This window comes from Zingiber officinale, chromosome 9B (assembly GCF_018446385.1).
Source record: "Zingiber officinale cultivar Zhangliang chromosome 9B, Zo_v1.1, whole genome shotgun sequence".
In the NCBI taxonomy this organism is placed as follows: Eukaryota; Viridiplantae; Streptophyta; class Magnoliopsida; order Zingiberales; family Zingiberaceae; genus Zingiber; species Zingiber officinale.
In genome coordinates, this window is record NC_056003.1 from 14,701,728 (window position 1) to 14,818,653 (window position 116,926).

The 116,926-nt window shown below is 40.6% G+C and overlaps 8 protein-coding genes and 1 pseudogene across 13 annotated transcripts; 5 read left to right on the forward strand and 4 right to left on the reverse strand.

Moving 5' to 3' along the window:
* Positions 1–25,510: 25,510 nt before the first annotated feature.
* Positions 25,511–38,434, reverse strand: LOC122022383. Of its 6 annotated transcripts, none has more exons than XM_042580354.1 (14): positions 37,776–38,429; positions 36,369–37,112; positions 35,745–35,939; positions 35,244–35,588; positions 34,299–34,423; positions 32,992–34,149; positions 31,740–31,881; positions 31,444–31,603; positions 31,177–31,352; positions 30,570–30,646; positions 29,636–29,735; positions 27,577–27,638; positions 26,567–26,726; positions 25,511–26,368 (listed from the first exon to the last, which is right to left on the reverse strand). In XM_042580354.1, the coding sequence occupies exons 1-14, from the start codon at positions 37,941–37,943 to the stop codon at positions 26,198–26,200; spliced, it is 3,783 nt and encodes a 1,260-aa protein (XP_042436288.1). In that variant the 5' UTR covers positions 37,944–38,429; the 3' UTR covers positions 25,511–26,197. The 6 variants fall into 6 exon arrangements, 5 of the variants coding, with proteins under 5 accessions (XP_042436288.1, XP_042436289.1, XP_042436290.1 ...); XM_042580355.1 differs by having other exon boundaries at positions 31,177–31,340; positions 37,776–38,428; XM_042580356.1 differs by having other exon boundaries at positions 36,369–37,072; positions 37,776–37,925.
* Positions 38,435–41,638: 3,204 nt separating this feature from the next.
* LOC122024370 (FT-interacting protein 3-like) lies at positions 41,639–44,923 on the forward strand. Its single transcript, XM_042582982.1, has one exon. The coding sequence runs from the start codon at positions 41,801–41,803 to the stop codon at positions 44,795–44,797; it is 2,997 nt and encodes a 998-aa protein (XP_042438916.1). The 5' UTR covers positions 41,639–41,800; the 3' UTR covers positions 44,798–44,923.
* A 1,683-nt stretch (positions 44,924–46,606) lies between these two features.
* LOC122025118 lies at positions 46,607–47,757 on the forward strand. The gene has a single exon (XM_042583879.1). The coding sequence runs from the start codon at positions 47,259–47,261 to the stop codon at positions 47,628–47,630; it is 372 nt and encodes a 123-aa protein (XP_042439813.1). The 5' UTR covers positions 46,607–47,258; the 3' UTR covers positions 47,631–47,757.
* A 146-nt stretch (positions 47,758–47,903) lies between these two features.
* LOC122025117 lies at positions 47,904–50,550 on the reverse strand. The gene is made up of 3 exons (XM_042583878.1): positions 50,327–50,550; positions 49,329–49,866; positions 47,904–48,841 (listed from the first exon to the last, which is right to left on the reverse strand). Exons 2-3 carry the CDS (start codon positions 49,734–49,736, stop codon positions 48,092–48,094), a joined length of 1,158 nt encoding a protein of 385 aa, XP_042439812.1. The 5' UTR covers positions 49,737–49,866; positions 50,327–50,550; the 3' UTR covers positions 47,904–48,091.
* Positions 50,551–51,697: 1,147 nt separating this feature from the next.
* LOC122025652 lies at positions 51,698–54,145 on the reverse strand. The gene is made up of 2 exons (XM_042584489.1): positions 53,981–54,145; positions 51,698–51,968 (listed from the first exon to the last, which is right to left on the reverse strand). Exons 1-2 carry the CDS (start codon positions 54,107–54,109, stop codon positions 51,873–51,875), a joined length of 225 nt encoding a protein of 74 aa, XP_042440423.1. The 5' UTR covers positions 54,110–54,145; the 3' UTR covers positions 51,698–51,872.
* Positions 54,146–55,094: 949 nt separating this feature from the next.
* Positions 55,095–59,445, forward strand: LOC122024831 (bZIP transcription factor RISBZ2-like). The gene is made up of 6 exons (XM_042583550.1): positions 55,095–55,663; positions 57,123–57,225; positions 57,502–57,622; positions 58,460–58,535; positions 58,620–58,745; positions 58,842–59,445. The coding sequence occupies exons 1-6, from the start codon at positions 55,313–55,315 to the stop codon at positions 59,220–59,222; spliced, it is 1,158 nt and encodes a 385-aa protein (XP_042439484.1). The 5' UTR covers positions 55,095–55,312; the 3' UTR covers positions 59,223–59,445.
* Positions 59,446–64,546: 5,101 nt separating this feature from the next.
* On the forward strand, positions 64,547–68,686 carry LOC122022834 (auxin-responsive protein IAA30-like). Its single transcript, XM_042580949.1, has 5 exons — positions 64,547–64,695; positions 67,096–67,334; positions 68,256–68,316; positions 68,415–68,476; positions 68,590–68,686. Exons 1-5 carry the CDS (start codon positions 64,547–64,549, stop codon positions 68,625–68,627), a joined length of 549 nt encoding a protein of 182 aa, XP_042436883.1. The 3' UTR covers positions 68,628–68,686.
* A 1,514-nt stretch (positions 68,687–70,200) lies between these two features.
* Positions 70,201–87,921, forward strand: LOC122022835 (annotated as a pseudogene).
* A 932-nt stretch (positions 87,922–88,853) lies between these two features.
* Positions 88,854–91,690, reverse strand: LOC122025566 (tubulin alpha-3 chain-like). The gene is made up of 5 exons (XM_042584396.1): positions 91,491–91,690; positions 90,614–90,828; positions 90,327–90,526; positions 89,382–89,890; positions 88,854–89,302 (listed from the first exon to the last, which is right to left on the reverse strand). Exons 1-5 carry the CDS (start codon positions 91,601–91,603, stop codon positions 88,993–88,995), a joined length of 1,347 nt encoding a protein of 448 aa, XP_042440330.1. The 5' UTR covers positions 91,604–91,690; the 3' UTR covers positions 88,854–88,992.
* Positions 91,691–116,926: the final 25,236 nt, after the last annotated feature.

The following is a 116,926-nucleotide window of genomic DNA, read 5'->3' on the forward strand; positions in this document are numbered from 1 at the left end:
CAAATAACCAAATAAATTTTATTATAAAGCCATATCAAATAGTTGATGATTTTCTTAATACATAAGATTTTTTTTTAAAAAACACACAAATAACAAATTCCTTAGGAATATAAAATCCTAAAAAAAATTACAATCAATTCCTGACAAATAAAAACATGAAGGGAGGTTGGTGTTAGACTTGTAATAAATCATATATATATATATATATATATATATATAAATTAAAAAATATATTTATTAATTTTATTTTTATAAATATCTAAAGCATAATAAAAAATATGACAATAGTCCATGAATCGTTGACTTAATCTATCGTTATGTTATGGTCTCTTACTTGTCGCCGAAATATCCCACGAGCGCAATGAATATCTTCCACAGGATTGAATCGACGAGCCCCATGTTTCTTCTCAAATGAGGGAGAAGAAGGTAGAAGAGGAGAGCAAGATTCAGCATGCCCTAATGAATATTATCTCTTCCATTTTATACTTGACTCAACCAATGGAGATTATCCATCATAAAAGCTCATGTCTCATTAATAGTCCATCAATATTAATGAATCGGGTTATTGGATCTACACATTAATCCACATCCAATTTAATCCAAACCCTCTTTATATGCTTGAAGCATTAGATCGCTTAATTGACTTTAGTTACTTTAATGACAATTAATTGTGTGTGTGTGTGTTAATCAAGAGTGACCCACTCTTATGGAGATTAAGTCCACCAATGTGGGCTCAATTGGGCTATACTTGATTCCTGATACACCACACAACCCCTAAGTTGAGCTCAACATGTCAAACTTTATGGGTTAAATACTTCTAAACAATCTTGATCCTGTCCGAACGCTGAATCAATGGACGCTGGGCACGTGGCGCTCTCCGAGTTGCTGACGTAGATCTTCGACAGGTCGTATGGAGCTCCGGCGAACCTGCAAAGAAGTCGGGCCGGGAAGGGGTTCTCGGCGGCGACCCTCCGACGCTCAAGTCAAGCAAGTGGACAACAAAAAAGTGGCTCCAAATATCGTAGAATGCATACCTCCGCCGCGAAGTGTGAGGCTCCTTATATAGAGCTGGGAAGGGGCTCACGCACACATACCGAGGCGAATACGTGTCCTCAGCCCATACCCCAGTATGGGTTTGTCAGAAAAGCTTACCTGACACCATACTGCTACAGTCCGAGCATGTCTCTGATGGGACAGTAGAACCCTCTGTCATAAGATCCTGCGTATGGCCTGCTCGTCGAACACACCCGCTGTCAGAAGATGTTTCTTTGTCCTTTTGCCTTTTCTTGCTCCACGCCGAGCGTCCTACCGGTCCGCAGTTCCCTCGCGTCTGGCCGGTTGTATGTGCTGGTCCGCTCGGGAGATTCCTGGTCGTGTGCTCTATGGACTGTTCGCAGTGTTGCTATTTTATGCCTTCGGCCGAGCGGGCTATCCGCTCGGCCATACGATCCTGTTCAACATGAGCGTCGGTACCCTGACTCCCTGCCGGGTGCCCTTGCCTCCGTTTAGACCCCGGTCGGCCGGTCGGTCCACCCTTGTCCGGTCGGCCATTTAACCTTTTGACTTCCACGTGGCGTTGACTCCCCGGAACCGGGGTCCCCTATTCTTACCGCCGGATCACTTGCCTCCCTTTCAAGTCTAGTCGAAGGAGGCGGAGTCCGACTGACTGGACTGCCGACCTGATTAAGGACCGCTATACCGGGTCGTTCGGCTAGGGAATGCTCACCCGCTCGGCTTACATTCTTTGTCATGCTCGTTCGGCTCTATCCATGGATGGACAGACAGTGTTGACGCTTGCGGTATCCTCTTGGCATTCGTGCCAAATCTTCTCCAGTAATGCCCCGCACGCGCGCTACGCGCGGTGACATGCGTTCATTAAATGCGCCCTATGTCCTGTTGACAGGTGGCGCTACCGCTGTTGTCAGCGTACGGCGCCGGCCTCACCTCCGATGGGGCAGCCGCCGTTTGAAATGAGCGGCTGGATGACAGCCTCGTTCTTTACGACCTGAATCGGACGGCTGAGGCTATCCGAGGCCAACGTTATAAAGCTCTCGATTTTTTCTCTCCGCCACATTCCTGCTTCATCGCGCTCCGAAGCCCTGCTACTCTCTCTGCTCCGACGACTTCCTTTCTCAGCTCTCCGACGATCTCGCATCCCCTTTCGGTCATCCTTTTACTTGTAAGCCCCTCTTTTCCTCACTTCCTCCCTCCTTTACTTTTTCTGTTAGCTGCCCTTGTCGTTCTACCACCTTTCTTCCCTGCCTGATTTTCCTTTCTTTTTACCCCGCATTTCTTCCTCGCTTTCGACCATGACTAGCACTTCCCAGACGACCGCCGGCGCTCCTGGTCTTTGGTATACGACCATGAAGAGCCGGTTTGACGAGGAGGACGCCCTGCGCCTCACTCGAACATATAACCTGCCTGCCGACAACCATATAGTATTAGCCACCTCCACCGACCGGCCTCATGACTCGCCGCCCGGCATCGTTCTCTTCTTCCGAGATCAATTTTTGGCCGGGCTGCGATTTCCTCCGCACCGGTTCCTCGTACAAGTGTGTAACTATTTTCGCATCCCGCTTGGCCAACTAGTTCCGAACTCCATTAGGCTACTGAGCGGGGTGGTAATCCTTTTTAAACTGAACGACATCCCCCTGGACTCCAAAGTTTTCCACTACTTCTACTATCCGAAACAATCCGAGTGGGGCACTTTCATTTTCCAATCTAGGATAGGTTTTGTTCTTTTCGATAATATGCCGAGCTCCAACAAACACTGGAAGGAGCATTTTTTCTACCTGTGTTTTCCCGAGCCACCGGCCTTCCGTATCAAATGGCAGACTGCGGTGCCAGCACAACCGGAGCTCGGCAAGTTTAGGAGCGATCCGGCCTATCTCCATGCAGCCGTGAGCCGACCGACTGGTCGGCCAGCGTTACAACATCGACAAGCTGCTCCTTCCGGGAGTGCTGTATATATTCGGCTTGTCCCCAACCCAAGCTGACCTGCCTTGCAGCATGAGTAAGTGCTCTTATCGTCCTCTTTCTTTTGTTCTAACTGATTTATTCTTTGCTTCTGTAGCCGAAGTCATGTGGTGCGCCAAGGCTACCGAGCGGCTGAAATTGAGAGCTGCTGAGATTGAGGCGGCAAAAAATAGGGAGGTCGCCGAATGGGGCTTGGTCTTAGCTGGCCCGGCCACCGGAGAGGGTGAGGGGACTCAGATTGTCCCCGAAGCCTTAGTCGCTTCTGCTTCTCTCAACGAGGCTGTGGGCAATATAGCGTCCTCTGCTCAAGCCGGGGTAGAGGGCCGCTCGGCAGATGAAGCTCCCCTAGCAACTCGGAAGCGCAGACGGCAAGAGCAAGTCTCTCAGCCGACCCCATCTGATGAACAACGTTCCGAGTGGGGTGATGAAGCTCCCGTGATCTCCGGGACGGTTTCTATAGAGAGTACTCCCACGCCGCTCGGCTCTCCTATGGCTACCTTCGAGGTGCTGCCTGCCAGTCCTCCTCGGACTATGCGTCGCCTTAGACGATTGGGCGACCGTCCTTCCTCAATCGGCGAGCCGTCCGGTAAAACAGCTGCGCCCCAAGGGGACCCGAGCGGCCCGCGGTTGATAAAAACTGTTCTGCGACTTCCTTCGGAGGAATACTTAGCAGCTGCTGATCGGCCCACGGTTCCCGAGCAGCAGATCACTCTCACGGGTCCCCTCGCCAAAGCCTGGGAGGACGCTCGGCTCCGTATCGCGCTTATGACTCCCAGTCAACTAGGCGACAGCAATTTGCAGCAGGCGACAGGGATATATCCTTTGCCTTGCTGGTTACTTTGATTTAGCTTCTAACTTGATCATATCCATTTGCAGAACTGGGTGGAGCAGATTGCTATCAGCAACCGCTTAGCCGAGTTGGAGGATGAGCTGAAAAAGCTCAAAGCTTCGGGGGAGAGCAGGGGACAATCCACGGCCGCTCTGGAGAAGGCCAAGAAGCTCTTGGAAGCCGAACGGAATAAGTCCTCTGACTTGTCGAGTGAGGTGGCTCGACTCGAGGCTTTGGTCAAGCAACGTGACAAGGAGATAAAGACCGCGACCACCCGGAAGCGCAAGGCTATCGACGATATGGACGTGATGAAGGTGGAAAACCGAGGGCGGAACAGCACGTGAAGGACTTGGACTCCCTATTGACCACCGAACGGGAGGGCCGCTCGGCCGACCAGGCTAAATCTGAAGGGGATTTGAAAGATCTCCAGGCTGCCCTTGACGCTTCCAAAGCCACACTACAAGAGTATCAAGATGGAGAGCCCGGTCGGTCAGCTGAAGTGCGCAAAGCTTTCGTCCGCTCGGACGAATTTGGTGAAAAGTTTAGCGACAAGCTGTCCCTAACTTTTGAAGAAACCATCAAGGTGACGGTTGATTATCTGAAGACTAAGGGCCACCTACCAGCCGATCTGTCTGTCCCCGAATATTTGGCTGTTATGATGGGCTCTATCCCTGACGCCCTTTTTAATTTTGATGAGTGAGGAGTCTTTGGAGTATCTCTCTGCTGTTTCTTGTACGCCCGTCGTTCGGGTTCGACACTGTTATTACTTTTGTCTGTCCGCTGTTCAGCGTAAATGAACTCCTTTTTGTTATTCGTTTGTTCGGCTAGCATTAAATTCTTAACTTTTGTTTCAGTCCAAATGTTCTTGTGCTAAGTACGCATTATAAAGGAGCCGCTCGGCCGTACGATGTCTTTATTCTTGCCTTAACGGCAGGCCCGATCATGGGTCGGCCTCTACAACCGAGTAGAACCACGCAGAAAGCTATCTGTCTGGAGGCTTTATAGACTCTGGTTGCTCGCTTTTTAACGTCGATTTTTACCGTCGGAGCTCGACGGTCTTCCGCCTGGGGGGTTTATAGACGCCGGCTCGTCTCTCGATTTTTAACGTCGGAGCTCGACGGTCTTCCGCTCGTAGGGTTTATAGACGCCGGCTCGTCTCTCGATTTTTAACGTCGGAGCTCGACGGTCTTCCGCTCGGAGGGTTTATAGACGCCGGCTCGTCTCTCGATTTTTAACGTCGGAGCTCGACGGCCTTTAAGGCTAATTTTAACACAGCCGTTCGGCGAAGCTATTTTCCATCCTTTATCATTTCTGCTTCCTACATTACAAGGACATAGGCGACCAAAACATATATAAAATTACATCAGCGCACCTCTCACCCAGCCCGGTACGGCTGGAGATGATTCGCGCTCCATGGTCGATCTAGCCGCCGTCCGTCTTCATCCTCCAAGTAGTAAGCACCCGAGCGGAGTTTTTCGATGACTTTGAAGGGGCCCGCCCAAGGAGCCTCCAGTTTGCCGACGTCGCCGACCAGCTTTACTTTCTTCCAGACAAGATCGCCAACTTGGAATGCTCTAGGGATTACGCGCCAGTTGTAATTCCGCTTCATTCTTTACCGGTACGCCATCAGCCGGACGGACGCCTTGACTCGCTCCTCGTCGACCAAATCAAGCTCCATGTTCCTCCACTCGGCGTTATCATCGTCATAATTCTGGACCCGGACGGACTCGATCCCAACTTCAACCGGGATCACTGCTTCGCCGCCATACATCAAGTGGAATGGTGTGACGCCCGTTCCCTCCTTCGAGGTCGTTCGGATGGCCCATAGGATGCCCGGCACTTCATCCACCTAGCTTCCTCCCAAATGGTCGAGCCAAGCGCGCAGAATTCGAAGAATTTCCCTATTGGCTACTTCGGCTTGACCATTGCTTTGGGGGTACGCCACGGACGTGAAGTGTTGTTCGATGCCATAGCTTTTGCACCAATCTTCGAGCAACTTGCTCGCGAACTGCCGCCCGTTATCGGAAACGAGTCGACGAGGGATGCCGAACCGGCAGATGATGTGCTGCCAAATAAACTTCTTGACCATCTGCTCGGTGATCTTGGCTAGCGGTTCGGCCTCCACCCATTTGGAAAAGTAATCGACCGCCACTAGTAGAAATTTCCGCTGCCCGGTCGCCATGAGAAACGGACCCACTATATCCATTCCCCATTGGTCGAACGGACAGGACACAGTAGCTGCTTTCATTTCCTCCGCCGGTCGGTGTGAGAAGTTATGATACTTTTGGCAAGAAAGGCATGTCGACACGGTCCGAGCAGCGTTTGCTTGCAGGGTTGGCCAGAAGTATCCGGCCAACAGAATCTTTTTAGCCAGTGATCGTCCGCCCGGATGCCCGCCGCATGATCCTTGATGTACTTCTTGGAGGATGTACGCTGCGTCTTCCGAGCTCACGCACCTCACCAGCGGGCGGGAGAAAGCCTTCTTATAAAGTTGGTCTCCAATGAGTGTGAACCGACCGGCTCTCCTCCTCAGCAGCTGGGCTTCATCCCGATTGGATGGCGTAGCTCTCGAGCGGAGATATTCCATGATGGGTGTTCTCCAATCACTCGGAAACGTGAGGCCCCCCATCTAGTCGACGTGCGCTACTAAAGATACTTGTTCAATTGGCTGCTGGATGACGACCGGCGTTATTGAACTTGCGAGCTTGGCTAACTCATCGGCCGCTTGGTTTTCCGCTCGGGGTATCTTCTGGATAATGACTTCTCTGAAATTGGCTTTGAGCTTTTCAAAGGCTTCAGCGTAGAGTTTGAGCCGAGCGTTGTTAATCTCAAAAATACCAGAGAGCTGCTGAGCGGCCAACTGAGAGTCTGAATGCAGCATCACTCGTCCGGCCCTCACGTGCCGGGCGGCCTGTAAACCGGCTATAAGGGCTTCATACTCTGCTTTATTATTCGTAGCTCTATAATCAAGACGGACGGATAGATGCATCTTTTCTTCTTCGGGAGAGAGCAATAATACACCAATCCCGCTCCCAAACCGAGTGGACGATCCGTCTACAAATATCTTCCACATGGCTTCGGGCTCTGGCCTTTGCACTTCGGTGATAAAATCTGCCAAGGACTGAGCCTTTATCGCCACTCGGGGCTGGTATTGAATGTCGAATTCGCTCAACTCCGTTGTCCATTTGATGAGCCGCCCAGACGCTTCTGGATTCAACAGCACTCTTCCCAATGGGCTATTCGTCCGGACGATGATAGTATGAGCCAAGAAGTAGGGACGGAGGCGCCGAGCGGCGAGGACCAAAGCGAAAGCCAGCTTCTCGAGCCCAGTGTAGCGAGATTCGGAATCTTTTAAAATATGGCTTAGAAAATATACAGGTTATTCTCCGCTCGCCCTTACTAGTGCCGAGCCGACTGCTTGCTCAGTTGAAGATAAATAGATACAAAGTGGCTCACCTATAGTTGGCTTGGCTAGCACAGGCAGAGAGTTCAAGTATGCCTTCAGATCTTCGAACGCCCGATCGCACTCTTCGTCCCAATGAAACTTAGTGGCTTTGCGCAAGATTTTGAAAAAAGGTAAGCTCCGGTCGGCAGTCTTGGAGATGAATCTGGACAAAGCTGTTATCCACCCGGTCAAGCGCTGCACTTCCCTCAGATTCCTTGGGGGCGGCATATCTTGTAACGCTTTCACTTTTCTGGGGTTTGCCTCGATGCCCCGCTCGGTCACTATGTATCCCAAGAAACGCCCGCCTTTTGCTCCGAAAAGGCACTTCTGAGGGTTTAGCTTAACTCTATATTTCCGTAGCGCTCGGAAAGTCACCTCCATGTCTCCAAAGAGATCGGGCGCTCGGACTGACTTGATGAGAATATCATCCACATATACTTCGAGGTTCCGCCCGATCTGCTCCTTGAACACTTTGTTCATCAAGCGCTGATAAGTGGCTCCTGCGTTCTTCAGTCCGAACAACATTACATTATAGCAGTAGGTGCCGTCAGCTGTAACGAAGCTGACTTTTTCTTGATCTTCTCGAGCGAGCGGCACTTGATGATAGCCTTGATAAGCGTCGAGCATAAATATCAACTCGCAGCCAGCTGTGGAGTCCACCAGTTGATCAATCCGAGGCAGAGGATAAAAATCCTTTGGGCAAGCTTTGTTGAGATCCCGAAAATCTATGCACACTCTCCACTTGTTGCCCGGCTTGAAGACTAATACTACGTTCGCCAGCCAGCTCGGGAACTGAACCTCGCGTATATGGCCGGCCTCCAGGAGCTTCTCAACCTCCGCTCGGATGATGACATTCTGTTCAACGCTGAAATCCCTCTTTCTCTGCTTCACCGGCCGAGCGTCCGGTCGGACATGTAGCTCGTGCTGCGCTATGCTCGGCGAAATTTCGGGCAGCTCGTGCGTCGACCAGACGAAGACATCACAGTTTCTCTGGAGGCATTTGATCACTTCCTCTTTCTGGCTTGCCTCCATATCGGCCACAACGAACGTGGTGGCCTCCGGTCGGGTCGGGTGAATCTGCACTTCCTCTTTTTCCTCATACACCAAAGAGGGAGGTTTTTCAGTTATGGCGTTTACCTCAATTCGGGGCACCTTCCGAGCAGAATTGGCTTCTGCTCGTACCATCTCGACGTAGCATCGCCGAGCTGCCAGTTGATCTCCTCGTACTTCTCCCACTTTGTCTTCGACTGGGAACTTGATCTTTTGGTGGAAGGTGGAAACGACCGCTCGGAATTCACTGAGGGCCGGTCGTCCCAGGATGACGTTGTATGCCGACGGAGAGTCCACCACGACGAAGTTTGCAGTCCTCATCCTTCTGAGCGGCTCTTCTCCCAGCGAAATAGCCAGTCGGATCTGTCCGACCGGCAGAACTTCATTGTCCGTAAACCCGTAAAGGGGGGTTGTCATGGGCAGCAGCTCGGCTCGATCAATTTGTAGTTGGTCGAATGCCTTTTTGAATATGATATTGACCGAGCTTCCTGTATCAATGAAAACGCGGTGAATAGTGTAGTTGACTATTACCGCTTTGATGAGGAGAGCGTCATCATGCGGCACTTCGACTCCCTCTAAGTCCTTGGGCCCGAAGCTGATTTCGGGTCCGCTCACCCGTTCCTGGCTGCAGCCGACCGCATGGATCTGGAGCTGCTGGACGCTCCCCTTCCTTGCTCGGTTAGAATCGCCTCCGGTCGGCCCGCCAGCTATAATGTTGATTTCGCCTCGGGAAGTGTTAATTCTATTTTCTTCTTCCCGAGCGGACGATCGGGGTCGCTCCCTAGACATCCGGGGATTCTCAAGCCTCGGAGTGTGATGTCGCTCGGGAGTCTGTTGTTGTCGCCTGTCGGCTTCCATCCGATCGGCTTCACGAGGCCTCTGTCGCCTGTCGGATGATGGCGATCGGCGATGGCCACCCCGGGGCACGGGATGAGCGATCAAGGGAAGACTCCGGCAATCTCTTGTGTTATGTGTGTCCGTCCGGTGGAATGAGCAGAACATTGGGGTCCACTTCTTCTTTGGCTTGGGCCGCTCGGCATCTACCTCTTGCACATGTGACCTAGTATGGGGGGAGCGGATTGCTTCGGCCCTCGGTCCTCTGGGTGGATGAGGAGTGGTGTGAGGCTTCCGCTCGGCAGGAGTAGCCCGCTCGGTAGGCATTTCCTTTCTTCGGGCCGCTTGGGCTTCCTCCACATTGATGTATTCGTTGGCCCGGTGTAGCATATGGTCGTAGCCTCAGGGCGGCTTCCGAATGAGTGATCGGAAAAAATCCCCGTTCACGAGGCCTTGTGTGAAGGCATTCATCATAGTCTCCGAGGTGGCCGTAGGGATATCCATGGCCACCTTGTTGAACCGCTGGATATAGGCTCGGAGCGATTCGCGGGCTTCTTGTTTGATGGCGAACAGACTGACACTAGTCTTCTGATAGCGCCGACTGCTGGCAAAGTGGTGAAGGAAGGCCGTGCGGAAGTCCTTAAAACTTGAGACAGATCCGTCCGGCAATCTCCGAAACCACCGTTGAGCCGACCCCGAGAGGGTGCTTAGAAAAACTCGACACTTCACCCCATCAGTGTATTGATGAAGGGTAGCCGTGCTGTCGAACTTACCCAAATGATCATCCGGGTCGGTAGTTCCATTGTATTCACCGATCGCTGGGGGCACATAGTATTTTGGCAGAGGGTCTTGTAGAATAGCCTCTGAGAATTGACGGTTGATCCGTTCGGGCGAGGCTTCCGCTCGGGGGCTTTGCCTTTTCTGCTGTCTCGTCTTGGTACTTCATCTGAAGAAGATCCTCCATCACGATTAACTGCTACGGCTTCAAGAGTGCGGAATAGAGCCCGATGGAATGGAACTATAGCTGGCTGTACTTCCGCTCGGCCACCTGATGCTGATGTCGCTTGCTGCTCATTCCGCTCGGCTTGCGACTTCTGCCTTTGTTCCACAAGCTTAGCTGCTCGTGTTTCGATCAGAACGTCTAGTTCTTCTGTCGAGAGCATGACCGAGTATTTTCGTCCAGCTTCGTTCATTGCTTCCGATCGGATGCAGGAGCGTTCCCACAGACAGCGCCAAATTGATCATGTCCGAACGCTGAATCAATGGACGCTGGGCACGTGGCGCTCTCCGAGTTGCTGACGTAGATCTTCGACCGGTCGTATGGAGCTCCGGCGAACTTGCAAAGAAGTCGGGCCGGGAAGGGGTTCCCGGCGGCGACCCTCCGACGCTCAAGTCAGGCAAGTGGACAACAAAGAAGTGGCTCCAAATATCGTAGAATACACACCTCCGGCGAAGTGTGAGGCTCCTTATATAGAGATGGGAAGGGGCTCATGCACACATACTGAGGCGAATACGTGTCCTCAGCCCATACCCCAGTATGGGTTTGTCAGAAAAGCTTACCTGACACCATACTGCTACAGTCTGAGCACGTCTCTGATGGGACAGCGGAACCCTCTGTCATAAGATCCTGCGTATGGCTTGCTCGTCGAACACACCCGCTGTCAGAAGATGTTTCTTTGTCCTTTTGTCTTTTCTTGCTCCATGCCGAGCGTCCTACCAGTCGGCAGTTCCCTCGCGTCCGGCCGGTTGTATGTGCTGGTCCGCTCGGGAGATTCCTGGTCGTGTGCTCTGTGGACTGTTCGCAGTGTTGCTACTTTATGCCTTCGGCCGAGCGGGCTATCCGCTCGGCCATACGATCCTGTTCAACATGAGCGTCGGTACCCTGACTCCTTGCCGGGTGCCCTTGCCTCCGTTTAGACCCCGGTCGGCCGGTCGGTCCACCCTTGTCCGATCGGCCATTTAACCTTTTCACTTCCACGTGGCGTTGACTCCCCGGAACGGGGGTCCCCTATTCTTACCGCCGGATCAAATCTCATCCATTAAATCAATTAGTACATGACTAATAAAGTCATAGCTAATATAACTATAACAAAACTCAACAGTAACCACAATACTAATATCATTAACGACATAGATCAAATTTGGATGTGTAACACAAGAATGACACTAAATATGATCTACAAGTGCTCATTCTCAATAAGTTCTCTTTATAACCCAAACAAATCCAAATTATATTTACCAAAACCTTATACTAAACTACAATGATAAATTATGATTCAACTTTATGACTCCAAATGGAGTCCATATCATATTTACAAAAATCAAATACAAAACCACAATAGTAAATATGACATCCATCATGTTAAAGAAAGACAAACTCATACACACATATAAAAAAAACTACAATATATACAATGAGTCTAAAATATGTGTTCATGAACATAGAGCATCATACAAAATATAAATTCATATATAATGGGTACTGCATCAAAAGCAAGAACCCCCATATTCAGCACATGCTGATGAAACACCTTGGGTGGCAAACTCTTGGTGAGTGGATCCACTAACATGGCTTTCCTTTATCACCAAAAAATTTATGTCAATGTGTTTAGACTTTGACGAACTGCAGTTATTCTTGAAATACAATTTTGCAACTTTGTTATCACAATTGATCCTCAATAGCTTATCAACGCCTCCAATGATCTATAGCCCTATGATAAAGATTTGTATCAATATCCCATGGTTAGAAGCTTAATAGCAAGCTATAAACTCTGCCTCCATAGTGGAACTGACTATTAGCGTATGTTTGACGCTTTTTCATGATATAACCCCTTCCACCAACATGAAGACATAACCTGAGGTGGACCTCCTGCTATCTAAGCATCCAGCAAAATTGGAGTCTGAGTATCAAACGATCTCCAGATGACCTGATCTCTGATATGTGAGCATGTAATCCTTCGTTCTTTGCAGATACTGTATAACCCTCTTTATTGTTTTCCAATGCGTTGGTCCAGGGTTACTCAAATATTTACCCAGCATCCCAACAATATACGCAAGATCTGAACGCGTACATACCTGAGCATACATTAAACTCCATACTACGGATGCATAGGGGAATTGCTGCATTTCCTTGATTTCAAGTTTGTTGTGTGGATATTGTTGCAAGCTAAGTCTATTACCCTCTGCCACCGGAGTGTCGCCAGGAGCACAACTTTGCATGCCATACCGAATGAGCACCTTTTCAATATAGATCTTTTATGATAGTCCAAGTGTATACCTTGAATGATCACGAATAATCTGTATGCCTAAGACAAAAGATGCTTCACCAAGGTCCTTCATTTCAAATTCACTGGATAGAAATGACTTGATTTCTAGCAGCAGACTCATATCATTACTTGCAAGCAATATATCATCCACCTAAAGAATAAGTATAATAAACTTACTCCCACTGAACTTGATGTACAAACATTAATCAACTGGATTCTCCTTGAAACTGTTGGTGCAACCTTAGGTCAAGGTTGACCTGGTTGACCCGACTCGAGTTGACCTGACTCGAGTTGTATTTTGATATTTGACGAAAACAGAAGAGTTGTATTTTGATGGAAGATTGTTAGTGCAACCTTAGGTCAAGGTTGACCTGGTTGACCCGAGGTGAGTTGACCTGACTCGGAAAAGTCCAAGCAGGGAGCTTGGCATGGGAAAAAGTCCAAGCAGGGAGCTTGGCATGGGAAAAGTCCAAGCAGGGAGTTTGGCATGGTGAAAAGTCCAAGCAGGGAGCTTGGCACGGGAAACGGGAAAAGTCCAAGTATGGAGACTTGGCACGGAGAAGTCCAAGTATGGAAACTTGGCATGGGAAGTCGGAGAGGGCTCGGTAGCTCGTTCTCCGGACTGAGGTCAGAGAGGGCTCGGGAGCTCGTTCTCTGGACCGGATGGAAGTCGGAGAGGGCTCGGTAGCTCGTTCTCCGAACTGTGGTCAGAGAGGGCTCGGTAGCTCATTCTCTGGACCGGATGTGGAAAGTCCTGGTTAGTGAAGCCAGGCAGACGGAAAAGTCCTGGTGAGTGAAGCCAGGCAGTGGAAAAGTCCTGGTGAGTGAAGCCAGGCAGTTGGAAAGTCCTGGTGAGTGAAGCCGGGCAGTTGGAAAGTCCTGGTGAGTGAAGCCAGGCAGACGGAAAGTCCTGGTGAGTGAAGCCGGGCAGTTGGAAAGTCCTAGTGAGTGAAGCCGGGCAGATTGGAAATCCTGGTGAGTGAAGTCAGGTGAAAACCCTAGTGAGTGAAGCTAGGTAAAAGTCTTGGTGAGTGAAGCCGGGCAAGGGAAAATCCAGTTGGATCAAGGGTGATCGGACATCTGGTGTTGAGAAGATCAAGTAGGTCAAGGGAGTGACCGGATACTTGTCACAAAGAGAAAAGTCCAAGTGGGTCAAAGAGATTGACCGGACACTTGGTGGGGAGTCTTAGCAGGTCAAGGGAGTGACTGGACGCTAAGCATGATGTACCAACAGGTCAAGGTTGACCGGATGTTGGTGTGGGAGACTTGGGACTTGGTATTGGGAAAAACCAAGCCCTGGATCGATCTGGGGACCGATCCAGTGATACGGCTGATCGGTCTGGTGACCGATCAGTAACCACACAGTGAGCTTCTGTGTGTTATCTGATCGGTCTGGAGACCGATCAGAAGGCCGATCAGAAGGAGGCAACAGGCTCGGGAAGGAACAGCTGATCGGTCCGGGGACCGATCAGCCTAGGGCCTGATCGGTCCCCATGACCGATCAGATAAGCTCTGGACCGATCAGGGTGGAGCCTGATCGGTCCAGGCCTAGCCGTTGTGACTCAACGGCTAGGCTATTTCGGGCTTCTGTGTTCTGGCCTTTTTGCTTGCAGGTTCGCAGGTTGACTCAAGATATCAGAGCCATATAAACGAGATCGAGGGCCTCTACAGATCTGCTTCTTCTTCCTCTGAACTGCTGTGCTCTTGAGCTTTGCTGAGCTCCGAAGCTTCGTGTGAGCTTCTTCGACTGTGTTGCTTGTTGGCATTCGTCCGTGAAGTTGGTGCTTCATCCGTGACTTCAGTCGACGAGAAGGCAAGCGAGTATTTGTACATTCATTGTATATTTTGTTCTTGCTCTTCTTTGTATCTCCTGTATTGCTTTTGCAAAATATTGTGGCGAAGTTTCTCCACCCACAAGGAGTATTTATTAGCCGGTTCTCCGGGGACTCATCCACCGACGGATTGATAGGGCTCGTCCACCTTACGGACACGCCGAGGAGTAGGAGTATCACCTCCGAACCTCGTTACATCCATCGAGTTTGAGGTTTGTCTTTTTCCTTTTCGTTTCTACGGTTTCATTTCCGCTGCGCTAACCCTAATCGTAGGAAGAAAACGAAGAATTTGGGGCGGCTATTCACACTCCCCCTCTCTAGCCGCGATCATCGATCCTAATAGAAACTATATAAAGAAACCACTTGACCAAACTTCCGGTACCATTGACGGGATGCCTGCTTTAAACCATAAATGAACTTTCTTAGTTTACATACTAGGTGCTTTGAGTCATCTGACTCTAAGTTCTCTGGTTACACCATGTATATAGTTTCTTCAATATTTCCATTGGGAAATGTAGTCTTAGCGTCCATTTGGTGTAGTTTTAGGTCATAATTGTTGGAACCTCGTGGTAGTTTTGATATGATCAACCAAGTCAGGCTAGGTTCTATAGGTGTTTAACCTTTATGTCTAAGTGTGCAGGAGCTTAAGAGCACAGGAAGTCGAGCGGAAGACGCAGCTAGTTAGAAGGATGGCATGGGGGGAGAGTCGACAGGCTCGATGCATCCAAGGGACGAGATGCTGCGGAAGAGTACACCAGCGGACGAGAAGAATGCGCCCGGTGATCCGAGGGACGAGAAGTCAGGGAGGAAGTCTGCTCGAGGAGAAGGCCAAAATCACCCAAACAAACGGAGCAATGGAAGAGCCAAAAAGGAGTCTCAGAGCTACTAGAGGCGCTTGCATTGGAGTTAAAGATGCCTCCGCACCTTTCAGTGGGAAGGCGCCTTCGACCAGGCAACATTAGTCATTTGTTTTTGTTGGTTTATGGATAAAACATTATCCACTTGAAGGCGCCTTGAATCCTTTTGAAGGCGTCTTCCACCCATGGATAAGATTTTCCAAGGGTTATAAAAAGACCCCTGGACCTAGGAAATAAATATCAACTCCGGTATTCATTTCCTAGCAACTGTCTAAACAATTAATGAGTGTAAGAGGCTTTTTCACCTTCACCAAAGGAGATCTTTTAGAGTTTTTTTCATTGTTCTTGTATTAACAACCACCTAGGTTGTAATCAAGTAAATCTTATGCCTCATCTTTTTAGTTGTTAATTTAATTTACTATTATTGTCGCTTTTAATTAGAGTTGAAAGAACGGGAAGAGTGTTATTTTTGTTGATAGACAATTCACCCCCCCTCTTGTCGGCCACCAGCGGACCAACAAGTAGTATCAGAGCCCAACTACCTCAGAAGGACTAACCGTCGACTGAAGAATCAAAATGATGGATGGACCGACAATCTGTAGGATCGAATGAGTGCGATAGAGGGGGGGAGGGTGAATATCACACTCTAAAAAACTTTTCTTTTATATATTTAAATCAAAGTCGTGCAGTGGAAAATAAAGAACAGGTTCAGTTACTTGGTTCGTAGCCTAGGTCGACTCCTACTCCAAGGTCCGCGATCCTTGATCACACCATTGGGCAATCCACTAAAACTCTTTTCTCCGAAAACCTCGGAGAGAGGCAGATCGTACAATGAAATGAGTAAGATAGTAACATCCTACTATCCTACTTTAGATTAAGTATAAAACAAGCTAAATAAATATACTGATTACTTAGATAGAAGATGCAACTCGATCGGTACTTCTTAGATGGTACAGCAGCTTGCTTGATGGATTCATAGAAGAGTAGTAGCATGAACAACAACTTGCACAGAGATGAACTTCGAACAGATCTAATTTCATTTTCGTTGCACAGCCTCGGACCTAGAGCTCACTTTTATAAGAGTCATCAACGTTTGGTCGACCGATCCCTAGGTTTGGTTGACCGATCCCTAGGTTTGGTTGACCGAACCCGCTCTCTTCCATCTTCGCTGAGATATGATGCTGATTCAATCTTTGGCATTTAATGACATTAAAGTGTTCGGTCGATCAATACCCTTGTTCGATTGATCGATCTCCTTGTTCGGTCGATCGAACAGAGATCCTTCCCTATTCGTCGAGATCTAGATTAATGCGCCATTAAGTGATGATTGTTCGACCAATCAGTCGCTCTTTCTTCTTTGCTTCTGCTCGATTTGAACTGTGCTAAGTCATCAGAATTCGGTCGATCGATCCTCTGATTTGATCGACTGATCAAGTTTTGAATGGACCCTACTTTATTTTAGTCTGAACTGATATCTGCTCAAAGTTGGCCTTGTTCAGTCGATCGATCATTGTGTTCGGTCTACCAATCAGGCTGAACCTGCAAAATAGTGTTAGACAATAATCCTACAAAATAGATATTAGTACAGTAATAATATATCTAATGCATAAGTAATAATAATAGATAGTTCAACTGTCTTGATCTCAACTTGGAAACCTTCCTGATTTCTTCAGTTAGATCGACGACCTTATGTTGTTCCTTTCAGGAACATGACCTCACTGTCATTCCTCCAGTTGCATACCTCAACTTACCTGCCAAACATTGGTCATCCAGACCTATTTGGACTTTGCTTGCTTAGTGTATGATCGTCTGATCCACTAAGACTTTTCCTGCAATACTACATTAACCAACAACAATAATAGTAATACAGAATACTATGGTAAACCTAAACTTAGATTTATCGAGATCTGCTGGTTCGGTCGACCGCGCGCGGTCGATCGGAAACCATCCTATCAACCTTGCTTGGAGTTCACTTACCAAGACTCAGTATTCAACTACCTAAGGATCAGGTCCCCAGACCTATCGAATCCACCTAGCTTCCATGATCTACCAAGATTTCTCTTGCCTCAGTATTCGGCTACCCAGGGATCAGGTCCTCCAGACTTATCGAATCCACCTGGCTTCCACGATCTACCGAAATTTCCCTTGCCTAACCTACAACTAGGACTTCCCTTGCCTAACCGTAGTTAGGGCTAGTCACTCGGTTGACTTCCCACCCTTACCTAGCCACGACTAGGACTTCCCATGATCAAGCTTAATTAAACATACTTAAACATATTTGTTGGACATTAAAACCTTGGAGGTCGATTGCACCAACACAATCTTCCCACCAAAGTTCGAGGGAGAATTTACGTCATGGAAGAAATACATGGAGATATTTTTTAAAACTGATTTTGAAATTTTATTAATAATTAAATATGATTTCGTAGCTCCTAAAGACTCCCAAGGAAATGAAAAAGAAGAGTGTCAATGAACCAAGAAGAAGCTAGCAGATTTCATAGCAAACAGATAAGCCGAGTTCCATCTACTTAGCGTACTTCTACCAAAGGAAGTAAATCGGATCGGAGATTATGAATCAGCAAAGGAACTTTGGAAGAAGTTCCTGGAACTGCACGAAGGAACTTCCGAAGCAAAACTCGTGAGACGAGACCTACTCCGGAACTAACTGATGAACCTCCGGATGGAAGAAAGTGAAACAGTTGCACATCTGCACTCGAGAATCAAAGAAGTTATCATCGGACTCACGAATCTCAGAGAAAAGGTAATGAACTAAGATTCATTAAGGTATGCTTTAAACGCATTTCCTAGGACACCCGAGTGGACATCTATAGTCGATTCATTTTACATATCTAAAGACCTCAAAGTTAGTTCATTAGAAAGTCTTTTTTCCACTTTTGAACTTCACAAATCAAGATGTGCAGACTTGCAAAATAAAGGAGAAAAGATAGCCCACAACATAGCACTAAAAGTCAACCAAAAGGGTGAACTAGATTCAGACTCTGAAACATCCATTGCCGCAAATGAAGTGGCACTATTTGTAAGGGAATATAATAAATTTATTCGATCTAATAAATTTAAGTCGCAAACGAAAAGAGACTAATGGAATAAAAGGAAGGTCTGATGCTACAACTGCACCGAAGAAAGACATATCAAGGATGACTGCCCCAAACTAAAGAAGAAGGAAAATGACAAGGGCAACATACCAAAGCACAAGAATTTGAAGGCCACATGGAATGAATCATCGTCATCTGAGTCCGAGATCGAAGTTTACGCCAGACTAGCTCAACTGGCTGACCACTAAGAAGAAGACGAAAGTAGTTCAGAAATGAACATCTATGAAGGGGGATAATCATTAGAGGAAAACTCCGATGAAGGGGGAGCATCAGCTCACGAGGTAAGTGAGGTACGTGCTCTTTCACCCGAACAATCTTTCCAATTTATCAAAATGCTTTCTAAAAATTTGTGCAAATTAGAAAATAAAAATATTGATTTGAAAAAACAATTAGCCAAGGCATGCCCATTAGAATTATTTAATAGTTTAAAGTTAGAAAATAAAAAATAAAAAAAAATAGAATTATTCAAACAAAATTCTACATACACAAATACCTATAATCATTCAAATGTCAGACCTATCAATAGGCTAAACTGGTATTTATGACTTTACAGGGGTCAACTTAGAAAAAATCCTAGAAGTTATATACCCCCCAAAATTTTAATTAACTCAGTAGGAAGGAACCTATATTGAGTTTCAAAATCGTATTTGGATTGAATTTTCTTTTGAGCTTTCATAAAGAAAATTAAATGTTTAATTTCTTTAAGAGACTTTGTCTAGAAAGTGATTGTTGCTCCAATAACCAAGAAGACCTAGTGCCTCACCACTGCTTGGAAGCTAATTAATGAAATGAATGTTTAATTAACTAACTGTTAAACACTTAAATTAACTAATGCTTTCAATGTTTGTCAAAAATTCTATCAGAAATTTTTTATTATTTCATCACTTATATTTTTTAAAACAGTTAGAAAATTTTTCAAAGTGTTTTCTTTTGACTGAAATTTTTGGACTTACACCTTAATATCTTTCTGTAATTTTTTCCGTAGACTTTTTTATACCCCATTTTTTTAATGTGATCAAAAGGGGAGAAGTGAAGAACAAGTCTATGGGGAGGGTAGTTGTAAAGGTTTTGTTTAGAAAAATTTTTCTTACTTGAAAATTTTTTATGCAAGGTTTTGCTTAGAAATTTTTTTTTACTTGCAAATTTTTACTTAGAAAATTTTTTTCTTACTTGCAAATTTTTTACTTAGAAAAATTTGTACTTGCAATTTTTTTTTACAAAAATTAAAACTATTTCTTTTTGTGGTTTACCTTAACTTAATTTGGGTTTGATCACATCAAAAAGGGGGAGATTATTAGAACCCTGTAGTAGTTTTGATATGATCAACCAAGTCAGGCTAGGTTCTGTGGGTGTTTAACCTTTGTGTCTAAGTGTGCAGGAGTTTAAGAGCACATGAAGTCGAGCGGAAGACACAGCTAGCGAGAAGGATGGAATGGGGAGAGAGTCGACGGGCTCAGTGCATCCGAGTGACGAGGTGTTGCGGAAGAGTACACTGTCGGACGAGAATGACGTGCACGGCAGTCTGAGGGACGAGAAGCTGGAGAGGAAGTCTGCTCAAAGAGAAGCCCGGAAAATGGGTTCGGGTGAGTCTTATTCCGGTTAGCCGAAATCACCGAAGCAAACGGAGCAGCAGAAGAGCCAAAAAGGAGTTGCGAAGCTGCTGGAGGGGCCTTCATTGGAGTTAAAGGCGCCTCTGTGCCTTTCAGTGGGAGATGCCTTCAACAGGGTTGAAAGCGCCTTCAACCCACCATAGAAGGCGCCTTCAACCCGTTGAAGGCGTCTTCGACTAGGCAACATTAGCCGTTTATTGCCGTTGGTTTATGGATAAAACCTTCTCCACTTGAAGGCACCTTGAACCCCTTTGAAGGCGCCTTCCACCCACAGATAAGATTTTTCAGGGGCTATAAAAAAATCCTTGGACTTAAAAATAGATATCAACTCCAGTATTCATTTCCTAGCAACCGTCTGAGTAATTAACGAGTATAAGAGGCTTCTCCGCCTCCACCGAAGGAGATCTTTTAGAATTTTTTCATTGTCCTTAGATTAACAACCACCTAGGTTATAACCAATTAAATCTTGTACCTCGTCTTTTTAGTTGTTAATTTAATTTACTATTATTGTTGCTTTTAATTAGAGTTGAAAGAATGGGAAAGGTGTTATTTTTGTTGATAGGTAATTCACCCCTCTCTTGCCGGCCACCAGCGGACCAACAATAATAAGCTTCAAGTACCATGATTACCTTATGGGAGTCTTTCGTTGAAACCGACGAAAAGGTCTCTTTGTAATCAAAGTTCTCTTTTTGAGTGAATCGCTTGGCGACTATGCGTGCCTTATACTTTTCGACCATGTGAATCCTGTTTGGTCTTAAATATTCATTTACAACCAACAGGTTTCACACCTTCATGCAATTCTACAAGTTCCTAAACACCGTTGTTCGCCATAGACTTCATCTCTTCCTTCGTGATATTGATCCATTTTTCTGGATGATGACATTGTTTAACTTCTTGGAAAGATGTGAGATCATCTTCTAATCCAATGTCAAAGTCATGCTTTTGGAGATAAACATAATCACAAGACATCGTGGATCTCCTCTCTCTAATGGATTTTCTTAGTGACACTTGATCTTGAGATGGTTGGGAGTCATTCTCAACCATAGGAGGGAATACCTCTATTTGAGATGACGCACCTTCCAAATGAATTAGATGTGACATGAAAATATCATGGTCAACTGCCCCTTCTAGTTGTGCAGCTTCAACCATATGTGAAACGGTAACTATTTCACTATGAGCTGCATCAGTAGTCACCATATCAAGATCACTAATGTTCTCCTCAAATGAGATTTTCCTAGCTTTATCACTTCCACCATCCTCAATGAATTTGTCATTACCCATCTCGAAAAAGGATATACTCAATGGGTTATAGAACTTGAAACCTCTTGAGTTTTCAGAGTATCCTACAAAATGACAACTAATAATTCTTGAATCCAATTTCCTTTCGTTAAGCCTATAGGACCTAACTTCAGCTGGACAACCCCAGACATGTAGATGCCTAAGACTAGGTGTTCTACCTGTCTACAACTCATATGGGGTTTTTGTTACCGCCTTGCTAGAAACTTTGTTAAGTAGGTAAACTACAGTTTTGAGTGCTTCACCCCATAAGGACTCTGATAGAGAAGAAATTACAATCATACTTCTCACAATGTCCTTGAGGGTTCGATTTCGTCGCTCTTCTACACCATTCTGTTGAGGTGTCTTAGACATTGTGTATTGCGCCACGATACCGCACGCAGCAAGGTAATCCGCAAATCTACTTAGTATTCACCACCACGGTCTGATCTTACGGCCTTAATATTCTAACCAAATTTATTTTCAACTTCGGCTTTGAAGGTTTTGAACGTGTCTAGAGATTGCGACTTCTCATGAATAAGGTACAAGTATCAGTATCGGGAATAATCATCTATAAAGCTTATAAAGTATGATTGACCATTCCAAAAAGTCTTAGGGAATGATCCATATATATCCGTATATATAAGCTCTAAGACTCCATTACTCCGCTTTGAACCCTTATTACTTTTGTTAGTTGTTTCCCCTTGATACACTTAATGTAGATTCCAAAATATGACATATCACGGGAATTGAGAATTCCTAGTGACATTAACTTTTTAAGGCGTTGACTAGAGATATACCCTAAACACCTATGTCACAACATAGATGAATTTTCAATTGTCACACCACGCTTCACACCTATACTATGCATCACAAAATTATCCAAATGAGTTTCAGTGCCCAATCTATATAACTTGTCAATTAAGGAACGAGTACCACACAAGATAGAATTTCGAAAAATACTAAACTTTCCATTTCCAAATGAACAAGTGTATCAGGATTTGTCTAAATATGAAATAGAAATTAAGTTCCATTTAAAACACGACACTACAAAAGTATTTTCCAAATTCAAAAATACATTGTTCCCCAAACAAACTCTAAAGACACATGTTGCCTCTACTTTTGCTTTCTTGCCCGTTCCGGTATAGATGAATCTTTCAACATCAATTGTCATTCGGCTCGTGAGGCAACCCTACATAGTTACACTTATGTGAGTAGTTGCACCAGTATCCATCCACCAAGTGTTATTAGGTATAGTAGCTAGATTGACTTTTGAACTAACCAAGTTTAGAAGTATACCTTTCTTGGCACGCTAGTTGGCGTATCTAGGACAATCCTTCTTCAGATGACCTTTATTTTTATAAAAAAAAATAAGTTGGGTCTCACGCTTGTTGCTTTTGCACTTTATGCCCTAAAGCCCCAGTCACTGCAAGTTGTTTACCCTTACTCTTACTATTACCTTTCTTCCTTTTCTTGTTCGAATACTGAGATGAGGATACATAGTGAGCACTTTGAGATGTGTCACCTCTCAATCTCTCTTCTTCTTGTACACACTGAGCTATGAGCTCATTTAATGCCCATTTCTCCTTTTGAGTATTATAACTAATCTTATAAAAAGTGAACTGTGTAGGCAGATAGATTAAGATGATGTTCATAAGGACACTTTCATACTGTCTAACTTTAGTGTCTTAAGCCTTATAACCAAGTTAGATATCTCCATGATGTACTCCCTAATGTTACTCTTCCCTTGTGTACCGCATAGACACTAACTTCGTGAGAAGTGTAGTGGTCTCGACCTTTTCGTTTGAGGCGAATAGGTCCGCTAATTCCTTGAGGTTTTAGCATCCTTCTTCTCAGTTATCGAACCCCTTAATGATTCCGAAATTGACATTCTCATGATCATCAAACTCATGCGATTAGATCGCTCCCACTTGTCAAAGTTCACCTTTTGACCCGCAGTCGAATTATCAGTCAAAGGGGCAGAGCGATCATGCCTAAAGGCATAGTCCAAATCCATGCAGCCCAATAAGACCATAATATGTTTTTTCCATTGTCCAAAGTTAGTGCCAGTAAGCATGGAGATGTTGTTTAAATTAACAGATATTGAGAGTACTACGTAAACAAAAGTAAAGAACATAACTCAATCTAGCAAATAAGGCATGTATTTTGTGCAATAACAAAATGTAACAAATAAAACATGCAACTATATGGGCATACATAGAGATATCTAGTACAACATTACATTAAGTATTTCGACTAAATTGTAACTTGCTATTGGTACTCTCTAAATAACTCATGATTACCTTCATTTGCACATAACTCGTCTTCCTTTGGCCGATGTATTATGCGCATGATACTTTATTCATGAGCTTCCTTTAGTTAGCTTATGTTTTCTAGCATCACTCACAATGCTTCCAATCGGTCACACAGTGCCCCTTCCTTTAGGCCGACACATCATGTGCATGATCAAAAAGTTTAACTTAATTTGTGAGTTTCCTTAAACATATATCCGGCATAAGAATGATTTTCCTTTAGGCCAATTACCCTTAGCATGGATATACATCCCTCTACACTAATAGTCCTAGCCTCCCCAATAATTCTCACTTTGGCGATAGTATAGGTTTGACTATGTAGCAAGAGTGAAGAAGAATCCAGAAAGAAATTGCTGTAAACTGAGTTAAATTCAGTTATCAATCAATTGATATTAGATATTAATCGATTAAAACCCTTTTAATCGATCAAGAATGGATGTGAATCGATTCACACGTGTGCCAATTGATTGACCAATCGATTGAACATACATGAATCGATCTACTGATCGGTCAAGAAAGCTTCTGTTCACTCGTTCATCCATTTCAATCGATCTACTGATTGATTGACAAATGCCAATCGATTCGCTAATCAATTCATAAACCTTCTGTAGACAACCCAACAAACTCCAATCAATCAGTCGATTGATCCAGAAGCTCTCTGTTGGCTTCTCACGATTTTCAATCGATTGGTAACCCCAATCAATCAGCCGATCTATCCAGAAACTCTCTGTTCCATTCTTACGAACTTTAATCGATTGACTGATCGATTGGTGAGCCTCAATCAATCAGTTGATCGATTCAAGAACTTTCTGTTTGATTCTTGCAACCTTCAATCGATTGACAGATCGATTGGTGACCCCAATTGATCGACCGATCGATCCAGAAGATTTCCTTCATATTCTTGTCGTGATCAACAGTCTGATCGATTGATTCCTCATGCTGATCGATTGGTAAACACTAATCAATCAACTGATTGATTCCAAACCCTTCTGTTCGTGAACTTGAGCATCTAAATCGATCAAGCCTTACACCAATCGATTGGTAAGTACTAATCGATCAGCTGATCGATTCGAGAAACTTCTGTTCGTGAATCCGCGACTCTTAATCGATTGGGAACCTTCCTAATCGATTAATATAAGAAAACATCCAATTCTGAACACGATTTTCTACCCTAAAATCATGTCGTCAATATCGTTCTTTGCAAATAACGCGAAAAACTCAATTCAAAGGTTAAATCTTAATCTATCCAAGTTACATTCAATGAATATACATCAATTTCGCTCATTCATATGGAATCAAATGCAAAAATTGATATACTTGTGCCAAAACATTGAAAATTTATTCTTACGTCTTAAAAACTGATAATAAACCAATCCTAAGCTCTAATACAAATTTTTAGACTTGCAATACATCATGTATAAACTAAAAGATGCATCTACAACAGAATCTTGTTTCTATCAATCTCTAAAGCATAATAAAAAATAAGATAATAGCTCATAAATCGCTGATCTGAATCCATCACTATGCTATGACCTCTTATTTGTCGCCAAAGTATCCAGCAAGCGCAATGGATGTCTTCCACATGATTGAGCCAATGAACCCCACGTTTCTTCTCAAATGGGGGAGAAGAAGGTAGAAGAGGAGAGCAAGATTCAGCATATCCTAATAAACCTTATCTCTTCCCTTTTATATTTGCCCAACCTATGAAAACTATCCACCATAAAAGCTCATGTCTCATTAACAACCCATCAATGTTAATGAACCGAATTATTGAACCTACACATTAAATACATGTCTAATTTAATCCAAACTCTCTTTATATAATTGAAGCATTAGATCACTTAATTAAATTTAATTACTTTAATGGTAATTAGTTATGTGTGTGTTAATCAAATGTGAGCCCTTAATCTTATAAGATTAAATCCACTCATGCCAACTCAATTGGATCTAATCTACCCGTATGGACTTAATCGAACAGTTGGTGCTTACTTTTGTTGGCTTTATTCTACCTGAAGAACTGAAACACCACAAAGCAACAAACCAAGAAGTTGCAATATATGATAATTAGTTTCATCCACTGGAAAGAAAGGCGAGTGGAATAAGTTAACACATTAGTTTAACAAAAAGCCAGAAAGTATGTGTATAGACACCGCAAATGAGCTGACAAACACATATCTAAGCATTTTTTTTTTTGTTGTTTTCAAATTTTAGAACCCATAAGAAAAGAATCATTCCATCACCTGGAAACATGATCTGACCCATTCAGAGTGGTGGAAGAAAATACAGAAAGTATTGAAAGTGGATGTTCACCAACACTCGTTTGCGCATAGAATTACATTAACACTAACACAGGAATGGAGTGGCGCCTAAGAAGTTCTACTGTTTCACAACCCACTCTGCAGTTTGCTCCATTTAGCAGGCATCTGTATACAAGTTTATCGAAGATTTTTACTGAACTATAGAACTATACTTCACCAGCTTTTGTGCACCCATCTCGGTTACAAATGGTGAATGATGTGGGAATGAAATGAAACAAGTGGAGCAAAGAAACACTAGCGTCATTCCAAGTGTGGTCGCTCAACAATCCAATTTAGTAAATAAATTCTCTTCCGACATTGAGAAAGACATGTAAATAACAGCTACCATGCTGTTCAAATCCAGCAACAGGTTTCTCGTGTATGATCTCATTATGTTGCAATTTGCAAACATAGGTGTCTGTAGAAGCCATTGCTTACCTAGGCTGTGCTCATTATAATTCCCATCTTGTTTGTCAATCTGTTGAAATATGTGTCTGGGTTTCACAAGCAGATGTAGCCCATGTCTTTGTTGAAGAAATTAGAGTAGTACTCGTTGTAGTTGAGATGATCCCAGAAACGACAAAGGCTGAAGTCAACGTGTTTTGGCGACTTGCAATACAAGAAATACAGATCCTTAAGATTTTTCTCGAATGCTGTCTTGATTGCAAAAGCCTGCAGCAGGACATGAGAATGTATGAAAACCAAGTTTATGAAATGCATAAAATTTACCCTTTTTGACATAATGATGTTTATTTTATCAAAACCATTAAATCAAGTCTATAATTTATCATACGCTTGAGATGTTCAGCGTAGAAACCAACCAGAAAGATCCACCAACAAAACACAATTCCAAGTAAATGAAGTGATTACCTCAGAAAGGTTTATGTGAGATTGCAATTCTAGTGTTTCTGAACTGTCATCTAGCACAGATAACTGGCCACCAGTGAGACACAGCCCATAGTCTAGAACACATTGCAAAATATTCTTTATGATAGCAGCTACCGGCTTGCTATCGTTGGACAAGAAGCATCTGAAAGGAGAAAATGAAGGTTTTCTACAATGAAACATACTTCCAAGCAGATATAAGATTATAGGATTAAAAGACCATCTATGGTTGAAAGTGTTCTTGAAGCAATTGTTATTCGAGAGGATCAAACACAAAAACAGAAGATATGTGAAAAAGGTAAATGTTCTTTTCATTTTGATTTATTTTAATCTTTAATTTTCTCCTGCTAGTTCAGCATCAACTAAGGTAAATGCACACACTTCTTCATTGACAACAAATCTAAACGGACGTCAGACAAACAATCACATTTTTTTTTCTAATCAGACATAATTGAAAACTAAGTTGTTTAGTCTAGAAGACTGATGTTGTTCGAGAAATTGTTAGAACATCTGAAGCTGGTTCTTGTAAATACATGGGATTAGATTCATTGTTAAATCAAGGCTCCAGATTCAAGTTTAAAATTTTCGTACCAGTACTAATTTCCGCCTCCAGTTGGGATGGTACCTATGATGATATCACTGTTGACCAGCTAATATATTTACCTACCAAGATTTGATGCATCCCTTATTTTTCAGGAGCAATAATATAAAAAAATTCCTATGAACTGCATATTAATCACCTAGTAACCTAGCTAGTGACATCATGCATGTCATTTATCTTTTCAGTTACATACATGTTGCAATTGGGAAGTCAAGTACACCATTTTTGTGTTTTCTTAATGTAATTTTATCTAATAGCCAGATCATCTTTGGGTAATTCAATTAGCCATCTTACTATGCCCCAAACTTTATTCAGACAAATGTGTGTGAAGAAATTTAGTCTGCAATGGAACAGGAAGTCTTGGCTTCAATTTTTGTGCTGGTTGTTCACTTACATGTGCAAAGCTTCAGCAAGATAGGACATGTGCAGAGATTCCAAATCCAGCATGTCTTTAACCTGCACAAACAATATATATCAAAATAAAATCAACAACAATAAGATAACTATCCAAGCAACCATGGATAGATAGCTAGCTACATAGTGTCTCTACTGTAATTCTCTTATTTTCGTACAATGTTACTGTAATTTGCAGCTGCTTCCCATCTTTAGCACTCAGCATTTCTTTCTAATTTGAATATGCAATGGCCTTAAATCCTTCAAAGGAGCTCAGGAATTACTCTGTTCACAATGTAAACCCTAATTAAGTATTACTAGCATTACATGTTTTCTGCCACAACAATAATCAGATTAAATTGACTTAAATCGAGCATGTCCATGTGGTATTTCAGTATAATTCTGCCATCTTTTTAATTGACATTTGGAATTTACAGCTCTGCCCAAATGTACAAGAGACAGAAAACAATTAGCTTAGCACATTCACTGCAACAAATGATGTTGCTTATAAGAGTAATTAATATTGGCCCAACTATGACCCTGGCATTCTGAGATAATCCGAACTTCCAGTATCATTCTAGCCAAGAAATCGCATTAAATAAAATTGTTACAAGTCAGTAAAAGGCGACTGCCAACCCGTCCCAAGGTCAACACGGAGGAGGTAAATCACGAGTGGCTGCAAGCCCTTGGAATAGTGACTAGCGCATGAGGGCAAGGTTTAAAATTTCGACCCGTGCCGAGGTTTCGGTCTCAGACCGGAACGGTACGGTTTCGGTATCGTATCGTGCCGTGCCGATACAGTTTCGGTATTTTTTATTTATCTATAGTAATTATAAGATAAATATGTTTATTGTGTATATAAAAATAAGTTGTATATTGATTTATTATAAGTTCTCAATTATTGAATAATTTAATATTGTTAGAAAAAATAATTAAAAATAATTTTATTTAAATAGAATTGATATATTAATAATTCAAATTAAAATGGAAGTATCTATAATAATAATAATAATAATAAATTAATACAAGATATTACTTTATATTAATAATAATGATATAAATTAACTATTTATTCATTTAATTAATTATTAATTAAATAATATATATTTTAAATAATAAAAACTATCAAGTAAAAAAAATAAAAAAAATATCAGAATAAAAATATAATTTATTAGATTTTTTTAAAAAAAAAATTAGAATTTTTTAAAAAATTTAAATGAAATTTAAAATAATAAAAAATATATTAGAATATTTTTTAAAATTTTTAAATGAAATTTAAAATATTATTTTTTCAGAATATTAATTAATAAAATTTATTTAATTTATTTTAATTTTAAATATATTTTTTATTTATTTTATTAGGATAATTTAATTAGGGTTTATAAAAGCCTCTTCGAAATATCACACATCCTCCGCATATCCTCCTTGGGAATTCTTTAAATTAATTAAATAAAATAAATATTTATTAAAAACAGAAAAAAAAAAAAAAAACGCGCAGTACGCGATCGCGAGCCGCGATGGTCGCGGGTGATCCCGCGAGGGGAGTCCGGCGGCGCCGGAAGCGTCGCCGGACGCCTCCGGCGGCGCCGGAAGCGTCCGACGACCCTGCCGGACACGTCCGGCGCCACAGACGCCGTCGTGCACGACGCTGCAGAAGGCGTCGCGCACGACGCTGCAGAAGGCGACGCGCACGACGCTGCAGAAGGCGTCGCGCACGACGCTTTCGGTGCCGAAGGCGTCGCGGGACGCCGCCGGAGGCGTCCCGCGTCTCCTCCGGCGACGCCGAGACGGGGACTCCCCCCGTGCCGGTTTCGGCCGCCCGGCGGAACGGTAAAAACCGCCCGTGCCGGGCGGCACGAAACGGCATTTGTAACCCTGCATGAGGGAATAAAGTTGTTACAAGCTTCTAGGCTTCATGCACTCAACTATTCATGTCAAGCACAACCACTGGACATGCAGAAAAGAATATGCATAATTTGTCTCTCCAGAATCAATTGTGGAAAATATTTGGTATTGGCAGCTCTTTAGACTATAAGGTTACATTCTATGGATATCTATACCTGATTTTTAAGGGAGTGTTGAAAACGACACCAGGAGACATTTGATAATTGTGAATGCAGATATTGTTGCAAAGCAGACAAAAAGTGACTCATTTGTTGCCTGAAAAAAAAAGTGAGATTAAACAATGAAACAGTTAATGTTTTAACTTCTTATGAGATATCACACTTTATGATCAATAAAATGATCCGGTTTCAGATATCTTAAGCACGAAAAAACATTGAGATACATAAAAAAAAAAAAAAATGCCGACATCATGTGGATATAAATTATACAGCAATAGGTATAACTAACATCATCCAGAGTCAAAATTTCAAGCAGCAAACCTGCCATAGTCCATAATAGGTTGCAGTGCTGCTTTAGGAATTTTGTATTTTATAATTTTTTTATTCAGTAAGCCTACATAGTTGGAACTTGGAAATTTCACTTTGATTATCCATTATATTCTACATCCAGCTCTGTCAAGCAATACAGATGAAAAATGAAGCCATGGTGATCAGTGAAAGTTCATGAAAGTTCTCAAAGGGACTTTAGATGTAAGCACAATTCAATTCAGAGGGATGGAAATAATCATGGAGGATATATCTGCAATATAGGACATCCCTGTGTGATCCTAGCCTAAACTCCTTTGTTCAGCATCAAACTGGCACAAACATTATAACCATGCCAAAAAAAGTCTTGTTCTTGTGGATGTTGACAACACGGTGTTTCTAACATAACAAATGTAAAGACATGTCCTCAACAACCAAGAGAATCTTTGTGATATGAAAGATAAGTAAATATTAACCATCTAAAGATGGCTATGTTGATTGCTGCCTTTGAATCTAGGATATATTAGAGTTTCATTTAAACATTAAAATTATTGGAAAAAGGAGGGAAATGGGAATTTAGTAATCTTTTCTTACATGTGCATGAAGAGGCAATAGTATTTAGTACCTTAATTTCATCAAGATGTTTAGATCTGCTTCTTGGTACTTTGAATCATGGCCATGTAATATTGAATGCATCAGTGCCTGTTTAATGATAAATCGACCAATCAAGATACGAGTCAATTCATCATATTACCATTTGCCATAAAGAATAACAGAAACAAATAGGTGGTAGAAGTGGGCCACGTGCCACAGAATTTATCAAGTGCAGAGATCAAAAGACTAATAAAATTATAGATTGCGTCATGTTTTGCCAGTTTTCTTTACATCATCCTTCAGTTACAAGAATCAAACTGATAACCATGACTACTTAATAAATCACCAAATATTACAAAGCATATGCAGTACCATCCCTGAACATAAAGTAAAATTTGATGTTATAGGAGGGAAGACAATAAGTCTAATACTAAATCCCTTCACGATGTCAGTTTCCTTGTATCCATTCTACCCTCTTCCCCCTCATCCTATCTTCTCCTCCCTTCTAAGCTAGGTTTCATCCATTCCTCTCCATATTCAAGTCAAAGTGTATGAACTATTCTTTTTTCCAAATAGTTTTGTTCATCAAGAAATAGCTTTTCAAATCTATGACTAGAGATTTCATTACAAAATAATACCTTTAAATGGTACCAAACTCCAGCCAAGGAAGAAGTAGCAAGCTTCACTTGAAAAAGATGACGAAAAATCTCAGCATATATCTGAAGAGCAGCAGGTGTCACAATGATTTTGATGGGCCAGTCAACTCTATAACCTAACAGCATGAAATCAAAAACATCCACACCTGCAAATTGGACTGCGAAGCTTCAGCACATACACAAAATTATAAGTAGAAGTTCTGAAAATGAATTTTCACTGGCAACTGTAGGCACCAGAAGAATGCATACCTGCTGACGAAGTTGACAGGGTAGCATTGCTTTGTTGGTTCATGTACACATATAACCTCTCTTTATATTTATCAATCTCACATGAAGATCTTTGCAATGCCAGCTCAAGGAGGCCTTGAATCTCTGCTACTTTCTTCTCTGGCTCAATAACAGACCATTTCTGTGCACAACACCATAATCTTACTAACAACTATATGAACAAGACATAAAAAGATGTATATACTCAAGGATATGAACATGAATGCTTTCTCAATTGTTTTCAACCTTAACAAAAAGGTTAGACTACAATAAAGTACCTGTTTACAAACAGAGATAACAAATGTGTCTGCCCAATCTGCGATTTCCATGAAATGGTATCGCCTCAAAGCCAATAAATGTTCATGCAGGTCAAAACCTTCCTCAAGCAACTTAATAGTGAAGTTGCTGACATACTGATATCTAGTGTCGTTAAGAACTAATATGCCAAATTTTGTAATGACTCGGTAGAAACGACACTAGGCTGGGTGAAAAAAGAAAATGAAAGAAGAGCATAAAGCACCAATGCAAACACATGCAGAGATTATATGCTTTAGCATATTCTAAGCAATCATAAGTAAATCACAGCATTTGCACAAGGCAATAAAAAAATATTCAGATTAATTTATAGAAAATTGCTAGAAAATCCTCAAGAAAATTTCTCACGCAAACTTATTCTCATGAATCTGACACGAGGACCAGCTAGTGTGTCCATGAAAGAATTATGCCTGCATCTTTGTGCTGCTACGTATTAAGTGCTCATCTACCCTATGGTTAGAATTGTGATCATTATCATTATGTAAACGGAGTTTAAAGATGAATCATACTACATAATTTATCTATATTATCACAAGTTGATAAGTTTTAGCTCCTGGTAAGAAAGCATAGTGGCAACGAGTTGGAACCACAGCACACAATGCTTCCATCAAGAGTACCCTTTTTGCAGATTAAATGGATATTTCAAAGGTCCAGAGCATTGTATATTAAAGGTTAAAACAACACAGACAAAGTACTCCACCCATTTTATTTTAAGAACTATAACATTAATTCCTCAAAATAACCAATGAGCAACTCTGACCAATAAACAAGCATATCAGATACACATCACAAGGCAAAAAAGAATGTAATAAAATTCCTAAACAAGCACAGACTTGTTGCTATAAATTTTCTTTCTTAAAAAAACGAGTCAAAAGACAATCCAGGATTGTAGCATATGATAACATAGTTTATAATGAAAATATAAGGTGCTAGAGAAAGATTGATCTAAGATATACTAGAACATTCAACTTTACCATGAAGCAGCTAACACAAATACATCGTGACAGAGAAAGATTCTCATGGTAAAGCATGATGATGAAATGCATAAATCAGCTAGTACAAAGAGCAATTCTAAAAACATGTGAAACAGAGAAAAACAAAAGAGTTCCACACAGAAGAGTTAACTAAGTACTGTCCTTGTAAGAAGAATATTAACACCACACTTGTATTTCATATAAAGTGAATATTGAAACTTAATAGGGGGCACAAGGATACTGAAGTAAAGTTTCTTGTGCTATGCATTTGTCAATTACGACATCAAGAGGCATCTCAGAAATTGTTGCTAAATTGTATGATTTGTCTTCAGTGCAAATGTTAATATCATCACGGGAGTATTTTAATGAACCCACCCAGGTTGCACCCCCAAATACGTTTGCAGGGATATTGTGAGATGTGGGGTGTGCCTCCCTTGATGTGTGTGATGAACAAGTTGGATAAGAATGTGGTTGTTCTTCAATACTGTGTTGATTATAGTCATCAATAGTTCTACCTTTGCCATTAGAGGAATCAAAATTGACAAGCCGAGAAGATTCATTTTGCAACCGATGATCATGGATGGGTATCATACTTCCGAAATAATAACAAGGATCAACCATCTTTGCGAAGTCAAAATATGGAAAGTGTGAATATCTTTTATTGTTAATTGTATCCTTTGATTTTTCAATATTGTTAAAGCATGGCAATTTTGTCGAATTGGGATTGGCACTAAGATCATAGTGGTCACTGCTATTCAATGATGTAAAGATATCCAAAGAGTGAGGTTGATTTATGGCACTCATGAATTCAGATCCTTTAAGAATACCTACACTTGAGAAAGGGGGGACAACTTTATCATAATTTAATTCTGTATTCTCCAGTGCATGTGTTTTCTCATTTGACATCGGTATAAAGTTCTTGGCTATACATGGTTCTTTTAAACCACTGCTGTTCAGCATATCATAAGAACTAGTTGGAAGCCAGCAATGATCTGAATTGTGTCCATCTATAGGCACAGGAGTTGTGCTTGATTTTTCATCACCACCAAAATTGAAGACTGAACTTTCACTGATGTTTGCATCCTTACAAGAAACAGTTGGAGGAGTCTCAGGGCCCTGACGTTTGACGCTATTATCATAATAACCCTGAGAGGAGCAGAGCCTTCCAGCTGTAATGGAGTTTTGGAGTAGATTTTTTTTCTCATGACTTGAAAATGAATTTGAAAATAGAAAATAATCTGCCAGTGATGCATCACTATGTGGAACGAGAGAACTCTCAGATTCAATTTCTTCTTCAGAACTATAAGAAGATGAAGTCTCTGCATTCAATAAAGGTTCCAGAGCATGTGAAGAGTCATCAGATGTATAAGATGCATCAGTATTCTTTTGACTTCTATCTCTGAAACCAGAAAATAACTGGTGATAGGATGTCAATTTTTATGATAAACACTGGAAGCTACACTCAAAAGTCATTGAAACATGTATTTGCTCATTAGAGTACGGAAATTTTAAAGATGTTGAAGCAAATCAGACTGAAGAAGTCCTTACATTTTGGTAGTTTCTAATTCATCAGAACTTGTAGAGAAGATGAAGCTTCCATTTGGAAGAAAAAGCATAGGGATGCGAGGACTTCTTTCACCAAACATGTTAGAGGCATTACCAGATGTCATAACCTGCACCAGAAATTATTTTAAATATATGCAAGGTAGTGATACTTGTAAATATCTAAGTGAAAGTTAAAAACGTATAAATAAGTACTATCTTAGTTCCTTGGACAAGGATGGGGCCGGAACTTAAGATTTATTATCACAACCATAAAGAGATTACAACTAGGTCTATATAAATCTCAAGCCCAAAATATAATGTCAGATAATGATGTGGAACTAAACATTCGAATATTTCCCACTCAAACTGGGGGATAAATATCGATTATGTATTGTTGTCACACAAAAACATGTTTGAGTTACAATGTCTTAGCAAAATTATCAGCAAACCTATTCTTTGAAAGAGAAGTATTGTGTGTTAATTTACTTAGACATAATAACATCTTGAATGAAGCAAGAGACAACAACAACAAATTTAGCATGTTCATAAAATATTGGATTACTTGCAATGTGAATCCATGCCATGTCCCAGGCTTGAGTCAAATCGCTTAGCATGGGTGAGAATCCATGTCGAAGTATAGTAACAAAATTGCTGATCATTTACGATTCAAATTACTAATTTTTCATGTCTACATTTCAGTTGGTTATCTTCAAAAATAGTATTTGCATGTAGAAGTTGGTTGAGCTCCCAAATTTACAGGACTACATATTTCAAGTCTCATGCATTTCAGGATTTGCTTTGATCACAGCACATATGAATGTAACAAAACCTCCAAGAGTATGAAATGAGAATACACAAGATGAATGCAAAAAGTAGAGAAAAATAAACTAGGAAATACCTACACATGATAAGTTTGCATATCCAATTAAGTATTTAAATGACTCTTACCATGTGATCCATGCTCCGGTATCGAATATCAAACTTTGAGAAAAAAATGACAAGTTTTTCAAGCATCATTTGATAAATATTTTGCCTCTGGTAAATCAAGGCATCAATTCTCTGTTTGCAGAATGTTAATGAATTTGAAAGGAATACTGAATCAGTTGGCATGCCAGACCAACAAGGAAGAATCTCCTTGATATTGACCAAATTGAAATGGGTATTAGCTCTTTCTCCAACAACAAGATCAAATAAGCTCAGAAATTTGACAAGAACTTGAAGCTGTAATCCAGCTCGGATAAGGGGACCGTGAATATCGTTAAGAAAGCAAGGGACCAAGATTTCAACTTGTTCCTACATTACAAATGAGTAAAAAAATCAGATAATAATTGCAGAAAGCAAATGTTGGTATGAAAGATTTGACCGATGTATATCCAAGAAAAATATTTAAATGGGGCTATAGAGCTGAGGCAGATAAGGGATAGGAGAACAGAGGGGAATAGGAAGTACCTTTATCTCTGACATAAAATAGTCATTAACAGATTCACTTGTCCCATAGGACTCCAATGATTTGTGCAAAAGAAACTCTTTGTAAGGATCATTTATGTTTGCACGAAATATCCATTGTTTGATGAAATTACAGTAGGGTTCACATGCACGGACAAAGAGAAGCTTGAGAAGTGGCTGATGAACTGGATCAGCATCCTTTTGCAATGACAAAGAGAACCTTTTGTCAGCCTAGACAATTAATTATATTATTTAAACTTAGATTAGTTTTACAAACAATTAACATGCTACCTTATTAAGTTGACTAGCAAATACTGTCTGAAATTATTTTCTTAATATGCCATCCATGAAACTTTATCTAGCAACTCAACTAGAAAATTGCTAGAAAATTGGCCAATAAAACAAGTTATAGTTGATTATAGAACTGGTAGATTGCAAGTACATGACAGAGAAAGGCAATATACTTGGTGACTCTTGATCTTTAGGAACAGACAAAGTCCCTTTGCTATAAAAATCATAATAGATTGAAGTGGATGTTGATTAATTAACAACAGATAAGATAAACAAGAACATATTCAGAAATTGAATGGCTAGCAGAAGAAACTGAGACAGTTTTAATAGACTTACACGGAGTTGAACATACAAATATGAGAGTAAATCCACTCCTCTTGGGAAATTATTAAACTCTAAGTTGGTTTCACTTGTCAAAGCCTCTCTAGATAATGCAAGATTAGCAAACCTAGGAAAGCAGATGTTTCCAAGGGTTTCAATTTGTGTTCTCAATTCATTGGTGTGTAGAAAGACCTCTAAGATAGTAATTCCAGAGTGAGAAAATCTTGAGAGACCACAGGAAGAATCAGGAAGAATAGAAGATTTCTGTTGACCCATTCCTGAGCGCCTCAGTCTAACTGATGCCTGCAAAGTATTCAAGGAACCAAAGTATCCTTGAATAATTTTTTTGACAGCTACAGCAAATGCCTGGTTAACCAAACTATAAGGCGGGTATGTCCATATTCCTCCAGTAGTGTTAACTTCCTCATTCGCTGACGATTTGGGATCTGGAAATTTGATATCTTCTTGGCTGTTACTCCTGCATCCTTTTTGCAAAACTGCTTTTATATCACGGCTTGGACACATAAAGAAGTCAACAAACTTCTGGAGCAAGTATACAACTAAACCTGCTTGGCTAACACATTTAAGGATCTTCCCCAAAGCACTAGTGCTTAATGATCGACACCATAAAGTAGGAACTCTGTGAGAAGTTCTGTCAGCTGGATAAGAAGAAAATATCTCTGATATCTTATCAATTTCCATTATCGATGTCTTTACACCTATCAATGCATTCAAAACTAAGTGAACCAACTTAGCTTCCTGCACAAAGAGTATAGTGGGTAAAAAAATAAATGTTTTAAGAAAGTTGTACACTGAAACAAAGCAATATGGTGCAGTATCACCATTGATGGCAAAATAAATTTTGAAATGCAAATTCAAATAATAATTTCAAAGGAGAATAAAATAAAATTACTTCATAGAGGCTTCTTTAAACTTGAGAGGGATATAGAAACTAAACTATAAAATCAAAAACATGAATATACATGGCAGGTCTGAATTTAAACTTTAAAATACAATCTTTCCTTTTCATTCACAAAACACACTGAAGCTTCCACATTTCTATGCTTAATATTAGTTTTAGCTGGCCAAGTTAAGCATTTAAGATTCATCGACACAACTATAAGCACTTGTCATAGTCACAGATCAAGTTGACTGGATTAGCCTATCCTATCAATTAGACAGACCTATCTAAACATTTATATTCTGAACCGTTAAATACCTCTTCCAGAGAGAGATTCACAATCAAAGTCCTCGGTGGCTTATTTATCGTTCAGGACATCTAAATGGAAAAAAAAAATATTCCAGAAACAGAATATGAGAGAAAACAGCAGGACAAAATTAGAGTAAAAGCCGGATTGACAGAGAATGAAACGAATTGAAAAAATTAAGCAAAGGAATCATAATCAGCGAGTATGGGCTTACGGAAATCGACGAACATCCATTTGTCGGGTCACAAAATTCGCCGCAGGCGTCAGAGCATCGAACCACGCCGCTCTCGGACGGGATCGATTCCCATGTCTTGGGAGGGGTCCATGGGTCGTCGACCTTTAGGCTCTGAAGCAGTGTGGAGAAGTTGGTATCAATCTCCATTTGACACACGAGGAGAGGGGACACCAGACCTGCCAGGTTAGGTTTAGGGTTTATAACCACTATTATTCCCAAAAAGCAAGAGTCTTTTCTTGTCTCCACCGCTGCTCGGACCCCTTGATTCTTCCTATCTGAGACCGCATCTCGACCCCGACGTTCCTTTCTTTCTTCGCTCCGGAATATCGCCGGAGCCAAGTAAATCGGCAAAATATCTCAAGGAGACGGAGGGGGATGCAACCCGGCGTCGAACAGGTGATGATAGCAAGCTCTTTCCGCAGGTTGGAAACCCTCTAGGGCGGGGCTGCGGTCTCAGGCCGCAGGCAGGGAAGTAGCAGTTAAAGTGGAGGCGCTTCCCACCACTCTCGAGACGGGCAACTCCGAGATCTGTCAGCTGCGGCGGCGCCTCCAAACTCAGTGACAACGGCGACAGCGACGGCGAGCGGCACGGCTATGGAGAAGATCGCAAACAGTAGCCAAATGATTCGCTGAGGAGGGGTTCGAATAAATACCAATTTAAAATAAAAATGGTTTGAATTTCATTTTTTTCAAAAGAATAAAAAGAAATATATAATTAATGTTTTAACATTATTACATAATGAAGTTTCTTTTTTTAAGTAGGGATTTATTATGGATGTTAATTCGGATGCATCAGATTAAAATTTTTTAAACTCAACTCAAATTTGATCCGAATCTAAATTCAATCTGAAACCTTTAAATCTTTATCGGACTCAGATAATCTAAAATTCAATTCAAAACGATTTTTAAATTATTTTTCTTATAATTTTTTATTTTATTTCAATATTTCATCATCATCATCATCATCATCATCATCATCATACATTGATATTAATATAATCATATTGATATTAATATAAAAAATACCTTAATTTTTAAAATAAAATTAATTTAATCTTAAAAAATCCACTAAACCCTATACTTTGATCAACTCTGACCCGACCCGAATCCGAAAATATCAAATTCGAATTTGATTTTTTTTTCAGATGAATTCGAATTGGATCATCGGGTCGGATTTATTTTCTAAGCCCCTAGGATTTATGTCATAATTTATATAAAATAATACAAAATTATTTCTCAACATTTTAAAAACTAAATAAAAATATATAATATAATAACTTTTTATTCAAGTTGGGTTGCGTTATATTATTGTAAATTATTATCTCTATTGATTATATATTTTTAACTAAAATAAATATTATAAAAATAATGTAAAAGAAGAAGTCAAAAAATGCAACTAAAATTTATTTTGAATGCAAATGAATTGGAGACTGTTGATCATCGAAGAACACTTGTTTAATTCTTCCAAAGCCAACCAATACAAGATGCATACTTAAGCCAATAACAAAAATAATAAATAAAAAAGAATAGATTTTAGTTCACAAATCAATCATTAAGCAAACAAGCTTTAGAATTCTCTTGCAACACAAGTAAACAACCTCTTGCCTAACAAAAGAGTCAACTTAAGTCTGAGAAGAAAAAATGAAGCTTTAGGGGGCGTTTGGTTTAGGGTAATAGGAGTGGGGAATGGGAATGAGAATCATTGATTCCCATTGTTAATGTTTAGATTATAGGAATAGGAATATAAATAAGGGAATGAATCCTTGAAATTGGGTAATGACTCATTCCCATGTACCTCCTCTTCAATGAGTCATTACCCTATTTTCATCAATCAAAATATTCCCTTATTCCAAAAATATCCTTGACTTAAAACTAAAATTTTCTTCATTAATATCAAATATCAAAATATATTTATTTATTTTTTCTTTCATATCACTTATCTCTCCTTATTCTCTCTCATTATATTTTTCTCTCTCATCATAGTTTCTCTCTCATCATTTTATCACACACTTTCTCTTTCCTTAATCTCTCCTATCACACTCTGTTTCCTCTTTTTTTCTCATTACACTTTCTCTCTCATCATACTTTCTCTCTCCTCAATCTCTTCCATCGCACTCTCTTCCTTCTTTTGTTCCTCATCACACTTTCTCTCTCATCACACTTCCTCTCTCCTCAATCTCTCCCATCACACTCTTTTTTCTCATCACACTTTCTCTCTCATCATACTTTCTCTCTCCTCAATCTCTCTTATCACACTTCCTCCTTTTTTCCTCAACACACTTTCTCTCTCATCACACTTTCTCTCTCATCATACTTTCTCTCTCCTCAATCTCTCTTATCACATTTGCTCCTTTTTCCTCAACACACTTTCTCTCTCATCATACTTTCTCTCTCCTCAATCTCTTCCATCATATTCACTGTTCTTTTTTTCTCTCAACATACTTTCTCTCTCCTCAATCTCTCTCATCACACTCTCTCTCCTCATTTTTTCTCACTATATTTTCTCTCTCTTCATCCTCTCCTATCATACTTTCTCTCACATCATATTTTCTCTCATCATGCTCTCTCTAATCACACTCTTTTTTTTTTCATTTTCTCTCATCACCCTTTCTCTCTCTTCATTCTTTCTTATCACACTTTCTCTCTCATACTACTTTCTCTCTCATCATTCTCTTTTATCATATTTTTCTCTCACATTCATCTTTCTCTCACATCTAATTTTTTCTCTTATTTTCCTTTAAGGGTAAAAAAGGAAACTTTGATTTATTCCGATAGAAGATATATAACTAACCAAACATTGCTTTTAAGAGTGATATCCATGCTCATACCCATTCCCATTCCACAATACAATGATTCCCATTCCGATTCCTATTCTTAGGAAAGAACCAAACGCTCCCTTAGTTCACCTTTAGGTTAAATGAAACAAGTTAGAGTATATATGTATGCATGTGCGTGTGTATATTATATGTACATGTTAGATGACAAAGTATAGATTCATAAGCCTTCTCTCGGAGAGCTAATGCCGCGGAGAAGAAAAGATGTTGAAGTGTGTTGGATTATTTGTGAAGTACAAGGAAGGCAAAGAAATTCAGGTGATGTCTTCAGTTCAAAGCCCCTACACTTGAATTGAATGTATGCAATTAATTCTGCACTGAACCATAAAGCACTGTTTGTTTTCAGCCTGTTCACTTGCTTTCATACAAAGTCGACGGCTCAAGTAAACAGAGCAAAGCAAGATGTGCAAGGACATGTTCATTAATAACTATTAGTTCTGCAGGCAAAAATATCATGCCACAACAAATTCAACGTTCATTTTCACAGAGATAGATCACTGAACATGCATCCCAACTCTCCATTAATCCGTTTATTCACCAACAAGATCGAACACAACCAAAAAAACGTGAAAATAAATAATAAATAATAAATATTAATCCACATAAATCCAACACAGTGAAAATACAATCCAAATTCCAAAAAGATCTTCATGCACCGCATTAACTCACGGCGACCGCGCTTTTTGGACAGACAGTAATAGCCCCTGCTAGGCCATAAAATTACCTGTCTGCCACCGACGCCTCTTCCCGGGCACGTGCTGACCAGTAACCGTGACCGTTGCGTGCAGTGGTACAACTGTGATTAACTGAACATACAGGGGGCTTTACTTGGTTCCGATCCGGGTGGCTTTTCGATTCGATTTCCGATCCCGTCCACGGCCTGACACAGGTTTGTCGCTTGTTCTGCAGTACGAGATGGCTCCACGTGGCCCTGACTGTGTTTTCGGTGACGTGGCGCGCTCCTATTCCCTTTTTAAGATCCGTTTATTTCGATCATTTTCATCCACCGCACTTCTCTTTACTCTTTTTAACGGTCGGATTGTTTTAAAAATCTAATCTTGCCTTCTGTTCCTTATTCTACGCTCTGCTTCTTTAATTGGAGGAAGTGTGGATCGATCGCCGGAAAGCTAAGATCTTTGGAGGAGATAATTGAAGTGATCGTGGGGGAGGATGACGGAGGGAGGCAGCCGGCGGCTGGTGGTGGAAGTGTGCAGCGCGCGGAACTTGATGCCTAAAGATGGTCAGGGGACGGCGAGCGCGTACGTGATGGTGGACTTCGACGGGCAGCGGCGGCGGACGAAGACGAGGATACGGGACCTCAATCCCCAGTGGGATGAGAAGCTGGAGTTCCTGGTGCATGATCCGGAGACGATGGCCAGCGAGACGCTCGAGCTCAACGTCTACAACGACAAGAAGGGCGGAAGGCGGAACACGTTTTTGGGGAAGGTAAGGATCTCCGGCCTCAGCTTCGCGAAGGCCGGGTCGGAGACTCTGGTTTACTATCCGTTGGAGAAGCGGAGTGTTTTCTCGCAGGTGAAGGGCGAGATCGGCGTCCGGGTGAGCTACGTCGACGAGGATCCTCCTCTGGTGCCGGAGGCTAAGACGGAGGGTGGGCCGGCGGCAGAGGAGAAAAAAACTACCGAAGAAGAGAAGAAACCGGAGGAGGAGAAGAAGACAGAGGAGGCAAATAAGCCCGAAGAGGCTAAACCAGAGGAGAAGGCCTCTGCTTCCAAAGACGAGAAGAAGAACCAACCAGAGAAACCCAAGGAGGCGACCAGTGAGGCCGCTAAAACCAAAGAGGAGACACCAAATCCGCCGCCTTCACCGGGGCCGACGCCGCCGCCCACCCCGGCGGCGACCAAGGAGCAGCATCCTTCCGGCCTCAGCGACCTCGAGATTCGCCCTTTCGCCGGCGAGCGGGCCTCCTCCAGCTCGTACGACCTCGTGGCCCGCGTTCCCTACCTCTTCGTCCGTGTCCTCAAAGTGAAGCACGACGGCGCTGCCGATAGGCCGGTCCACGCTCAGGTGGTCATCGGCAGCCACAGCGTGCGGACGCGGACCGCTAAATCGAAGGACTGGGACCAGGTCTTCGCCTTCCGTAAGGGGAGCCTCAACTCCATGGCCTTGGAGGTGTCCGTCTACGAGGAGAAGGCTAAAGAGGGCGACGACAAAACCGCCGGCGGCGAGGACGTCAACCTCGGCTCCGTGTCCTTTGACCTTAGCGAGATCCCGAAGCGATCGCCACCGGATTCTCCGTTAGCGCCGCAGTGGTACACCCTCGAGGGTGAGCATGACGTCGACGTCATGCTCGCCGTGTGGATCGGCACCCAGGTGGACGAGGCGTTCCAAGAGGCGTGGCAGTCAGATTCCGGCGGCCTCAACGTGCACACTCGCTCCAAGGCCTACCTTTCGCCTAAGCTCTGGTACCTCCGGCTGACGGTGATCCAGACGCAAGATCTGCACCTCCCTCCGCCGGTGGATCCCAAGTCCCCTCGCCCCGGCGGCGCCGGCAGCACGGAACTCCTCGTCAAAGGGCAGCTCAGTGGGCAAATCTTCCGCACCGGGCGGGCGCCTCTCGTCACCAGCTCCAGCTCCGCCAATCCAACCTGGAATGAGGACCTCGTCTTCGTCGCTGCCGAGCCCTTCGAGCCATTCCTCACTGTCGTCCTCGAGGACTCGACCGCCGGCCAGGCGGTGGGCCAGGCCAAAGTCCCTCTTTCCTCCATCCACCGCCGGCTGGACGACCGCGCTGAACCACCCGCCCGGTGGCTCAACCTCGCCGGCGACGAGGAGGGTCGCCCATACGCCGGCCGGCTGCATGTAAAAATCTGCCTCGAGGGTGGGTACCACGTGCTGGACGAGGCGGCTCACGTGGCTAGCGATGTACGCGCCGCCTCCAAGCAACTCTCCAAACCCCCAATCGGCCTGCTGGAAGTTGGCGTCCTCGGGGCCACGAACCTAGTCCCTATGAAAACGTCCGGCGGCGCCGGTGGATCCACAGACGCCTACGTGGTGCTCAAATACGGGCCCAAATGGGCGCGGACGAGGACCATTATCGACCAGTTCAATCCGCAGTGGAACGAGCAGTACGCATGGGACGTGTTCGATCCCTGCACCGTCCTCACCATCGGCGTCTTCGATAACGGCCGCTTCAAAACAGGGGAGAACACGCCAGCACCGGCGAAAGATGCCCGCATCGGCAAGGTCCGCATCCGGCTATCGACGCTCGACACAGACAGGGTTTACATCAATTCCTATGCCTTGACGGCGGTTCAGCCGGCCGGGGCGAAGAAGATGGGCGAGATCGAGCTGGCTATCCGGTTCAGCTGCCCCTCGTGGCTCAGCCTCCTGGCGACATACGGCAGCCCGATGCTGCCGCGGATGCACTACGTCCGGCCGTTGGGACCGGCGCAGCAGGACGCACTCCGGCACACCGCGATGCGCCACGTGGCCGCGCGCCTCGCCCGGTCGGAGCCGCCGCTGGGCCCCGAGGTGGTGCACCACATGCTCGACACCGACGCGCACGCGTGGAGCGTCCGGCGAAGCCGCGCAAACTGGGTCCGCGTGGTGGGCTGTCTGACCAGCGTCGCGGCGGCGGCGCGGTGGGTGCGTGGGGTCCGCACGTGGACCCACTCGCCCACGACAGTCCTCGTCCATATCCTCCTCGTCGCCGCTGTGCTCTGCCCGCAGGTCATCTTGCCCACCGCCGCGCTCTACTTGTTCCTCGTGCTGACGTGGCGGTACCGGGCGCGGCCGCGGGGTCCGGCTGGGATGGACCCGCGGCTCTCGCAGGTGGATGCGGTGGGGTCGGACGAGCTCGACGAGGAGTTCGACGGGTTCCCGTCGTCGCGGCCGGCCGACGTGGTGAGGCTCAGGTACGACCGGCTGCGTGCTCTGGCGGGGCGGGCGCAGACCCTCCTAGGTGACGTAGCGGCGCAAGGGGAACGGCTGGAGGCGCTACTTGGCTGGCGCGACCCCCGCGCAACCGGAATCTTCGCCGGATTCTGCCTACTGTCGTCCATGGTGCTCTACTCCGTACCCTTCAAGGCCCTATTTCTGATGGCCGGATTCTACTACCTCCGACACCCGCGGTTCCGGGGCGACATGCCGTCGGCCGGCTTCAACTTCTTCCGACGGTTGCCGCCGATGTCGGATCGTATCTTATAAAAGATCTACTACTGTTATCTTTCAATATTACTAGCTCTTTGCTTAAACTAAATAAACACATTGGTTTGTCGATTTGGCAGTGTGATTAAATCAAAATAAATGTAGAACAATTGGTGTTCTCCTTCAGTTGTTGTAAGTTAATTGTTTGAATTATTTGTAAACAAATCTTAGAATATAATATTTATTAATAAAAAAATAAAGCCTTGAATCATAAATTGTAATTTTTTCTAATTGACATGCTTAAGTAGACTAATCTTGGGATCGACTAATTCTGAGATCATTGATCTCATCTCACGAAAGTTTTTTCTTAATCACAGAGTAAATCAAAAAGTGCTTAATGCTCACAGCGGATGATATCTCAATTCAGTAGTTTTAGATCAATTGATTATTAGAGAAATTCACCTGTTAATTTATAAAATTTAAAAGACTGAAGAATATGGTCGTTTCACCATTGTCCGGCCTAAATTGTATCCTTGTATCTCATAACAAAGCACTCCTCACGTGCATTCTCTGGCTTTGGCAAGCAAATAGCAGCATTTTAACTGCTCCTCCACAGATCATTGATTAGAATATGAACGATCACAGTCCTTTCCTTCCACTTTGCTCAGATCGTGTCTAAGATACTCACATGCCTGAGACAGTGACTCTGCAAAAGTTTCCACCTTCAATATTTTTCCACAAAACTAAACTAAGGTTTGATTCAGTGGCACTGCAGTCTGCATGTCAATATCTAAACTAATGCTTGATGTGTTGTGATCTGAATCGTCTTTATGATTTCCTGTACCTTTTGTGATAATTTAAGTGAAAGAATGCACACCATTTGCCTGGTACAATGTCACAATTGCAGAACAATTCCCAATAGCGCAAAATGTGTACTTGATCTCTCCCACAGTGTTAGGGCAAATACCCCATAAGTTGTCCTTTCAGAGATAGTGGAGCTGCTTCACCTTTTACTCTAATGCCACAGTTGGATAATATTCATTTAAGTGCTCTATGTTAAGCATGTTATGTTTGATTTTATGCACCTACTTCAATTACTTTGCTTATTTGGATCTCAAGCTCAACCAATCTGCAATAATTTGTTGTTTCAACTTAATTGTTAATATAATCAGATACAACTCAATACTACTGTATTGTGTCGATCAATGCTCCTAAGTAAGAAAATAAAAGTAATAGTGGTGATCAATTATGATAGTGTTAATCTAACATTCAAGAAATTATGCTACATGTTATACACACTTGCTTTCACTTGAATTCTGAATTCAAAAACTTAGGATAACTATCTTGACTTGTACATTTTCTTGGGGGAAACTCACATGTGCAGAAGGCATCACCATTGGATGAATTCAATCCGGTTCATCTTTTCTTTTTTTTGTAGATAATTTCCTTTCCATCAATGAAATCCACAAAGTCTCAGTAATTCCTCGGAACTTCTGCATGTTCTTTCCGGAAAAAGTAACTAGATTTTGATTTCTTGGAAGGGTGATACTACTCGTTGGTGGTCTGTGCGCATGAAAAGAGATGGAACACACTTTGAAACAAGCTCAAGGTAATCGCAGACTCTTTGAATATTATTGTTTGATCTAACAGTTATCATTAATAGAAGTAATATATTTCTTACATCTAGATGTGGCGGAGCATTCTTTATTCCTGAAATTTAAAGATCTTATAATCTGAGACAAAAATCCTTCAATTTGAACATTACTGAATGGTGTTGGAGCATTCTTTATTCTCCAATCTTACATCTTTTGTTATCAAGAGTTAATTATCAGATCTTGTATTGCTATTTTAGGAGTAATTGTTCCTTAAATTCCCTTTCTTACAGTCATACATCAAAGTTTCAGATATTTCAGAAAGGAATGCACTTTTTATCGGCTACTTAATTCCCTTCCTACAATATTCAGATAATGCTTAGCAATTGGATATCAATGAAATAGTTCCTTTGTGATCAGGGAATTCTTCTATCATAACTGCACAATTAAAACTAGACAATCAAAGCTGCAATCTTACGGATAAAGTTCCCTTTGAGGTTGTGGAATTTCCTTGTTGACAAGAACATCTGTAGAAATTAGACGTTCATCTGCCGGTTTGCCTTTTGATTCTCATGACGGTAAACTCATTAATGGTTGAGATATTTTTGTTTCATCCATTCAGATATCGACAAGTTGCGAAGAAGTTTGTGTCAAAGTTGTTGAATATTCTTCATCGATCACTCTCCAAGTTGGATAGCAGTTATCAGATCGTTTATCACTCGACCAAATCTAGTCTTCATCACTCGACCAAAATGAGAGGATTAAAGTCAGCAAAGAAAAGGGATGAATGCCCTGCAGAAGTGGCAAATAATTCTCCATTTGAAAGTCAATTCCCCAAATCCAGTGCAACCTGATCTCCTGCCATTAATATCCTTTCACCATGCATATTTATACGCGATCATCACATTCCAGTCATTCACTACAGTGCAATGGAGGTTGAGTCAGTGAAATGTGAGTGCTGTGGCCTCAGTGAGGACTGCACTGAAGGCTACATATGCAGGGTGAGGGCTACCTTCGAGGGCAAGTGGCTGTGTGGGCTCTGCTCCGAGGCGGTGAGAGATGAGGACTCGAGTAGCAGTAGCAGCAGGAGGAGGAGGAAGAGCACAAGCAATGGTGGTGGGGTGCAGGAAGCCATAAGGGAGCACATGTTCTTCTGCTCTAAATCTAATGCCAACCCTGCAGTCAGTGTGGCTGAGGGCATGAGGCAGATCCTGAGAAGGAGGTCCGCAGAGTTCTCGAATTCGAATCGAGCAGTTGCAGGGTTTCCAAAGGTCAAACATGGAGGCATGGAAATGGCATGAATCTGAATCTTCTCCATCTATCGTGTTGTGTTATGTAGTTGAACTCTTTCATTACTGAAGCTGCCATCTTTATAATGGATATGAGTATCTTCCTCACTTTCACCAGTAACTAATGTCATTGTTCGATTTCATAGAATCTAAACTAGTAATCCGAAACTCCAAACATAGTTTCCACTTTAGATTTTATAACTATGCAATCAAACTAAACTCAAGAAAGAACAGCAGCAAAAATGTTTTTATTTCCTTTGTCGAAAAAAATTCATTTGTGCTGGTTTATTGCAAGAAAACTAAATATCTTCCCAAATATTTACAAACTACCACAGGAGTAGAAAATTTTACTTTCCTAGAATCACCTCATCCTCTCTTTGCAAGTAATGAGATCTAAGTAAATTCTAGTTCTTGTGGTGTTCTTCGAAGAAGGTTAGGATTTCCCTACAAGCTACCATTTCTGAACAAAGAAGTCATGCAGATAGCAGATGCCTCAAGTGAAGTAAATGTTCTTCGTTCGAGATATTTAGCGAGAGACGAAGATTTGTTAGAAGTGACTCCTGCTCCCAACTGAGAGGACCCAATGCATGAAAGGCTTGCACCGTGGACCGGTATGCGTGTAGCTCTAATTCGTGGACATTGGCAGCAAGTCCATCTCTGTACTCGGATTGAAACTCTTTCATGCGTTTCAATGAACATGATGACATGGCATCATCCCTACTAGTGAATTTGTTACCCTTCAAGTGTCCATTCTGATGAGAGTGCGCCAGGGCCTCTTTACCGCTACTACAACTTGCAACTGAACATTCATCATCTTCTTCTTCACTAACCATCAGAGGTATTGACAATGAGTTCATCACATCTTCGCTCCTGCCTCCCATAGCATTTCTGGCAATTGTACCTCTGCTGAATACATGCCGAAAATGCCCAGAAATCATATCTTTAGAGAAAGAAAGGCCATCAACCACTTTGGGAAGTACTCTTCTACTCCATTTCTGTTTCTTGTCAGTTATTCTACTCAGATCAGCAGAAGAAAACCTGCAGTAGGAGTCAAGATTCCTCTTCAAATTTCTAATAGAATTGCCGCCGACACGCTTGTGTTTTACTCTCAAACAACTTGTGTCTTGCTTTACAATGCCCCGATTTGTGCCAAAATCTTGTTTTCTTGCAGAATTGAATTCAAATGGTGTGTAATCGCATGTCACTTCCTTCTTCCTATTTGCCTAAATGGAAGAACCATTAATCAGACATCTGAAAACAAGTATCTGAAGATAGACCAATCTCCAGGTTCTGTTATACATTGAATGCAACCTTTAAAACAATTTATGCAAAAAGAAAGATAAATGAAATATTTTATATGATTTCCACACTACATTTATCTTTATTACTAGATCGGAATTGAAAGGATAGATGCTTAAATTTAGTATTCGTCCATTTCTACAAGGTTAGGATGGAAATTAAGTAGTGGAATTCAATGACCTTAATACTCCTGCTTTCCTCCCTAGTAAATAAGAGAAGTTGATGATTCTATTTCTATTTCTGTATTTTTCATCCAATTTTCATTCACATAAATGCATAAGTCGGAGTATAGAAGAGCACTAACTTCTTTGGTGCCGTTTCTTGACATGCATCACACATGGACAAATAATAAGAAATAGACATAAAAAAGAAAAATTAAATCACAAAAAACAATTTTTGAATGTCTTTTACCTTGTCAGCCAGATTCAGTTGGTTCTTCTGCCAAACTTGAGGAACTCTTAGATCAGACACAGAGTACTGTCGAAGTTGTATCGAGCCAAAGAGTTTGATCACCACACGATCACCTTTTAGAATTTTCACAATCTTCCCAACCCTCCAAGAGAAGGCATCAAAAACCTCAACTATGTCTCTGGCAATCCATCTATCTTTGCAACTCGATAGTGCAACCGGCACGCAAGATCGTATATCCTCCTTATTGACAGTTTCTACCACAGGCTTCCCGTCAAATGTGAGAAATAGCTCATACTTTACAGTGCAAAAGTCTCCATCCACAGATGAAACCTTAGCAGTGAACCAAGAACCAAACTGCTCTCCTTTTCTTTGGCAAACCTCCACTCTATCGCCTTCTTTGAAATCCATATACTCAAACTTGATGGATCAAGGTTGATCAATCACAAAGTAGCAAACAACAAAATTAACTATTCCTTCAAAATCTTCAATCTTGCTCCACTATGTTTTGAAAAACATGTTTTTTTCTTTCTTTCTTAACCTGATGGAAAGTAAATATAATGTATCAGTTTTGTTCATTTCTACAAAGTGTAAGATTTATAAAAGAAAGAAAACTCTCTAAGCAACAGATCCGATAGTCAAATATTAACATCTTTACTCTCTAAGAAAAAAAAACCCCTTGAGAGAGTTGAACAAAGGGAGTAAAAACCTATTTGAAGAACAAATAAGAGAACAAAGCAACAACATCAACAGCTATCGATCAAGGACTAAAAACCATTCACCTGGAACTCCACTAGAAATCGACAAGAGCAGGAGAAGGTTGTGTAACCTAGCACTCAACTACCATTAGAAACCGATAAACCGACCAAAGAAAACATTTTTTAGCAGCTGCGAGCATACTCTGCCGGAACAAAAGGGGCAAATAAATAAATACCCACAGCACTTTTTAATGAGAAACAACATGGAATCACATTGCAGTGAGGAATTTTTAGCAGACAAACCTCGAAAGCCAGGATTTTGGGGGGAGAAACAAGATGAGCAGCCTGGTTCGCAGCGACGGAGACGAAAAGATTGGATCTTTTTGCGAGTTCCTGCGTCGCCAACCCAAAATAGATCGAGCGAAATGGAAGAGAGGAATCGGAACACAGATTGCAACGCTTAATTTTGGTGCCGGGGCCTCATTTCTTGGTAAAACAGCGTGTTGTTTTGCTGCAGAGCAAAGGCTGTTTCGTGTTGCAAATTACAAGAAAAAAATAAAAACAATAAAAAAACGAAATGCCCACAATGTTTTTATTTTATTATTAAAATACTATTTCCAAGTCATTTAAAATACTAATTTAAACAATAAAATAGATATTTATGTGTTATAAAGAGTCATTTTGAGCATTGTTTATACAATTACTTTGAAAAAAGGTTCTTTTATTAGTCTTCATTTTCATAAACTTGATTTTCTAAATTTAAATATGATTGGAAAATACATATTTTTAATTAAAGTTTATTTATTATTTGTAAAGAAAATATAATTTTTTTAATCTAATATTGATTTATTATTTTGTCATAAAGTGAGCAAAAGTTAGAGTGGTGGGGTTTTGGATGAGGTAGAGGTTTATTCTCATGTCATTTGATTTGACCCTTGAGATAAGCCACAACTAGTTGACATATAATGGAAAAGCCATTACTTTCAAAAACCAATTGTAAATAATTTAAGTGAAGAAAATGTCGTTGGAATTTATAATAAAATTCTTGTTTTTGTTTGGCTGAATTTATCATAAAAGCTATCCCTTTCACTTCTCTTTGCCAATCACAAAAAGCATTTCCAAATGGAAAAAAATAGAATCAGATAAAGAAAAAAGGAGTTTGTGAATGTTGTTGACTAATGGTAAGGGTGTCTTTGTTGACATTATAACTCATAAAGGACTATGTTGCAAAAGTTAGATTAAAGAACATCTAACTTTTGACATGCATAGACATTCAACTAGTGACTTTTAGAACCCACACAAAAAAAAAAAATGAAGAAAAAAAAAGGAGCAATGAGACAAGTGTGTTAGGTACAAGCCATTCTACACACACAGTGGATAATTAATGCATTAATCTGAAGTTGAATGTCTCTCAGCCAATTTTCCTGTTGTCTGCAATCAGTAGCTTTCTCACTAGTGTTATTACTTATTACATCAAACTCAACCATTCAGCTAAGTATCTATTTCCTTCTGCTTGTTCTTAAATCTTTCAATTTGATACAATTTGCTGGCTTGTTCGCCAGCCATGCAAATTGTAACAAAGAATATACTTACATGGGCTCACTTATTCTGGACACTGCATAATGCACAACAATGACAGATATATCAGCAAAGAGTTATCGAAATACATTAACGGAAACAGTGAAGTTGCTATGTTCTTGGTATTTCTTTCATATCCCAAAGTTGCCACTGATTATTTATTTACCAAATATATTTTAGTAGGCTCTCCGCCTTCTGTTTCAGTGATTTGAAGAGTGAAATTTGAATCGACATAAACTTACATATTGAGATAATATTTATTACATGTACGTCAGTTATTCTTGGGAATATTTTCTCCAGCCATCTCCTTGAGCTCCTCGAGTGATGGAGGACGATGAGCTTCTTGTGGATAATTCACGTAGGAATGCTGCACGAGTAAAGATAAGAGAGAAAGAAGTAACTAATGCATAGGCATATACATAAAATATAATCACAATCATAAAACCTCGGAAACAAATAATTATCGCATTCATCAAAATATAAAAACACAAGTTTAATAATTTAAGGCAATCTAAGATAATCCTTGGGTTAATGATTAGATGATTCTGAGCAATTTCAGCCAATTCGCAGTTAATGAATAGATAATTGATAGTCTCAAGTATACGTTGGTGGAGGCTGCATCCATCAACCAGAAAACTTGACAAAATATTGTAGAGATAAAGCCGCAATATCACTAGATTTTCTCTTAATGCCAAACAAAAAAAATAGACTATTTCCAAGAATGGAATCATCATATCAGATCTTTGCTTACATTATGACATCTTGGGTTTGATAAACATAGTTAAGATAAATTCAACAGTAATTTATCTTGATAGTTCTGTTCTGTAGTATGAAAATCTTTGCAGAAGAACTCCAGCGTCAACTAAATAATTTGACTATTTCACTTTGTTTTGTTTAAAAATGTACCTTTTTCCTAGTAATTGAGTTTTTTTTTTTGGCACAATGCAAGAAGGTATTATGGACCACTCTAAAGTACTTATTGTTCTAACTGAATCCCACTTTGGACTTTGCAATACTCTCTAACAAGTTCACCCATGGTTTCAGCAAGTTTTTTATAAGAAGCAAATCCAGTCTTCCAACATGGCTACTCACTAGCCACACCTTAAGCATTGCCCTCTGTGCAGTTAAGGCAACAATCTCGAATATAGCAAGCTCTCATAGTGTGATGGATGGTGTTTTAAGGGCCTGGAATATCAGAAACAACCAAAGGCGAACCCACTTAATTCAACTGCTTGGCCATTTTGCAGTCAGCCTCAACCACAAGTTAAACTGTCTGAGTCACTCTTGTTGGGTTGTTTTATCAAACACAAATTTTCCAAACTACTTTTACTTGACTTTTGACAGATACTATTAACAGTTGCAAGGGTTTTATTGAAGGAAGCATTCTCCCAACAAACTTAGGTGCACACTCCTTATTTTTATCATCCACAGTCATGCAAGATAAATGAAATAGCCCCTTGCTGTCTTTTGTTTTCTCCCATATTTTATATTGAAGCAAAGTCTTCAACTGAATACACACATTGATTTTAAGGCTAATGAGGGCTTTAATGAGACCTTGGTGAGAGAACTACTGTTAATCACGGACATAAGAATTTTGAGTTAGTGGTTGAGTTAGTGTTCCAATTCAAGGGTGGTGGAGTGGAGCCCGTTTAATTGTGGGAGATACCCAACACCCTAGTTGAATCTCGAAGGTGTAGTTTCAAAGATATGCCAAGGTTCGGGCTGCTCACCCTCAATCTAGAATAATATGGTCACATCTCGTAACAAAAAACCATCCTATGTTTGTCCACTTAGAACAACAATGTGTGCAACAAACAATGGAACAATGTAAGCTCGAAAGAGAAGGAAGGGGTATTTATTGTTAATAAACTAATAATTGAAAATTTTCAACTATAGAAAGTAATGATAACGGTAATTTTATTCCCCTTTCCCCGTAATTCCAATCTTCAGCAAGATGCTGGCTTTTTTCCCCGTACCATCTATTAATCCAGAGTCCCAGACGCAGGGAACGAAGGAGCTTTCAACCAGCTTCTGTAATTATGTCCAGAATCTTCATGTCCATATGCCTCTACCCCGTTGATTCCCATCCCCTTCTCTGTCGTCGATTCATGGTTCTCAAAATCGTTTATTTTTCGGCTTTCCAAAATCAAAATTGCTCCTTTTTTCCCCTGATAAACCCTAGTTGAATCAAAACAAAACCCTAGAGTTTCAATTTTCTAATAAGGGCATCACCAAACTAGAGTTTCCTGAAATCCATCAAAAATATTCATTGGATTTTTTTTAAAGGAGCATAATAACAATGGCGTAAGAGCAAGTTTGGTGCCGATCATCATCTTGAATCGCTCATAAAAACGACAGAGAGAAGGCGAGAGAGCGTACTAAGCCCATTAGCTTGTGGAGGGTGGTGTTGGAGTCGAAGGCGATGGCGAAGGTGAAGGCGGCGGGAACGGCGAGGTAGGAGGCGAATTTGGCCATCTCCAGCACTAACCCCGATCCCAGCGACGACATTTGCCTCTCTTTCAGAGAAGCAATTTTTTTTTTTCATTTTATATCAGTGTAAAATAATTTATTAAATTAAACAAAAAATATCTTTAATAATGAAAATACTAATCAATAGCGAAAGCAAGTTTAACCATAATTAATTGACAAATATACATTTTACAATAAGATAAAAAGGAAAAAAAAGGGACCTAAACAAAAAATATAAGGTATCTTTGTATCCTTTGCTACGAGCCAAGAAAACTAGAAGGTGGCACGTCAACCTCAAGTTGGATTTAGTGGTGGGTCCAAGGCGCATCAACGTGCCCAACATCCGACCCCAAAGCAATCCCTACGTAACTGAAATTAACTATCATCACAAAAAATTCATGATTATCCGTGACATTGTAGATTTTCTTTAAAATAGAAAAACAAAGGAGCTTATCTTATTAATTGTTTTTTCCGTGATAAATCGAGAGAGTGTTTTTTAATATATAATTACGAGTCGCCATCTTTGTTTATAGAAAATATTGGAATTTTAGAAATATTTTAATAATTTGCACATGGTATAAATATTATTTCTTTAAATGGCAATTTTTATGTATTTTTAAGGATGGAACCTCCTCCACCTGGCTTCGCCAAGAGATAAGGTTTACAGTCGCTGTCCTCAGTAAGCCAGCGAATAGGATCTTCCTCAGCCGAATAGAATGAGAGCCCCACCTCTTTACGTTCAGAGGCCACCAGTCTTCCATGTTTTCATGTCCCCTGCCCGGGTCGATGCAGGCGAGCAAACAGAGTTTAAAGAATCCCTATCTCGGCCTGGACAGGCAAGTTTTTAGTGAGCCACAGAAAGAGTCGACGAAGGTGGGCCCAGTTAAAGTAGGTTGCTCTTTCAAGTGGCCCTCGAGCTACATGAGTTGCTTTTCTATGTTTCCTGACGGGGATATTACACTCGATCATCCATCCGCGGTTGCGCACCACCAAAACGCCGCAATCTTGTAATTAAAACGTTCTTCTGCTTCGTCTTCGCCGCCGCTGCTTCCTCTTTGACCAGTGACCGAAGCGCAAACGACTTTCCTCGGTCCCTCTCTCTCATAAATTTCCTATTTCTGTTCTTCTTTTCGTAGCGCGTGGCAGGAATCGTACGATATAGTGCACTGTTCATTTTTCAATTCGCCGAGCACGGAGCTTTAATCGATATCGTGGAGTAGAGGTGGGGAGAATCTGGAGGCAATGGAGAGAGTCTTCTCCGTGGAGGAGATCCCCGATCCACTCTGGCCCGGAGCGGATCCCTCCGCCGCGACCGGTGGGATGAACCGGAGCGCATCGGAGTGGTGCTTCGAGAAATTCTTGGAGGAGGCCACCGCCACTTCAGGGGCTTCCGATCCTAAATTTCAACCTGGCACCGGCGCTTCCGGCATTGACTCGGGTGACGGGGCAAGAGAGGCCGAGAGCGAGGCGACTACCGCCGTAGATGGAGATGGAAATTCCGTTGCGCGACCGACTGGGGTGGATCCCGTGGAGTACGCTGCCTTGCTGAAGCAGAAGCTGGATATGTACTGCGCCGCCGTCGCCATGTCGCGGGTACAAGTCAAGCCCCTTCTTTTTAAGTTTTTCTGGCATTTAGCTTGTTGTTTATTTCCTGAAGGAGATCAAATGCTGTCTTTTTATTTTTTTATTGCTATTTTTTTATAGGCTGGGAATTGTAAGTTTGAGATTGGGTTTTTCACTGGTGGACTTGTCTCCTTCCTGTTCTCTTCTTGTTATGATCGAAAGTTACTTTTTGTTCACCATACGGCCCTCTGTTTTTGCTGAAGGTTCCTTTTATTCTCTCTTCTTGTTCCCATATGGGATTGGAAACGAGTATCGGTTACTCTCGACAAGAATTTGAGTCATATTATCATGTTAAATTTGTTTGTTTGTTTGTTTTGGTTGCAATCCAGTTAAAACGCTGTTCATGACACCATGGCCAGTAAGTGTTTCCTGTACATTATTGCTATAACGAACGTATGCTCATGCGTACAGAAGTTATGTGAGTGTCCATCTTGGCTTTGGCCATCTCATTAGCTCCAAGCATGAACCGGTTATCACTCTCCCAATTGACAAGTGTGCCACTGAAGTATTTGTTAATAGTTTGTTGTTGAATTTAAGGAGGAAACAAGGTACTCTATGAAGAAAAGCTACGAGGAAAAAGACAGAGGTAATATTCAGAAAATTTACACCTCTAAAGACCAGCTGCACCTGTAGGCCAAATTTTAGGAAGAACTAAAGTGTTTCCTTTCCTCAGGTACAAAGTCAGGGGAAGTCAGATCTTTCATCCGTTCTTTTCTTTCGTTAACTAGGACCCTTTCCAGTTTATTTCTCATTCATTCATCTACAAACCAGTCGTGCCATTTTGACGATCAATGTAAAACTCACACTATTTAGGTAATTCCTTGCTGAATCTATAAACCCAGAGTCAATTTTGTCAACAATTTGAAAATCATAAAAATGTTTCTTTCTCTTTAAACATTAGTTTCTCTAGACAGCACTAAAGCATAAGTTTTTAAGCGCAAGGAAATGTCCTTTTGGAGTTTGATTTGGAATAGCTTGAGCTACAAATTGTATTAAAGTCTTAGGAACGCACTTCATCTATTTTAACATGAAGTGAACTTGATTTCCATATAAGGTACAACTTATGTTACTCAAATTACAGTCAAGTTGTTCTATGTAATTGTGCCAAGATGTGGTTGAGGCTGATAATCTTCTCTCAGAATCTGTTTTATTTCTTGTCCTGTCAGAATCTGTTTTTTAGTAAACTGTATTCGAATTTTTCACAAAATCACAATTAGTTTGTAGGAAACAATTCTTATATTCCATTTGATGAGTCACATTTATAGAAATTATATTGTTTCATTGCTACTGGTGGAACTGCTGGTAGTATTTTATCTTGATAGTGATTTTTGCTGTGTATCTTGTATCTAGTGAATGTTATATTTTGTTCCTAATAAAAATGCAGTAACACGTTTATATCTCGCTGACCATGAGTCTTTATATTCTACAGGCTTCTAGTGCAAATCCTGAGGATTGTGTTCCAACAGCTAGCAGTAACACCAGATCACCTACTTCAGATACTTCACTGCAGGGAAATCAAGCACCTGCAAAGGGTATGTCTAACCAAAACTGTCATTATCCCAGTATTTATATATTAGGATTTTTTTGCTACAATGATTAGGATTTTGGAAATGCTTTCAAGATGTAACATAAGGTAAATGGTATACACTAAGTGAATTTCTACTATACATATTATGCAAAATTCAGGTCTTTCTCCCTCTCGTTGTATGTACTGATGCATGATTAGGATTTAGGAAATGCATTCAAGATGCAAAATAAGGCAAATGGATCAAGTAGACTTCTAGCTTTACATATTTTGCAAAATTCAGGTGTCCAAGTTAAGCCAGCTACCAGTGGGTCCTCAAGAGAGCCCTCTGATGAGGATGAAGTTGAAGGTGAAACAGAAATAACAGAAAATACAGTTCCTGCTGATGCAAAACGGATAAGGAGGTAAACACAAAAGAATTACAGTAAAATTACTATTATCTTGTTGGTTATCCAATTTAATTGTAGGCGAGTGTTTCTGTTGCCATTATTCATGTTATTGCTATTGCCTTAGAAGAGATTTAGAAAAAGAGAAATAATAGAAGAGCCAGCTTTTGACTAGCGAAAATTGTTTTCCCTCTCTTCGAATTTCAAGAGCATTTCTAAGAGCTCTTTAATTATCCAGTGTGTTTCCTCCCAATTTCTTAGGTCTTTGGGCTAGTTTAGGCTGTCTAAAACTCAACTTAGAGCTATAAACAATTATCAACAATTGGAGAGTGTTGCAAGAATGTTTCCATACTTCTCCAGACAAGTTCAAGTATGTCCGAGCCCTTTACATGCACATGATGCCCCCTCCCAAATGGGTATTTTTAGATGGATTGTGCTACTCTAGGCCTCATCGAGTCACAACATATTATTTTACACTTGTAGTCTCCATTGCTTACTTGAACCTTGTATTTCCCACACTGTATCTCATGCTTCTATGTGCCACTGTTCCTGAAAATATATGGATGTACTTCACTTTTTGGTTCTCAAATCTTTTCATACTCAGCAGTTAAGGTGTCCATAACTTATATGTCCTAATCGTCTTTACAATTATATTGTTTGCTGAGAGGTGTATTTGAACCATACATTATTGTGGTGTCATGTTGAAAGATGATCTTTAGTTGTAGTATCTACTCTATCAAAACTGGTATGACCAGAACATTAGTAAACGACTAGATTGCTGAACTGTATGCTACAAATGTACCTTATGTTTGGCTGTTGGCCTTTCCTTTTATCAACTTGTCATCTCATTCTCAGAATGATCTCTAACCGAGAATCAGCGAAGCGCTCAAGACGAAGGAAGCAAGCACACTTAAGTGAGCTTGAAGCACAGGTTTTTTTCTGCTCATTAGTTGTGTGCCCTTTAACTTCATTGGTGAAGGAGCACTTTAAATACTTGAACTGAACCTTGCAACAGGTTTCACAGTTAAGAGTTGAGAATTCTGCCCTGCTGAAGCGACTTGCCGACATCAATCAAAAGTACAATGAAGCTGCTGTCGACAATAGGATACTCAAAGCGAATGTGGAGACTCTACGAGCCAAGGCAATAAGTTATCTCAGATTCACATTTGTATTGCCTCTGAGCTTTTGGTTTTGATCTATGCGCAATGCAAGTTTCTAATCTTATTGTTGTTTTCAGGTGAAGATGGCAAAGGAGAACGTAAAGCGGTTAACCGGGATGACTCTGTCCTACTCGACAATCTCAGACATGTCCTCTTCCAGTGTACCCTTCTCCGGGAGCCCATCGGACTTATCCAATGCTGCCGTGACCGTTCATGATGACAAAAACCAAATCTTCCAGACGCAGACACGGGACTTAGATATCAATCCCCGTCTCCCTGAGATTGTGTCCGCCAGTTCGGTTAATGATATAGTTCATGGTGGTGTAGCTGGGGGAAGGATGCACAGAACTGCCACGATGCAACGAGTAGCCAGCCTCGAGCACCTGCAGAAGCGGATCTATGGAGGGGGAGAAAACTCTTGCACATTGGCTGTCAATAACAGAACTGCCGATAACTAAAACACTTTCTATTGTGTTCGATGGCTTGCCTTTCTATTTCAATTCGATGGATCGATCGAAATTTCTCCAGCAGTTATCGGTGACCATGAAGAAACTTCACATGAACATTGCTCTTTCAAATCTTGTCGATGCCAAATTATGTTAATCCCAACTATTTTGAGTCAGTTAAGATTTTATATCTTTAGTCACCCCTTGAATGCAAGAATTTTGTTCTCACGGGATAGTCTAGTTGTTAGTACATGAGGTGTTGTCACCATGAGATCTGGAGTTCGAATTTCAGTATAGTCGAGGTAAATATCTCCCTTATGTGTTAGTCACTATTCTCAAGGCTAGAAGTCATTCGTGATTTACCTCCTTCGTGTTGATCTTGGGACGGGTTGGCGGAGATGTTGAGAACGAACATATTCGTCTTTTGCCATCAGTACTTGTCTGACGTTCTTTCACTGCAGTAAAATTCTAAAGATTGTGGCAAAAAGGCGATTCGCTCGTCCCCAGTGCCTCCATCAATCCGTCCCTAGGTCAACACGGAGGAGGTAAATTACGGAGGAGAATAATAGCACAAAGACGACAATGTTAAATGTTAGGATATCTTTAATCGTTTCTTAGTCCTTAATTATTCAGCTAATCCATTAATTAGTCCGGTTTTGTCTTGGTATTTCCTTAATTATTCAGCTAATCCATTAATTGGTCCGGTTTTGACTTGGTTGAGGCGCGACACGGGTTTACATGGGCCGAGTTCGACATAACACCTCCACGTTGGTGCTCCGTGAAATCTCCGCACATGTTACCCACGACCTTACTTGCCCAATAAAAGATTGCTTCCTGCGTGAAACCCGACATGACGCCCCACCCTCGGTGTCTCCCATGGGGCCAACGAGTTTAACTCACCGAGTGCATCGAGCGGACTCCCTGTTTACTTTACGCTCCCAGTGTGCAAATACTCGCGTTGTCGATGTTGTGCTTATGGCGGGTCCTACATATTTCTAACCAATGATTGTGAGGGTGAGTGCATTTGTTTGTTCTAGAGTTTTTTAAGTAAAAATATGCTCGAAAAAAATGTGGAACTGTCAAATCAACGACTCCCCTAGAGCTGGTCCCACGGATATGGAGGGAGGTAAATGCAGATACACAGCTGAAAGCGCATAGTCGGGATGTTAACCCCAAGTAATGACACCTCGAGAATCAAACCCTGGACCTCTCGACCACGAAACCATGCACTCCAGCTGTGCTACGCCCTAGGGACAAGTAAAAAACAAAATGCTCGAGATCCAAGCTTCTGTAGTTCTGTTCTTATATTGGCATGCGAGAGTAGTGATCGAAGCTAAAGCAGTAAATTTGAGAGTAGAAGAAGAGGTTTTCGAGATTTGAGATCACGGTGGAGTGATCGCAAGCAGAATGGTGAGTGGATTGGGGTTGGAGGAGACGGAGTTGCGCCTGGGATTGGAGTTACCCGGCGGAGGGAAAGGCGAGGGCACGAATAAGAGGGGATTGGAGGAAACCATTGATCTGAAGCTTCAGATGCCATCCGACGTGGGGGAATCAGAGGTCGCCTTGGAATCTTTCGACAATATGGTGAAGAAGAGGCCGAACCCGATGAACATTGCCTCGTGGAGCAATGGCGGCGGCGTCCACCCGGAAAAGCCATCTGTGCCCAATTACGCTTGATTCTATGCCGATTAGCTCAAATGTTTAAATCTTCCTTGTGTTACTATAATTTGTGACAAAATTCATGCTTTTTGCATGATTTATCTCATCTCTACGTATATAACCTATACTTCGTGCTTCGGGGAATATGATCGGCTACATTTTGTAAGCTTTAATTATAATTATTTAATTTTTTCTTAATTATGAGCATGAAATTTGTCCGATTCTTTTTCAACCCATATTGAAATTTGTTAGCATTTTTTTTTTCATCTTTTGAATAAATGAAGTTTCCTTGTCTTTTAGGTGACCTTACACCTTAGTTCACTAACAACAACATTTAGTTCTAAATTCACACAGAATTAGCCAGTTAAGAGTTTTTTTTTTGTTCACGCATTCACTTGAAATAGAAAGTTGGTGAACTTAACATTTGAAACAAAGGTTGTACTTCAGCTACAAACAACAAAGATGATGTATTCAATGTTACTTTTAATTATTTTGAATGATTTTAATGAATTTTAAAAATCTAGATATATTCAATTTAGATTTTTATAAATTCTAGAAATCTAATGATATCCAAATTAGATTTTTGTAGAGTTTTAAAAAATCATGTGATATTCAAACTTATTTTTTAAAACTCTATGAAAATTTTTTAGTAGTCAGTTTTAATAATTTTTTTTGAATTCTTTGAATACAAATTTTAATCAATAAAAACTCTTCAAAACATATGGTATAATTTAAAAAGTAAAATAAAAAGTCTTCTTCTCATCTTTAAGATTTCTATAGAGCATATGATGATATCAAATATTTTCATGAGAAAGCATTGCAGAAAAAAAAACCAAGAAGGAAAGAGCAACAACTACAATGGCGGCAGCAACAATACAGGGCACACTATTGTGCAAGCAACATCAACAGTCAAAAGCTTCGGCATGCACCATGAAAAATGGACACAAGATTCTAGTCCGATGGACCAAACTTTGAACAATTTATTAATTAATCCTAAATTCTTGAGGGTGGATATTTGCATGCAACAGAGAAGCATGGTTGCAGAGTACTTCCAATAACGCCTCCGTGGAGCTTGAGAGACTGGTGTAAGTTGTTGCCGGGTGTCAATGTAGTTACGTAGAAGAATGCTTTGACTTTATTTAGAACTGAATGCGTGCATGCTTTTGGTGAACAAAAACTGTGGCAAGTTCTTCAATGGTCTCCAGAATAAGGGCATCTACAATGCCACTTTAATAACGTGTTATAATGATACTGTTCATTTAACGTCACGTTGTAGATGACAATTCTGTGTTCATCCGCTTAAACACGTTTAAGGTTTTGAACGCGTTCAAGCATACATGGGGTGGGCTAGGGCTGGCCCACCCGATGTGTATAATTTTTTTTTAAAAAATGTAAATTATAAAATTAAAAATTAAATAAAACGGTTAGTTTTTTAACAACTATTTTTTAACGGCTAGTTTGAAATTTCATCTATAAATATCCATCAATATGTACACATATTTTCATTTCAACTCACTACTCTTTCAATTCTACTCTCTAAATATTCTCTCCGTCTATTTTTTTTAAGTCCCTATCATCTTATTTTCTATCTGAAATGGATGAAAATAATAGGACATTTTTTACAAATTTCTTGAATCCTATAAACAACTCGCAAGAATATTCATCTTCCCAAAAATCACAAATTCTACCAAATTATCAATACCCACATCCATTTCCAAATATGTCGTTTCCTCCACAAAATCTTCAAAATTTCTAAGGTTTTGAAAATTCTATGAATCATCCGAATTATGCCCCTCGAGGTCCATATCAACCCCTTCCAGCCGAATATTGGTAAAACATGAGTCATCCGTATTTCACGCTGTCGGTTGTTCATGGATATAGTACCTCGCACACAACTGGTATGTCTTTCCCTCCTTCGATGTCGAATGAACCTGCAATTCCGACTTTTATCCAGGAGACTCAACTTTCCGACCATGAATCCCCAATTGAGGTGGTCAATTTAGAAAAAGCAGTTTCAAATGCTGAGGGTACAAGAAAGCGTTCAAGTTGGACAAAGGTTGAAGACGAGGTCTTAGCGAGATGTTTTGTCACTATCAGTGATGATCCAATAATTGACAATGATCAAAAGGTAGATGCTTTTTGGGGGCGTGTTGCAAGCTACTACGATGCAAATCTTCCCCTGGGTTCAAACACCAGAAGTGCAAATATTATACGATCACATTGACACAATACAAGTCAAAAGAAGGTATATCGATTCAACACAAATTACAATAGTATTTATAGTTCATATCGAAGTGGTCACAGTGACGAAGATATATTGAGGTTTGCGTATGAAAAATATCGATCCGAAAATAATGGCGTTGCATTCAATCTTGAGCATGTGTGGAGAATTGTCAAAGACCGTCCAATATTTACTCCACAGTCTGCTGATCATTTTGTGGCCACAAAGAAGACGAGGACCTCAGAGTCGGGAGCAAGCAACACCTCCTCCAACCAAGATGTGAGTATACACCTGGATGATAAAGATACTCGTCCAATGGGACAAAAGGCAGCAAAAAGAAAGGGAAAAGACAAAGTAAAATCGACAATGGAGGATCTGACAGTAAACTACAACAATATTATCACAAAGTTCACTAAGTACACAAGCGTGAAGAAGTCTGAAGTCGATTTGAAACAAAACAACTCGAAATAGAGGAGATTAAGGCAAAAGCTGCCTTGTCAAAATCTGAAGCTAAGAATCGTCGCTTGAAGTTGAAAGAGTACGAAATATTGAACAAAGATATCTCGCAGATGATAAAGGAGCAGTTTATCATACATGAATGCTTATGCCAGGATATTAGGTCGAGATGGAATATCTAAATTGTTTACTGAACGTTCATTTTCTAGTATTGTTATATTTTCTAGTGATTGTAATTTTTAATTATTTATTTCTCATTTCGATTAATGTGATTTTTAATTATTATAAATTTGCAAAATAGTTGTTATGAACTAGCTTTGGAAACTAGCTGGTGCAACTAGCCGTTGGAAATTAGCCGTTGCAACTAGGCGTTACAAACTAATCGTTGCAAATAAACCGTTGCAAACAAATCGTTGCAAATTAACGGTTGCAAACTAGCCGTTGCATGAGTAAAACAATATATATAGACACATTGTGCTACGAGATTTTCATTCGACTATCATACCATTTCTCAAACACATATACAAAAATGTGTTTCCACAAAAAATGTCTCATTCTATGGGTAGCTTTAGTTCAAGTTCTAGCTCGACAAGCGAAGACGAAGTCCATGTTGAAATTGATGAGTAAGCATAATCCAGGTGAAGAACTGATGTTATTGGTTCTTTAACAACACCAACAACTTATGGAAGCATATTAGAGGAGGGACACACGCAGAAGAAGGTTCGTCCAAAGAAATCATGAAGTCGGGCATGAGAGGCTCGTCAATGATTATTTCTCTATAAACCCGGCGTATCACGATGAAATATTTTGAAGAGGATTTCGAATGCGAAGAGAGTTATTCCTCCGTATAGTGAATGCATTAGAGAATCATTCAACATTTTTTCAACGTAGGGACGATGCTGTACGAAGAAAAGGGTTGTCACCACTATAAAAATGTATCGCTGTGATTCGTCAACTGGCTTACGGAGTCCCCGCCGATCATCTTGACGAGTACCTACGCATGGGTGAATCAACTGCCATCAAGTGTCTTTTCAAGTTTTGCGAATACATGGTTGAAATATTTGGTGATAGATACTTGAGAAGGCCAAATGCTGATGGTGTTCAACGTCTTCTTCAAATGCATGATGAGAGGCATGACTTCCCTGGCATGTTAGGCAACCTTGATTGTATGCACTGGACCTGGAAAAATTGTCCAGTTGCTTAGAAAGGTCAATTTACAAGGGGACATGGATCACCAACAATTGTACTTGAAGCGGTCGCATCTCATGACTTGTGGATATGACATGCATTTTTTAGGGTCGCCGGTTCACGTAACGATATTAATGTGTTATATGAATCTCCCATATTCAACAACTTCTTGTAAGGAAATAAGCCGAAGATTAATTTCACGGTGAACGACACTGTATATACGAAGGGCTATTATCTAACAGATGGAATATATCCCGAGTGAGTTACTTTTATTAAGGTTTTTCCTTGCCCGGAAGATCCCAAGAGGAAGTTATTTAAGGAAAGACATGAGTCTGCAAGAAAAGATGTAGAACGGACATTTGGGATGCTCCAATCTCCATGGGCGATTGTCAGAGGTCCAACTCGTTATTGGTATAGGAAAAAGTTAAAACAAATCATGTTAGCATGCATTATTTTGCATAATATGATTGTTGAGGGTGAGGGAGGTCACGTCACAAATTGGTACAACGATGAAAGTGACGAACCCGCACAACCTATCCATGGCTCAAACCGAGGATTTCAGGATTATCTTCGAACAAATTCTGAGCTACGTGACACTCAAGTTCGTCACTAACTTCGCGCCGACTTAGTTGAACATATCTGGGGGCAATACAACAATAATTCATGAATTAATATTTCATATATTATTTTTAATTTCATAATAGTATGGTTTATTTAAGTTATTATTGTATTTCAATTTCATAATTAGATGGTAATTTAAAATAAATTTTGTTTTTCCAACTTTGTAATTTTAGCCGCTCAGTTATAATTTCGTTTTCCCAACTTTATAATTTTAGTCGCAGTGGTAATTTTGTTTTCCTAACTTTATAATTTTATTTTGCCAATATTGTAATTTCGTTTTTCACAAACATCTATTTTATTTAATAAATATATTAAAAAATTAATATTATTTTTGAAAAACTATAAAATTATATTTTTAAAAGTAAGATTAATAATAATAATAATTTAAATATTTTAAAACATATTTAAAATATATTTATTTAATAAGATATAATTTTAAAATGATCGAGCGGATTGTGGGACCCATAAATAATGAGTGTGAATGTTAAAAGAAATGTGGGTGAAAGAAAAAGGTTGTTATAGTGAGTATGTGGTAGTGAGTCCCATGCTTTTTGACTACGCCGATCGTTTTTATCGACAAACCAAGCCAAACCGTTTTTATCCTTTTTTTTTTAACCAAACCAAGCCAGTGTAAAAAGTTAAAAAACAAAAATTATCGACAAGTATACTATTTATTATTTTATTAAAAAATTAATTTAATTAGGTATTTTAGGTTTTATTCAAAGATAAATATCGTGCGAGATCATGATCACCTACGCCTTTTCAAGATTGAATATACTACCTTAACCCTATACGTCTCTCTCTTTTTTTCTCTCACAAGACGAGATGTTCTTTGCTCTCCAAGAAACTATACAATCGAGGGTTCTGATCACGGTTAAATTTCAAAGTTATGTTTTTAATGAAATTTTTTGAATCATTCTTGTTCCTTTTTTTCCGCTGCGACGCCGACCGTTTTACCTTTTCGTAGTCGTGGATTTATCCTTAAACAGAGAGAGGATTCCTAATGTTTTACCTTTTGGCTCCATTTCGAGGTATCCGATATCATCTCCAGGAATTCACTGGCCAAGGTCGTCACCTAGGAAATGAAAAAGAGTTGTTCAATCTTCGTCATGCCTCATTGAGAAACATCATTGAGAGGGTATTTGGAATATTTAAAATCATGATTTAAAATATTCAAAACAGTTTCTCCATTTTCATATACTACACAAGTTGAGCTTATTTTGGATTGCCCCGAATTGCATAATTTTCTTTGGAGTGTCATTCTGATAGAATTTCCAGTTGAACCAGATAATGAAGCTTCATCATCCTTGCCAGAACAAGTTTATGGTGTTGATTACTTTGATCAATTATTTGATACTCAAGAACAATAATGAGCAAATGTCAATGCATAGAGAGATATAATAACGAGTCGAATGTGGAGTGATGTTTATAATATTAGCAATAATGAAATTTAGAATTTTTCTTTCTAGTAAATCCACAAGTTTTCATGAAAAAGTTTATAAATGTCCATAAAAGTCTTGCAAAAAATTCTATAGAACTCCATGAAATTCTTTTCGCAAAAAATAAAAAGTTATCAATTTCACAAAAATCTATCATTAAAAAAAAGGGTCAATGAAAGTCATTCAATCTCTTTGTTGAATACCCCCTGAAAATTTCCTATTCTCGGAGTTATTTTGATTTGTATTATCACCAAAGTTTCACTTCAGTTATGCTCTAACAGTATTAGAATGCAATTATCAGGGCACAGGCTGTGGGTTGGCTGCCAGTGAGATCCTTCAGGAAGAACATCCTCTCTGTTCACTCTCAGAAGCGTGTCGGCGACAGCATGGACGCGAATGGTAACTCGCCGGCTGCCTTTGTGAAGGTGAGCATGGATGGTGCACCGTACCTGTGTAAGGTAAACCTGAAGATGTACAGGAGCTACCAAGAGCTCTCCATGGCCCTGCAGAAGATGTTTAGTTCCTTCACCACCAGCACTGGTATACGTGCATACTGTTGCGCCCAAAGGATGTCCGCATATCTTCATAATGATATGATATTGTCCACTTTGAGCCTAGACCCTCATGACTTTGCTCTTGGGCTCTACCCAAAAGGCCTCAAAAAGGTCTTATGCTAATGGAGATATCTTGCATTCTTTTAACCCCATGATCTTTACCAAATCTTTCCAATGTGGGATTTTGATTGAACCCCAACAATCCTCCCCTCAAACGAAGGACCACAATTACTCTCATGGTCCGAGCCTCCCCGCGAGCATCTGGTCACTTTGACCTGCTCTGGGCCTCCCCGCAAGCATCCGCACTCGGTCACCTTGATCTGCTTCGGGCCTCACTACAAGCATCCGGTCACCCTAACCTACTCGCCCCCCTCGCGAGTATCTGGTCATCTTGACCTGCTCCAGACTTCCCGCAAGCATCCAGTATCCTGACCTACTCCAGGCCTCCCACGAACATCCGATCACCCTGACCTACTCTGGGCCCACCCTCAACTTCGTTCAAGGCCACCCCACATGGTATCTAGTTCGTACCATGACTCTGATACTATTTGTTGCGCTCAAAGGATGTCCACATATCTATCTCCACAATGACATGATATTGTCCACTTTGGACCTAGATCCTCATGGTTTTGCTCTTGGACTCTATCCAAAAAGCTTCATGCCAATGGAGATATCTTGCATCCTTTTAACCCCATGATCTTTACCAAATTTTTTCAATGTGGGACTTTTATTGAACCCTAATACATACAGTAGGGTACCCCTTAATTATCTTAATTGAGCAATCACCATCAATGAATTTTAACTTGGGACATGCCATGGGAGAGACAGTGCAAATTGTGCCCCCACATGAGATTGTCCAGGAATCTGTTTAATTTGTGGCTAATTCTGTAGCCATATCAGTGTACAGAATGTAGGCCGACCTATGAAGACAAGGATGGAGATTGGATGGTTGTTGGTGATCCATGGGAGTAAGCTTCTCTCATCAACTTTCAGAAATTTAAACTACCATTATGATTTCTTAAATCCGTATCATCACTTACTTTGTATCAAAACAATTATAATCCAGGATGTTTGTTGACTCGTGCAAACGTTTGCGTACCATGAAGGGATCCGAAGCCATTGGGATTGGTTTGTATCTTTGTTATGAATCTCCGAACCAATCAACTCCTAATTCTATGCCTGTTTCTATTAAAAACATTCAATATATCAGAGAAATTTAATCTTGTTCTCTCCTATTTTAGCACCAAGAGCCATGGAGAAGTGCAAGAACAGAAGTTGAAGACTTGCTCCACCAAGTAAAATGGCATAAAGCAAATTCACCTCTGGATTTGGATCAAGGCATGCATCTGCATGTGTGCAGTGTGCTTACATATTTCTCGAGTTTATTTAAGTTTGTTCATTATGTTTTTTTATTAAAATAGCTTGTTTATCACCTTTATGTATGGACAGAAAGAACTGCCGCTTCTGCGTGTCCTTCTAGTTGATGGTGCTGACTTGTTTAATTAATAAACTGTTCTGTTTATTATTAGACGATCACTACACTGTTTGTTGCTAGATAATTACTAAAAATATCATGAGATTCTCAGTGCTTGGTCCTGTTTTAATATTGTAAGGCCAACCGGAATTGGGGACAAAGTTATGTGCATAGTTACGGAGTATCTGATTTAGGTATTTTTATGCCTATAGGATACTAATATTTTAGCCCTTAATATAGTGTGGACAGGCGATTATGTTAGTATTGCAAAAAAGTGAAATCCGTAATCTAACGGCCCCTACTGCTGTCTTACATTATTGGAAAGGAGTAAATTGTAAAATCAAAACAAGTCATTACACGAGAAGATATTTTGACCGACTTTATCTGGAATTGATCCTTGTTCCATTCTACCTGTCATGTGATCACTAGATAGTGTATCATTACATAAGGTTCATCTTTATGAATTTCTAAAAATAAATACAAGAAAATAATAAGTAAACAAACCAAGTTTCACTATAGTCATTCCATCGCTTATTTAATTGCAACGAATTCAACTCAAGAAACCATACAACTCTTCTAGGTTCTCATGCTCTCATTGACTTTATTAGTGTGTATATGGAAATAGATTATGATTGATTAAAGATCTCTTCCTTAATTAACATGAGTGTATATATATAGAAGTCTCCTCGGATGGGTCTAATAGTTAGTGCATGAGATGTTGTCATCATAAGATCTGGGGTTCGAATCTGCTAGTAGCCGTCCGTGATTTACCTTCTCCGTGTTGGTTCTGGGACGGATTGGCGGAAATATTGGGGGCAAGCCTATTTACCTTTTACCATCATGAGTCTATATATAGAAATAAATTAAGATTGTAATCAATTATAATTAATTAAGGATCTCTTCCATAATTAACATGTGCAAATGTGTATAAATGAAGAGAAATTATATTCTCTTATCCTCTCTAAGTCTTTTACATGAAATCAGAGCAAGCAAGGAATCCCACCGCACAACTAACGAATCTGTTGTGATCAAGAGGCTCGTCATCATTGTTGCCTTCGGATGTTACCAATCTTATTTGCAATGTCAAGGACATCCTAGGCAGACCCTTGATCTTCTTCTTGTCCACTCTAAGGTTAACAATGAAGACAAGAGTGTTATTTTCTTTCATTTTCTTCGTAGCAGATTCAGTGGTCAAGGGATACTTGAGAATTTGATAGTGGTCCAACTTATTTTTTATTGGTAGATCACTAATTTAAGGTATTTTGGGTTTCTGGGCTTTATAAGGTCTTTGGCCGATGAAAAGTCATAGAGGTCCGAATTTTCATGGTCTTCTTCAGATTTGATCTCATCTTCACTGCCTTCGCAATTTTCTTAGCCTATGCTTTATCATCAGGTTTCTTCAAGCAGGCCAACATCCTCTCTTCCTGCTCCAGCAATCGTTTATCTCACAAAATCTGCTTTTTCTGAGGGTTTCTTTCTCACGCCATGCGCAGTCAGATTTGCGTTTTTCTTCTTTTTCAACTGCTGCCAGCCGTCCATAGCAACAACAATAGATCTCTGTGGACACAGCAACTCCCTTCCATATTTATTATCAACAGTCACGATTCAAATTAAGTTTGTCATCAACTTTGTTTTAAAATATTGGACTGATTACTTCAATGAAAACTTCAATATTTTCTCAATACACCCCCCATCTTATAAATATTACCTTTGATGGAACAAACTACAATTTGTGAACTGAAGAGATCTTTAACTTTTTTAAAGGAAGACTTATTTGGCGCATGTTACCGGTGCAATACATAAACCCACACGAAAGTCAAAAGAAGCAGAAGATACGTTTACAAAACGTCTGATCACTTGGGATGGATGACACGAACCATCAAGATTTGATATGGTTTTGAAATACTTAAGGGAATTAAGCTTGACTTTCGACGTTTTGATACTGTTCAAGAGGTATGGAATATCTTAAAGAAGCGTTATTCTGTATTTGATTATGTCAACCAGTTTCAGACTCCATCGAATACAACAATAACTAGAACAAACAATTCATAATTATCTCTCACAATTACAAGAAATCTGGGATCATATTGCACTTGATGATCCTATATGACAAGTGCTAATGCAACTACCATCTATACTAATCTCCATGATCGTTAATATATCTGACACTTGTTAATGACTTTTCAAGATGATTTTGAGTCTATTAGAAGTTCTCTTTTTCAGAGAAAATCCTTCCCAAACCTCATTGGGAGTGATCATTAGAATAAGAGAAGCCTTGCGAGGAAGAAGAAGAGCAATTGGTGGATCAGGAGATGCGCGCACCGATACGAACTGGTTGGCGACTGGATTCTCCCGCAGAAGTTGAGGCTGGAGAGGGCGCTGCGGAAGAATGGGGTCAGCCTGGATCACGTCAGGTCGCGGGACAGGGCCCGGCACGCCGACCGGTCACTTCTGGGGTCATCCGCCGTCGGGGTGGTGGATTTCTCCGTTTGGGGCGCCGCCAATCCTTTTGCCGTCGGGTATCCTTCCCTCTTGCTTGTTGTTGGTTGCAGATTTTTTTAAAACCCATTTCCACTAAGAAAACAAGTGAGAGTTAAAAAAAAAAACTTTTTCCATTATTTTGCCAATACATCGATCGATGTAGCTTTCACTTTGCAAATTTCAGTTTGCTTCTCATATTTATGTACTTTTTTATTTTGCCCTTACAAACGTACAAACATGTGAAGAATGAAGGTTTTTCTAGATCTCTCACTCAGAAATCATCGCGATGAGGACTTGATTATCTGAGAAGATCTTTCATTTAGAAAGCACACTGAAATCCTCAATGGGCAAATACAAATTACAATCATGATTTTACCCTTTTGAATCTTGCCCAACTATGTCACGAGCAATGCAAGTAGATGAACAACACCTCTTTCATTAGTGTTAACCATATTTTGAATTACAGATGACAGAGTAGAGAAAGTGACAAAAATGAAGTTTTATGTTTTATCAATGCACTTACAAATTTCTGATTCTTACTTTGTAATGACAGACTTTATTATACTAGTGTGAAATTGGGGAACCCCTCAATGGGGAACCCCTCAAGGGTGTTGTATGTTCAGATCAATACAGGCAGCGATATTTTGTGGGTGACATGCAATGGATGGCCAACATCCAATGGGTTGAAAGTAAAACCCCTTCTCTTTTCTAAATTTTCAACACCCCAATCAGTGAGATGGATCAATCCATGTATGCCTGTCTTCTCAAATTGTACTTATTTGATTGATGGTATTTTATGACATTTAAAGGCATTTCCTTCGAAAGCTTCAATGAAGTCTAATTTCATAAGCTGTCACTTGCTTATAGTAGATCCTGTTTGAGTTCTTCAATCCTGAAACTTATTTTACATCATCGCGAATCAGTTGCTCCGATGATAGGTGCACTTCAGCCCTTCAAAATGGGGAAGTGTTCTGTTCTACTTCTAGTTCTTCAAACTCCCCTTGCAGTTACTCTTTCCAGTATGATGATGGGAGTGGCATTTCTAGGTATTATATTTTGAAACAGTAAGGGAAACCAACAGAGTGAATTCCTCAGCTACCTTTGTGTTTGGGTAACATTGGCTCTTAAGATTTGATTTTTTATAATTCATAATTGCCCAAAAAATTTCCTAGTTTTGTATGAACTTGGTATTAAAAAATTGTAATGAGTATTTTCTCCTTTTTTTTTTTTCCTCTCTTGTGGAGTCTTTTGGGTAAAACCAACATTAGGTTGTTGCCTCAAATAGTTAAAATATAAATAACAATAGACACCATAGGTTAGTCTATTGTTCTTTGATGCAGACAAGTTTAAGACACTATATTCTTGTTTTTTATCTGCATGTTTGTGAAATTCATTAGTGTCCTATTGTTCTTGTACATCTTCTACACCATAATGTTTACCAAGTCTCTTGTAAACACGCAACAAAGATTTAGTTAATTGTGGCAAATTTAAGACGCTACATTCTTGTTCTTTATCTGCTTGTTTGCTGACAGTCATGAGTGTCCTATTGTTCTTGCACAGCTTCTGCGCCCTAATATTTACCAAGTTTCTAATGTACTTGAAAGCTGAAAAAATCTTGATTCAATGTTGATAGATTCTTAAATTTGAGATTTTTTTTTTTGGCTCAGATGTAGCAGCTCTCAGACTGGGGACTTGACCGAGCCAGACAGGGAAGTTGATGGGATTCTTGGTTTTGGGCAGCATCAATTATCGGTCATCTCGTAGCTGTCCTATATAGGTGTGACACCTAGAGTCTTTTCTCATTGCTTGAAGGGATCTGATAATGGCAGAAGCATATTGGTTCTCGGAGAGATTATCGAACCGGGTATTGTCTATACCCCTCTTGTTCCATCACAGTAAGTCCCTTTGATGCAAATTCTATGGAGCCAATGAACAAGTATATTGTAGGCAAAATGCTGCTTGTGATTTCTGAACTTGCTATTTTTTAGAACTATGCCTTTTCTAATAATTCCCCACATGGTTTCAAATTTCTTTTATGATCAGAAGTCATAGATTCAATTGTTGTTTTAATAAACTTTCATCAGAATTTGCTACTTTTCCCTCAAAAAAATGAACTGATATTAGGTTTTTTGGATTTATGGAGTCACTGCCTTGGTTTGGATTTTAAGTCTCATTACAACTTACATCTAGAGAGTATTGCTGTCAATGGACAAATACTATCAATTAGCTAGTCCGTGTTTGAAGCATCAAACACACACGGAACCATCATCGATTGAGCACCACCTTGGCTTACCTTGCAGAGCAAGCTTATGATCATTTTGGTAATGCAGTAAGTTGATCTTGTTACTGCAAACTCTAGTCATTCTTGTATTTGTGCTAATAATACTTCTCCTATATGCAGATAATAGCTCCGTTTTCACCATCAGTCCATTTGATCCCTCGAAAAGGAAACGAGTGCTTCATCACAACCGGCAGGTAGTCGAGCAACTTCAACTACAACATACAGTCTGTCTAAATCTGCCGTGTCGATGAATCATTTCCTTCCATAACATTGAATTTCAATGGCGGCGCATCCATGCCATTGAAGCCTGAAGACTCTTCTTCAACAAGGTTATGTTGTAAGTCACTAGGAGCATCTTCTCCAACATTTCCGAAATGACAACATGAAACAAGTACTTCAAAAGTCTCTTATATCGTGCAGGATAATATGGTCATGTGGTGCATTGGCTAGTAGAAGTATCGGGGTTTAGGAATTACGATACACGTAGGTTTGCAGCCTACACCTCGGTTTCTGCTGGGTTCTTATCACATCTACACAGAAATGTGCTAATATATCTTCTTGTGATTTTGTTGGAAACTTGATTTTGAACCGATTAGTGTGTGAATAAGAAATCATATAGATTGGTGACATGACTTATCTGGATTGTCGGATTAAGGACATTATCCAAATGATAAGACATAAGTGTCTCCTCGGATGACTCAATCTCAATCATTAACCGTTGGTTTCAAATGGAAGATATCCAAATAAAAAGACATTGTGTTCCTTGGGAAGGGATGAGATATAAATCATTTAATTCAAGTTGGATGAATAAGATCTAATTGACAAAGAGGTTCTTCCATTTGTTATAAATAACATCCCTCATCTCTCATTTCATTCATTACATTTAAAGGCAAAACAAGCATTGCGTTTCATACTTGCATTTAGAGAGTTCAAGAAGCTTCCTTGGTTCGGATGTTTTGCGATTTACAGTGCTGCTATCATAAGATAAAGATGTTGTATCTTGGGAGACCATTGATGTGTTCTGTGAGCACCGTGTGCGAGACAAATTCGTCTTAAAGAGATAGAGTATAATTTTAGTCTGGACTTCACCAAAGCGATGTTATACTGTCATTTTGCTCGTGCTCAAATTGCACCACCAACTCTAACAATTTTAAAATAAATTTCCGTGCAATCTTGATGGATTCATCATCAACGACTTCTGTTTCATCGCTGTATGGCCAGAAATCGAAGAAATTTACATGTATTGATTTCAAGAGGTGACAACAAAATATATTATTTTATCTAATCACGTTGAACCTTGTGAGGTTCTTATGTGAAAATGTTTACATGTTTATTTCAAAATAATTGATTTTAAAATCGAAATGACTCAAGTTCAAGAGTTGCAGTTGATCCTACATAATTTGCATGTCAAGGGTATGACAATGAATGAGTCCTTTCAAGTTGACACGATAATCTAGAAACTCACACATTCATGGAGAGAATTAAAAAATTATCTAAAACACAAGCAAAAGCGGATGTGGCTTGAGGATGTGTTTATAAGACTACGGATTGAAGAAAATCACAAGTAATCAGAATCAACAAAAATATCTATATTTACAAAGGCAAATTTGATGGAACCAAACACGGGCAAGAAGAGAAAGTATCCCGGCAAAGGGCAGAGCTAAGGGATAGTCAAGAAGTTCTAAGGAATATGCCACAACTGTGGCAAATCAAATCACAAGGCCAAAGACCGCTGACGTCCAAAGAAAGTCACTCAAGTGTATATGACAAAGATAAGTCAGTGTTAATAGAGATGTCAGAATTAGACCTGATTGTCGTCATATTTGAAGCCAACTTGGTGGACAATCCAAGGTAGTGGTGGGTCGATACTGGTGCTACATGACACATTTGCTCTGACAAAATCTAGTTTTTAACTTATATCTCTATTAATGGAAGAAAACTAATCATGAGCAATTCTGCAACTTCCAACATTGTTAGTCTTGGCAAGGTAACATTAAAGATGACGTCAGACAAAGAAGTGACACTAATTGATGTGCTTCACGTTCCCGATATCTGAAAGAATTTAGTGTCAAGGTCGACTCTTGTCAAAGTTGATTTTAAGCTAGTGTTTGAGTAGAATAAATATATATTGATAGAAAATGGTCAATTCATAGATAGAGGGTTCATAGGAAACGATATATTCAAAATGAATGTAATGGTTAGACGCTGTAACTTCAATGGTAATAAAATTATAAATTCTTATTTGGTCAAGTGTTCTAATTTATAACATGTTAGACTTGGACATATAAATTATAATATTTTACGACAACTTGTGAATTTAAATTTATTGTTAAAATCTAATGTTGATCTAACATATAAATATAAAATATATGTTGAAGTTAAAATGACAAAGTTATCTTTCCATTTAGTGAATGAAGCACGACTCCTATAGAATTAATTCACAGTGACATGTGATTTAAAATTTGTGTAAACTAGAGGAGGCAAAAAGTACTTTGTTACTTTCATTGATGGTTGCACTAGATATTGTTATATGTTAGTACCCCAAGATAGTTTTGATATGATCAACCAAGTCAGGTTAGGTCCTGTTGGTTTTTAACCCTGTGCCTAAGTGTGCAGGAACTTAGGAGCTCAGGAAGTCGAGCAAAACGTAGCTAGAGAGAAGGACGACACGGGAGAGAGCCGACGAGCTCGGTGTGTTCAAGGGATGAGATGCCGTGGAAGAGTACGCGGGCGGATGAGAAGGGAGTGTGAGGTGTTTCCAAGGGATAAGAGGCCAGAGTGGAAGATTGCTCGAGGAGACGAGAAAAAGATGCAGCTAGCGAGAAGGACGACACATGAGAGAGTCAATGGGCTTAGTGCGTCTGAGGGACAAGGCGCTGCGGAAGAGTACGCCAGCAGATGAGAAGGAAGCGTGCGGCGATTCCGAGGGACGAGAAGCTGGAGCGGAAGATTGCTCGAAGGTTGGAAGTTGGGTTCGGGTGAGCCCTATTCTGGATGACTGAGATCACCCAAAAGAGCAGAGCCGGAGAGGAAGACTCGAACTAAGGCGAGCAGAACCAGAGTAGAAGACCAGGATCAAAAGTCAACAGGATGTTGTCTTTCTTGGTCCGGGCGCCCTAACCCAGTCCGGGTGCCCGAACTCGCCGGACTCCGGGCGCCCGAAACCCTTCTGGGTGCCTGGACCAAGATTTTTATCCAGATCGTATCAAACGCGATCTGTTGCGATGGAGATAAATTTTTATCCCACTCTAGGTGCATGAAACCCTTCAAGCACCCCGACTAGGGCTATAAATACAACCCTGGTCTTAGAAGCCAAGACAGTGTTAGAGTGTATACTAAAAGCCTAGCTTTTTGTAAACATTTATTTTGAAATAAAGAATCACATTAGTCAAATGTCTATATTTGTATGCTAAGTGTAGTTGTTCAATTAATTTTAACATGGTGTGTGATGTCACACACAGAAGATCATGTTATCAATTCCTTATAAATTATATACAGTAGCTCACGATTAAGATGGAAATGAACAAACTATTGGAATAGTCATAGTGTAATTTGATATTAGTTTATCTTAACTATAAAATTATACTAGTACACTCCGAGTATATTGAGCAGGATCATTTAAGATAAGTTCTTTTTATACTGACTGAATAAAAGAATAAGACATTTGTTATTATGGAAGTGTGTGCTCTTAATCTTGATATAATAATAAGCACATATATCTCGTATTTATTTCTTTGACTTATCAGTGGGTGAGATTTAGTTCGATAAATCAAGAGGCCCGATAAGTTAGGAAATGATATTATTTATAGTGTGTGTTGTTGATTATAGAAGGAAACTGTGTCCTAGTAATCTAGGTTGATAATGTCCCCAAGAGGAGCTCATAAGGATTGTCATGTAAACCCTGCAGGTGGACTTAGTCCGACATGACGATAAGGTTGAGTGGTACTACTCTTGGAGCTAGATATTAATTAAGTGAGTTGTCAGTAACTCATTTAATTAGTGGACATTCGATATCTTAAACACAAGGAGATTAATACACTCATGATAAAGAGGAGCCCATATAGTAATATGGGATTAGTGTGGTAGTTCAATGATAACTCTTTAGTGGAATGAGATATTATTGATGAACTCGAGTTGGGTGTTCGAGACGAACACGGGAAGCTCAAGTTCATCGGGAAACCAAAATCAATTTCTCCTCTCGGTCCTTGTCATAGCCTCTTATTTATAAAGTGTTATATTCACTCATAGCCACCTTCTTATCCACCTTAAGGTGGCCGGCCAAGCCTAGCTTGGAGCCCAAGCTAGGGCCGGCCAAACCAAGGTGAGTTGGTGGCCGACCCTAGCTTGAACCCAAGCTTAATTGGCCGGCCACATTAAAATAAAAGGATTTTATTTTTTAAAAATCTTTTCTTATGTGGAAGCCATGGTTTTAAAAGAGAGTTTAAAATTTAAATCTTTCTTTTTATAGTTTTCTACAAAAGAATAAGAGAAAGGTTTGATATCTTTCCTTATTTGTAGTTAAAAGGAAGATTTTAATTTTTGATAAAACTTTCATTTTTTATAACCATCCTCATGATTTTAAAAAGAAAGTTTTAAAATTAAATCTTTCCTTTTATAGTTTCTACAAAAGATTAAGAGAAAAGATTTGATATCTTTCCTTATTTGTAGATTGAAAGAAATATTTTTATTTTTAGAAAACTTTCCTTTTTGTAATCATCCATATGTTTTAATAGAGAGATTTTAATTTATAAAAGTTTCCTTTTATAACCAACCATGAAGGGAATTTTTAAAAGAGAAATTTTTATTTAAAAATTTCCGGAAACAAATTAGGAAGTTTTAATTTTGTGTTTAAAACTTTCCTTCCTTGGAGGATTAGATATGGCCGACCACATTAATAGAAAAAAGGATTTTTAATTAGTTAAATTTTCCTTTTCAATGGCAAGGAAAATAAGGAAGTTTTTATTAAAACTTTCCTTATTTGCCAAGACCAAGGAATATAAAAGAGAGGGTAGAGGTGTCTCACCTCACAACAATACTTCTATTATTCCTCTCCTCCTTGGTGGTGGCCGACTCTCATCCTTCTTCATCTCCTTTTCTTCTTCTTTGGTGGCCGGCGACATCAACTCTTGGGAAGTCCTTGGTGGCTGGATTTTTCTTGGAGAAGAAGTAGAGAAATAAGGCTTTGTTTCTAGCATCCTTTGGAGCTTGGTGGTGGTGGCTAAACCTCATCTTTTCTTGGAGTTCTTGTGGTGGCTGAAACTTGCTTGGAGAAGAAGGAAGCTTGGGTGGATTCTCGTCTCGGTAGATCATCGCCCACACGACATCTGAGATAAGAAGAGGAATACGACAGAAGATCGTGAGGTCATAAGCTATAAAAGGTATAACTAGTTATTAGTTTCCGCATCATAACTAGTTCATCCTTTAATTTAGATCTTGAAATATCAAACACAATAGGCTAATGAATCTAGGTAATCAAATTTATATTTTTGATTTTGTGTTCTTTTGTTTTTCAACTTTGTGATTAGGTTGTTCTTTTTGGTTAAACCTAGGGTTACTATAAGGAAATTAAATATTAAATTTCGTTGAAAGGCTTTGTCTAGGAAGTGGTGGATGCTCCTATACCCAAGAAGGCATAGTGCCTCGCCATGTTTAACCTGGAAGTCAATCTCTGAAATTAATATTTAATTGAATTTGTAACATGGGTGGATTTGGATCAATAATGTTAAGCATCGTTTGCGATCCAAATCCAAACCACTAAGAACAGATAAGTTGAATTTGGAATCAATAATATTAAGTTCCGTTTGCGATTCCAAATTTAATTTTTAAAGAACATAATAGGTTGTTAGGAATGGTTCAGGACTTGTACAAAATTTTTGTACAGGAGAACCAGTACAATATTCTCAGTAGCAACCAACAGACAGAATACTTGAGAATACTTGTAAATAATTTCTTTTGTTTAGCTTCGTATTTTTATTATTTCAACTGCTGTAAAGAGGATTCTCAGCCTGAAGGATAAATTAGTGCACTTTCCACTTACTTGGATTAACAACCTTCCCGGTTGTAACCAAGTAAAACTGTTGTGCCTCTTCTTTTTAGTTTCTTAATTTTTTATTTATGCAAGTGTTAATTCTTATTAAGCCATAAAAGTTCGAAGAAGGTTTTTCGTTTGTCTTTGCAGGGCTATTCACTTCCCTCAAGCCGGCCTAAGGGTCCTAACAAGTTGTATCAAAGCTAGGATGCCTCAGAAGAACTAACCGCCGACTAAAACAACGAGATGATGGCCAGTGCAAGCATTCATCCACCAAAGTTCGAGGGAGACTTTGCACAATGCAAACGTCGGATGGAGGTATTTTTTAAGAAGAATTTTGAGATTTTGTTAATCATGAAATATGGTTTTGTAGTTCCCAAGGACCAACATGGAGCTGGAAAGAAAGAGTATTTATGGACGAAGAAAGAACAAGCCGATTTTGCGGTGAATGGTAAAGTAGAGTTCCATCTGCTAAGCGTCCTTCCGCCCCAGGAGGTTAATCTAATCGGCAACTATGACTCCACCAAAGAGCTTTGGGAGAAGTTCCTGAAACTCCATGAAGGCACTTCGGAAGTAAAGTTAGTAAGGTGACACATCCTCCGAACCTACCTAACAAACCTGCGGATGAACAATGGAGAAAATGTAGCGCAACTCCAAGCACAGATCAAAGAACTCATCACTCAGCTCAACAATCTCAGAAAATCTATAACGAGCCGAGATTCAATCTGGTATGCGCTCAACGCCTTCCCGAGAACTCCAGAATGGTCATCCTTAGCAGATGCATACTACATCCCTAAAGATTTTGGGGTAAGTACACTAGAGAATTTATTTTCTACTTTTGAACTTCATGAAACTCGATGTGTAGATTTTAAAGAAATCGAAAAGTCGAACAACAATCTTACCTTGAATGCCAAGAAGGAAGATCCTGACTCCGAAGCGTCGATCTACGAAGATGAAGCGGCGCTACTAGTAAGAAAGTTTAATAAATTTATTAAAATTAATAAATTTATTAAAATTAATAAATTTAAATCGCAGTCGAGAAAGCATTATCAGAACAAAAGGAAAGTCTGATGTTACAACTGTAATGAAGAAGGGTACATCAAGGATAACTGTCCAAAATTGAAGAACAAGGACAAGGAAAAGAACAAGAAGCTGGCTAGGCCCAAGCATAATTTAAAAACCACATGGGATGAATCGTCGTCCTCCAAATCCGAAATTGAAGCCTATGCCGGACTATCCCTAATGGTAGATCAAAAGGAAAACGAAACTAGCTCAGAGATAAGCATTGATGAAGGGGGAGGATCATCAGAGGAAAGCTACGATGAAGGGAAAGCATCAGAATACAAGGTAAGTCAGGTAAGTGCCTTATCTCCTGAAAAGTTGTTTAAATTTATTAAGATTTTTTCCAAGAATTTAATAAAATTAGAACAAAAAAAAATATAGACTTGAAAAGACAATTAGCTCATGCATGCCCCTTAGATTTGTTTGATAATTTAAAATTAAAAAATAATAAATAAAAAATACAAATTGAAAGTTTGAAAAATGAACATACATGTCTGAAACTAAACAACTTTCAAAAACTAAAATTTAAAATGTATAGAAGGTTAAACTGATACATTATAAAACACCAGGGACAAATTAGAAAAGTCCCCAGAAGTTATGTATCTTCTAAATTTTTAATGAATCCGGTAGGTAGGAACCTGTACTGGGTTCTAAAATCATATTTAGGTTAACTACTTTTCTAGACTTAGGGTTTTTCAGAAAGAAGATTAAATGTTTAAATTCTTTAAGAGGCTTTGTCTAGAAGTGGTTAATGATCTAATAACCAAGAAGGTCTAATACTTCGCTACAACCTGGAAACCAATTACTAAATTAAATATTTAATTGACTTATTGTGAAGCATTCAACTGATGCTTCAAATTTTTTTGTTGTTAGAAAAATTTAATTATTAAAATTTGTTTAAGTTTTTTTACATTCTTTTGAAATTTTTATGAACTAGTGATCAAAATGTAATTTTTTTTAAAAAAAATTTTGCTAATTTTTTTCTTAGACTTTTTTTTAGACCTTCCAAGTTATATGTTTAACATATCCCACTTTTAATATGATCAAAAAGTGGAGTAGTAAAGAGTAAGTTTAGGGGGAGGGTAGTATAGTTTTAAATTTTATACTTAATTTTTGTACTTGCAATTTTTGGCAAAAATTATAACTGAATAATTTTTAATTTGGTACTTAATTTTTGTACTTATAATTTTTTGCAAAAATTATAACTGAATAACTTGAGTTTGATCATATCAAAAAAGAGGAGATTGTTAGTACCCAAGGTAGTTTTGATGCGATCAACCAAGTCAGGTTAGGTCATGTTAGTTTTTAACCCTGTGTCTAAGTGTGCAGGAACTTAGGAGTACAAGAAGTCGAACAAAAGATGCAACCAGCGAGAAGGACGACACGAAAGAGAGTCGACGGGCTTGGTGCGTCTGAGGGACGAGATGCTGCAGAAGAGTACGTGGGTGGATAAAAAGGAAGCGTGCAATATTTCCAAGGGACAAGAAGTCAGAGTGGAAAATTGCTCGAGGAGACGAGCAAAAGACGCAGCTAGCGAGAAGGACGTCACGGGAGAGAGCCAACGGACTCAGTGCCTCCGAGGGACGAGGCACTATGGAAGAGTACGTCAGTGGACGAGAGGGAAGCATGCGGCGATTCCGAGGGATGATAAGCCAGAGCGGAAGATTGTTTGAAGGTCAGAAGTTGGGTTCGGGTGAGCCTTATTCCGGATAGCTTAGATCACCAAAGCGAGCAGAGCCGGAGCGAAAGATTCGGACAAAGGCGAGCGGAACCGAAACGGAAGACCAGGACCGAAAGTCAACATGATGTTGACTTTCTTGGTCCACACACCCAGACCCAGTCTGGGCGCCCGACTCATCGAACTCTGGGCGCCCGGACTAGGATTTTTCTCCAGATTACGTCAAACGTGGTTCGTTAGGACGAGGATAAAGTTTTATTCTCCTCCAGGCGCCTGGAACCCCTCTAGGCATTCCGACCAGGGCTATAAATACAACCCTAGTTCCAGATGCTAAGACAGAACACTTGAGAACACTTCTAAACGATTTCTTTTGTCTAGTTTCGTATTTTTAGTACTTTAACTGTTGTAAATAGAATTCTCTGCATGAAGGAGAAATTAGTGGGCTTTCCACTTCCTTGGACTAACAATCTCCTCGGTTGTAACCAAGTAAAACCGTTGTGCCTCTCCTTTTTAGTTTCTTAATTTTTTGTTTATGCAAGTGCTAATTCTTATTAAGCCATAAAAGTTTGAGGAAGGTTTTTCGTTTATTTTTGCAGGGCTATTCACCTCCCTCAAACCGGTCGTCCAAGGGTCTTAACATTATGTGTATCTATTAAAAGGCAAAGATGAAACCTTAGAAACATTAAAAAATTATAAGAATAAAGAGAATCAAATTGGTTAACGAATTAAAAGAATTTGAAGTGATCGAAAAGCAAAATATGATGACCCATTTGATGAATTTTGTGTAGAATTTAACATTATTCATCAGACGACAGCTCCTTATTCTCTTCAATCAAATGGAATTGTCGAGCATAAGAACTAAACTCCTAAAAAAATGATGAATGTTATATTAATAAATTCAGTCTTACCCCAAAACTTGGTTGGGAGAGCTATTTTACCTATAAACCACATTCTTAATAAAATTCCTCATAAAAAGAAAGATAAATTCTTTATGAATTATGGAAGGGTCATAAGTCTTTTTATAAATATATGAAAGTATGAGGGTCTTTGACAAAGGCGGAAGTGCCTAAGCCAAAGCAGAGCGAGATAGGACCAAAGATAATAGAATGTTTTTTTTATTAGATGTGTTAATAATAGTAGTGTATATTGATTTTTTATGCACAAATCAACAATTCTTGATGTACTTGTTGAATAACACTAGGGAGCCGTTAGAGCATCCACATCAATTTTTCTATCACTATATCTAAAATTCAAGGTAAATAGTTTACTTTATTAAATTTAGACAATCACTTTTTATTATACACTACATCAACTACCCTAAAATTTTCATTATCTTTAATTTTTTATTATTTTCTTCTCTTTCTTCTATTTTTTATTATTATATTTATAAAATGAGGGGAAGGAGAGAGAATGAGTGGAAGGAGAGAGATTGAAAAGAAATATTATTATACATTTAAGGTAGAGATTTGATTCCCTAAATTTAGAGAATCACTATTCATCAAATCTAAATTTAGGGAATAGATAGGGTAGTTGATATAAAGATTTTTTAACTACCATATCCAAAATTTAGGGTAAAATCTTTAAATAGGGTAATTGATATGGATGCTCTTAAGGTAGCAGATCTACTTTTGATGTACATGTTAAAATAATAATAGAATCAAGGAATGTTGTATTTTGAATATCTTTCTTTGCAAAAATTGGAAAGAAGAAAGTTCAAAAAATAGAACTTATAAAACTATGAATATGGATAATCTTGGAAATAATGAAGAACCAAGATGCAATAAGAAGTCTAAAATAATAAACTTATTTGGTCTTGATTTCATAACTTATATGTTGGAAAATGAATCAAGGATAATAAGTGAAGCTTTATCAAGAAAATGAGACTCCTTTTTGGAAAGAAGCATCAATAGTAAAATAAATTGGATCATGCAAAATTATACTTGAAAATTGGTGGATATTCCACTTGGAATCAAGCCTTTAAGATGCAAATGGATCCTAAACAAGAAATATAAGGCTAATAGAACTATTGACAAGTTCAAGGCAAGACTAGTGACAAAGGGATTCAAACAAAAGGAATGTCTTAACTTCTTTGATACCTATTCACCAGTAACTAGGATCACATTTATTCGAGTACTCATTGTTATTCCTGCAATACATAACCTTAAGACACATCAAATGAATGTGAAAATAATAGTTTTAAATGGTGAATTAGAGGAAGAAATATATATGGAGCAACTTGAAGGGTTTATGACTCCAGGACAAGAGAATAAGGCATGCAGACTCGTGAAGTCACTATATAAGCTAAAACAAGCACTAAAACATTAGCATGAGAAATTTGACAAAACTATGATGTCAAATGAATTTAAAATTAAGAAGTGCGACAAATGCATATATATCAAAGACACACTTGATTCGTTTGTCATTATTTGTCTATATGTAAATGATATGCTCATCATCAATAATAATCATGATATAATCATAACTACTAAGGAGATGTTGACCAAGAACTTTGATATGAAAGATATGAGTATAGCGAACATTATATTCGAGATTAAGATTGATAAGACATTAGATGAAATTATCCTTTTATAGTCTCTTTATATTGAGATAGTATGTATGATTTCCCCTGTAAAAATATCAATGGACTTAAAGCTTGGATTTGACTAAGAACCATGGTGAACCCATATCATAATTGGAATATTCGAGAATAATTGACAGTTTGATATATGTTACTAACTGCACACGCTCGGATATTGCCTATGCGGTCAACAAATTAGGTAAATTTACAAGTAATTCAAATGATGACCATTGGAAGGCATTAATAAGGGTTCTTAAATATTTAAGATACACCTTAGAGTATGGATTACATTATACAATATATTCAGTGGTACTAGAAGGCTATTATGATGCAAATTGAATATCTGATACAAAAGACTCTAAATCAATTAATGGATATGTATATATCATTGGTGGTGGAGAGGTGTCATGGAAATCCATAAAACAAACATGCATAGCTTGATCAACTATAGAATATGAGTTTATAGCCTTAGATAAAGCCGCAGAAGACGTTAAATGATTTCGTAACTTCTCACTTTTCAAAGGATATCCCATGTTGGGCAAAGCTAGTGCCTGCTATGATGATACATTATGATAATCATTTGACAATTGCAAGGGCACAAAATAATATATACAATGGTAAGTCATGACATATTTGTCGATGACACAATACCATTAGGCTGTTTATCTCTAATAGAGTTATCTCTATCGATTATGTTAAATCAAAAGATAACTTGGCGGATCCGTTACAAAAGGTTTGAATAGAGATCAAAAATATTGTACATCAAGAGGATTAAGAGGGTGTTTGGCTGAGCTTATAAGCTCTCTAAAACAGCTTATAAGCTGTTTTGGAGCTTATAAGTTCTTCAAATTTGTTTGGTAAATTTTTTTTCAAACAGCTTATAAGCTGTCAAAATAAGCTGTTTTGGAACTTATAAGCTGTTTTTAAAAAAGTAGGGAAGATCCTACTTTTTTAAAAAAGATCTTATTTTAATAATTTGTTTCTCTAAAATATCCTTATATAATTTCATAAATCCCCATCTTATCCTCCATAAATTTTTATAAGTCTAATATCTTTTTATCTCCGCCGACTTTTCTTTCAACGTTGTGTCATCTTCTCCGCCAACGCCTCTTTCTAATTTTCTCTCCCCCGGTGCAGAAATTCACCCAAACCCCTCTATTAATAAAAATTTCAAAATTCTCTATTAATAGTATTATACCCTTTTTGGTAATTTTATTAATAAAAAGATCTTATAATACCAAACACATCAATATCTTTAAGTTGATTGTAATAAGTTCACCCAAACACTTTAACAACTTATTTTTAAAATAAGACCTAACAACTTATAAGCTCCTAAAATAACTTATAAGTTGTACGAGCTTATAAGCTATTTTTAATAAGTTTAGCCAAACACCCTCTAAGTTTAAAAATATACAAATAAGAACATTTATAGTGATAACCAACCTTGTTGATTGGAGATCCCAAGATCTTGGTTCAATGGGACGACGAAATAATTATGAAAATTCATGTAAACACTTGGGCTTGTTTCCCTCTCATTTCTAGGATGGAAAAATGTTGCCTACGATTTGTAGTGAGATTAAGTTATAAACTTTTAATATCTTTTAACTTAAAAAAGTAGACTATAGTAAAATACTCTTTATAGGAGGTCACTTATATAAGTGTGAAGACGATCCATTTTAATGAAACATTTATGAATCTAAGATGTTCATGGCCAAAACGGATATAATCGTAACAACTATAAAAAAGTGAGAAATGTTGTTATGTAGATATCATTGTATTGGTTTACATGAACGGCTGAGTGGTTCAAAATATCGCGTTCACTAAATAGCCTAGTAAATTCGATAGTACTCTACTACTGAAGGTTCAAAGTCATAAGCTACCTCTCTCGATACAATAATCTTTTGATTGAACTCTTCTTTTGTGTTAACATATATGCATGCATTAATTTTCATTCATGTGAGGGGTTGTTGGAAATTGATTTTGAACCAATTAGTGTGTGAATGAAAAATTACATGGATTGGTGTCAGGACTTAATCTGGATCGTCGGATTAAGATGGACAAATCAGATTCATCTAAATGAGACTCAATCTCAACTATTGATTTCAAATGGAAAACATCCAAATGAAGAGACATTATATTCCTTGGGAAGAGATACAATCTAGATCATCTAATTCAAGTTGGATGGATAAGATCTAATTGAATTAAGAGGTTCTTCTACCCCTTCATTTGGTATAAATAAGATCCCTCATTACTCATTTTATTCATTCCATTTAAAAGCAAAATAATCATTGCATTCCATATTTACAAGATGTCTTATGATTTGTAATGCTGCTATTGTAAAATAAAATTATTGTATCTTGAGAGATGATTGTCGAATTCCATAAGGATCGTGTGAGGCAAATTTATTTTAAAGAGAAATTCCTACTTAGCTTTGACTTTGTCAAAACGATGTTATACTGTCATTTTACAAATTGTGAGATTGCACCACCAGATCCAACGGCTTCAGCATTTTGAGATTCTTTCCGCAGCTAACTAGAACAAGTGCTTCTTCACAGAAATCATTCTGAAGGACAAGATGTTTGTTTACCATATCGCGAATCAGCGAATGGGTTGGACTATGACTGTAAGATCCATTGCTTCCTGCAGAGTGGCCATGTGGTTTGATGCCATCTCTTTCAGAATGGTGCTGAGCTTGGATTTGCTGGTGAGACCTGTCAACGTTCGCATATCATCGAGTAAAAATAATCAGTACCTGAATGCCGGGCAGTTCGATCTTAGTGAGTTGTCGCGCATGGCGTTCGCCAAAACCGCTGTGGTTCAGCATGGTGCTGGTACTTTTACTCGCTTCTGGGAGTTCGCAGCGATAGAGAAGAAAAACGAACAGAAACCTTTTCTTTGTTTATGCAATGATAATGAACCTTGCAGTAGCGTTTAACATCGATCATTTTCCTCCCTAATTACTCAAAATTTACATGGCGTGTATATATATATATATATATATATTTCTTACCGCACCTTTATCTGTATAGCAAAAGTAGAGAAGAATACATCTAGAGGCTTGCCCAAAAAAAGCCGAATGCATCTCCATCTAGGACGGTAAATGAACTAAACGTTCGTGAATAAACTTGATATTCGACTTGGTAATAGCTTATTTATGTTCGTTCAATATACATAAGATTAATTAAACAAACAAGCTTGAACAGCTCGTTAAGCTAAACAAACAAGCTTGAATACATATGTGTTCAGCTTGTTAACGTTCATGAACAATGTTCGTAAACAACGTTCATGAACTATATTTATTAATAAAATTCTTTTCAATATGCTAAATAAATAATCAAATAAAATAAAATAAATAAATTTAAATTATCAATCTTAATAACCAATCAAATAATTAAAATTTTCAAATAATCAAACAAGCTTGAATTTAGAACTTGATAACATCTAAACAAACCAAGCTCGAACCAAGCTTGAATTGAGAGTTTGATAATATCTAAATGAACCAAGCTCAAGTCAAGCTTTAAACAAGCTCAAACTTATAAAAAATAAACCAAGCCAGGCTTGAACACTCATTTCAAAAATTTAGTTCGTTTTAAACTCGACTCGGCTCGATTATCAAACAAACTTGAACACCCTAAAGCTCGGCTCGACTTGTTTACAACCCTATCTCCATCAAGAGGCTCACTCAGAATCAGCCAAGAAGAATGCAACACAGTCGGCACACGGGCCTACAGCAAGCACACAACAAACATGAATTGAGGAGCCCCTAAAAGTACACACACCATCGCCTTGATGTTCAACAGATTACTGCAGATCGTTGGGTTCCACTGATGGCTGGCGATCGAGTTCCTTTAGGCGATCCTGTCACGAATGCCAACATATACAAATCTCACATAGTTACAAAATAGTAATAGCAACAACATTCATAATTCAAATTCCATAGCTGAGCCACTGAATAGAGTAAAGAGAAGACAGGCAATCCCGACACAGAACATAGCTAGGAGATAGGCAACAACGCATAACATCAAAACACCACGAAGCAACAACAACCACAAACAGTTATATTTAGTAGTCTTCAGGCTCTTCGTCCTCTGGTCCCTCAGCTCCAACCTCCTCGTAGTCCTTCTCAAGGGCAGCCAGGTCCTCGCGAGCCTCTGAGAACTCGCCTTCTTCCATCCCTTCACCAACGTACCAGTGCACGAAAGCCCGCTTCGCATACATTAGGTCGAACTTAAGATCAATCCGACTGAACACCTCTGCGACAGCAGTGTTGTTGCTGATCATGCATACTGCACGCTGCACCTTGGCCAAGTCACCTCCGGGGACGACAGATGGCGGCTGGTAGTTTATACCGCACTTGAAACCAGTAGGGCACCTGGAAGAAATGTAAATTTTGGTCAGCTCCAAGAAGGTGAGAGCAAATACATCATCTTGATAATGGAATGGAAGATTACCAGTCGACAAACTGCACAGTTCTCTTGGTTTTAATAGTAGCGACAGCAGCATTGACATCCTTGGGTACGACATCACCACGGTACATCAGACAACAAGCCATGTATTTCCCATGCCTTGGGTCACATTTTGCCATCATGCTTGATGGCTCAAATACTGCATTTGTGATTTCAGGGACAGAAAGTTGTTCATGGTAAGCTTTCTCAGCAGAAATAACAGGTGCGTATGAGGAGAGCATGAAATGGATTCTAGGATACGGCACAAGGTTGGTCTGGAACTCCGTAATATCCACGTTGATAGCTCCATCAAACCTCAGGGATGTGGTTAAAGATGATATGATCTGAGATATCAACCGGTTCAGGTTGGTATAAGTGGGCCTTTCAATGTCGAGAGACCGCCTACAAATATCGTAAATGGCCTCATTGTCCAAAAGAACTGCAACATCTGTGTGTTCCAGCAATGAATGAGTGGAAAGAACACTATTGTATGGCTCCACAACTGCAGTAGAAACCTACAATATGGAACATAGGTGACCAATTCAACAACTATAAAGACTATGTAAATTGAAAAAATACAAGTCAATCTCAATGAAAGCAAAACATATCCATGTGAACTTTTGTGCAAGGTTCCAATACATAATAAGCTAAAGCCACATCATGACATGCAAATAGGATCATTTGGACATAGTAGCATACAATCATTTATTTTTTAAAGAAAAAAAATCATCTTCTATTTTAGGTTCTTATCTAAGATAAGAATCTGCATTATCAAATAAGGATAAAATAGTTCCTGAAAGATTCAAGCTTATATTGATAATCCCAGAAAACAAGAATCCTTCAAGATCAATACAATTCACAGCATAAGCAACTGAGAAAAGCAACATATTAATCTGCAACCAAGCAATTCACTGGAAACTAGAAGCAAATTAGTTACACAGCTTGTGGTACCTGAGGAGAAGGATATATAGTGAAGCCAAGCTTTGACTTCTTCCCATAATCCACAGACAAACGTTCTAGGAGCAAGGAACCCAGCCCAGATCCAGTGCCACCACCAACAGCATTAAAAACCAAGAAACCTTGCAGGCCGGTGCAATTGTCTGCTAGTTTCCTAACTCGATCGAGACAAAGATCAACAATCTCCTTGCCAACTGCCGCACAGGAGCACAAACAAAGATTGTAATCCAAATTTAAACCAGAACAAAAAAACCATCACTATTAGGAAATCCAAATTTTACCCGTGTAGTGACCACGAGCAAAGTTGTTTGCTGCATCCTCCTTCCCGGAGATTAGCTGCTCCGGGTGGAAGAGCTGACGGTAGGCGCCGATTCTCACTTCATCTATGACAGTGGGCTCGAGATCCACAAAGATGGCCCTTGGGACATGCTTGCCGGCACTGGTCTCACTGAAGAAGGTGTTGAAAGCATCTTGTGCAACTCCCACCGAAGTATCACTACGGAAATAGATCTCGAGTCAGTGAGACTATAAGCATATCATAGATCACAACAGTGAGATCAAAGACCATGTAGAATTAACCATTGAAGCTAGATCCCAAATTTACAAGGCCGTGCTCATTGAATTAACGATGATAAACCCTAAATCCAGAGATCTATTGTGGCAAATAATAGATCTCTGGATTTAATGTCTGATCACTCAATGAAAGATCAGAATCAACTCAGTTGTTAAATTCACTCGAAAATACACTGTTTACAGCATCGATATTACCAATCTCGGAAAATTCATCCTTTTAATTTTCTCTGTTGCCATAAACGAACACCATAAGCAAATCCAAGCCGAACAATCAACAAGTCATGACGAAATTACGAGAAAAACTTTGTTTTCATTTGATGACGCCAGAAGCAGTGCTGGGAAAAAAAAGTTTCCAAACAAGAAATCAAGGAAAATAGCAAAAGGAGCGAACTGCCAATCATTATCTTCGACACAGTTGCAAATCAAAATAACTACGAAAAAGCGAATCATGAAGGTTGAAGAATTGCAACGACAGATCACTTTTAAAAAATAAACAATAGGGGAACAATAAAAGAGGAACATGCTGCTAGGGTTCCCGTCCTCCCGATCGGAAGCAATATGCGAAACAAGGGATGGAACACGAACCTGGGCATGATGCCATCGGGCTTGATGCCGTGTTCGAGGCAGTAGAGTTCCCAGCAAGCGTTGCCGACCTGGATCCCAGCCTGCCCGATGTGAATGCTTATGATCTCCCTCATCTTCTTCCTCCTCTCTGATCTACACGATACAACCAGGTCGCTCGCTTGCAAAGGCGGAGCTTTTCCCGTTGGATTGGGGAGGAAGGAGACGAGATAAATAATAAAGCGGGAGAGAGGATGAGACGGCGATGTCTGCTGCTCTGGCACGCACTGGCCGGCGAAGCGGGTCCCACCGTTTGGACGGTTGTCAGTATCCGAAGGAGACTTGCCACCCAATCTGCTGTTTACTTGGAAGGATAGATTACTAAAGGTACAGATTAATTATACGGGAGTAAATATATTTTTTATTATTTATTAGATTTGAAATTAATGAAAGAATAATTTATAACTCAGTAAATTTAATATCTCTCATAAATATTATTTAGTGTAGTAAATTTAGAATGTTTAATAAAATAAAATATACATCCAGATCGCAGTTACCTCTCCTAAAACGGTCCACCCTGGAAACACACTGTCGAATGTGGTGGCGTTAAAAGTCAATGAACATGGCCCACCTTGCTGAGTTGCCTGGGGATGTTTGGTGGGCCAGTTTAGGGATGGCAATTCCACCCGAACCCGATGGAGGATCTGACATCCGACCTGAATGGAGAAGGGTATGGAGAGACTATCAATACCCGATACCCGACCCGAATACCCGATTAAATAATATATATACATATATTAAAGAAAATTTTCTTTTTCTAAAATCAATTTATTATTTTTTGTTGATATTAGTAGGCCTATATAGATGTTTAATCTATTTTTTTAATTATATATATATTTTTTAATAGGATATTAATTTTAATATGTTTTTGTTGAATGATAATAGCTCGATAGAAAGAAGAAAAATTACACGTATAGAATATATCCGGTCCTTTAATAGGTATGGGTATACCTATTGGATATCCTATACCCGATGGGTATGAATACGAAGGATATAGAATTCGATCCGAATCCGACCCATTGCCATCCCTAGGTCAGTCGCTCAGCTGTTCATCTCAAACAAGATAGAGATGATGTTCCATCGGCACCTGCCACAATGATTGCAAGTATTACTTGTTTTTTTAAGAAAATTTTTATAACTGATCTTTTAAAATATCTAAATTTTAACATCATTAAAATGACAATTTATTTATTTATTAAATAAATGAATATGTTCTTTTTATTTACATTTTACTCATTCTGGTTTTTATTTCTTTTTCATCCATCTTTTCTCATTTACTCCTTATTTATTAGAGATGCAATGACATATTTAGGTGGCTTTTAAACAAATGATAAAAATAATCATAGGTATGATTTTAATAGAAAGATAGAATAGAAATGAGAATAAAAATTAGAATGAAATTCACCTATTTAAATAAGCGTGGATGATTTTCATAAATCTAAAAATTATTTTTAAATTATCATTTTCAAATTCACAATCCAAACGTTATTTTTTATTAAATTTATCAACTAAACACTCCCTTAAATCTATATTCAAATTCTCCATGTTACTGATTGGTTCCCGGAAAGAAATAGAAATAGAAATAGAAATAGAAATGATAGAAGTGGTGAATAGAAATAGAAGGATTTTATTTTTCCTATTTTACTAAGTAATGACCTATTTTTATATTGGGAGATTGAATCTATGGAATTTCTTTGGTCTCTTGCGGTTGACAAGAGGATGGTGAATTGTCTGAAATTAAAAATAAACCTTCTCAACTTTTTAAACTAAATTAAGACACACTTGTTTAATAATAAACTAATTAACAAAAAAGGAAGAGGCAGATCTTTTTTACTTGGTTTACAATAAGAGAATTGTTAATTCAAGACAAATGAAACTCATTAAAATCTCCTTTGAGCGGAATAGCATCTTACTGTTGGTGCAACCTTAGGTCAAGGTTGACCTAAGTGACCCGACTCGAGTTGACATGACTCGAGGTATATTTTGATGTTTGACAAGAATAGAGAAGTTGTATTTTGATGTTTGACAAGAATAGGAACTTGGGGGATTGTGGGTGCAACCTTTGGTCAAGGTTGATCTGGTTGACCCGACTTGAGTTGACCTGACACGGGAAAAGTCCAAGTATGGAGACTTGGCACGGAAAAGTCCAAGCAGGGAGCTTGGCACGGGGAAAAGTCCAAGTATGGAAGCTTGGCATGGGAGGTCGGAGAGGGCTCGGTAGCTCGTTCTCTGGACTGGATGGAGTCAGAGAGGGCTCGGTAGCTCGTTCTCCGGACTAGGTCAGAGAGGGCTCGGTAGCTCGTTCTCTGGACTAGACGAAGTCGGAGAGGGCTCGGCAGCTCGTTCTCCGGACTAGGTCAGAGAGGGCTCGGTAGCTCGTTCTCCGGACTAGGTCAGAGAGGGCTCGGTAGCTCGTTCTCTGGACTAGACGAAGTCGGAGAGGGCTCGGCAGCTCGTTCTCCGGACTAGGCCGAAGAGGGCTGGTAGCTCGTTCTCCGGACTAGACGAAGTCGGAGAGGGCTCGGCTGCTCGTTCTCCGGACTAGGAGAGGGCTCGGTAGCTCGTTCTCTGGACCGGACGAAGTCGGAGAGGGCTCGGCAGCTCGTTCTCCGGACTAGGTCAGAGAGGGCTCGGTAGCTCGTTCTCTGGACCGGACGAAGTCGGAGAGGGCTCGGCAGCTCGTTCTCCAGACTAGGTCAGAGAGGGCTCGGTTGCTCGTTTTCTGACCCGGACGATGGAGTCGGAGAGGGCTCGGTAGCTCGTTCTCCGGACTAGGTCAGAGAGGGCTTGGTAGCTCGTTCTCTAGACTAGAAAGGCTTTAAGTTTTAGGGCTGGGAAGCTCTAAAACCAACAGAGGCATTGGATCTGTCTGTTGACCGATCCAGTGATACTTTGGCTGTCTGGATCAGTCTGTCGACCGATCCAGTGATACCTTAGTTGTCTGATCGGTCTCGTGACCGATCAGTAACCACACAGTAGCTCTCTGTGGGTTATCTGATCGATCTGGTGACCGATCAGTAAGAAGGCGATATGATTCAAACCTATAGGCTGATCGGTCTGTGGACCGATCCACCTATAGGCTGATCGGTCCACAGACCGATCAGGGATCGCAACCAACTCTCTATGAGAGTTGGGATCGGTCTGGGGACCGATCAGCGTAGGGCCTGATCGGTCCCCTGACCGATCAGATCCACCCTGGACCGATCAGGGTGGAGCCTGATCGGTCCAGGCCTAGCCGTTGAGTCACAAAGGCTAGATTTCTGCTTCCTCTTTGTCTTCTTCGCAGGTTCAGGATATAAATCGAGGTTGAGGGCCTCTACAGCGCTGAGGATCTTTTTTTTTTCTTACTCTTCTTGCTCCTGGGATCTGAGCTTTGTTGAGCTCTCCACTGTTGAAGCTTCGTGTGAGCTTCCCTCGGCTGGTTTCCAACTGAACAGTTGCTGCTGTGGTTGGCATCCGTGAAGTTGCTGCTTCATCAACAGTCTACGAGAAGGCAAGCAAACTAGTGTTTTACATTCATATTGTTCTTGACTTCTTGCTGTATTTCTTGTACTCTGATCTTGCTGTTGCAAGAGAGATTGTGGCGAGGTTTCTCCACCCAGAAGGAGTTTTTATTAGCCGATTTTCCGGGGTCTCATCCACCGACGGATTGATAGGATTCATCCACCTTACGGACACGCCGAGGAGTAGGAGTATCATCTCCGAACCTCGTTATATCGTCGCGTTTGAGGTTTGATATTCTCCTGTTTCATTTCTATCTTTTATTTCCGCTGCACTAACTTAAATTGTAGGAAGAAACATGATTTTGGGGTCAGCTATTCACACCCCCCCCTCTCTAGCCGCATCCGAAGGTCCTAACAAGTGGTATCAGAGCGAGGTCGCTCTTCGTCGGATTAACACCCGGGGGAGCACGAGCTAGAGAATGGATCAACTTGGAGAAGACGTCACGATTCCACCCTTCTACGATCGCGACGACTTCGCGTTTTGGAAGGTAAGAATGAAGTATTTTCTTATGACTAACCTAATAAATTGGAATTGTGTACAAGTAGGTTTTATTCCTCCGGTGGATAAAGAAGGAGAACCTCTCGAGAAGAAGAAGTGGACGAAGGAACAAATCCACCAATCCATAATCAACGACGAGGTAACGAAAATCTTTGAATTTTGATTACCTAATGATATCTTGTGTAAGATAGGTAGATACAACAATGCCAAGGAGTTGTGGAACAACTTGGCTAAGTTCCATGAGGAGAGCTCCAATTCAAGTCATGAAGAGGAGTCAAGTGAGCCAAGTAGCTCACATCATGGAGGTATGGAATTAGAAGTTGAGGGCTACTCAACATCTAAGGAAGAAGAGGAGGAGAGTTCTTCTTCAAGATTGGAGCAAGAAGAAGAAGCCTCTACCTCCGGAAGGGATGAAGGAGAGAGCTTATATCCATCCTCAACCCTAGGTAACTCAAGCAACTTAATTTCAAGTAAATTACATATAATGTGCTTTGAGTGTAGGGAATATGGGCATTACAAAAGTAAATGTCCAAAGATGATTAGGAAGACTCCACCGGCACCAAAAGTCAAGGAAGCCGGAGTCCCGATACGCAAGGGCAAGGAGCACGTGGTGTGCTTCCAATGCAAGCAAAGGGGACATTATAGGAGTCAATATCCAAGGGGGAGGCAACCTCACAAGGACAAGAGACCAAGCACATCTATGGGGGGAGCTAAGGCAAACCCTAAGGTATCCTTTAAGGCACATTCTTGCAATTCTAATAAGACACATGCCAGTAGTTTTATTGCAATTGTCAATAATGATAAGCATGATAACCATAGAAAACGATACATGTGCTTAGGTGCCAAACATGTTAGCCTAGATAAGGACAATGCTAGAAATGCCAACCCTAGAGTTAACTCATCTAAGGTTAAGGAAAACCTAGATAGGAATCCCAAAACAACTAGACATATGCTTAGGAATACCTCAAAGAAAAATGGAAAATTAAACCTTGAGGTATTAAAGAAGGAAAATCAAGTCTTGAGGTCAAAACTTGACACTTTAGAAAAGGCTCTTAAGAATTTGGAGAAGTCAACTCTAGGGTCTAAGGGTCAAAAATCAAAGTCCAAGGACATGAGAGGTTTGGGTCACAAACCTAAGTCTCAAGTAGTCAAGCCCGCTTATCATAATGTTCCATTCGATTATGGAACAAGACCTAGGGCTAGGAAGACCATCACCAAGGTCACAAGGGGAGTCACCCCTAGAGTTGATCTTGATGAATCCTAAATGACCAAGGCTTCAAAGCCTAGGAGGGTCATTAGGAGGGTTGCTAGGGAAGTCATCCCCAGTGAATATTTAGTGAACCCAATGAGCTCAAATATGTATTGGGTTCCTAGGAGCGTGATTCCTTCACGCTAGATGGTTTAGGGTGTGCCAACCTTAATTGGATAGGTAGTTAACCTACTCATGGCAAAAGGTGGCATTTTAAGAATTTTCAAGGTGTAATCAAGCCTTGAAAATGAAATTAAAAATTATTCCTAAGGTGATTAGGATGTGCCAACCACATTTGAGGAGTTTTCTAGGGTCAATCTAATTGGCACATAGTGATCTAAAAATCTTTAGTATATGATTTTAGATCTATTACACTTAGGAATATAGAATTCATGGTAAAATGACCAAAATTATCAAAAATGGCAACTAAGGCTAGAATTAGGTATTTTCTATACCTTTATATGTTATTTGCCATACATTGTTTGTCATATGTCATGTCATGACATCATATTTAACTTATTATCATTTGAAATGTCATGATAATACTTAGGTTAGTTATATGTCATGCCTTATTTAAGTTTCATTCTTTATGCCATGACATCATGACATTGGCACATATTTCCACTTATGATATTATTTTATGTCATGTCATCATCTCTTGCATTTATGATCAATTAAATTGATTTAAGGATAAAAACATAATTTGACATGGAGATCTAATTGTTGTTTAGAAAATGCATGAGAACTTAGCTTAAGATGACCTAAACTCATATCTCACATCAAAATTGACTTGGATGTGTTTGATACACCTTAAATGTGTGTGAGATATTAGGATGATGAGTTAGGATTAAGGTGCATAGTTCTTGTACCTATATGAGCCTAATTCGAAATTGAGGATCATAGGGAAAACTTGTGTACAAGTCATGTACATTTAGCCCTAAGATTGTGGTCCTAAATTGAATGGTTTAAAATCATTTCAAAATTGATTTGAAAAACCTTGATGAAGCTTTTCTAGTGATAGCATTCATCATTGAGCAAGTTGATACAAAGATGGATTAACCTTGAGCTATTTCAAAGTCTTTCGAACTTTGTATCAAGATTTAAAAATGGAAGTTATTTTCATAGAAAACTATTTTTCCATAATAATATATGTTATGAAGAATGTATCCTCAAAATTTTACAATTTTTGGAATTTTCTGTGATTTTTTAGGGGTTTCTGAATTTCGGGAGAAAAATCAGAAATCCTTATCAGAGAGTTGTGGACCGATCGGTCCAGGGAAGTCTGGATCGGTCACTGCACCGATCCAGGGAAGTGTGGATCGGTCTGGTGACCGATCCAGTGGAGTCCTGATCGGTCTGGTGACCGATTAGAGCGTACCAAAATGCTGATTTTCGACTGTTGTCTGAAATTTCAGCTGTGGAAGTTGGTGTTTTAGATTTCTAAAGGGTTGAAACTCTCCAAGACATTGTTGGTGCAATGGTCAAGGAGGAGTTGACCTTTAGGGGGAGTTTTACCTATTGGTCAAGGGGGAGTTGACTTTTAGGGGGAGTTTTTACTCGTCAAGATTTCTGAGGATGAGTGATATGGGATTATCACTAAGTTGATTGTTGATTTTAGTATCAAGGGGGAAATTAAGGGTTTCAATGAAAGGTATGGGACTTTCATTAGGAAGAAACTCTTGACCTTAATTCACTCTTTTTGATGTGTGTCAAAAAGGGGGAGAATGTCCAGAGAATGTTCAAGGAAGAACATTGGAATTTGAGGAGAATGTTCGAGGAAGAACATTGGAGAACTATTGGAAAACCTAAGTTAGGTTATCTTGTTAACCTAACTTGATTATGGTTTTTGTCAAACATCAAAAAGGGGGAGATTGTTGGTGCAACCTTAGGTCAAGGTTGACCTGGGTGACCCGACTCGAGTTGACCTGACTCGAGGTATATTTTGATGTTTGACAAGAATAGAGAAGTTGTATTTTGATGTTTGACAAGAATAGGAACTTGGGGGATTGTGGGTGCAACCTTTGGTCAAGGTTGATCTAGTTGACCCGACTTGAGTTGACCTGACATGGAAAAAGTCCAAGTATGGAGACTTGGCACGGAAAAGTCCAAGCAGGGAGCTTGGCACGGGAAAAAGTCCAAGTATGGAAGCTTGGCATGGGAGGTCGGAGAGAGCTCGGTAGCTCGTTCTCTGTACTGGATGGAGTCAGAGAGGGCTCGGTAGCTCGTTCTCTGAACAGGATGGAGTCGGAGAGGGCTCGGTAGCTCGTTCTCCGGACTAGGTCAGAGCGGGCTCGGTAGCTCATTCTCTGGACTGGACGAAGTCGGAGAGGGCTCGGCAGCTCATTCTCCGGACTAGGTCAGAGAGGGCTCGGTAGCTCGTTCTCTGGACCGGACGAAGTCGGAGAGGGCTCGGCAGCTCGTTCTCCGGACTAGGTCAGAGAGGGCTCGGTAGCTCGTTCTCTGACCCGGACGATGGAGTCGGAGAGGGCTCGGTAACTCGTTCTCCGGACTAGGTCACAGAGGGCTCGGTAGCTCGTTCTCTAGACTAGAAAGGCTTTAAGGTTTAGGGCTGGGAAGCTCTAATACCAACAAAGGCATTGGATCGGTCTGTTGACCGATCTAGCGATACTTTGGCTGTCTGGATCGGTCTGTTGACCGATCCAGTGATACCTTAGTTGTCTGATCGGTCTCGTGATCGATCAATAACCACACAGTAGCTCTCTGTGGGTTATCTGATCGGTCTGGTGACCGATCAGTAAGAAGGCGATATGATTCAGACCTATAGGCTGATCGGTCTGTGGACCGATCCACCTATAGGCTGATCGGTCCACAGACCGATCAGGGATCGCAACCAACTCTCTATGAGAGTTGGGATCGGTCTGGGGACCGATCAGATCCGCCCTGGACCGATCAGATCCGCCCTGGACCGATCAGGGTGGAGCCTGATCGGTCCAGGCCTAGCCGTTGAGTCACAACGGCTAGATTTCTGCTTCCTCTTTGTCTTCTTCGCAGGTTCAGGATATAAATCGAGGTTGAGGGCCTCTACAGCGCTGAGGATATTTTTTTTCTTACTCTTCTTGCTCCTGCGATTTGAGCTTTGTTGAGCTCTCCACTATTGAAGCTTCGTGTGAGCTTCCCTCGGCTGGTTTCCAACTGAACAGTTGCTGCTGTGGTTGGCATCCGTGAAGTTGCTGCTTCATCAACAGTCTACGAGAAGGCAAGCAAACTAGTGTTTTACATTCATATTGTTCTTGACTTCTTGCTGTATTTCTTGTACTCTGATCTTGCTGTTGCAAGAGAGATTGTGGCGAGGTTTCTCCACCCAGAAGGAGTTTTTATTAGCCGGTTTTCCGGGGTCTCATCCACCGACGGATTGATAGGATTCGTCCACCTTACGGACACGCCGAGGAGTAGGAGTATCATCTCCGAACCTCGTTATATCGTCGCGTTTGAGGTTTGATATTCTCCTGTTTCGTTTCTATCTTTTATTTCCGCTGCGCTAACTTAAATTGTAGGAAGAAACGTGATTTTGGGGTCGGCTATTCACACCCCCCCTCTCTAGCCGCATCCTAAGGTCCTAACAAACAACATTAACAGCTCACAAACAAAGTAGTAGAACAGAAAGAGAATTCGTTTACAAGTGTTGTTGTGAAATACTGAGACCGGAGCTGTAATTTTAGCCTGCTTCAGGCGCCTAGAAGGTTTTCGGACGCCTGAGTGTGGATAAAATTTTATACACATCACAACGGATAGCAACAGCTCGATCTGGATAAAACCTCTCTAATCCGAGCGCCTGGAATAGCTCCAGGCACTCGAACCCTTGTTGACTTTTATACGTAGCGTCGTCGAGTCGAGACGCCCCCGGACTGCCCCGAGGGTTCGAGCGCCTAGACCATGTCTAGGCACTCGAACCGTCAAGTATAATTTTTCAATTAAAAAAATATACAAAAATCAAGATGTACCCTCCCCCTAGACTTAACTAATAATTCTTCCCCTTTGATCATATTAAAAGTAGGGGTATGCTATGAAAATAACTTGAAGTAAATTTAAAACAGAGTCTACGGGATAAAAATATAGTGACTATCATCCAGAAAAATCATGAACTTTAAATTTTGAAAATCTAAATTTTTACAATTTATAAACCATTTTAGAAAATAATTTTAAAAAATATTTTTAATAGTGGGAAAATTTTGAAAATTTTTTATAACGGTTAAACAGACATATCCAAAGAGATAAAATTTTTACAAAAAATTGGAATTAATTTAAATAGTAATAAATTCTTTTCTACATAAAGACATATTTTCTTAAAAAATACTTAAAATAGTTTCTAAACTAAAAAAATTGTGAAATTTTTCTTGAGAAGGTAATAAAGCAAGTATTTTCATTAAAAAAATGAATGTTTAAAAATTCAATCTTCAAGAATTTTTAATATTAAAAATTAGTATTTGAATAAATAATTCACAGAAAATTCAATAACAGTTAAAAAAAACTCAAAAAATACTTTTTTGGATATAGAATATAACAAAGTTTGATAGAAAAATAAATTTTACAAAAAATATTATTGTAAAATATTTTTAAATTAAAAAAATATAATTTTTATAAAAAAAATCATAAGAATTAATATAGCGATCAAAAAATGTTGAAATCTTTCCTACAGTTAAGAAATGAAATTCTATTTTTCAAAAAAATTAATATCTAATTAATTTTGAATATAAATTATATGAAAAAAAAATTTAGATAATTCTAAGCAAACAACAAAAATTAAATCAATTTAAAAGTACGATATGTATAAAAATTTAATTTAAGCCCGATTTTGAAACCTAATATAGGTTCCTTTCTACTAGGTTAGTCAAAAACTTTCTAGAATATATTTACGTGATAATTTTCTAATTTATCCTAATAATATCTAAAATGTCAATTTAGTCCATTATAATTTTTAACTTGTTAAACATGTGAGCATGCAAAATTCTTTAAATTTTTATTTTCTTTCAATTTTTTATTTTTTATTTTTATTTTGTCGAGATCTTCTAATCGATAAGATGTTGCTAAGGTTAATTTTAACTTCTCATTTTCTTTTTAAAATTTTTCATTTTCTATTTTTAATTTTCAAGCATTTCTATACAACATTTTTATAAATTTGTATAACTGGTCGGAGGTAGGGACTATACCTGACTTACCTTATTGATTTCATTATCTGAAGTTCCCCCTGTAGTGTTGCTTCCTTCTGACATTGCTCCTCATTTATCAATTCTCTCAATGCTCATTTCGGATGAGCTTGCTTCGTTTTCTTCTTCTTGGTGACTTGCCATTAGCGCAAGTTCGGTGTGGGCTTCGATCTCCAACTCTAATGACATTTCGTCCCACGTCGCCTTTAGATTTCTATGCTTTGTCTGAGTCAGCTTCTTGTCCTTCTCCTTGTTCTTTAATTTTGGATAATTGTCTTTGATGTATCCTTCTTCATTGCATTAATAACATCTTACTTTTCTTCTCCTTTTCTTGCCCTACACTTGATTGAAGTTATTAGCTTTAAAATTTTTTTTGAACTTCCTTACCAGAAATGTCATTTTGTCATCGTCAAGGGATGTCTCAGAATCTAGTTTGTCCATTTTTGCCTTTAAGGCAATGTTGTACTTTGACTCATTTAGATCTGCATATCTTGACTTATGAATTTCAAAAGTAGAGAGCAATTCTTCTAAATTGCTTACCTCTAAGTCCCTAGAGATGAAATATGCATCTACTAGGGTTGTCCATTCAGGAGTCCTAGGAAAAGCGTTAAGCGCGTACCTTAGTGAATCTTTGTTGGTAACCTTTTCTCCAAGATTCGTGAGTCTGATGACGAGTTCTTTGATTCTCGAGTAGAGGTGTGTGATGGTTTCACCTTCTTCTAACCGGAGGTTACTGATCTAGTTCTGGAGTAGGTCTTGTCTCGCGAGTTTTGCCTCTAAGGTCCCTTCATGTAGTTCCAGGAATTTATCCCAGAGCTCTTTGATTGACTCGTAGGCTATGATCTAGTTGACTTCTTATAGTGGTAAAATGCTCAGCAGATGGAATTCTGCCTTACCATTTGCCACAAAGTCGACTTGCTCTTTTTTCGTCCATTGATGTTCTTCTTTGTCGTTCCCTTACTGATCCTTCAGTGCTACAAAATCATACTTCATTATTATTAATAATTCAAAGTCAGTTTTGAAGAATACCTTTATTTTCTTTTTCCAAATCGCTAACTCCCCCTTGTACTTAGGCAGATAGATGTTTGGTCCGACCATCTTCTTTTGTGCTTCGATTGGTGGTTAGTCCTTCTGAAGCGGTTGGGTTTTGATACCACTTGTTGGTCCCTTACGACTGACAAGAGGGGGGTGAATTGTCTAAAATTAAAAATAAACCTTTCTCCACTTTTTAAACTAAATTAAGGCACACTTGTTTGATGTCGACCTTTTTGCATGTCACGAGGCACCCCAAATTGATAAAGATTGGAACTCAATTAACTAAAGAAAACTCGTGTAGTATGGAGTCCCAAGTCGTATTTTTCCTAGGATAACTAGTAGATGTGTGTGAATTCTAGAATTAGTTCCAATCAAAATCTAATTTCAACTAGGTCAAGAATAGTATCAAAGAAAGAATCTCTCATCTAAACATGATTCATTTCCTTTTAACCAAATGAGCCTCAATTAAATTCAAGATCTAATGCATCATTTAATTACATGAATCAATTTCTATCTCCACCATTCACAACCATGGTAACAATTACATTCAAAATCTCATCACAATTGTAAGAACTGAAAATAACAATCATTCTCCATCTCAATGACCAATAAACTCGAAAGCTCAAACACTCTCATAGGAACCGAATTAACATCTAAGACATGATCACAATCCAATTCATCAATTAAATTCAAACTTCCATTCACAATATTATTGAACAGAGGTAAACCTTCAAACCCTCAAGTTGAGCATTCATTAATTAAACATCATCATAGCAACAATAGATTCAATGTACATGACAAAATTAGCTAACTAAATACCCTAAACTAAACAACTAATGTAATCACAACTTCTAATTCAAACACAAACTGATTTTCATACTAATCCAATAGTTAAGCAAAATTCAAATTGTAGGAATCCAAGAACATCAAGTAACAAAATTGAGATTGCAGAGGAAAATTCAAAATTGGAATTGAATATGAAAACTGAAACAAAGCAGAAATTGCAAAGAATGAAATCAGATAATAGATCTGAGCAAGTTTCAAGAACTAATAAAGAACAAATTAAAAGAAAATAAAACCTAAACATTCCTCAAACTCCAAATCCAAGACCAAATCCCTTCTCATCGCTGATCTGCGAAGGAGCCTCAGAGAACACCCTTCTGGCTCGCAACAGCTTCCTCTGAAGTCTTCAGCCAGTAAATAAGGACCTCCAAGCCGCAGAGAACGCCATTCTGGCTGGTGATCCTGTCGCGTGAAGAATAGAGGATGGAAGTGGCGCTCGAAACTAGAATTGACTGATCAATCCGATTTCAAAAGCTCCGAGCTGATGTGGAAGCGGAATGATTGCGAAAGCTTCAGGAAAACTCCAATTGACCTTCGTAAACGCTAGAAAGCCTCAGATCTAGAGAACACCCATGAATCTGAGGGGGAAACGGATCGCGGAAGAATGTTGTCGCGAATCTAGAGAATGCCCATGGATCGCGATATGAACTTCATTCGCTGATTACTGAGAGACCACGAATTCGCTGTTGAAGAAAGAATCGAAATCTGGATCTGGAGATGGTGAATGGGAGCTTCAGTCGTCGCACGAAGAAGACGAAGGAATAGTGCTGTGTCGCGAGGAACCGAGCTCTAGTTCACTGTAGCTTCTCGCAGCCTTTTAAATCTCCTCAGATTTGATCGGACGGCTGGGATGCTTCGGAGCTAAATCAACGGTGAAAGATAGCCTAAAATCCGATCCAACAGTACTGATCTTCATCTATGGTCCAGATCTGCTCCTCATTAGGTCGGATGGACCAGATGCTTGACGGATGACTCATATCTCTCCAATCTTGAATGAACGGCTACGGTTGTTCTGGAGCTTGATCGCCTCAGTTCTCCCTAGATTTGATCGCAAATGTGGTATGATCTGATCGGGTTCATGACCCTTTTGATGCCTACAAAATCATAATCAAATATTAGCATCAAATACCATGAAAATAAGGCTAATTTGCAATTAAGTTCAAAATCAAATGTAATTACAAAATGTAATGTAAACATGAGTTTAAGCTATGAATAGCCCATCAAAAATATGCATTATGAATCAAAATAATATAGCAAAATCATGGTTATCAAATCCCCCACACTTAATCTTGGGCAGACGTACAAGTCAAGAAAACTAAAAATCATCTCCACAATAATCCCCTAGCAATACCTAGAAGATGGTAAAAGGTAATTAACTAAGGTCATCTTAAAGATCACAAACAATCATGAATACAATCCAAACAATAAACAGTAGGTATAGTAGTTTCAATCCAATTGAAAAATTAAGCAAGTTGCAATCTCACAAGAGATTTATCTATTCTAGCTCTCACACTCAAAATTGCATATATGTGGAGCTCACTCAATGTCACTCACAACATTTTACTACCATAAGCTTGCTTATTTTCTAATTCTCCACCACTATAAACATAGCATACATGAATCAAAAGGATTTTATCAACAAAGATTGAAATGGAGTCAACAAGAATAATGAAAATGGATAAAATAGGCAAAAGAAAAGAATTTAATGGAGAAAATGAGAAGATAAGAGTATTGGAGGAATCTACTTGATGAGTTGACCATTTTGATGTGAAAAGAGACGAATACCATTTGTCATTACTACTTCAAAGTATCAAGCTAACATCTCCTTCAATTTGATGGCAAACATAGAATCTTGATACTCTATCTCCACCTTTGATACATCTTGATTTGCCACTGTTTTTCCTAGTTTCCCACTTAAATTTCAACATTTGAAGACTAAAATAATCTCAATCAACTTATAAAGAGGGAGAATTCCCTCCCCCACACTTAAAATCTTGGTCGTCTCGGTCAAAACAACTCATTATGCTACACACTGCTAGCCACTGTTTTTTTTTCTTCCTTCTCAGAATTTACCTTTTCTTTCTTTCTCTGTTTCTGATTCTTCATATTCCCAGCATTAAATTCAAAAACAGCAAAACTGTAAAACTACATCAAATTCATAAAGTTTTCAGCATTTTTATCACTATTTAATATATAGATCTCTGAATTCCCGCACTTCTTCAAGTTAATTTCAAATGACAGCACAGATATAACACTTACTGTGATAAAAAAAACTAAATCTTCTTAAAAGCACATATCCAAAACTCCTCAGTTAAGCATTGAATTCAGAAAATCAGCTTAAATTCCTGTTCCATATCATTATTGTCCAGATTTTGTATCAGTACAGAATTTTGATGCACACGTTTTCACATAATGCTGTCTTGACTACTCCTTTTCAGATACTGAATTGCCACATTAGCTTAAACATTAAAGATACAACCTTCCTTAGTTGTTTAACAGCTATGCACTTCCAGAATTCAAAATTTAACTTTGATGTAGTTGACACAATCTAATTCTAAGTACGGAAATAAGGCTCAGCAGAAAACCTTTCCTGCAATCTCAACATTAGAAACTCAAATCCCAATTTCTGAATTCTGGGAATCAAAAATTCAGTTCCCAACAACAAGTTTCAATTCTTGGACTGAACAGCTTTAAACCCATCCTTAGTTCCTCTTTTCAATAATCAGTTGTTCTGCATCATACAAGACTTAACTTGAGCTTCTCAACTTTTCACCAACTAAAAAGATGTATAAAATATTTAGCACATGATAACAAAGCATTGAATTTAAAAACTCAAAAGGTTTCTGAAATCACACTCCCTGGCTTAAATTTCAGAATCTGTACAAGGTGATAATTCAGCTTGTATCATGGAGATTTTAACATAACAACAACTTCCATTCATCATTGCAAGTTCTTCACTGCTGAATAATCCAACAGTTCCTTCCCTTGTGTTTTTTCAATAGATTGCTCTTTTGATCTCTTTAGTTTTGGCAGCTAGCACTCTTTTCAGCTTCGCTTGAGGACTGCAATCAGAATTGAAGTTCAGTTTAGCAGGATTCAGAATTAAATTCCAGAACTATAGACTCAGTTCCCAAATTCAGAAAATGATTTCAACAGGCTGCAGCCTCAAAGTTTTGCACACAAAAGCTTGCTCCTAACCAGCAATTAGGTTGAACATATCCACTTCTTTAACTGACAGTTCAATCAGTAACAGAATTAGCAATTGAGGTTCCTGACAATTTTCTTTTTATAAACGTTTCTTACTTCTTGATAATTTCTCCTTTCATAGGATAAAGTTCAAATTTCGTCAAAGATAAGGACTATACTGTTCGGGATCAGAAATGGCACATTGGAGGCGCCTTCAAGGCCTTTAAAGGTGCATTCCATGCTCAATAAAGGGAGTGCTCGCCCAAACCATGAGACTGTTAGACCTCGTGGTTAGTTTTGATGTGATCAACCAAGTTGGTTAGGTCCTGCTTTGTGTTTGATCCCTGTGTCTGAGTGTGCAAGAGCTTAGGAGCGCAGGAAGTCAAGCGGAAGACGCAGCTAGCGAGAAGGACGACACGGGAAGGGAGCTGACGGGCTTGATGCGTCTGAAGGATGAGAGAGCCGCGGAAGAGTACACCGGTGGGCGAGAAGAATGTGCGCGGCGTTCGAGAGACGTTAAGCCGGGTCGGAAGACTGCTCGAGGAGAAGGCCAAAAACTGGATTTGGGCGAGCCCTATTTCGGTTGGCCGGAATCACCCAAAAGGACGGAACTTCGGAAGTTGAAGCAAAGAAGAAAACGAGTTGGAAAGGCAGCTCAAGGCGCCTTCATCTGGTCAAAATGACCGTTTGCGCTGCGGGAGGCACCTTGGACCTCTATTGGAGGTGCCTTGGACCTCTGAGATAGAATTTCCAAAGGCTATATAAAGGCTCCTGGAGCTAGGAATTATTCATCAATTGTTCTTTCAACTCTGTAGTTATTCCTAACAACTTGTCTGAGCTTTCCATTGTGTAAAAGGTTTCTCCGCCTTCAGAGAAGGAGATCTTTTCATAGTGCCTTTCTTCTGCCTTGGATTAACAACCATCTTGGTTGTAACCAAGTAAATCACTGAGTCTGTTTCTTTGTTTATTTTACTGTTGCTTATTATTTTGAGTTGAAAGTCTTAAGGAGGGTTTTTTTTTTGAAGCAATTCACCCCCCCTCTTGCCGGCCTCCACTGCACCCACAATTGGTATCAGACCCAAACCGCCTCAGAAGGACTAACCATCGACTGAAGCACGAAGATCAAGAAGATGGCCGAAACAAGCATTCATCCCCCGAAGTTCGACGAAGACTTTGCGACGTGGAAACGCCGGATGGGGGTATTTTTTAAAACCAACTTCGATATTTTACTAACTATGAAATATGGTTTTGAAGTTCCGAAAGACAAAGAAGAGCATCAGTGGAGCAAGAAGGAGCAAGCCAATTTTGTCGCCAACAGAAAGGCAGAGTTCCACCTGCTTAGCGTGCTGCCACCACAAGAGGTAAGTCGGATCGAAAGCTGCGACTCCGCAAAAGACCTCTAGGAAAAATTCCTGGAGCTTCACGAAGGTACATCCGAAGCGAAGCTTGGAAGACGCGATATCCTCCGAACTCAACTTACGAACATCCGGATGAACCAAGGCGAGAAGGTAGCGCAACTCCAAGCAAGGATTAAGGAGCTAATAACTCAACTAAGCAACCTTGGAGAAGAAGTAACGAACTGAGACTCGATCTAGTACGCGCTCAACGCCTTCCCCAGAACTCTAAAATGGGCGTTCTTAGTAGATGCATATTACATCTCTAAGGACTTCGAGGTAAGTACCTTAGAAAATTTATTTTCAACTTTTGAACTTCACGAATCTCGGATTGCAGAGCCCAATGAAGTGAAGAAAACAAGTCAGAACATTGCCTTAAAGGTAAGAACAAACGATTCTGACTCCGAATTCTCGATCGACCAATCAGAAGTGGCACTACTGGTAAAGCGTTTCAATAAGTTGCATATTACATCTCTAAGGACTTCGAGGTAAGTACCTTAGAAAATTTATTTTCAACTTTTGAACTTCACGAATCTCGGATTGCAGAGCCCAATGAAGTGAAGAAAACAAGTCAGAACATTGCCTTAAAGGCAAGAACAAACGATTCTGACTCCGAATTCTCGATCGACCAATCAGAAGCGGCACTACTGGTAAAGCGTTTCAATAAGTTTTTTTAATTCTAATAAATTTAGATCGCAGACAAAGAGGCATGAGCGAAAGAGAAGAATGATTCGTTGCTACAACTGCAACGAAGAAGGGCACATCAAAGATGACTGCTCAAAATTGAAGAAAAAGGGAAGAGTAAAGGAAAAGCGACAATCTTCCTCCAAACAGAAGAACCTGAAGGCCACTTGGTCAGATTCGTCTTCTTCCGAATCAGACGTCGAAGCCTTCTCGGGGTTAGCGCTAATGGCTAACCATCAGCTGGAAGAAGAGTCAAGCTCAGAGATGAGCATAGATGAAGGGGGAGGAACATCAGAAGAAGAAAGCTGCAATGAAGGGGGAGCATCACTAAGTCAGGTAAATAAGATACGTAATCTAACCCCGACTCAGTCCTTTCAATTTATTAAGTCTCTTTCTAAAGATTTATTCAAATTAGAAAAAGAGAATGCTGACTTAAATAGAATTTTAGATAAATTAAAATAAGAAAATTATAATTTAAAATTAGAAATTGAAAATTTGAAAACTGATGCATGTTTTAAAACAAATGTTTCAAAAGTCAAAACTTAGGATTTATGGAAAATTAAACTGTATGTTAAACATCATAAATGTCAACTTAGGAAAATACCCAAGAATTATATACCCCCTAAGTTTCTTATTAATCCAGTAGGAAGGAACCTCTATTGGGTTCCAAAAGCTTTATTAGACTAAGTTTCCTTTATTATTAAAGCTTCCAGCAAGAAAATTAAATGTTAAAATTTCTCTATAAGACTTTGTCTAAGGAAGTGATTGTTGCTCCAATAACCAAGAAGGTCTAGTGCCTCGCCACGACCTGGAAGCTGGAATATTGAAATAAAATGTTTAATTAACTTTCTGAAAAAGCATTAAACAAGAATTAAATAATGCTTTGAAAGTTTTTCAAATATTGTCTGATCCTGTCCGAATCGCTGAACCAAAGGACGCTGGGCACGCGGCACGGTCCTAGTCGATGGGGTGAATCTCCGGCTGGTCGAACGAAGCTCCGGCGATCCTGCACGAAAGTCTAGCCGGGAAGGGGTTCCCGGCTACGACCCTCCGACGCTCAAGTCAGGTAAATGGTGGAGAAAGTTGCTGCCAAAGTTGTATTACGCGTACCTTTGGCGAAGTAATAGCCTCTTTATATAGGACGGAGAAGGAACCGATGCACGCCCGCCGAGGTGCGTACGTGTCAGCAACCCATACCACGGTATGCACTTGTCAGAGAGCTTACCTGACACCATGCTGCCACAGTCCGAGCATGTTCTTTGATGGGACGGCAGGGCCACCCGTTGTCAGACTAGAAGTATGGCATAGCCATACGACTTGACGGCTGTCAGAAGATGTCCCCGTCTTTTACCCACCGTCTGACTGGGGTGTTCGGCCCGCCGGGCGGACGATGAACGTCGTCCGGACGGCCTTGATTCTTTGTACCGTCCGGGCGGCACCTCCTTCCGCTCGGTCATTACGTACTGCTTTATTTGAGCGTCGGAACCCTGGTCCCTGCCAGGGTGCCTTTTACTATCAAATTTCCCTTTCTTCTGAGTCCGGTCGGCTCGCCCTTTTCCGGCGAGCCACTGGACCCTTTGACCTCCTCTCAGCGTTGACTCCTTCTTATGGGGTTCCAGATTTTTACCGCCGGATCACTTGCCTTCCTCTCGAGTCTAGTAGAAGGAGGCAAAGCCCGACTGACTGGACTGCCGATCTGTCGAACAATGATCATTGCCTTAGGCCGCTCGGCCAGGCATAAAGATGCTCATCCGTGCGGCGATATCTGTCTGTCCGGCGATACTTTGTCCATGCCGTGTACTTTCTGGGAATCGATGTCCGATGTTCTCCCACACTACCCATCACGTGCTCTGCGCAAGGTAAGGGGAGCTCATTAAATGCGGCTAGTAACCGGCTGACGCGTGGCGACCGTGCATTTGTCAGAGCATGGCGGTTGCGTCACTTCCGATGGGACAGCCGTCGTTTGAAACGGACGATCCGATGACAACCTCGATATCGACGACCTGGATCGGACGGTGGAGATCGTTTCCGGGCGGCGATATAAGATCCTTCACTTCGTTTCCGCCGCATTTCATCTTCTTCGTTTCCAGACTCCTATCATTCCCCCTCTCGCCGGCGACCTTGTTCTCAGACTTTCCGACGATCACACGGCTTCTTCCGGTCATCTTCCTCGCTTGTAAGAGCCTTTTTCTCGCTTCAGACGCATTCCTCTTTCTGTTAATCATCCTTTTCAGCCGATTTTCTTCCATTGCTTGAACCATCCTCTTCTATCCTGCGTTCTGGCCTTTCGATCATGACCAGTACCTCGCAGCCGACCGGCGGTGCTCCGGGTCTTTGGTACTTGAATATGGAAAGTCGGTTCGACGAGGAAGACGCCATGCGCCTCACTCGAGCATACGACCTACCGATCGACCACGAAATAGTGTTAGCCACGCCTTCCGATCGGCCAAACGATCCTCCGCCCGACACTGTTGTCTTCTTCCGGGATCAATTCCTAGCCGGACTACGTTTTCCTCCTCATAAGTTTTTCTTAGAAGTTTGCAACTATTTCCACATTCCGCTCGGCCAAGTAGTTCCCAATTCTATTAGGTTGCTGAGCGGAGTAGTAGTTTTGTTCAAACTGAACGGCATTCCCTTAACCCCAAAAATCTTCCACTACTTCTACTATCCCAAGCAAGTCGAGTGGGGCACCTTTGTTTTCCAATTTAGGATAGGCTTCGTCCTTTTCGATAATATGCCGAGCTCCAACAAACACTGGAAGGAGCATTTTTTCTATATACGCTTTCCCGAGCGGCCCACTTTCCGCACCAAGTGGCAGACGGCTATGCCTGCGCAACCGGAGCTCGGCAAGTTTAGAGGTGACGCAGACTATCTCCATGCAGCCGAACAGCTAGTCGGTCAGCGCTATCACATTGACAAGATGCTTCTCCCAGGAGTAATGCATATATTCGGCTTGTCTTCTACACCAGCCGATCTACCTTGTAGCATGAGTAAGCTTCCCCATCTTCCCTTTTATTTTGTTCTAACTGATTTATTCTCTACTTCTGCAGCTGAGGTCATGTGGCGGGCCAGAGCCACCGAGAAGGTCAAACTGAAGGCCGCTCGGATTGAGGCGGTGACGAGCAAGGAGGCCGCCGAACGGGGCCTTGCTTCGGCTGATCCGGCCGGCGAAGAAGGTAGAGCGCCCGGTAGGCGGCCTCGGTCCCCGGGAAGCGAAGCGGGATGCCGAGTTCCTTCGAGATGGCCGCATAGACGGCGATCACCGTCAGCAGGTTCATCGGGTTGCCGACCGCGAAGCCGCAGACCGCCTCTGGCCGAAGGGCCGTGAACGACCAATCCTTACCCTTCTGGCGCTTTCCTCGAGAGTACCCCGACCCCTCAAGATTCTCCGAGGGCCAGCTTGGAAGTGCCGCCGTCCAGCCCTTCGAGGACTCGACGACGTCTCAGGCGTTTAGGCGAGCTACCCACCTCTTCTGCTGGCGGGCCATCTCAGAGCGGGCCGAGCGGCCAGAATTTACTAAAAACCGTTCTGCGCCTTCCCTCAGAGGCGTACATGGCTACCGCCGATCGGCCGGTGTTTCCTGAGCAGATGATCACCTTGACGGGCCCTCTCGCACAAGCTTGGATAGATGCTCGGAGTCGGATAGCTAAGTTGACTCCCGGGCAGCTCGGCGACAGCAACCTTCAATCAGCCACCGGGGTATAGCCCTTCCCCCCCTTCTCTCTCCTATTTGAATTTTTTACCCTGTTCGTGTTTGCTAGTAGAACTGGGTGGAGCAGATCGCCATTAGCGATCGGTTGGCCGAGCTGGAGGAGGAACTGAAGAAACAAAAAACAGCGGGGGACGCCAGGCAGTCGATGGCCGCTCTGGAGAAAGCCAAGAAATCGCTAGAAGCCGAACGGAAACGAGCCACTGATCTGGCGAGCAAGGTCGTTCGGCTTGAAACAATGATTAAGCAGCGAGACAAGGAGATCCAGACGGCGACCACTCGGAAGCTACAGGCCATCAACGACATGGACCACATGAAGGTGGAGATCCGGGGGCTGGAGCAACGCATCAAGGACCTGGATGCTCTGCTGGCCACCGAAAAAGAGAGCCGCTCGGCTGATCTCCAAAGATTCGATGGAGACTTGAAGGATCTCCAAGCTGCTAGCGACGCTGCCCATGCTGCGCTCAAGGAATATCAAGAGGGGGAGTCGGCCCGCTCGGATGAAGTGAGGAAGGCGTTCCTCCACTCGGAAGACTTCGGAGAGAAGTTCACCGATAAGATATCCCTCACGTTCGAGGAGGCAATCAAGGCGGCGGTGGGCTATCTGAAGACCAAAGGTCACTTGTCTGCCGAGCTGACCATCCCCCCCGAGGATCTGGCGAGCGTGATGGACGTCATCCCCGACGCTCTTTTTGATTTTGATGTGTGAGGCGCGTTTCAGCCGTTAGGCCCCGCTTATCTATGTAATGACTTTTTTGAATTCCCGCCGTTCGGCCCCGCTTATCTATGTAATGACTTGTTTGAATTCCCGTCGTTCGGCCCCGCTTATCTATGTAATGACTCAAAGGGGTTTTTGCTGGATTTTCGCAAGGCCTCCCGCTTGGACGTTTATAGACGCCGGCTCGTCCTTCGATATTTATCGTCGGTCGGCGCGGCTCTTGATTTTTAACGACGGGGCTCGTCGGCGCGGATATTTATAGCCGGTCGGCGCGGCTCTCGATTTTTAACGACGGGGCTCGTCGGCTTTCCGGCACGGCTCTCGATTTTTAACGACGGCGCACGATTTATAGCCGCCGGCGCGACTCGATTTTTAACGACGGGCTCGTCGCGGATATTTATAGCCGGTCGGCTCTCGATTTTTAACGACGGGCTCGTCGGTATTATGCTAGCGGTCGGCGCGGCTCTCGATTTTTAACGACGGAGCTCGTCGGCGCGGATATTTATAACCGGTCGGCACGGCTCTCGATTTTTAACGACGAGGCTCGTCGGCGCGGATATTTATAGCCGGTCGGCGCGGCTCTCGATTTTTAACGACGGAGCTCGTCGGTTCTCAAGTGAGACTACACACTCGGCCGAACGGCTCGGCCTTCGTCGTCTAGCGCTTGGCTTGTATATAATTCTCCCCGAGGTAGTCCCGGCTAAAATATACTTGGCCGAGCGGCTCAGGCCTTCGCTCCAGGCAATAACCTCCCTCTATCATCCTGAACAGCGCAGGGTTTTGGTTTCCTTCCTGCCACACTAGTATGCAGCCCGGCCGAACAGCTTGGGGTCTTCGATTTCAAATGCAGCTTATCTTCTATACGCAGCCCGGCCGAACAGCCTGGGGTCTTCGGGTTACGACGATAATGCCTTATACTCGCTTTTTTGACTTTTCATCTCTGCATTTCAAGTATTTAGTCGAAAAAAGTACACAAGATGATTTACATAGGCACACCTTTCACCCTGCCCGGTAAGGCTGGAGGTGGTTCGCGCTCCACGGCCTATCTAGTTGGCGACCTTCCTCATCTTCCAAATAATACGCACCCGAGCGGAGCTTCTAGATGATTTTGAAGGGACCTGCCCACGGAGCTTCAAGTTTGCCGACGTCGCCGACAGGCTTGACTTTCTTCCAGACAAGATCGCCGACCTGGAACGATCTGGGAATGACGCGCCGGTTGTAGTTTTGCTACATCCGCTGACGGTAAGCCATCAGCCGAACGGACGCCTTTGCCCTCTCTTCTTCTACCAAGTCCAGCTCCATGTTTCTTCGTTCGGCGTTGTCATTATCGTAACTCTGGATTCGGGCTGACTCAACGCCGACTTCAACCGGGACGACAGCCTCACCGCCATATACCAAATGGAACGGTGTGACTCCTGTCCCTTCTTTTGGCGTCGTTCGGATGGCCCACAAGACGCTCGGCACTTCATCCGCCCAACTCCCTCCCAAATGGTCGAGCCGAGCGCGCAGAATACGAAGAATTTCCCGGTTGGCGACTTCAGCTTGACCGTTGCTCTGAGGATAGGCCACGGACGTGAAATGTTGTTCAATGCCGTAGCTTTTGCACCAATCTTCTAACATCTTCCCTGTGAACTGCCGCCCGTTGTCGGACACTAGTCGGCGAGGGATGCTGAACCGACAAATGATGTGTTGCCAGATGAATTTTTTAACCATTTGTTCAGTGATCTTTGCCAGCGGCTCGGCCTCCACCCACTTGGAGAAATAGTCTACCGCCACTAGTAAAAATTTCCTCTACCCGGTCGCCATCGGAAATGGACCCACAATATCCATTCCCCATTGATCGAATGGACATGAGATGGTTGATGCCTTCATCTCCTCTGCCGGTCGGTGGGAGAAGTTGTGATACTTCAGGCATGAAAGGCATGTAGATACTGTCCGAGCATCTGCTTGTAAAGTTGGCCAAAGTATCCGGCCAAGAGGATTTTCTTGGCCAACGAGCGTCCGCTGACCCCCACATGATCCTTGATGTACTTCGGAGAATGTGCTGAGTCCTCCGAGCTTACACATTTCAGCAGAGGGCGCGAGAAAGCTTTCTTGTAAAGCCGATCTCCGATTAGTGTAAACCGACCGGCTCTTCTTCCGAGGAGCCGAGCTACATATTCATCGGATGGTGTGGTGCCCGAACGGAGGAATTCTATAATAGGTGTCCTCCACCATTTGGAACGCTGGGCCTCAGATCCGTCGACATGCGCCACCAGCTGCTTTTTCAATTGGTTCGAATGGCGACGTGTTATTGAGCTCATGAGTTTGCTAACTCATCGGCCGCTTGGTTCTTCGTTGGGGAATTTTCTGAATAAGCACCTCTCGAAAGTAGCTTGAGTTTTCAAAGGCCTCAGAGAGTTTAAGCGAACACACTGATTTCAAAGGTGTCGAAAGTTGCCGAGCGCCAACCGTGAATCCGAATGAAGTGTTACCCGACCGGCTCTCACATGCCGTGCAATCCGGCCATGAGGGCCTCATACTCTTCATTGTTAGTAGCTTTGTAATCTAGCCTGACGGATAGGTGCATCTTTTCTTCCCGAGGTGAGAGTAGTAATATTCCGATCCCACTTCCGAGCCGAGTGGAGGATCCATCCACATATATTCTCCACATAGCTTCCGCCTCCGCCTTTGCACTTGGTCACAAAATCAGCCAAGGATTGGGCTTTAATAGCCGAGCGGGCTGATATTGGATGTCAAATTCACTTAATTACATCGTCCACTTGATAAGCCGTCCGGATGCTTCGATTCAACAGACTCTTCCGAGTGGACTGCTCGTCCGAACAATGATGGTGTGAGCCAAGAAACACGGCGCCGAGCGGCTAGAACCAAAGCAAAGGCCAACTTCTCGAGCCCGGTGTAACGAGATTCAGCATCTTTAAAATGTGGCTTAGAAAATACACCGGCTGCTCTTCGCCGTTCGCCCTCACAAGTGCTGAGTAGATACATATAAAGTGACTCACCCCGATCGGCTTGGCCAGCACAGAAGAGAATTTAGATATGTTTTCAACTCTTCAAATGCTCGGTCACACTCTTCATCCCATCGAACTTAGTAGCCTTGCGCAGATCTTGAAGAATGGCAGGGCCAGGTTTTGGAGATGAATCGACAAAGCAGCTTATCCGACCGGTCAACCGTTGCACTTCCTTGTGTTTCTAGGAGGAAGCATGTCTTGCAAAGCTTTCACCTTGTTAGGGTTGGCTTCAATTCCTCGCTTAGTAATATATCCCAAGAAACGCCTCCTTTTGCTCCGAACAGGCACTTCGGGATTTAGCTTGACTCCATATTTGCGCAACGTTCGGAAGGTTTCTTCCATGTCCTTGAAGAGATCTGCTCGGACGGATTTAATAAGAATGTCGTCTACATAAACTTCCAGA

Bases quoted from the DNA above. Each gene is read 5' to 3' on its own strand.
- LOC122025652 (XM_042584489.1), bottom strand. From the start codon at position 54,109: ATGTCGTCGCTGGGATCGGGGTTAGTGCTGGAGATGGCCAAATTCGCC. The intron at 51,969-53,980 runs GTACGCTCTCTC...TTACTCGTGCAG, and splicing joins TCCACAAGCTAATGGGCTTA to CATTCCTACGTGAATTATCC.
- LOC122024370 (XM_042582982.1), top strand. From the start codon at position 41,801: ATGACGGAGGGAGGCAGCCGGCGGCTGGTGGTGGAAGTGTGCAGCGCG.
- LOC122024831 (XM_042583550.1), top strand. From the start codon at position 55,313: ATGGAGAGAGTCTTCTCCGTGGAGGAGATCCCCGATCCACTCTGGCCC. The intron at 55,664-57,122 runs GTACAAGTCAAG...TATATTCTACAG, and splicing joins CCGCCGTCGCCATGTCGCGG to GCTTCTAGTGCAAATCCTGA. The intron at 57,623-58,459 runs GTAAACACAAAA...TCTCATTCTCAG, and splicing joins GATGCAAAACGGATAAGGAG to AATGATCTCTAACCGAGAAT.
- LOC122022383 (XM_042580354.1), bottom strand. From the start codon at position 37,943: ATGGAGATTGATACCAACTTCTCCACACTGCTTCAGAGCCTAAAGGTC. The intron at 34,424-35,243 runs GTAAGAGTCATT...TTTCTGGTGCAG, and splicing joins ACCGGAGCATGGATCACATG to GTTATGACATCTGGTAATGC. The intron at 26,727-27,576 runs GTAAGTGAACAA...TTCTCCTTTCAG, and splicing joins CTTGCTGAAGCTTTGCACAT to ATGCTTCTTGTCCAACGATA.
- LOC122025118 (XM_042583879.1), top strand. From the start codon at position 47,259: ATGGAGGTTGAGTCAGTGAAATGTGAGTGCTGTGGCCTCAGTGAGGAC.
- LOC122025117 (XM_042583878.1), bottom strand. From the start codon at position 49,736: ATGGATTTCAAAGAAGGCGATAGAGTGGAGGTTTGCCAAAGAAAAGGA. The intron at 48,842-49,328 runs GTAAAAGACATT...TCTTCCATTTAG, and splicing joins AACTGAATCTGGCTGACAAG to GCAAATAGGAAGAAGGAAGT.
- LOC122025566 (XM_042584396.1), bottom strand. From the start codon at position 91,603: ATGAGGGAGATCATAAGCATTCACATCGGGCAGGCTGGGATCCAGGTC. The intron at 89,891-90,326 runs GTACCACAAGCT...TCCATATTGTAG, and splicing joins CTATATATCCTTCTCCTCAG to GTTTCTACTGCAGTTGTGGA. The intron at 89,303-89,381 runs GTAATCTTCCAT...CATTTCTTCCAG, and splicing joins ACTGTGCAGTTTGTCGACTG to GTGCCCTACTGGTTTCAAGT.
- LOC122022834 (XM_042580949.1), top strand. From the start codon at position 64,547: ATGGGTGAATCAACTGCCATCAAGTGTCTTTTCAAGTTTTGCGAATAC. The intron at 67,335-68,255 runs GTATACGTGCAT...ATCAGTGTACAG, and splicing joins TTCCTTCACCACCAGCACTG to AATGTAGGCCGACCTATGAA. The intron at 68,317-68,414 runs GTAAGCTTCTCT...ATTATAATCCAG, and splicing joins GTTGTTGGTGATCCATGGGA to GATGTTTGTTGACTCGTGCA.